The sequence below is a fragment of the Diadema setosum genome, chromosome 17, assembly GCF_964275005.1.
Source record: "Diadema setosum chromosome 17, eeDiaSeto1, whole genome shotgun sequence".
NCBI classification, from domain to species: Eukaryota; Metazoa; Echinodermata; class Echinoidea; order Diadematoida; family Diadematidae; genus Diadema; species Diadema setosum.
Window position 1 is genome coordinate 4,817,278 of NC_092701.1, and position 144,179 is coordinate 4,961,456.

Sequence of the window (144,179 nt, forward strand, 5' to 3'; positions counted from 1 at the left end):
TCATGAGGTCAAAGGTCAAAGGTCAAAAGGTCAGGGTCAAATACATAAAATTTTACTATTTCCACCATATCTATTGAATGCCTGAAGAGATTTTCTTGAAACTTAGTGTATACATGTATTACCCAATTAAGATTCTCTGGTAAAAGTTTGGGTCATGAGGTCAAAGGTCAAAGGTCAAAAGGTCAGGGTCAAATACATAAAATTTCACTGTTTCCACCATTTACCTATTGAATGCCTGAAGAGATTTTCTTGAAACTTAGTGTATACATGTATTACCCAATTAAGATTCTCTGGTGAAAGTTTGAGTCATGAGGTCAAAGGTCAAAAGGTAAAGTAAAAATATTAAAACTTCTTTTTTTTTCTCTGTACCTTGGAAAATTGTTCAAGGTATCTTCATGGAACATAGTATATACATGTACTGACTGGAAGTGATTATCTAGAGAATGTAGGGTTCATGGGGTCAAAGGTCAGGGGTCAAAGGTCAAGTGCAAGACTTCAAAATTTTACTATTACCCTCATATTTATGCAATGCCAGCAGGGTTATTTTTTTACACTTGGTGTATGCGTGTGTAACCTAATAGAAATTCTCTGGAAAGTTTTTTTTTTCTCTTTTTGCCTCAAAGGTCAAAAGGTCAAAGATCAAGTGAAAGTGCTGAACTAACTTTTTCCTCCATATCTCGGAAGTGGCTCAAGTTACCTTGAAACTTAGTACATATTATGCATGTTCTACCTGAAAGTAATTATCTTATGAATTTTAGGGTCAAGGGCCAGATGAAAATGGTAACAATTTACTATTCAATTCAGAAATTGCACTTTTTCTCTACACCTGTACCTTGAAAATTACTCAATGCCTAAATGTATGAATGGGTCAAAGTCAAGTTAAAGTCCTTAAATCCCTAGATACACGCTCTCCTATTCATCCAATTAAACCTACGTCAAGGAAGGTGAACATTCAACACATTTGTGACAAACTTGTCATTCCAATATTTTACCAATTTTGTGAAAATGTACTCACACAGTGTCCACATGTACTATCTAGACCTATTGGGAAAATCATGCATTATGGCGGAGGCATACCAGTCGCCAAAGCGACATTTCTAGTTCATTATGTTTTAATGTAAATTGTCACGTGCAACTGATGGCTAATGTATTGTATTACGTGGAGTCAAATATTGAATAGTATCTTTGTACATTATTGTATTGCAGGCCTATACTTAAACAACGAAACGCCTACTTATGGTCTTGATATCTTTGAAGAATGCCCCAATGAAAGACTGATTAGGCCCGTAGTGCATATTTATTACAATGCCTTATGACGAACATCATGAAGCTATGTATACATGACAACGAGTTGATAAAACGTCACGCAATGATCGATCCTTGTTTTATACTAAGTATACCCTTTCATAAGTCATTTAGTTGTGTAATCATTATTTAATGAACCTTAAATTGATGACATCAGTACAATGGATTTATAGTTCCCTATGTTAATTGGTGAGTTATTACAGGAGGGGATCCTGTAACGCTAACAAGAGTGATACCTTTTATAAAGGGACAAAAAGAGGCTGCCTTGCTCGCCAAACATCCCGAACCAAACATCACTCGTAATAGATTAATAAGTCGTAATTGAATCGCAATCAATCGATAGACGCGTATGTAGCATTATTGGTTACATTACGCGTTGTATTTAGCTACATAAAGCAGTAGGTGCAGTCGTTGAAAGAAAGTTCAAAGGGAAAAATAACGACATTAAACAATCATGATACACCCACTATGTCTGGGTGGGTTATTATACAGTATGTCCCCCCCCCCCCCAAAAAAAAAAAAAAATACAACGGGGCCCTCCGCAATGATATCTTTAAAAATAGTGAATCAATCTATATACAAATTCAGGGTATGAAACTATAACTCATTGCCCACATCTTACAGAAAACCCCACTCGATTTGCTTCAGTGGTCAAAGAGAAATACGGAATTTTGTAGAGGATGTCGGGAATCTCTTCTGTCCAAGTTTTGTCTATTATTCACACACAAGATCATCGAAATGCTAAACTCGGAAGAATCCGATTCATGACATGCTTTACAACAATCCACATTTCTCTGTGACCGCTTAACTAAATCGAATTGGGATTTCTGCAAAATAGAGCTATAAAATGTTATGTTTTAAGACCCTGAAGTAGCATTTAAAAAATTTATTGGGCATTATCAATGCGAAAATCTGATTGTAATTTTTTTGGGACATACTGCAGTAAGTCGCCCCAAAAATTACAATAAGATTTTCGAATTGATAAGACCTAATATGATCAACCTGTCTAATTGCTACTTCAGTGTCTTAAAATTTAACATCTTAGCTCTTATTTTGCAGAAAACCCCATTCAATTTGGTTAAGCGGTCACAGAGAAATGTGGATTGTTGTGAAGCATGTTATGAGTCTGATTCTTCCAATTTTAGCGATTCAATGCTCTTGTGTGCGAAGAATAGACAGAATTTGGACAGAAGAGATTCCCGACATCCTCTACAAAGTTCCGTATTTCTCTTTGACCACTGAAGCAAATCGAATGGGATTTTCTGTAAGATGTGGGCAATGAGTTATAGTTTCATACCCTGAATTTGTATTTAGATTGATTCACTATTTTTAAAGATATCATTGCGGAGGGCCGCGTTGTATTTTTTTTTTTTTTGGGGGGGGGGGGGGGACATACTGTATAATGTAATTCCATTCGTTACCTCCTTATGTTTCGCCCTGTATGATGTCTGCAGTGAATATTATTTTGCCAAAGTTTGTGCTTATTCACTGCAAACTATCATTACGACGATTGTTTTTAAAGAAAAGGAGATTAGAGTATCACCTGTAGGTATTTTGATGTTATAATGTTACTGTTACAGTAGATCATGATTTACTAAGAAAGAAAGGCGGTTTTCTCGTTGGTTTTTTTTTCCACCTGAAATGGCACCAAATAGCCCATAAACAGCATAAGAACACCTTGAATGATTGGCTAGTTGTCATGGTCTTCATTGTTGAAATCAGAGGAGAGCGTTTTTTGTTTGATTGTTTGTTTGTTTTTTTTTGTTTTTTTTTGGACCGATAACCACCAGCACAACTGTTTCTGGTCACGTCTCAACCGTTACCACTCCCACAGCTTTTGGTGATCTAAAGTTTTTATGCATCTTTCTACATTACTCCTTCATGATTATGTGTGCATCCGTCACTTAAAATTCACATCACGTGCGAGCCTAAACTGGTGATGTGCGCTATCTCCTTTTCCACTACCGATCTCAATTCAATTCAATTCAATAGTTTATTTATTTCCATCATCACAAAGAAAGAAAAGAAAAAGTTGACATAATCCAAAGTGATACAATTTTTTTTTTCATTTCTCTTACACTCGTCCGATAAAGGATTTTTTTTTCAATACAATATAAAGTATATTATACACGAATGGTGTCGTAAAAAGAAACAATGCACTTTGTCATGGCAACAAAAATAGTAAATAATCACAATGATGGAAAACAGTGTTCCACTAAAAAAGCCACGCTTGTAAAACGTGGAACACTGGAACAAAACAACAACAGCACCAATTTGTTATACCAAATAGACATATAATGGGCGTGGTCGAGCCCACTCTTATACACTTATATTACGAGTCTTTCACACTGTTGCTGGCGCCAATCTTATTAGCCTTTTAAATGGGTAGAAATGTCTTCCTAAACTGTTTGTATTTTATGTCCGCTTGTATTGTACATGTATGTTGAATTGCCGAATAAAATGATAATAAACCCTATCAACACACCCAAATGGATAGAAAACCAACGAAGACGAAGGAGTATTATACAAAGAATAGGTCCGTTATACCATAGAAACATTACAAATCATTTTTCGCTGCTCCTGCAATATTTGTCATTATGCTACTGTACTCTTTTCTGTTTGTTCATACTTATAAAACTTTTCCATCTGTTTCACATATATTGTTAACCTATATGTTGCTCATCATGTCTAAACCCCTTTAATTCAATTACAACGATGTTACATTACAAGGCAGCGGTGTTAATATAATTATGAAATGCTAGCGATCGAAATCATTGGAGTCTTCATGCGGCATGAACAGCTGTATAATGGCACCCTATACATCTGACTGACTTATATACAAGTCATCATATAGCTAACTTGTTTATGGTCGAGTCGTGGGATTATTTCACATGGCGGCTCTGTGTGAACACACTTGTAAGGTGTGAACGTCTCCTTTGCAGAGCGTAGTTTGAAGGAAACGTCAAGATTCTGAAACTTTGGAAGCATAACTAAATAGAGAGTGAAGAAGAGAGGTAATGCACTTCAAAATGAACGATAAATGAAAACTATTTTTAATGGTGCCGCGAGATGAAGTGATGAATACGGCGACGAACCAAATGGAATTTATCAATCTGACAGCAGCGGTCGGTCGATAAGTTTGGTACCGTTCTCCGTCGAAAACATTCTGTGTGGTTTCAGATTACTTATAAATAGCCAATCGATTCTACGTCATTCCTCATTATAGAACGGATGACACAAACAAAAATATCTACAGTTTGATCGGTTGAGAACTAAAAAATGCGGTTGAGAATTAAATGCTCGCTGATGGGTCATTTTTATTAACCAACCTGTATTTCATGCGTCCGGGAAATTGGCGTCAGGTATCTCGTATTTTTTTTCTTGAAGTAATCAATACGCCTTTTTTTTTTATCATTTATTGCTTATATCAAATACCGGTAGATGTAGAGCACAGGTATATTTCTTAGGCCGCGGCGGTAAAAATGTATGCTGACAGTGACTGTGGAAAATCTGAAACAAGCTCGCCTACGCCTCGTGTATTCCAATCACGCCAAAGTTATCAGGTTTTCATGAAGAAAAATCAATATCAAACCAGTTTACTAACATATATTCAAGCCTGAAGTACATGTCTTCATAACCATACGTAAACTTCGACCACTTAATTCTCAATCTCAAGAAGTTTGTGTTGAGACTCCTTCAACATCAAAAGATGACGGAGAAAGCGATAGACACTAATACAAACAAGTCGCCAGCCAGCTGAATGTTCTCGAGATATTCGCTGAAGAACAGAAGGAGGTTTACAGTAATCGAAAGAAAACCATCATGGTCGTACGGCTCGATTATTCTCCCTACAAAGAGTCCAATCTCCCCCCCCCCCCCCTCCAAAAAAAAAGCAAAAGAGTCTTAATGATATTCTTTTATCAATAGTCTGCATTGTACTTGACACGAAACGAGAGTGCTAGACATAAAAGAAGGGAGTGAGTGTGTGTGTGTGTGTGTGTGTGTATGTGTGAGTGCATGAGAGAGAGAGAGAGAGAGAGAGAGAGAGAGAGCAAATGGGGGGGGGGATTGAGAGAGAACTTTCAAAATGCCTACATGATATGCATGTAATTTCAACAGGTATAGGGAAAGTTCCTTTTCGAGAGATCAAACCACAATGAGCGTAAGTGTGCATGGTGATCAAAAACTACCACATCAGCGCGTAGCTAGTTATTGCGTCACAAAGAGATAATGCGTGCGTAGATACTTGAACATGGCAACAAGGTCTTTAATGTATGAGAATGTCCTCACGTCAATGTACGTACAAGTACATGTGTCATGTCATCCCCCACTACTAAATCGCAACGTCTGTGGCGATGAACTCTTGAAACGACTGCTATATCCATTTCGAACATCAAGATTTTATTCGCGATGGATAATATATTTACAACAAGGGTTGCTGGTAGGTATATAAACATAATTGCAGTTTTGCTTGAGCGAAGGAAGTTCAAGATTTATGTTACTAGTTTCCAGCCATTTTTACAGTTCAGATAGTTGCTTAGATAGAATGTTGACTTTATATCAATCTGTTCTTACCTTGCATGCACTTTCTCCATGACCAAGTGACATTCTTACTAATCCAGTTGTTTCTCTTTAAAGTGCATCATAGCTTATCGAATTCTTTGTCCGGGAGTGACCTTTGTGTACAATAACTGACGTCACTGGTCCAAACGAGTGGTCTTGGTGGAAACTAAATGCGCCCGGGCGTGTCCGTCAGATTCAAATTTCATATCTGGTTAAAACCGTCATCAAAGGTATAAAATACGGTCTTGAAGGTATCAACCATGAGAGAACGTGCCCAATGTTGACCGACAAAGCAACAACAAGTACAATGTATATGCAATTTCGATCTTGAGAACAGTCTAGCAACAGATTTCGTATCCATCTAATAGTTGCTGATACCAAGTAGAATCTTTAAACTTTAATACTGAAAAGCAAGTTGTTAGTTTTTCATTGAAGAGTATTTAATGTGATTATTACGATTCGACTATTATTACAATAACCTATAGCTGTCAAATGAAGCATTCTTGTAGATGATTACCCAAAGAGTCAGTTTACTGCAATTGAGCGTCTGAGTTTTGATAAATATGTGTCAATCTGAGCATAATAATCATAGTCAAACTATTCTACCTGCTCCTAAAACATTCTACCTGTTTCTAATACCTGCAATCTAATTTGCGTTAACATTAGTTCATGCTATGTACACACGAGTGGTGTCATTTGGGATGACTTTTTGGCTTTTAGGCCTATAGCCTGTATAGAAACTGCGTTGTGTATGCAGTGTGATTAACTGGTATATGTGGTCATTAGACATAAAGAATTCAATTGTTATTTGTTAACAGTAAAAAAAAAGCAACAACAATACTTCGTTAAAAGCTATAATGCCATAATGATTATATCACCACGCCTCCCCCAAACAAAATAAATCAAAACAAGTCAACATCTACCTGACAAGACAAGACGATAAGTCGGCCTAATTGTTATCATTTCCCTTTTCACCGAATAAGGGGGAAGAGGTCGCAAACCAAATCGTGGACGACTTCTTGCCGGGAAGACCATCTTTCTCGACGTCCGAGGACCAACCCGGACCATCGAAAGGGAGCTAAAAAGTTTCGGCGGCAAAATCGAGCCATCCCTCGGCAGAAACGTCGATTTCGTCATTACAAACAGGTGATATGTGGTTTATCTTTTAATTAAATAAAAGTACTGTTGATGTACTGGCAATGCAGCTTTAACAGCCAGCTACTAAACTATGTATCAAAATTACAATACCATCATGTTGCGAGGACAGTATTATGTTTCTCACGCAAAAAGGTCGTTCATAGCTTTCCTTGTCTAAAATTTTTTTTTTTATTATTCAACTTTTTTTTTTCTTTTTTTTTTTAACCGAACAACTGAGAGAACAATGTTCTTCTTTGGCATTGCAACACATTCTTTTTTGGGGGGCACAATGACAATGGCAACATTGAAAAAAACACTTGACAGAATAAAAGAATACAGGAGGACGATGACTTACTAAACCGGAGGGGAAAAAATCCAGGTCCGTTTGCGAATGTTGATAATAATTATGGCCATGCAGAGTTGGGGATTGTGTTTTGTGTCAGACATGGTGATGAAAGGCACATGAGGTGCAATGATAATGGTTGTCATGTCCTATACGTGGCTGAAAACTTATGACATTGTCAGAGATACTTAAAGGCATTCAAGTCGACAAATGAGCGTGATTAACGGTTCTGTGCTACTGCATGGACTTTGTGAAAATCACAAAGAGAGGAGTTTCGTGACTCTTCCAAGTCACTTCTTCGGGTTTTCAGCTCTTTCTGGCTGGCGAGTATTCCACCCGTGATGGCCATGGGAAATATGGGCGATACTGCCTTTATTGCTTGCAAGGCGAGGAATAAATTCCGGATCACCGACTTGTACTTATGTTGGTGAAAGATTGCGTCGGAGTTAATGTATATATTACTAAAAATGATTTTTTTTTTTCAATTTCTCCATTTCAACACCGACACCATAACTGTCGTGACATAGGCCTACTGCATATATTTCGCAAGATACATTTTAAGTAAAGGAAACTGAAAATAGAATAAAGCTCTGCCTGTTTCGTTTCGCCCCCTGAAAAAAAAGAACGGTTTATAACATCAAAACTAAAAATAGAAGACATTACAGGGACAAACATTATCGTAGTGATTCATGCCCCCTGCAAAAAAAAAAAACACCAAAAACCATTATTATAATTATATTCAATATATACGTTAAGACTACAAAAAAGACACATTATAGGTAAAAACAATATCTGAATAGTCCATTAAAGGTTTTTAGTTTTATCGCCATTCATAGAAATCGGGGTTTTTCTTTCTCTTGGTTCATGGCAGAGTAACGACATCATTATTTTTTTAATATGTCCGGATGTCCCTGCTTCAAGCATTGCTGGTATCGTACGTCTAGAGGTCTACTTTCTGTTTTCTCATTCCCTTTGTCATGTTCCCGCCTGTTCACATTCCACATGATTATACGCTGATTCACGTGAAAAAGGATCTATAAAAAAGGAAACATTATCTGACGAATTGACTATCAAGTTAAAAGAGGAGAAACAATCCTTAAAGGGGCATTCCAGACGATTTTCATAATTTCATATCATGTGATACATAAATCGATAGTTCCATGTATAGATTTGTGGAATTTATTGAGGTTCTTGAGCAGAGAAACAATACTTTGAAAAACCTTAAACAAATTACACTGAACAGTGTCGATGACATAGGAGCCTCACATATTTCAGAAATGTGGCAGCGTAATTCCATTACAACACCACTTGCTTGCAAGTTCACCTGTGTATAATCTATGCATGCCTTCTTCTTTTGTTCTGCTTCCTTGAGCCCCAACTCATGCATTCTTATGATGAGGCTGCCATGTCATCATCCTTGTTCATTGCAATTTGTTATAAATTTCGAAAACATTCTTATCCTTCGTCCCAATCACTATAAATTCTGAAACTCTGTACCCCGTATAACTAATTTATAGTTGTTCAAATGTAAAAATCTGAAAATCATCCGGAGGTCTCCTTTAAACCCATCATGCCACTTGATTTTATGAGATCACTTAACACTCAATTTTGCATTTCTTCTAATCTAATAAAAAAAAATTAAAGGGGTGGTATAGTATTGGTAGAAATGAGGATTCAGATTTTAACTGTTTGAGAGATATTTAGAAACCTCTTAATATAGAAATGTTAAAGAGTATTTTACAATACACAAGATGAACTCAGAGTTTAGTGTGATGAAAATTGGTTTTGAAATGGCTGAGATATTCAAAAACAAAGTAAAACAAAACAATCCTGATAAGATGTGGGTCCCAACTTTTATCAAGATAACTTTATTTTGGATATTTCAGCCATTTCAAAACCAATTTTCACCAATTAGACTTTGAATACCTCTTAGAATTATAATTATGCTCTTTCATATTTCATATGAGGTTTCTCATTACCTTGAAAAAAGGTTAGAAATCTAAAGTCCCATCTCAACTGAAACAGATATACCATCCTTTTAAAGGACAAGTTCACATTCATTAACATAAGGATTGAGAGAATGCAGCAATATTAGTAGAACACATCAGTGAAAGTTTGAGGAAAATTGGACAATCGATGCAAAAGTTATGAATTTTTAAAACTTTTGTGTTGGAACTGCTGGATGAGGAGACTACTAAGGCTCGTGATGTCATATGAGTACAACAGTATAAGGAAAATGTAAAGAAAATTCAACATATTTTCATTTTTTTTTTCGCATAATAAAAGAGCACTTGACTTGCCTCTTTGTAAAAGGCAATGGGAATAATATTACCCATAACATAATTATGTCAGTAACGAGTCAATGGAATGTGTACTTTTTTTACAAGATGAAATTTTGTGAAATTCTCTGTATATTTTCCTTTTATTGTTGTACGCATGCGACATACACTGCAGTAGTCTTCTCAGCCAGCGGTGACTGCACAAAAACTTCAAAATTCATAACTTTTGAACGGATTGTCCGATTTTCCTCAAACTTTCAATGATGTGTTCTACTAATATTGGTACATTCTCTCAATCCGTATGTTAATGAAGGTGAACTTGTCCTTTAATATCCATGCTGTTTAAGAAACATGAGCCCGCTTCTATCGAACTTGCTTTCCTCATCTTGATGTGTCCCATTGTTTCTGTCCACATGAATTTATCTGTTTATTGGTGTGTCCGTTTGTCTGTCAATCTATCCATCCATCTACCTGTCCGTCAATCTATCCATTCTGTCTGTCAACACTTTATCTGTCTGTCTGTCAATCCTATCCACATATCTATCTGCCAGTCAAACTGTCCATTATAAATGTATCTGTCGAACTATCCATTTTTATAATCAATCTGTCTGTCAAAATATATCCATCTATCTGTCTGTCAATCCGTTTATCTATATCTGTCAAACTATTCACCTATATATGTCTGTCAATCTTTTATATTTGTCTGTCTGTCAATCTATCAATATCTCTCTGTCAATCTTATCCACATATCTATCTGCCCGTCAAAATTATATCCGTATAATCGTAGTGCCTGTCAAACTATCCATCTATATATCTGCCCGTAAATCTTATATCAGTATGTCTGTCTGCCTGTCAAACTATCCATCTATTTATCTGTCTGTCACTCTACCCATATATCAATCTGTCAAACTATTCATCTATCAATCTTTCTGTCAATCTATTCACACATCTATCTGTCTGTCAAACTATTCATCTATCTATCTGTCTGTCAAATTTAACTGAATATTCATCTATCTGTGATCTGTCTGTCAATCTATCCATGTATCTATATGTCTGTCAAACTATCCATCTATCTATCTGTCTGTCAATATTTATATCTATCTATGTCTGTCAATCCATTCATATATCTATCTGTCAAACTGTCCATCTTTGTTATCTGTAGGTCAATTTATCCATAATTATCATGTCTATCTGTCCGTCAATCTATCCAAATATCTGTATTATGTTTGTCAAATTAACCATTATCTATCTCTCAATCTATCGCTCTTAATGTATCTGTCAAACTATATACTTATATCCTGTCTCATCATCTATCTATCTATCTATCTATCTATCTATATTATCTATCATGTCTATCTAATCCATTCATTTATCCGTTATCTATCTATCTATATCTATTTTTGTAACATATCTTCATCTTGCTTGCCCCTCCCCCCCCCCACCCCACACACACCTCCGCTTCTTCTTCTCTTCATTGATTTGGTCTTCAGCAGTAATGCAGAGGCTTATAACTTTGCGTTTGCCATTATACAGGCAGTCTCTTATAACCTTAAAGGAATCGTTTGCTTAAGGCCTAACTTCATGCTTCTAACATTTTTTTTTTTGTGAGATACACTGAAACCTCTAAAGAATGATATGAAAGAGCCTAATTCTAAGAGAAATTAATTGTTTATTTAATGAAAATTGGTTTCGAAATGGCGGGGATATCCAAAATACAGAGACCCTATCAATAAAATTTGGGACCAACTTTTCGTCACATACGATCGCTTTAAGTTGTTTTTAGATGTCTCAGCCATGCAAAAATCGATTTTACATCAAATATACTTTGAAATCCCCTTATGCGCTGTACTATTTCAAAAGTTGTTTCTTGGTATCTCGCAAAACGTTAAAAGCCAAGTTCTCATCTCCGTGAATAGGCCTATAAAATGTACAATCCCTTTAATTCCTGACAGTTTTCAGCCATTTTTCAATAAAATGTAACGTGTCCTACAGTTGTGTGGATATATTAATCAGTGGAAGCCGTATGGACTTCGGAAGCCTATAGACCCTCTCCAGTTCCCCACCTGACACCTTTCGCAATAAAAACATGATAAAAAAGAGCATAAGGAAATGGCATTGTGTAATATTTGAAAACCATTAGGCAAGAGTTCCATATGTAGGCCTACCCCCCCCCCCCCCCCCCCGCTAACCTTTTACTAGGATTGCTTTGTTTGGATGTCTCGGCCTTTTCAAAACCAATTTTTATCAAATAAACTTTGAATTTCTCTTAGAATTCACTATGCTCTTTCATGCTTCATAGGAGGTTTCTCATTATCTCAAAAATTCATCATCAAAAAACATTGGAAACCCCATCTCAACCGAGACTGCATGGTATCCCTTCAACTTTTAATGTCTTATTTGATTGCCTTTGTGTCAGATAAAATATATCTTTATGAACAGCAGTAGATTTTACTCAACTGCAACACGCAACAAGAAGTTGCAATACCGGTACTCGTAGTTGTGTCCTGTCTACCCTGATGGGCCATTAAAAAAACAACAACAAAAAAACAAAAAACAACAGAACGAAAAACCTTTGAAAAAAAAAAGAAAAAACGAACAACCTTAAAAAAAAAAAAAAAAAATACTGTAGGCCTATGCATCCCATCACAATTCGATGCCATGTAGAATCTACATACAGGTGATTGTACCACGGTTCGTTTTGTTTGCGGGCGCCGCCGCCGGCCGCGGTGGGTGTCGGAGACTAGCAGCCGACTACTAGTAGTTCGACCGACTCGACCGCGCCTCGACGTATACCGTTACCGTAACGCGTTGTGTGTGCTGTGGGCCGGCCATGGCTACAGTTACAGTAACTGCAGAAAGTGTTTAATAGATCTAGTGGCCAGTGCATCTACTGATCGAGGTTACCTAAATTTTCATTTTTAGCGCCAGGTAAAAACCGTGTGAGCTGTGTGATCCTGATTTTGAACGGTATTGTTTGTGAATGGAACTATGGCGTTATTTTCAATGTCGACGAATGTCTAGCAGGTCCATCCGTGCATTAAACTGTGGTGTTAATGTTTCAAGGTCATAAAAAGGAAGTTATTGTAGGGTCCTAATATTATGGTATGCCAGGCCACGTTTTACGTCCTTACTTGCCGCGGACCACCCGGGCGGACTGCAAAGAAACACTAACTCAACTGTTAGGAGGGTCAACGTCAAGGCCCTCAGACGGTCTGTTCTTTAAAAGTCTCTAGACTCTGATACGTACATTTGTACCCTCACTCATGAACCACCCGTTCCAGGGCTGCCAACATTAGAAACTAACGGTGTTAACGTTACTTCTTGAGAGTGAGACTCCGGTAGAATAAATATCTAGGCCAATGCTATAATTTCGGAGTCAAAATGAGTGAGATCAATAGAAATGCATGCAAATTAAATAAAGTTTTAACGTTAGAGTGAGAAAGGACCAAAATGAGTGAGTCTCACTCTCAATGAGTGAGAGTTGGCAGCCCTGCCATTCCAGCTGGCCTAACGTTAACTAGAGCTTAAATTTCAGGGCTACTGGAAGAAGGCTAGGGTCAAGGTCAGGAAGGATTGTAATCCAGTGCTAGTAGGGGTCTCTTGCAAGATGGAATTAGAGTTTAATGTTAGTACAGATTTAGAGGATTCTGACTAAGATTAGATAGACCCCTTAGATCCAAATTGAGTTCAAAATAGCCCATACAAAATTATTAAAAGGTTCAAAGTCATTAATGTGTTACAACGTTATGGTTTCTCCTGGCCAACCCCGGGTTTCTCTGACGAAGGGGCCTGAGTGAGTGTTTCACAAAGTCGATCTTCAAATTTAAGATTGACTAAAATTAAAAACCATGGCAGATCTTTATGCCACTGATTTCCCTATTCAATTTTATCAGCCTTTCACCATCCACTTCAAATTGTCATTAATCCTACTGAATTTTATCTTGTATTGATTATCAATGGCTGCATGAAAAAAAAAGTGCATCCACAAATCTTCATTATTTTCATTAGAAAGTTGAGCATCTTGTCCTAAAGTGGGGTCGACTATTTGACAAATCATGTGATTCTCTCTTATCAAATTTTGACAAATCATTGTGCATGATGTATAAAGGATGACATGTGATACCAGGTACAAATGTATGATCTTTTGACTTTGTGCTTTTTACATATTTTACCAGGTGCAGAATACAGCAACTACCCAGAGCGGGAAGGGGCAGGCGTTCTGATAGCAGGCAACAGGCAGCAAACAGGTCTAGGTCTAGCAAGGTATGTGTGCTGAATTGATAAATGTAGTCTGCCTGTAACTGATCAATATTATTATTAGCAGATAATCAACAAGACAAATAACAAAGATATCAAAGTTTTCTTCTTTTGTTCTTTTTAAATTCCTGCTAATTTGTAATGCAAGGTCTAGTCAAAGTTGTGTAGGTACTGCCATGAGTAGTCAGATGATTCTTGTCTTTAATATATGTGACATGTGTAATTTCCAAGGCCTGTTTGCATCAGTGTATGTTTTAAGGTTCTACTGTAGCTTAATATTCATACGCCTCGGGCCATGTACAAGAGCATGAAAGCTGCAAATTATCCTCGGTCAACCAGTGAAATTTAACAGCACCATCATCCATTTTTTGATTGTACCGGTACATTTGGAATTTTTTTTTTTCCATAAACTATTGTGCCAGTGTTTTATTATGATATTAGAAAAAAAAGGAAACACGGCAGTATTAAGAGACAAAGTTAAAGTAAATATTTCCTTGAAATAATTGGCATCTTGTTTTGAAAGCTGATGCTGTGTCATTCATCACTTCTGTGAAATTCTGTTGCGAAATTCAAATGTAACACAGCCATCAAGGCATTTGGTCAATGAACGATGCAAAATAATCATAATGATGGTGCAGTCACATACTATAAATGAACATGATTCAGTAAATTACAATCTGTCAAATCACCTATTGGAATGTTTTCATCAAGGTTCAGGGAGGAATGATCTGTTCCCACTCTCCTGACTTCTTTATGTTTACTTTTCTTTCCTGGCTCAAAGTGGCCTAATAAATAATAATGACAATGATAATGAAAATGATAATGATAATGATAATGATAATGAAAATGATAATGAAAATGATAATGATAATGATAATGATAATGGTGAATAATAGATTATCAATGTGAGGTCTTAGACTTTTAGCAGCTGTGTGCAACATGGAATAATTTTCCTTCTCAACACTAGATAACAAATATAGTGTATGGACAGAAATAATATTGAACAAAATGGTCTGAAGTAAAAATGAAAGTGTTAAAAGTGTTGAATCAAGTTCTAGTTTTGTGCTGAGAGTTGCACGCTTACATTCTTTTGTTTTTCTTTTAAATAAAGGCTCAAGTTCGCTCCTATGCAGTTGGTCTGGCCAGAAAGTGGGGAATTCCAGTCCATGATTTGGAAGGTAAGTTGAAACTGAGTGATAGTCTGTCATGTTGTATGAGCTTCATGCTGGCAAAGAGTAGTTCCAAGCATATTTTCCATGGTGCATTTGCACTCTGTCTTTCTCTTGGTCTTCTCCTTCTGTTTGTCCATCTTGTGTGTTGGGTTCTCTTTAAAATCTCATTATCTTGCTTTCTTTTCTGTTTCATCCAGCTCTGCATTTCTTTTGATAGCAAGTGTAGTATGGATGTGCTGATTTTTATTCAACATGTTTTTTATCATCATGGTTATCACTATCTTCATTATGCATCAACTAAAATAAACTTTTGAACAAATTGTGGATAACTATGCAAAATATTGTCTTGTCCAGTGCTGGAGCAAGCAAGTATGTAGCATCAAGTAATTTGAAGGAAATGTACCTCTACCCAGTAATTCATATATTCATTCATTCATTCATCATATTCATGGTCTGTTTATTGATGATCTGTTCAATTGTATTTACTTACTGAGTATTGCTGGTCTGTTTGCCTTCATCGGTTGGCTGAGTAAGGCAATCTTTTAGTTTTAGCAACCTTTAGGTGTCCTTTCAGGCATACTTTGTCTGTTAACAGATCTCTAGATTGAGAAATACATATAATAGAGCTAGGGTATCTTGGGAATACCGAGTGAATCTATACAACTTATCTTTCCTTTTCTCATTAAAACAGGCCACTCAAAATAGGGTGGAAAAGTCAAAAGATGTTCGTTGTTTCTGTGTACCGGTATGTTCGTGTATGCAGCATAAGTGTACTGTATTTTTTCTAGATTGAGGACTTGTGTATGACTGACTCACTTGAATTGTATGCATGTGTTTGTAACAATGGTAATTCATGCCAATGCCTACATATCTTGACTGTGACTTGCCAAACAGAGCCAAAACTAATGCTATTCAAGTTGCATTCCAGGAATTGAATTGTTTCTTAATGGGTGAAATGTACATGGATTTGGAAGGGGGGGGGGGGTATCCAGAAGTTTAACATTCCTGTCTGTTTACAAGTATGTATCAAAATATGGAAAAAAAAAACACCACTTGGAATCCACTTTGCATGCATGCATTGGAGCTATGTTGGAAAGCTGTCTGGCAGTTGGTATGCATTAGATGTGAGTACTTGTATGTAGGCGAGTTGGTGTATTTCATAAAGCACAATATGCAGAATTCTGATAATAGTTCAGTTATTTACAAGGCTTGTCATGATTGCTTTGAATACTCAAACGTTTGTTGTTAACAAGGAATGCATTATCTGAGAGATTAGAATCTAGCAAGGCAAAATCTGTGTTTGAAGGATATTCTGTAGACATTCACTTTTTTTTTTTTTTGGTTTATTTCTGACGACACTGGATTTTACTGGACAGATGTGAAGAAGTGGCTTTCTCAAAACAAGACCGGAGGCACATCTTGGAGAGCGTACAGGAAACCAAAGGCTTCTCAACAACTGAGCCAGAGCAGCATCAAAGTGGCTGACAGAAAAAGGTGAGCTAGATGCAAACCAACTCAAGCATCGTACAGTCAGAAACAACAGTCAAGCAACTAAACACAATTTGGTTACAAATCAGAAAAATAGTGTTTGAATACTAACTGTACTTTGCTACTAACTTGTGCCATTCTTTCAGTTTGCAGAGGAGTTACAATGACCTTAGCAATTCAACGACATCAACACCGAGAAGTATTAAGACTTAGTAAGTCCAAGCCTTGGAAAACTGTTCATCTGAACTCAGTAACCAGTGTTTTGAGCTTTGTTGTAAAGTGTGCAGCTTTGTTATGCTTCATTTTGTTTTGCTTTTTTCATTGGCGTGCTGCTTGTGCACTGTAAAAGCTTGCAGTATGTGGCAGAAGTACCTCCATCTTATTCTAATTAATTGTCTGTTGCTCAAAGACATGGCCTTGAGTAGAGGTACCAATAAGGATAATCCGTTTGTGAAATCTCTTCCTAATTTTAAGCAAAAAGAAGTGAAAATCTCAAAAGACCATGAATATTCTCTCCATATACGCTGCCATGATGTAGACACTTTGTTGCAAGTTTAATTCTCAAGATTTCATTACACTTTGTAAAGTTTGCTATGTCAGGCAAATCAGAGAACACACTTTTTTTTTTTTTCTGTGGATGCCCCAACAGTACATCTGATAAAGGTCTAGGATGTTATTTCTTGTTTTACAATGTAGTAAGCTGTTACAGCCTGTAAACTGCGTCAATGGTATCTGACATCACAGGTAGATGTGAAAGCACTAGGAAGCAGTGCTTGCATGATATATTACTACTAACAAATTTGATTGGTCCAATTAGGTATCAATGAATTGTTTCCCGTGTAGCAGTACACTGAGTGGTGTCCAGAAGTACTACTGACCCATTGGAATGAGGACATTGCCTTTTCATGTTAAAATTAACAGAGTAACATCCTCCTTACATAGTGCAGAGTCTGATCAATCAATATTGGATGTTACAGAACTACTTGAGACCTTTGTACAGTGCACTCCTGTTACAACGAACACAGTTATAATGAAATTCTGGTTGCAAGGAAGTAAAAACTCAGGCCGAAGCATTATCAGCTCTAGATGTATTTTTATTGTTTATTTGTTCGGTGTATTACAAAATTTTGATATACATGTACATATAATGAAAGAAAACTGCCGGTCCCGAGGACTTCGTTATAACGAGTGTCCACTGTATTGCAGTACTTATGCATTGTCCTTGTTGCTGGCAGTTGTGAGTGCATTGTTTGCAAAGCAATTTTCTCTTTGTCTGTTTTTTGATACCTGTGCAGAAATGCACTCATTAGATGACATTAACTTCGTGGAACAGAATTAATTTACCTTTTCCATAATTTTGAGAAGTGGAGTGTTTTTGATGTCTTCATGCTTTCAGTCTATTCCTCTACTAGTAATTTTTTTTTTTTTACAGATGGGCTTGATAACTAGTAACTTTGACTGAACTCGGTGCTGTAGATGTCAATAGTATATGATAGTATTGGTACATTGTATAATTCTTATGCACAATGTAAGGAACTAGAAAAAGTTCATATAGATTGCTTATGCCCAGACCTGATCTGGATATGAGATATGTGTTTGTGTGTGTGTGAAAAATGTATGCATTTGTTTCATAATGCCCCAACCAAAGAAAGTATCTTGGGGTGTTCAAGATTTATGATGAGATTGATTGCCATTTGCAAAGCAGTAATATTATAGTAAGGTCTCTCCTAGAATTATGCTTCAGAAAAGCTTGATATGATGAAAAGAAGGATCAACATATCACAGTAATACACAATAGTCAGGAAAATGTGATAGAAATCATTGGTGGTAACTACCTGCTAGAAAATGTATAATGACAATATATATGGCATGCCATTTATGCATTCTGCCTTAGTAGATCATTATACAATAGTTAAACTAATCAAGTGTGTATTGCCCTTGTGTACATGTGTACACATGTCTTTTTTGTATCCTTGCAGGAAAAGTCGCCCAGCCGCGAAGCAGTCTTCAGCCAGGCCCCACCTGGAGTCCACCCCTGGGGCGGGCCACCAGAGTGCCCCCAGCCCCCCTCGGACTCGGTCTGGAGGACGGCGGGGCAATGGACGAGGGAGGCCAGGCGATGGCAGTAGTCCAGTTTCCCAGAGTGCGTCTGTGGAGAGCAAGGTGAGTGCCTTGAAGCTCCCGGTCATTGCTTGGTTGTAACGACAGTGACAAATCGGTGAGACTTACAGGAAGGATGCAACTAAAAAAAAAACAGAGGATAAATTATGTAGGGAATGTGTTGAAGCCATAAGTTTTGATCTACAGTAGAAGGCATATCTCTTTTGTGCTTCTTTTTTCTATGAGAAATTCATTTTTTTTACTATTTGTGGGAGGTCTTAAAGCAAATGTTTCTTTCTCCTTAATGTAGCTGCTTTCATTATGGAGTGGGACATAATAATGTCCTTTACACATCCTTCAGTTTTTGTTTTTGTTTTTTTTGCTCCTTCCTGGAATTCTAGAGTGACAATATATTTGTCAATTTTACTTGCACACAGATATAGCAAGAAAAGGGGTGCATCAATGTCCTTTGAACCCTACTCTACTGCATTTGTCATGGCCTTTAAGCATGACTTTCATTCTTAAGCATGTGGGGAGGGGGTACATCATGGGATGTAATGTGTAGCTTAGCAAAATGATGCATGATGCTATATATCCACAACATGTTTCGTACCAAAGCTGCCAAATTCATGAAAAGAAAATCAGATCTTTTGCTATCTTGATAGAGCTCAAAGTTGACCTGGCAGCAGATACAGTGCACTCCCGTTACAACGAACACGGTTATAACGAAATTTCGTTATAACGAAGTAAATCTTCTGGTCCCAAAATTATCACCATTAAAGTCTATGGTACAAAATTCGCTTATAACGAACACGGTTATAGCGAAATTTCCGTTATAACGAAGTCTTTTCCGAGCGCCACAGACAAAGAAAAACAAGAGAAATGTGCTCCGTTATAACGAAATGCGAATTGCTTTCGAAAATACGTAGCGGAACAAGCATTTTATAGCGTCTCTGAATGGGCGAACGCTTCACACCACTGTGTGTTCGCTCCTTGTGTCACACACAGTTTCTGAAGGGAACTTGCGTTTATTATTGTAATACAGTTATCCCATCACATTTCACATAGCTTTGCAGTGTATGATGAGTACATTCAGCAAACATAATATGATATATATACGTGGATCCTTGTTTTCGTTATATATTGTATTTGTTCGGTTATAACGAAATTTCGTTATAACGAAAGAAAACTGCCGGTCCCGAGCATTTCGTTATAACGGGAGTCCACTGTATATAAAAAGGGTGAATGTAGAATACTCCGACTCTAGGCTTTCACTCCTAGCTTGCAAACCAGGGAGAACTGTTAATTTACCATTATCCCGTTGAGGACGAGTCCCGAGTATACTCAGGCAGGTGTTTATGGGAAATACGTGTTGTAGCAAAGTCAGTCCATCCTCGACGGATTAACAGGCAGAACTGCATGAAAATTGACAATGCATATGCAAATAGAAGGGCTATACAAGCATACTCTCGTCAATGATACTTCCACAGGCTCCGAGGACTCGGAGGGCAGCAGCAGGAAGACGATCGTCGGCATCACCAGTCACCGAGACAACTCCGCCTCGACGACACTCGCAGACCACCGCGGCAACCAAGCTACAGAGTGTCCAGTTTAACATTGTCAAGATTCCTCCCGCAATTGAAATGATTCCAAAGTAAGATAATCATATTTCCATCAGATTTTTTTTTTTTTTTTTTGTATAAAGGTAAAGAATGGCAGACCACATAACCAGACCAGATAGTGCATAAGGACTGAGGATCAAAGACCAAGTTTTAAAGTGAAAACATCACTGTGCCTAAATGGCTATTTTCTCGATCTCAAAAATATTTGGACAAAATACGGTGAAGTTAAGGGTGAGAGGTCAAACCTACTGCTGTACCACTGCTTTTCATGTAATACCTATACATGAAATGCAAAGGGCTTCATTTCATTTGCTTAGCTGCATGACGAAATAAATGCTCAAACATGATTTATCAACATATAAAAAAGAATGTTTATTATCCGATTTTGAATTACATTGTTCATATTCGATGCTATCAGTGTAAAACCCGGTATGGTTACTGTACATGATGCAAGATGCAAGAATTGAATTATCTCTCCTTGTTGCAGAGCAAAGCCCCTGAAGAAGGCTCATGTAACCATGAAGAAAGTCAAGCGCCAGCTCATTTTTGACGACATTGCACCTTCTCCTATAACTGTCACTCCTACAGCCAGAACCTTCAAGCCTTCGAAAAAACTCATTGTACTCAAGGTGAGCTGAGCTTTGTGTAAGTCAATGATCCTGACAGTTCCAATATAATTCAAGAACCACACCTTGCTTGTTACCTTTTAGATCAAAGGAATCAATTATTCCAGTTGTGCCAAACAGCTTTTTGTGGATTGAAAATTTGGACAAAACACTACTGCACCGTTCTTGCATCAAGTGCCAAATTTGGAAGTTTCTTCTGAAGTTTTTCACTTCATATTTTTTGCCTCTCTTTACTTGAGTTTGCCAAGACAAATTACTGATCATCGTATGGAGTCATGAACTGTGGAATGTAGATGAAAAAAAAAACAAAAAACACACATCTCAAAACAGACATAGAACTGCAGGATTATAATGACAGGGCCTGCACTTTTAAAATGTTTGATCTGCTGTATTCAGTGTTTGAATGGAGGAGTTCTGAAGGAACAGCAATTAAGCCATGAAGGCATTCACCATCGTACTTTCGAGCCCTCTCTTTCCTAATTCTGATGTGTGGCACTTATCTGTTCTTTCAAAAATGAATGCTTACTAATCTAAGCTTTAAAAGCAAAAATGAAAAAAACAAAAACAATGGCATGCTTCTGCTCAGTAATTTGGTGACATGATGTTTATATTTGGCTAACTTTATTTCACTGATTACTTCCCTGTATACATATTTCTTGAGCACTGCTATTTAAAATCTGGTGTTATGATGGCCGCACTAGCTTGACATACATGTATACGTATTCTCTTCCATTCAGGAACTTCAAGATAGATTGGATGGTCTGGGGAGCCCGACATCGCCACCAATGCCAGCTTCCCGACAGCAGCCGGGCCGCAGGAAGAAGGCCGCGACCCCGCCTAAGAACGTCACTGTGGCGCGCCTTGCCCGGCAGCTGAAGAAGGAGCTACAGGACACCTCACCCCAAATCACCCGCATGAGCCTCCGCAACGGCAAAGTGAAATTTGCAGGCCACTGAGAAAGGGGCACAACACTGACTTTCTTTTCTGCAGTTAGCACCATGTTGTCCGCAGCAAATCACTGTTCCGGAGCTGATCATGCTATGAAAAAATGTTATCGCTTTGAAAAATCTGTACCAAAGATTAGAAATACTGTAATATTTTGGGCAAAGTCCGCCAACATTTCATAAACAGGGTTCATAACCCGAGGAGTGATGCAATTGTAAAGTACCATTTTGACTAGACAACTCACTATGCCAAATACCAAAATATACAACTCTAAATAGCTGAATGTCCTGTGGAATTTATATTCCAGCTACAAGTATAAGAAAACGTCAGCAAAACAATTATGAACATCAGTTTTGACTACACCTTATGAACTTTATAGACAGTGATACAAAGAATGGAGAAAAAACAAAACTTCGGATTGTTTGGTTTCTTGTCGCATTCCACTATGTATAGGTCTACCCTTCTCCACATCATGCACTATGACTACCCTATTTAATGTATTCTTCACGTTAATCTTGTTTGTTTTTTACATACGATACACACACACAAAGCATACATACATACATTATGGCAGATGTTATTTGTATAGAGTTGGTTCTGTTTTGAAAGTGTGCTGTGAGCACTGCTGAATGTTTTGACATTTGTGTGTTAAATCTCGTAACAGTACTGTGCAATGTTAAGATCATTCCAAAGTTGTGATGTTTTTTTGTTCTTTTTAGAAATCTGAAATAAAATTTGTTTTAAAACATAATAGAGTTGACACTGGTGAATCTTGTGTATTTACTTCAGCGAAGCAACAAGATCAACTTTTTTTTTTTCAATTTTTTGTTTTTGTGCTTGCGTGTGTTCATGTGTGTTTTAAAGCATTTTATATGCAGAATAGAGGTCAGGTATTGTAACTATAAAATATGCAGGACACTCACTGTATGACAAAACACTGGCATTAACGTTTGTGTGACATACAATCACTTGAAACATAAGAGAGAATGCACACACAATACCTTCTCTTGATGAGACGATACTAATGTTTTATTGACAGCATTTGTCTTCCAAAATCACGAGTAGTTGCTACACTTTTAATTGACCTAGTCATACACAAAATCTGTACAAAGAATGAGGATACTTTAAGCAAAGAAAATTACATTAAGCCAAAACTGCCTTACAAAGCTATTTGTTGTTCCTAGGAAATTCTACCGGTAACTGCCCAAGCTGACCAGCTTGCAAATCTTTATACAGCGGACATGATTATTGTTCCCTCCTGAAATGTCTGATATTCTCGGCATTATATCAGCTTAGGTTTCCATGTGAAGTCCAGTTTTTTGAGAGGTACAGCTGATACATGTGTATTCAGCATGTGAATTGAAATGATGCAGTCGTAATATAATGTGAGGAATATGATTTGTGGCAGTGGACCCATCTCTCCCACACAGATATGGAAATTTTTTTATTTTTTATTATTTTTTTAAAACCCTTGAGGGCAAGTGTCTATGGGAAATGCGTGTTGTAGCAAAATCCTCAATGGGTTAAGGGAAAACCACCACAACAGGTTGATTCTCGCAAGTCCTATCACGATATAATATAATGTACCAGGAATGGTGGGGGACAAGTTTTACAGCAGTGACTTGTGTCTTCATGAATCTAAAATTCAGTTTACACATGTAATGAGTATTCTAAAATTCCCATTTGCCAAATGGGACAGTTTCTGCAATGTATAGATGAATCCGCCTTCAGAGTGCTGTAACTTATGGCGGGCATAAATTGAGGGGCTTCCAAAGAAAAACAAAAGCACTTTCAATAAGTTCTGCAATAAGCCAGTTGTGTTGCTATGTCTGTGGATACATTATCTTTTGTTAGGCATACTTGAAGACCCCCAGTTAGTAATTACCAAAAAAAAAAAAAAAAAAACCCAGTACACAAACCGAATTGGTCTACACATATAACAATAACAATTATGGACATGTCTTTCTCCCCACAGCCTAGTAACGAAACACTTCATTCACCTGCTTCCTTCCATAACGTTCAATAGGCAGGAATTCACTCAGTTGTTACTGGGTAGGGCAGGCTGCCAACAAGCTTTGTGGTTGTAAAGGGCAACTTTTGTGAACAAAGCAGGCATAAAATCTGAATACATTAAAGAACTGGTCTATGAGAAAGTAGTCTTTAGTCAGTCATATGTACGTGTACAGCCTTGTGAGCATTTACAACAAAATTTATGCTCATTTTGACCATGTTTGTGATATGCGGTTACTCAAATCAAACAATGGAGGATGTAGTCCTGAATTAATCGTGGTCTTGGGCACTGCTGAAGAAGAGCAAGAAATCCAAGTAATCTATCATTACAACCATAACACACAAACAGACTTTCATTACAAGTCCATATTAACAATGTGGCCGTTAGAATACACATTGAGGCGAGAATGCTGGGAATAGTGGAATGAAACACATACACACACACACACAAAAAAAAAAAACTTATCGTAGAATATTGGGCTGAGGACTCAACACTTGCAAACTCATACAAACTTGGACTATAATTCAAAACTTCACTTCACAGTTTTGTTAATCCATTTTGAGTCTGAATGGTTGCATCATAGAACATCATCGCAAAGAGATATTACATTTGACTAAATAACCACACATGACACAGCCATCTGTTCTTGCTTCGCCCCAAATTACATGTTGTATCAACCCCATTAGTAACTGAAACGACTGAAACCACCAGTCAGATTACTCCCTAAAACGCTCGAAACCGCCCATCTGCTTTTTTGTTGTTGTAGTTTTATGCTTTACTATTTTTATTGTTTCCATATAGAATATGTAATTATTTAATTTGAAAGAGTTCAAAGGTCAACAAAAGTATGTCAATTATTTCTGTGACTTATAAGTCTGTTAGTAAAGTCTTGATAGGCTTTGAAATAAACATAACTTATAATAGACAAAAATAAACATGCAGTGATCTATTTTGCATAATTTAGAAAGTTGTCGAAATGAGAGTAATATTGCTGTACTTTCCACAGAACAGTAGGCCATTATGTATGGAATCTTCAGTTGCTAAAGGGTTAACATCTTCCTACACAGTCAGTAGATATACTGATGGATTTCACTTTCTGAGGAAGTGAAACTTCATTAATGGTTAAGTTTTTACACTATTTAAAGGTACTTGCATCATTATTTACACCAGCACAATTCTACTCTTGTGACATTAAATGCCGTCATGTCAAGATGTAAAATGATTTTTCAATACAGAAGAAGGGTCCTAGAGGAGTGGTTGAACTTTACAGGACATTAAGTTAGGGGGATCACGAGGTATCCATGGACTCCACCCGTGTGGTTACAACTTCGTACGGCAGGGGTGTGACGGTTTTCTTCAGGACCGCTGTGGTACCCCTCTTGTAGGTGTAGTTTCCTTGTCTGAAAGAGAGAGAGAAGAATGTGTACTACATGAGGTAGCCTGTAAAAATACATTGCATGCTGTAGATACAAATCATGCGTACTCACTTGCTAAAGGCAAAGCAGTCTTTATGACAGGCATTTTGTACATCCAAGTGAAATGCATTAGGCATACCAAGCTTAATTAACATGTGTTTGCACCCATGTAAATATGGGTCCTTGCTGTAGAGTGGACTCCCATTATAACGAAGTCCTTGGGACCGGCAGTTCTCTTTCCTTATATCGAAATTTCATTATAACCGACGAAATAAACAATAAAAAACATAAACAGAAAATGTGGCCTGAATTTTCACTTCGTTGTAACCGGAATTTTGTTACAGCCATGGTCCTTAAAACGGAAGTGCACTGCATACTGTCTTCCCTAGCTTCCACAATTTCAAACCTGTGTGTTACTAAATTTAAATGACGGGTCTACTCATAAAAATTTTCACTCCACTTTAAAATGTAATCCTCATATTTTCCATACGCCGCATCACATATCAATTATCATGTCCTTAAAAAATGGGGTCAACGTTAAACAACTGCAGTTTGCTGGCATTGCACATACAAAAATGCACTGCAGCAAACTCGATTCAACATGGCTTTGTAAAAGTAACAAGAGACCTGCGGGTCTAGCGCTCACCTGAGTATCGCAAGTTCACCTTTCACAAAGTCACTAATCTAAATTATTCACAGCTCTACTAAAATTTTACCAGGCATTCTCAAGTAGAAGATGAAAATGTACAATATGGGCCCACATTTTTTAAGATTCCTTAATTTGAGGGATTGGGGCCCCCTGGGGCCCTCTGGGTGGGGCATGGTGCCCATTTTGATAAATTGAGATCCTGACCCCCTAGGGATGCTACCTGCCAAGTTTGACGAAAATCCATCCAGAGGTTTTCAGGAAGTAGATGAAAATGTACAATTCAGGCCCCCATTTGGACCTTCCAAACTCCCCCCCCCCCCCCCGCCCCCCCCCCCCCCCCCCCCACCTCCAAGAGGGGCACCCCTGGATCTGCTATGAACAAACTTGAAACTACAGTCATTAATGTACTCACTCATAGTATTATCTTAGCTCTATAACTTCTGATTCTAGAGAAGATTTTTAAAGATTCCTTCATTTTGGGGGGTTTGGGCCCCCCTGAGGGCCCCCTGGGTGGGGCATGGTGCCTATTTTAACAAATTGAGTTCCTAACCCCCTAGGGATGCTACCTGCCAAGTTTGGTGAAAATGGGTCATGGGGTTCTCAAGAAGAAGATGAAAATGTAAAATTTAGGCCCCATTAGGACGAAGCTGGGTGAGCTAAAAATCCTATGATTAATTTGTGTGCTTGTAACCCATCAATCCATGGGAAATTTCTTCTTTTTTTTTTTGGTGGAAATTTTCTTGTCATTGGAACACTTCACTGCATGTGAAATATAGGTGAAAGATTGGAGGACGCCTTGTTAAAATTTGAGATCTGCATAAAACAATAGTATACGGAATGTCTTGTCAATATAAGAGGTATAAATGTAGCAATCAAAAGGACTTTGTAAATTTTGCAATCAAAATAATTATATCTACAACAAAGGGTTCAAATAATTTTTTTTTTCATTCTGTCTCATGGAACACAACTATAATAAAACTTCTAAAAACAAAGATAAAACATCACACCACAAAAATATTCCTGATACTTGATTGATTAGTGTGTGCAGTTTATGCTTGGCGTGCGTTTTCAAACCCGACATTTCTCGCAACACTTTGAAGAGCACTGCTTGTTTCAAGGCAACCTATTGTGACTTAAGTCCAGAGGTTTTTAAACATTCATATGAAGATGATGCACATATCTGTCTTTGCCAATCTAATTTCCTACTGGTGCTGATGTATTTTGTGTGATATCATGACCCTGGTAATGACTTACCTTACACCCTTCTTGTTGGCCACATCATATGGCCGCAGGAAGTCCACCTTGCCCTTCTTGATAACACAGAGATCGATGTTGGTGCCGGAGCCCAGATCGTTGAAAACCCCAGCTGCGATCCCATCTCTGACAAGTTTCTTAGCCTCTTCCTCCTGTGACATGAATGATGAAGAGCATAAATACTTCACATTGTTCTTGAACAGCAGTTAATTCATTGCAATCTACGTTTGTCTACACTGATATCAAAACTACAGTTCCTACAACTATCAAAACAAAGACTCAAATGCTGTACGTGGACTATAGATGGCAGTTATACAAAATTGCAAGAATACCAACACAATTGCAATGTTGGTTTCAACTTTCAAATTTTAACATGACTGCTCAACATGACTGCATAAAAGCAATAAAATCTGAGGTCTTATGAAATGAATGACAACTACTTGTCATCATTATCAAGTTTTGTGGTCCTCGCCACTTTTTCAGCAATGTTTCAGAAGTATGGATTTCTGTGACTGCATGCTTTGGAGCCAAGACTTATGCAAAATTATAAAAGAACTTCCACTTTTTTTTTTCAACCTCAACATTAACATGACACATCCTTTTGTACTGATATATTGGTCAACTTTTTTGTTTTGTTTCTGTTTTTGTTTTGCTTTGCTGAAATTGTGAAATTTGTCTCTGCTGCCATATGACTCTTTTTGTCTTTAAGGATGCCAATCATCTACAGGATGCTTTCCTACCTCTGTAAATGGACAACACTCATATTCAGTGACTGGTCACTTACCAAGGACTCCACACCCATATGGTAACAACAGGCTCGGAGACCCTAAAATGCTTTATAGTCCAAGAGCATTAGTTTTAACCTGGACATTTTTGGTAACAAGCTGATTTTTTCAGGATAGGTCCAGAAAAATGTCTAGAATAACATACTAAAAGTCCTCATAAATCCTCTTTGAGCGTTTTCCGCAATCCAAAATGGCGTCCAAAATGGCCGCCATATCCAGAAATTCTTATAACTTTTCAACCAGAGAACCCAAATACAACATTTAAATGCCTAAGTATATGTTTTGAAGCACGAAGAACTCAATAAAACACATATTAAGAGATGTTGATGCACGCAAGAACCGTAATCCAAGATGGCGTCCAAAATGGCCGCCATATTTTGAAATTCTTATAACTTTTCAACCAGGTAACCCAAATACAAAATTTAAATGTCTAAATATATGTTTTGAAGGATGAAGAACTCAATAAAATACATATCAAGAGATGTTGACGGACATAAGTACCGTAATCCAAGATGGTGTCCAAAATGACCGCCATTTCCTGATTTTTTTTTCTCATAATTTTGCAAGTAGATTTCAACTGTACACACTTGTAATGTCGAAATATACGTTTTGAGTCACAGGGAACCAAATGTAATACTTATTCGGAGATTTTGAAACACAAATAAAGCATTCAAGCACTTCAGAAATCCAAAATGGTGTCCAAAATGGCTGCCATTTCCTGTTTTTCTCATAACCCTGCAACTACGAAACCGCGATGCGCACTTATTGAGACATACGTGTAAGGAACTCAACAAAATACTTATTCAGTGATCTTGAAGCACGTAAGTACAATTAAAACCACGTGAGTTCTTCGCGAAAACCAAATGTTGCCCAAAATGGCCGCCGTTTATTTATCACGAGACAAAGATATTCAACATAATAACAAATTTCCGAATTTGTCATCAAAAAGTGTGCACTAGATCTTTCACTTACAAAATGCAAAAGTAAGGGTAATTTGCCCTTCCTACAAAATCCTTCCACCGCTCACTTCCCCAATATAAATTAAATACCCCTTTGATTAACAATTCCCAAATATTGCATCGAATGTATGTAAATGATATAATTATTTTCATTTCAATTCAAGTGTAATAGCTCCCTGGAGTTGGAGGGGATGGGGATACTGAGACCATGAATTATCTACTCTTTAAGGATGGACAATCAATATAACACCAAAGGTGCACTAGGCCGGTTAATGATCATAGAAATGCCAAACTCCCTCCAGTCGAAAGGGATCCCCTCCCATGGGAAAATGCCAAAATCTCCATCGTATGGGAAGGAGTATTCTCCCCACACACTTCCCCCTCCCCGACACTTTCCTGAATTCGTTCTTCCAGCGTTAAATAGAAAACAAATATCAAATATTTCACCAAATAGGTGCAACAGATCTGTAAATTTCAAGTCTGAAAATACGAAATTATGCCCTCGTGTGGAAGCAGGCATCCCTATGACTGCGCACTTCCATGATTACATAACTTTTTTTCCTTTTTATGGAAACAAAAAAATTAATATTTCACCAATATGGTGCATCAAATGTCTGAATATCAAGTCTGAAAATGCAAAATCTCCCTCATGTTGGGGGGAGGGGATCCCCTTCCACCCCCTCCCATATATTGCCCATTTCCCTGAAAACTATTTATATATTTCCTACTCTTTGATGGAAACAATTCAATATCTTACCAAACGTTTGCACTATATGTTTCACTTTCGAGTAAAAAAAAGAAGATCCCTCGTGTGGGAGAGGAGTATTCCTCCTCCATGTACCAATAACTATGAGTGCCACATTCTCTGATTTCTATCTGTGATATAATTTTACCTAATCTACACGAAATGAATAGGCCACCCTAAGATAATTTAGACACTTTGTTTTTGAAGGTGGAGCAATACACTGCAGCAAAGAGATTCACTGTCATTTGATGAATTACACATTATTTTGTCGCACATGAAGAATCTAATTTTCAACAGTTATGTAGCACAGACATCAGAAAGAATTGTTTTTACTTCTTGAGTGATAACTGACAGTTTCAAATGTAACTCACCTCATGGTAGACACCAAATGCGTTGGTAATAAAAAAGGGCTAGCACTAAATTTTCATTTCATGTGCTTGAGGTGACGAAAATAGAGCATGTGGTAAAAAGATCTATCAGGCTCTCTACTTAGCAACATATCTGATGATGAATGTTTCTATCGAAACAAGGACACACTCCTTGAGTTTAACATCCAAATGTTTTATTTGTATACTTTACCCTTAACTATTTGTAAACAAAAAGCTTCTTATACACTATACTAACATTTACTTACATAATTGTGAGATAAAATTGTGACTGCCAGTCATTTTGCACGCCATTTTGCATTTTAGGAAGAGCTCGAGCGGTTTAATCTGGACATGCGTGCGTCAACATCTCTTAATATTTATTTCATTGAGTTCTTTATAAATGTTTCGAAACATAGACACTTAAATTCTGTAGTGGGTTGCCTATTTGAAATATTTCAGAAAATGGCGGCAATTTTGGATGCCATCTTGGATTACGGTACTTATCTCCGTCAACATCTCTTAATATATATTTTATTGAGTTCTTCATCCTTCAAAACATATATTTAGACATTTAAATTTTGTAATTGGGTTACCTGGCTGGAAAGTTATCAGAATTTCAAAATATGGCGGCCATTTTGGATGCCATCTTGGATTACGGTATTTATGTCCGTCAACATCTCTTAATATGTATTTTATTTAATTCTTCATCCTTCAAAACATATATTTACACATTTAAATTTTGTATTAGGGTTACCTGGCTGGAAAGTTATAAGAATTTCAAAATATGGCGGCCATTTTTGACGCCATCTTGGATTACCGTACTTGCGTGCATCAAAATCTCTTGATATGTATTTTATTGAGTTCTTCATGCTTCAAAACATATATTTAGACATTTAAATTTTGTATTTTGGTTCTCTGGTTGAAAAGTTATAAGAATTTTTGGAAATGGCGGCCATTTTGGACGCCATCTTGGATTGCGGAAAACGCTCAAAGAGGATTCATGAGGACTTTTAGTATGTTATTCTAGACATTTTTCTGGACCTATCCTGAAAAAATCAGCTTGTTACCAAAAATGTCCAGGTTTAAGCCTTTTTTGACCTAATGCTCTTGGACTATTACTAATCAGGATCACTACCATAATACATTCATGGAGGGATTTTGTGGCTGTAGCCAATATAGGCTTCGAAAATGGGGCAAAGCTTGATGTGGCAGACTGCTTTCTCACCTCCATGTCTGGACGGTACCGGTCCTCAAAGACTGACATGGCAGCTAGGGCTCCCGACCCCATGGTGCAGAAGGGGAGCTTGTTGGTGGAGCCGTGAGGGTAGATTGAGTAGAGGTGGGCGCCGGAGCAGTCCACCCCACCCAGCACCAGGGCGGCTCCAATGTGCCCCTGGTACCTGAGTATTGGAGTAGAAAAAGAAATACATCATTGATCAATTGTATCATGAGCATACCTCTCATCCCTCTCTTTTTGAATCCACAGAGCTGAAAACATAAACATTGGTGCGAGATGAACAGACATAGGAACCTATCATACATCTCCTCACTTGGGTGTGACGACCACAAAGATAACATGTGTAGGGTTCTCGATTCCATGATTTCCAAATATTGGTAGGGATCACATGAAGTAACATACAGTGCACTCCTGTAGCTGTTATAAAGAACATGGTTATAACCAAATTCCAGTTACAACGAAGTAAAAATTCAGGCCGCACATTATCCACTCTATGTATTTCACTATAACAAAAGAAAACTACACGAGTACTTCCCTATAGCTGGAATCCACTCTAAAGTACACATTACTCTGCCAGTACCTAAGAGACTATTCCTGATAAAAGCTGTGGACTCACCTGAACAGGAACTGCTTGAGCATACGGTTTGCGGTGACCACACGCCCTTCCCTCCCCGTGGAGAGACGGTGAAGCTCCAGGTTGGAAGAAATCATCTGCGTCGTCACCTCTGTGTCCGCTGCAGTTCCAGCTCCGCAGCAACTGTGAGGTCATAAGAAGACTCATTAGCAATTCTTTGTATTTCAAATTGCTGTGACACATTGACAATTGGCAACCTTCCGTTGAGGTAAAAAAAAAACCCAAAAACAAACAAAAACAAACAAAAACAAACAAAAGACAAACGAACTACTAAAAAAAGGAAAGAGAGACAAAAAACAAAAAAAGAAATAATGCTTCCTGTCACATACATGCCTTGAATGTTGTGTCTAAGGTAGGAATTTAATGAATATTTCTCTCAGAGAAGTGATGAGCTTTTTTTTCTCATCAGTCAAGTTGGTCCAATTGTGAATACAAACACAGAGTTGTCTTACAAGTCCTAGTTTGCAAACTATCATTGGGCATTTATAACTATGACATAGACAATGGCCCGAATTCACGAAGGTGGTACAAATGAAACCATGGACAAAAACCATGGAGCGCCAAGTGCCGCACGGAATATTTCGTTATGAAATTGGACATTTCGTCGACCAAATGACCGTTTCATAAACGAAATTATCATTTCGTGGACGAAATGTTCATTTAGTTACAAAATGTCATTTCGTTTCAAAATAATCATTTCATCAACGAAATGACTGATTTTGTAACGAAATATTCCATGCGACACTTGGCGCTCCATGGTTTTTGTCCATGATTTAAACCATGGTTTCATTTGTACCACCTTCGTGAATTCGGGCCGATAAGCCTTTTTTTTGTCTAGTAAGACTAACTGATCTGATGCTGTGGATCATCTACAAACTGTTGTTTAAATAAAGATGCCTTTGACCACATATAAAAGAGTAAGTATAGACTTACTAAATGTTAGGGGCAATGAAGTGAATCTTGGTGCAGTTCTTGTCAGCAATAATTGTACCCTCCGTGGCTCTTGTATCTGCTCCAAGAATGACACCATCCTGAGAATAGAGCCACATATAACACAAATAATCCCACATGTACTTGCTTCATCTTCAACGTCCTGAATAATTGACAAAGTGCAAAAATATCCTTGTGTGCTAACAAGTTAAGTAGCGGTTACAGAAAAAAAAAGCACTGAGTTGTAATGTACATAATGTACATTATATACAATAAGCTGTTATACAGCTGAATCAGGGAATATTGAGGGAGTATAAAGGAAAGAGCATTATCACAAATTTGCTCATATGAACATCCAACATACCAGGTATGTCCTTAGACTAAAAGATCTTGTCTTTACTCATAGAAATACAGCGTACATTTGTAAAATGAAATTCACTTCTCCATCTCATCATCAAATTCAAAGCCACAAAGGATCAAATAATTTGAAAGATCATGTTGTTATTAATAATAAAACCAGGAGTAAATATTATCAGTGACAAATCATATGCAAGATGAGCGCCTCCATGTGTCATAATAAGGGCTCATAAATCATATCTGAAAAGTGCAGGTACCTTTATTCTTTAACTATTGTAAAGCCTAAAGGCAATGCAAGCCACCGGGCCGGCCGGGTTGGCAAGTCCAAGTCATAGTCATGAAGTCCAACTGATCCAATTTCCGGGTCATTTGAGTTTGACATGTCATTGTGATTGTCACTGCATTGCAATTGGTTGAACTTATACAAGTAGATTTCTTATTAGGAGTCGCCAGGACACTATGAATTAGGTTCTTGGACTTCCTTTCTGTAAAGTTGAACTTAGTACGGTAAAACCCCCAGTATTTGGTCATTTAAGCTTTTCTGCAATATTTTTCAAACTAAAATAACACATACTGTACATATATCATATCTACAGCAATGTATGTGAAATATATCTAATTTCTTTAATCTCAATTTTCATTTTCACAAAATCCCAAAATATATCACCTTGAAAATTCCGAATACGGTCACCGCGACCAGAATTCGGTCACGCGATATGCGCGTTCAAAGTCAATGCGTGTTCAAGGCAGCTGAAAAATGTGCCGCGTACTACCTTGTTGGCGCAAAATTGCATCGACAACGTTGCGGCGCCCGTTGGTGACCGTATACTGGGGAATCAGCACTTGCATTCAACCCTTGTACATTGAGACACTGCATCGGCACGAACGGAAAGTTTGTTTTTCTTTTGCGTTTTTGAGGATACCATCACACTCCAAGCTTGCGATAAGCAAAAAAAATCCCGCAAGAGAACAGCGCATTTCTCAATTTTAGCACTTTTTCAGCGACCCGCATCCTTAACACTGGGCTTAATCCACGCGCGCTTTTGGAAAGTCGCGCCGATTCTGCACTTTTGACAGTGAAATTTGGGATTTTGGATGGGTTTCTAGAGGGGGCTAAGGGAGTTTCCTGTTGTATTTGAGTGTGCAAGTAGAATTCTATGTGAATTGATGTGATTTGCGTGTGTTGTGACAGAACTGGCTGGTGATTAGTGATATAAGTGACCGAATACCGGTAGATGACCGAATACTGGTACTCTTACCCTAACTTAGACAAGTCAGAAGTAAGTCAAAAGTAGCCTAGGTCAGTGCAACTTTTTGTTAGCAGTGAATAGCACTCTGGCACGTCTGCACTCTTTACCTTGTATATTAATCCTGCAATGGTAGTTCCTGTTTTCACTGCAGTGGGGGCCTTCAGGCCTTTCTTCTCGAGCATCGCGTTCCTGCATGGAAAAGAGAAATGAACAAAATGAAACTAAACAACCAATGATAGATGGACTCTAGAGGTTCTAGTTAGGCTTCACGCCTTCAATACCTGCCTACATACGCTACGGCCCGGCCTACGGTGTGGTAGCCTGACCAGACCGCTGTGCAAACAGCAGTCTGACATGTACAGGTGTACTAGTGTTTAAAGATAATATAAAGTTTTGGTATTACCTCAAAAGTTTCCCTGAATTTCCTTGTCTTAGTTTGTGTTTCAGGTTAAAGTACCTTTCATATAACTAACACTGTGAGATTTACTCGCCCCAAAGTGCTCTCATGTCTTAGTAATCATGCAATAATGGTTTCGTAACAGAGCCGCCGCCGTACGGCGGCGAGGTAGTACACGTATTGTACGAAACCATTATTGCATGATAACTGCGACCAGCAGCGTGCAGCCCCATACGCATACTGAGTAGCTAACTGCGACCAGCAGCCCCATACGCATAGCTAAATGGGGCTTCGCATTGTAGCTTACAGGATCATGACAGATTTAGTATCGCGGGTAAATATCAACGTAAAATCAAAAAAATTTCTTCAATTTGAAGACTTACCAATTAAGTTGAAGTCTTGAAAACAGGCTCTGGGCAACGTTTGCTTCTGCCAATAGTCCCTTTCTGTTCGAATTGATGACTGAATGTGACTCGGTCGAGGGGACCTTGGGAGAGCTACACTGAAGTGACGGCCAGCGCATGCGCACACAAACATCTTATCCGTTCGTGGATTTGAAATTTGTTCGCATGTGATGTGTGCGTATGCGCTGGCCGTAGTAATCAGTGTATGTAGCTCTCCCAAGGTCCTCTCGACAGAGTCACATTCAGTCATCAATTCGAACAGAAAGAGACTATTGGCAGAACCAAACGTAAAGCCTGTTTTCAAGACTTCAGTAGTAAGTCTTCAAATTGAAGAATTTTTTGGATTTTAAGTTGATATTTACCTGCGATACTACCTCTGTCATGATCCTGTATGTTACAATGCGAAGTCCCATTACGCTATGCGTATGGGGCTGCTGGTCGCAGTTAATTGCATGATTACTAAGAAATGAGAGCACTTTGGGGCGAGTAAGTCTCACAGTGTTAGTTATTTGAAAGGTACTTTAACCTGAAACACGGAAATTCAGGGAAACTTTTGAGGTACCAAAACTTTTTATTATCTTTAAACGTTGTAAACGACCGTCGCTTTTGACGGCAAGACCACAAAAATGTCTTTTATTTTGTTTGATTTTAACAGTAATACCACCCACCTATATCGTATTTTGCTGATGGTTGAGTTGAATTTGGTGTTTTGTTGGTATCCAAACCTTATTGTTGAATTTTTCGGAGTAGATTGTGCGATGATTCACAAAATCAACTACCATAAACGCTCAACCCGAGGTACCGTGGTAGCATTTTACGTACGCCCATGTGTTTCTTGTGTTATGTAAAGCTTGTCGTCTTCTACGTACATGTATTTCCGCGCGTGCTGCTCTCATGATTTGACGTCACTTCCGCTCCGACTAGCTCATCCACTTCCCCTCCGACTAGCTACGTTGTAGTATAGGAGAGTGATTGCTATTCAATAACACGCAAAAGATGAGGAGTGAAGCAATACGGACGCTGACAGACCTGATTTTAAGGACGGATTTCGGTGGGTTTTTGACGTAATTAAAAAAAATATGCATACCGGTGTGGATTATTGAATGATTATCATAGATTTCGGGGATTCCTAATATTTTAGTTTTCCACGATTAATAAAGATATTCATGAAGGAAACGTACACCCACCGCTGAAAATAACAACGTCTGCGAAGGAGTATTTAGAGGTGCAGCCGCTGTCGCTTCGCGACAGCGGCTGCGTGTTGCCGTGTAGTTAACGGTGTGGCAGACAGCCCGCTATTATGTATTAGCATCGACGATAACTCATTTTTGAATATATGGGACTGTGCAGGATCTTTGCAACTAGAGCGAGTATGCACGTAGTGCAGTATGATAGCACCGGTTTATGACTATATGCGAGTATCAATGCAACAAAGTCAGCCCTAATACACTTTTGAAATAAATGAATTTGCCATCTTATACTGAATATTACGAACCTGCGGACATTTTCGAAGACAAATCCACCAGAGTGTGGTTCAGTTATCAAAGGAGCCGACATGATTGCTGCTGTACTGCTGTATCATGCAGATTTAGCCAACTAGTAACGTAAGTGGCGCTCTACAGCAACTCTCAGATACTAAGTATCTGATATGAACCAATCAAATCCCCGAGTTTTTGTAGCGTTTTCGAAAACATCGTTCTCCCTCCCGCGAGCGACGAGCCGTTGTTTGCACTTCTCACGCCAAACGAATGTCCAAGAAAATGTAAGTTATTTAATATATATTTTGTATTTGGTATAGATAAAACATTTTTTACGTGAAATGATATTCTTCTCCATTTGTTATGCAGCACGAAAATCCAATAAGTTTAGTTTGAAAGTGAAATAGCAAGGCCAGTTGCAATAGCATTTGCAGCATGTTTATCAGTCCCACATGCTGACATTTGTGTTTGTAAAAGTGCACCCAAGTCAAACTTCCCCCCAGCAGGCAATGTTCAGCTTTCATCATGTTCATTGAATTCAAATTAACATCTAAACGATTAAGAGTTCTAGGGATGATGTTCATTCAAGCTTAGCGCTATAGGCACTGTGATCAGCCCGAACGCTTCGCGTTCAGGCTCCCACAGTCATGACAATCTGACAGTGTCAGTGACACTACAGTCTACTAACGTGTTACACTTACACTAACCAGATCTATTTTCTTCTATTCTAACTTTGTTTATGAGCGCCCGGGCAGGAGTTAGCTTAGTGCCAGCGATCTTTGCATGACCAATCATTAACCAGGATGCCACGCAATGACGCAATGACCAATGACCATTATCAATATTGGGCAAGTCCAAGATATCGCGCACCTTACGTATGGGACATTCAGAGATTTCAAACCTCTGAAAAGTAATGAAGGAGCACTTGGATTTTATTGTTTATCATCAGGAGGACTGGTATCCCTGAGAAGAATATTGTGTTTAAGTTTGATGTCATTTGACCTTGGGTTAATGGTTTTATTAAGAAAAATATGCCAACTTACGTATGGGACCAGAGAAAAACTGGATTTTTCAAAATAAAGTTTGAACTGAAAATTCTCTGAAAGTACCTTACTGATCAAGTTCTGTTTGGAAGTGAAGAAAGGTACAATACTGAAGTATCTTCCAGCAAAGTTTCACTGCAAAAGAATAAAGCATATTTTCATGAAGTTGGTTTAATTAACGAAAGTACACCTTACGTATGGGACATGGCTCAACTTACGTATGGGACATTTGTCTTTAGTGCACAAATGCATTCATGGGAATGACTTTAAATTTCCCCATAGTGTCATATTCAGTTCCACAAATCATGCTACAACATGTAACAAAGGAAATAGACTTCTAAGTGGGTACTTTCCTGGTTCAGGTACCTAGCAAAAGCTAAAATAAAACAAATAAAAGTAATTACCAATTTACAATTAAATGTCTTAGTTTGGATTCCGTCATGCATTAACACTGTCCTCATGATGTCTGCACATACAGATATAGTGTACTGACACTCTATTTCTAGCCCATTTGTAATTACTCTAGTCAATATTTTTTCATCAAATGAAAAAAAAAAAATGAGCGAATTCTAGCTTGTGACCTTGATATAGCATACATGTACATGTACAATAACTAATTTGTAGTCTTGATAATTTCAACTTTAGAATCAAATGTCATGTACAGTGTAATTTGCAAATACAGTTTGAAGTGGGTACTTTCAGTAGCTCTAGGCTTACCTTGCAAGTTGTCTGAGTTTTTATAAAGCTTTTATAATTGTTTGAAATGCAGCACAAAACACAACAACAACAAGAGTACTTCATTTTGCTCTGTAATCATCATGTTTTGCCATGTGAATTTTAGCTGAACTGCAAAATCAATCAAATTTTAATGAAAGTTTTAGATTTCAAGGAGATAGAAGAATGTATGTACCAATGCTGTTTTTTTTTTTTTTTTCAAATTGCTTGGCTTCGTGTCTATGAAACCAAAGACGACAAAATTTGTGTTACTTTGTACATACATACATGCTTGTGTAGCGATACAGGAAAGATTATCATTTGCACATTCAAATCTAGATTTGAAACACTTAAGTTACTCACTGATCTGCAAATTACAATTTTGAATAAATTCTAATAACCTCATTTGATCATACACTACCAGATTGCAATGTATGTTGATTATTGTGTAGATGTGGGGTACAAAGTAAGTATGAGTTGATGAAGGTGTCTCAGAGCACATCTGTCTCTTCAAACACAAAATAGAAAAGAATATTGAATTCCCTATTTGTTTGTGTAATTTGTGTTTTTAGCACTCCAACCACAGAACCAGTATTGATATTGTGGTTTATAGCAAATGTAAACTATAGTCTTCATTTTACAGGATTTTCAGAAATCATGTTCATGACCTTGATGTTAAAGTCATGACATATTCTGAGGGTGAGCAGTTGAAATATTAACAATCATATCAAAATAAAAAGTATTCTCATAGGGTTTTTCCTTTGCTATCAACTCTAGTAATGACAAAGTTACCTGCTCACACCTTAAGTGATTTTTCTTTTCAGTAAGACCTATAATGTTGTCATTGATGAGCGCCATAAGCACAATTGTTTTGATTTCGCTTTTGAGGCTGTACAACCTGTGGTACATGCTGAACAGTGTACTGCACCTAAAATGACACTCAGAGAATCCCATTCTTGGACAAAGTCATTTTGTAGAGAGGTAAAGTTGAAAATGATAACTGAATTAAGAAAATGTCCAATATCAAAATGTTAACGGGGAATGTTAATTTAAGACCAGCTGCACAGCCTGTAATGAAAATAAGAAAATACAAGTATAAATGAATATTCTTTATTTTCCTTTCTTAATCATAGAATGACTCAATAATGCTGTTCTTACACTCTCCCTGAGGTCAACTGAGTAGGAGAGGCAGATATATAGACATTTCCTTCAGAGTAGGTGCAAAGATAACCATTAACCAAACAAATGTAAGGACATATAGCATTCATGTCAAAAGGCGGTTTTCCCATTCACTTTGCATGTAATGTCCCATACGTAAGGCATTTGTCCCATACGTAAGCAAACTTTAATTAGTTATAAGATGAAGGACTAATTAAATTTCCTCATTTAGTTTTGCTAATCTGGAGTTGACATGAATAAATTAGAACTTCCTAAAGTATGATTGGTCAATGTTACAAATCTTCAGAAAAAACTTAAAAAAACATACTCAAATCCTTACGTATGGGACACTATGTTCTGGGAAAGTGCATAATTTGCATAATTAATGTGCTGACCTTGTCTTACCAATTGCAGATTATACTAACTCATACAGGGGTCATGTCCATAAAGGAACTAGGTCAAGGACAAATTCAACTGATTTTAGATGAATATTTATAATTTGTCCCATACGTAAGGTTTGTTTTTGATTTATGCAAATCAAGGCCATATTTCTTGCATAAATTTGCATAATTCAATATTTTCTTTGCTGGAAATATATGATTTAACTCTTTGGCTACAACATGATATCAATAACTTTTTGATAAAATCAAGATGAATTTTGAGCATCTGAGGGGACATTATCTTGGACTTGCCCTATTGCTTTTAAGCAGGGTATTTTCCAACAAATGTGGAAATATGCTGAAATTGTTCCAATTCCCAAATGTTTTCCCCCAGTACGGCAGTAGTATCTGAGTTAAGACCAATACTAATCACTAATAGCTCTGACCTCTTTATTTTGCTAAGATTGCTGAGTCTTTTATAGTTAAATGGCTGTTGGAAGATACAGTTGTAGTAGGGATCAAGTCAATGTCAATCAGTTTGGTAACCGTCCTGTCCTTTCAACTTGTCATTAATATTTGATTGCAATGCTTTATAACCTGTATAAGAATGCTGATAAGCAAAGGAATGTATCAACTATGTCTATGGTTTTAACAGATTTTTCAAAAGCGTTTGACCGAATTGATCACAATATCCTGATTCATAAATTGGTATTTATGAATGTACACTTGTACGTCCATTTGTTATTTCATTAGTTGTGGATTTTTTGTATTGCAGACAACAGGTTGTTAAATACAATGGCAGTACCTCTGATACTAGAGATTGCAATGCAGGGGTTCCGCAGGGAACAAAACTTGGCCCGGTTTTGTTTTTGATTATGATAAATGATGCTTGCAAAGATTGCCCTTTTTCATTTTATAAATATGTTGATGATTTGACTATTGTAGAGACTAGGGATAGGAATCAGCCATCTCAGATGCAAAGAGAAATTAATGCATTGGCAAGTTGGTCATTGTCGAACAATATGAAACTTAATCCTCAGAAATGTGTTTTTATGACAATTTCTTTTATGAGACAACCAATTCAGCAAAGTTTGTGTATCAACGAAATTTTTTTGAAAGAAACAAGCACTGTTAAGATTCTAGGTGTGTATTTTTAGCAGAACCTCAAATGGGATGCACATGTTTCTGAAATGGTGAAAAAATGTAATAGGAGATTATGTTACGCAAATTAAAACATTTTAATTTATCAATAGCTGATCTTATTTACAGTGTATACAGGATATACCAGACCTATTTTAGAATATTGTGCTCCACTTTTTCATTTGAGTCTTACCAAAAAACATAGTAGAGGTTATAGAAAAGATTCAAAAACGTGTATTGAAAATCATATTAGGTTATAATTATGTTACATATGATGAGGCTTTACAAGTGTGTAATTTACTATCTTTAAAAGAAAGGAGAATGAAATTGTGCTTAGATTTTGCTCTGTAGTTAGAAGAGCACCCCAATCATTCATTGTGGTTACCTGATCAAAGAGACGTTAATATCAAATTAAGAAATGTCACAAAATATTCTCAAATGTATTGTAATACTGATCGGTTTAAGAAAAGTGCAATACCATATTTTATTGATATACTGAATGATTATCATTTTAGTGATTCCTAGGTGGAGTTTTTATCCTCAGTGCTGTGTAATGTGTTGGCAAATTTATTTTACAGTTAATGTACAAGTGTATAGGAGTTTGCAGGGAAGCTGGTAGGGAAGACGAATGATGTATTTGATCAGGAAATTTCTATGTTTATTATATGCACGCTAGGAAACCCCACTCTTGCCACACTGCACTCAAGGTCATTTTTTTTTTTTTTTTTTTTGGGGGGGGGGGTGATTTTAATGTAATCATATTGTAATCATATAGGGCTGTGGTTTGTACAAGGCATACCTTGCTGTAAAGTGTGTAGACCTCTGTTTACAGCTGCAAAGAGGCGATACCTCCCTGGTTTTGGGGATGGTTGGTAGATACTTTCGCACAATGTACAGTAGGTGGGCCTGTATTTACATTTACAACGTGCACTCAGCACAGGTACATTGTATGTGTGTGTGTGTTGGGTGCAGTCTTGTGTGCATGACGGTGCTCGTGTGTGTGTGTGTGTGTAGCTGCAAATGTGTGTTTCCCTGAGTGTACGTGTACAGTGTACAATGTACATATGTACATACATTGTACAAATGTGTGCGCGTGAATGTGCGTGTGAGTGTGTACATACTGTACACTGTACTTGCCTATGTACAGTGTACACGTAGTTCATGTGAGCTCGCGTACGTTTGTGTGTACACGTGTACGTGTATGTGAATGTGTGTGCAGAGTGTACATGAACAATTGATGCTCATGCGTGTTTGTGGGTGTTGTGGATATACAATGTATGATATAAGTGTATGCGTGTGTGTGAGAGAGAGAGAGAGTATGCCCGTGAAATGTGCTTTAGGCATGTGTGTAGTGAGTGTGTGTACATCTGATTATGGGGGGGGGGGGGGAGGGGGAGATGACCACCTCACCAAAAAATGTTATTTGTGGAATGTTGGTTGTGTAATGACAGCCTTGTTGACGCGTCTTTCCCAACCACGCTGTATACTCCCTTACAAGTTTTATCTGTAGAAGATTATTTTTTTTTCTTTTTGGTGATGTGTTATGTGGGTCTGAGTGATTAAAAAATTAAGAAGGTGTGTACCCTTACTGTTTATAAAATGTGCATTTATTTTTTCCTTTCTTTTTGTACAGCTGTATTTATACTTGTATGACAATTTGTAGTGTTACAACCGTATTAGTTGTGTATACAGCGTACAGAATGTTTGAATGTACAATTGTACATGTAATGTAATTCTTTGTATTTATTATCATGATTATGTTATTATTCTGTCTATTTTGCTGTATAATCTTTGTACAATCTGTGTACTTCGAGTCGCCGACTCAGATTTTTATTTGAATAAAGACCTTTTAATCAATCAATCAATCAATCAATCAATCAATCAATCAATCAATCAATCAATCAATCAATCAATAAATCAATAAGATCACTCCCTCATTGCTAATGGGCGGATTCTAACACAAACCTTCTGTTCTGACACGTTTCTGTTCTGTTGGCGTTGAAAGTCAGAAAATCATGGCCCAGAAAAACGCTAATTTCTTGACTTTCCTTTTATCGTTTACCTTCGAAATTTTGGCAGATGATTAGACAATACATCTTTTTACAAAATTATGCCAAAAATGGAAATCCGATCATTTTGACCAATTTTGATGATCTGACTTCAAACCCAATTTTCTCAGCTCAGCTGTCAGCGACTTTTAGGATCCTTTTGTTGTGGCGGGTCACAAATGGTAGATCTACAATGTACACATGTAGGTCTAGAAAGTAATCTAGTTACACGTAGGGCTGTAGTTCTAGTCTACGCTACGGAAGAGAGCCGTATGAGCAACAAAAAAAAAAAAAAAATGATGCGTACACCCGCCTACTACTTGTACTAGTCCTCCGGACAGACAATTTTTTTTTTTTTAATATCTGTCTGTCAGCTGGTCTTAGTCAATAGATATCTTTATTGACTAATAAGAGAAGAATTTAGTTGTTTTGTTTTAGCCCAGTAATGCAGGCAAAGACTCCGAAAGAGCTTTGCTTTTACGATTTTGTTTTGTCATATCCTTCATTATGTACAGTCTGTGACCAAATCACCATGCCAGGGCCAGGTAGACCTGCTGGTAAGCGGGTTCTCACAGACCACCACCCGAGTGAGGACCAGCCCACCCCAAAACGACATGCCCCAACCTGGACTCCCACAAGGAGCAAAGAGAACAGAAGGCCATCCAGTCACCTGACCAATGCCAGTCCCATCGTGGGAAGACGTCCCTCTGGCAAATTAGTCAGTTCCAGCCCTTTTCATCACCAGTTCAAGACTCCAACGAGGTAATTGTTGCTTTCATTGTAACTGTTTATGCTGAGACTCAGTCACAGATCAAATCTACTGAAATGTAGTTAAGCAGCTTGAAGAACAAAAATAGCCCATATCATACTGACCATTGCTTGTGTGTCACAAAGCAACTTTGTATATATGAACAATGTCTCATTTACCAAACAACCAAATCTACCTTCATTATGCTGTCCATGTTATGCATATTTTCAATGTTATCTTTTGAATGTTATGACAATAAATATCATGTTGGGACCATGATAATTGCATAATACATACCTACATACATGTATATGTAGTACTATATTCAATTTAGGACTACTATCAGAGTAATGTCAAGTGAAGAATTATGTCAAAACTTAAAGGTCCAGTTTACCTTTGGGAGCAGTGATTTCAAAACTGTTCAAGATATCACATTTGATGCATATGTGTAGGTCTGTTGTATCACAAAACATCCTACCATATAACATTTTCGCAATAAAGCCTAAAATATAAGGAGATATCAGTGTTTTTCTCAATAAAGCGTAACTGTACACGGTTTAGTCTTGAAACATTTTTATTATAACTATTGTTTACATTTTGTGTATTTAACGACACTTACATAGATTATACAGATTCAAATTTTTACAGTGGTTATTTCTATCCCTAACTCACATTTTAGAACTATTTTGAAGCACTAATGCTGGATTTTTGTTTCAACTGCAAATGGTAAATTATGCCTTTAATATTTTAGTTCTGATCCACCACAACTGCAAAGTGGTGTACATTCCTGTGTTGCTGTTCTTGGTTCATTCATATCAAAGATTAACGCTGTTATAATGCCTATATATATTTTTTTTTTTCCTTTCTTTTTGTAGGCCTCTGAGAGGAGAAACAGCCCAAAGCACCCCTGAGTGTTTCAGCAAAGTTGAGATCGGAACGCCCTTCAAGGCTGGCCGGGAGTCCAGCAGCGCTGTAAACTTCAAGTCTGACGACAGTGACGTGAGTACAGATGGGGACGGATTCAGCGTGACCGTCGGCGTGAGAGTGAGACCGCTAAATGACAGGTGAGCCAGAACAACCTCACAACAGTGGAAAATATTGATCATTCCTTATCCTTAACTCCGGAGCTATGGCTCATTAGACATGAATACAGATCTTTAATCTTGGCGTAAACAGAGTCTGTTGGCATCAGCATACGTACATTGTATAAGTGCCCTTCGGACTGCACTATACTTATCCACAATACCCAGTCCTTTGTAGAGGATCAAAAGTAAGCGGTCCCAAGTCCAACTTACATCATCCAATTGTTATTTTGATGACCAGACAAGATACCGATAAATGCAAAACTCAAACTCACTATTAAAGCTATTTTAAACCATGTCTGAACAACTGCCATCCCCAATATACAATGTGTAACAGCTGTGGTCCAGTGGTTAGCGTTTTCTGTGTCCTTTGTTTTGGTGTTTAATACACTAGTACAGGAATGTACATAGGGGTATTATATCTGTGACGCAACATCACAAAAGCCATACAATGTCAGGGAAATTTTTTAATACTTTTTGGGCAGCTTTCAATTGATGTATAATTGGCTTACTTCACTGCAAGGAAAAAAGTTAGAAAACTGTAAAGATTACTTAAAATAAGGTACTGTATTATCAAAGTGTGCTTTGCACACACATTCCTCTTATGATCTCCTACTTTTTTAAGGGTAACATGATGATATATTATGTTTATTGTTTGGGTGTGTCATAATGTCTGACATTTGCTTCTCTCTTTCAGAGAAAAAGCTGACAGTGATACAAAATGTGTGGTCACAATGAATGGCAACGAGGTCACAGTGTCGTCACGCTATGGCCAGCCGACCTTCTTTTGCTATGATCATTGCTTCTGGTCAGCGAACAAGACCAGTGCCAGCTTCGCTAGTCAGGAGGCAGTTTACAAAGCCATCGGACGACCACTGCTGACCAATGCCTTTGAAGGCTACAACACCTGCCTCTTTGCCTATGGGCAAACAGGCTCTGGAAAATCATACACGTGAGTTTAGTTTGTTGCCAGAACTTTTGATTTATAAAAAGAGAAATAAAGAGCATTCAAAATGAACTAAAAAATATCAATTTTCTGTTGTGTTGGTCTTAAACATTTCAGATGAGCACATTTTATTTTGCATCTTCAACAACACCATGTCATCGCTTATCTTTACTCATAAGCAGACTGTGTAAAATCATGTTGCTTTGATTGATTTCCAAAAATCTGAAATTTTTGCCATGTCAAGTAGACTTACTCTCTCTTTCTTATTTTAACATTTCTAGTCTTTTGGCTACCTTTTCTGGATTCCCCAGGATCTAAGCTTTCCAACCGTATATGGTTTTTAGGGGTACAAATGTATCTTGTATAATTCACATAATATATTTCGGTATTCGAAAACATGATATTACTCAATTGCCCCCCCCCCCCCCCCTTAACTTTACTCATTTAGCAGACTGTGTAAAATCGGATTGATTTTATCATCAGTCATGTCACTTTCTTGTTCATTTTTGTTAGTGCTGTTATGAATAGTGTAGTAAAGAACAGGTAAAGAGGAAGGAGAAAAATGCAGATGAATGGCACAATTTTAAGCCAGAACGCACAGTTTTCATTCTAAACAACAACACAGTCAGTTAGGAATAGACATGCACAACAAAGTTTGATATAGGTGCATGGTTCCAATCATGGGTACCCAAAGTGTAACATATGGGGTCAAAAATGAAGTTCTTGGAATGAAACTGATTCTCTCCTTACAATCTTCCTTACACTCTGCATTACTCACACACCAATTTTAAGAGCTGTTCCATGGGCAGTGCACATGTAATCAAACATCGAAACATCAAGTGTCTTTTGTTCATAACTCCATGTCCATTTCCTATTTTTTTTTTTAATTTTGATTCATTTATGGAAGCAGTTTCAGAAAAACTTCAGTGATATATTAGTTGATAATTGCTATGACTATCATCATATACATGTACCAGAAATTCAGGGATTTGCATCTTCACCAAAGCATAGTGATTGAATCCATTTTGGACAATAGTTATGAACATAAGATTTTGTGACCTGTGCTGAAGAAATTTAGCAAACTTCCCTTAATTGATATCATATCCCCATTAACAACATTTCAATAAACAAAGGCAATGGAGTGGACCAACATATAACATAACTAAAGTTGTAATCATTCTTATTCTTTTTCACTGTAAGAATTTGCTGTTGTCAAAAAAGATTATGTTCATACTGGGCCCATACTGGGCGTCCCAGTCAAGCTTTTCATAGCTTATGACGATCCAGACAAAATGTGTAATATGTTTCATGTACAAACTATGTGCATATTTGTGAATAATGTATGTATATGCATTTTGTGAATAAATCAAATCAAATCAAATCAAATCAAATCAATCAATCAAATCATAACTGTGGGACACTACTGATGGTTATTTTAAAGAAACAGATTACTCTTATGCATCAAGCTTACAAGAAACTAGTTAAGACTAAAGAAATAATGACTTAAAATCAAATTAATTTTACAAGATTAATTTTAAGATAAATGTTAAGATTTCATAAAGTTGTCATTTTGTTCATAACTGTTCAATGCATAAGATTCAGTGTCCAGGTTATGAACATAAGGAAGAGATGAAAGGAAGTACAACAATATGTAGTATAAAACACGTAAAATCATTAGTAGTTTGTGTTTTTATACTGAAAAAGACAGAAAAGTTCAGAATTGTTAAGAAATAGCTACATAACTTTGACATTGATATTAAATAAAAACTGAATCTTACATTCATAACTCTTTTGTTCATAACCATGTCCACCTTTGTAATTGATGAAAATTTTTTTAAAAAGACGTAAAATGCTTATGTGAAGTAATAGTTTCTTATATTTTTATGAAAGCAATCCCTGGTGATACAAAAGTTTAGAAAACGATTTTCCATTACTTCAGAATAGGGCTGTATTATGTTCATAACTGTGGACACTAAATATTCAAGTGATGTTGCAAATGATAGTATATTTTTAATATTTTTTATAATGGGGAATAAAAACCTTTTTAATTGTTGGACTGTTACTCTGATCTCTTTTGAATGCTATATTAGAAAACAGCTATTGGAATATCAACTGCAGTTGTGTGATTTATTTAATGTTTGGTGGACACCAAAAGTTAGGAACAAAACCCTAAATATTAATTTATCCATATATTTTTATTTGAAGAGCACATGGCATGCTCTCAATCTAAAATTTTTTGTACTATACTACTTCATACATTTCATTCATCAAATGCCCAACAAAAGCACAATCCTTCCTTTTATTTAGTGATGGGCATGAAATTGTGCTATTTTTAATGTTACATTTAAAAAGCCAAAAAAAAACCTGCATTTTTTAATTAAAAAATTGCTGTAAATACAAAAATATTATTCTAAATATTACAAAACTAGTCTTACAGCTTCCTTAGCTTTATTTTGTTAAATCTTTATCAGAAAATAGCACCTTGGTGCGGTCAGCAAAATTCTATGAATGTTAAAAATATTGCAGGATGAAGGGTACCCATGATCAGAGCCATGCACATAAACTCATACAGCCTTTACTCAATCTCAGGGGTAAAGATAGACAAGGCTGTAAAAGCTCAATATGCATATAAGATACACTTTGTTGTTATTGATGCTGTTGTTGGTTTGATGTCCCTTTTTTTGTTGTGAGGTGTATGAGAGTGATTCAGCCCTACTAAAGCAATAACAATTGAATATACACCTTCTTTCTGCGGTTTTTAGTTTAGAGCACAGGGAAAAAATAGCAATGAAAGTGTAGCCTTATTTGCCCTTGGTAGCATATTCAATGCCAGCACTTAATCTATTTGGAAGTTCTGCAATTGCCTTCCCAGTGGAGCGAGCCAGGTGTCTCCAGTTTACCCCAAGGCCAAGAGGGCCATTGTTGGGTGAAACAGCTCACCCAGGAATGTTTGCATGGAACCGAAATCCAACTCAAAATTTCCTGATGATAGCCTTGGCCACAATACCACCTTTGCTCCTACAAATGCCTTCCAAAATTCATCCCAGTTTCTGCTTGCTTTAACCTACAGCATCATGGGTTCGCCAGAGGAGCGTGGGGTGATTCCCCGCTTCTGTAAGGACCTCTTCCGGCGCGTGGAGGACCCGCAGGAGGCCCACGTCTCCTTCAAGGTGGAGGTCAGCTTCTTTGAGATCTACAACGAGAAGATCCACGACCTGCTGGCCCAGACCACGGAGAAAACTGAAAAGTGGGATCGATCCACCCCCAAGAAAATCACGGTAGGTCCACTTCTCATCCTTCTGGTAATGACGAGTTTGATTTGTTAATATTGTTAAGTTATCAAGCGATTAGACAACACACAATATAATGTAAAGGCCCATTAATTTCTTATTTAGTGACCAGCACATTCAGGACAGGTAGACATCACATTGACATTGAGTAGAAAAGAGAGTTGAGAAGGAGAATATACAAATAAACCAAACATAAAGAAGAGCTGTATCCACTAGGAATACCAGTACTTGAGTTAAATTCTTAACTTGGCACTTGTATCTGTATGCCTGTTTCTGTGTTGTAGAGTTACTGCACCATGTCATATGACCATATCACAGTCATATGAAGAAAACAGAACAATATGTATCTTAAACTTTGTTGCCATGACAGATGTTACATTTGGTATTTCCTATGCCTGTTTTATAGTGTCTCTTCTCATTTCATAAAGAGCAAAATATCTAGGAATAATGAGGTTTTTATTTTGTGAAAAACATTTACATCTGATTGTATTTCCTTTTTATCTTTTTTTTTTTCATTTTGTTGTCTTCTTTGTAACCAACAGCTCAGAGTAAGAGAACATCCAACTCAAGGCCCATATGTGGAGGGTCTGTCTACGTAAGTGCCTTCACATTTTATATGTGGCATCAGCAAATCTATGTGACATATCTCCAGAGAACCAATGAAGGGTTGCTACAGTATGCACTTCGAGTCCATAGAGTTAAAACTCTCATGTTTTGAACGCTGGTTATTACTGTACTTTCAATATGTCTTCCCCACAGGCTAACATTACATGTACATGAGTGGTGGCCCAGGGCCACTAAAAATTGATATTGGACCACCAAACTTTAAAAGAAGTTAACTTTTAGTGACCTGATCTGGTAATTAAGATTCAAAGTTTCATATGTTTCCATAATCAGTGGTTGTTATGATTTTTTCTTTTCTTTTAGAGCAAATACATTGTTTGTGGAGAATTACTCTTTGGATGCATTCTGCCCATCACTTGATAATTAACGGCTGAACAAGTGTAAATTTATAGGAAAATAACTTATAGTTTGACAAAAACCTAAACTATGCAAGAGTGAAAAGGTAACAGCTATTAGAAATGAGAATGGACATAGTCATGTATAGCCATGGTTTACGTGTAATGTGTATTTGGTACAAAAGACTCATTTGTGTTATAAAGGACACTAATTATCTAACAAAATCATGTCTGGAATGAACATAGTTTTATTGGTTAAAACAGTTTGAAATTCCTTGGACATGTGGTACTCATACTCTGTTTTGGCAAACTAGATGTTGATCAAAATTGTTTAACAAACTGATTGTGTACTGTGATTGTATTGACTCTGAGATATTTACTACAAGATAAGAGCATATTTTGTGAAATTTTCATCCATCAAATAATCTGAACTTTGACCCCTTGTCCAGCTTCCAAGCCAGCTCCTTTGCGGACGTCCACTCCTGGATTGAGACGGGGAACAAGCAGCGGGCCACGGCAGCCACGGGGATGAACGACAAGTCCAGCCGCTCTCACTCTGTCTTCATTATCATGATGACAAAAACAAAGGTAGACTTAGGTCCAAATCGTCGCCCGTCACACGAATCGACGAATCACTCGATTTTGGGTCAAATTTTCGATTTTGAGATTTTCAATCATTTCGATAGTAGACATTCCATACTACGTATATATTCTGAAATTCTCAGTGTGTAATTCGGTGTAATTTTTACGTAGTTATCACTTTTGTAGAAGTATGTAATTCCATTTGTGAAAATTATTTGTTTTCCCCATAGACGCGTGTGTTAAACAATCAGGCGATTCGACGGTTCGGTGACCGCGCGTACTAGTACGCGCGGTCACCGAACCGATGAATCAGTGCGCATTGACTTGCGTGTAGTTTTTGAGATTCAACCGTTCATTGACCGCGCGCACAGTTCGCGTACTATGTAATACATGCGTTGACAATGACAACGCTCAATGTACATGTACATATGGACACACATGGAAAATGACAACGCAGACCGAAAATACATGCATGCAGCTCTTTGACGATTTCCCGCTTATTTGTTAACAATACAATTCGATAAAAACTTCACAAGTTAGAGCAAGAATTGAAGTCTGATGTACTACAAAAATAATTGGAAATTATAGACATGAAAGTGTAGTAACCATAAGTCAAAAATGGGTTAACTTCAAATGCGATTTTCTCGAATTGTCATTCTTACGCAAACCTGAGGGATTCGTCGGTTCGTGTGACCGGCGACGAAATGGACAATCACTGTCATTTCAACCTGCTTGAGAGGCTGATGTATGAGAATGCTGATAATCTCTCAGAGTAAACAATGAAATTGCATATTTACTTCATGGTTTTTAAGCCATGAATTGTCATTCTGAAAAAAAAAAAAAATATATATTTTTTTTTTTTCAGAATAGAAGAAATGTATCAAATGTGATATTCCCCAATCTTCCTGACCATCTGTTTTAATGTGAAGTATGGAGGATTGATGACAAATTCACATAAATATTCACACAAGTTGTACATTGTACTTCCATTAGTTCCTTTGTGGAAATATATAGATACAACCATAGAAACTAAGCATACTTGTGAGCTATGACAAGGCAGTTGCTGATAGATCCAGCAAAAGTTCATGGTAGGTATGAAAACTATTTCATAAAATTTTATTGTGTTGAGTGCTCTATTATTGGGCAGTTGCCTGGTCAGCATGCCCTTTGAACTTTGATATTCCCTTAGTAGATAAATCACAATACATAGGCCAGTTAGTATCATTACAAAACCAAAACTGGATAGATATAGCAATTGTTGTTAAAAGTGAACTTTGACCCCTGTCTCATCCACCCTGACCTCACAGAAAGAGTTCATAGAAGGAGAAGAGCACTCGCACATCGTGACCTCCAAGATAAACATCATTGACCTGGCAGGAAGTGAGCGTTGCTCGGCAACCAACACCACTGGGGACCGTCTGAAGGTAAAATGAGCACTTTGGATCAGGCTAGAGATATTGTATGATGTATCATTTATGAGATGTGAAAATTGATGGTGTGTGAATCATTTCACCATGAGAAGTATACAGCAATGGGCTACACAAACAATCTGTGTGAGAAGGAAAAAATCACATCTTAAAATTCACTTCTTACAGAGAGTTCAGTAAAAACCATGTTCCTTGGCACACTAGCACATTACACTCCCAAATTTTATGTGATTCTTCAGGAATGCATGTGACGGAATGAACCACAGGAAAATATTGCTAGAATCACTTGCTATTAAAGAAGATATTGCAACAAAGATTTTGGTAGAAAATGTTTTCTTGTGACAATACAAGTTTGAGTAAAACAATACCCTAAGTTAGGTTTGTACAACCATAAGGTCCATGGTACAACTGTCTTGTGCTGCGCTGTTTGATTGATTTAATTTGATAGTGTTATACTGCCCTCTTTGTTAACAGGAAGGAGCAAACATCAACCGCTCTCTGATGACCCTGGGAAAGGTCATTTCTGGTTTGTCCGAGAAATCCCTCAACCCCAAGAAGAAGGTCTTCATTCCATACAGGGACAGTGTCTTGACATGGTCAGTCCTCTTTCTTTACAAAATCAGTCAAACAAATTACATACCTTCTTGGAAACAAATAATGTATTAATTAAGTGTTCGCTTTGCAGCAGTAAAGTGTGTTTGGACAAGAGTGATCAAAAGAATGTGTGAACATTCAAATGTTACTACCTTTTGGTACATAAATTACTTACTGAAAAGTGGATATTTTTGCATGACTAATTTTCGTGCTTGGCCTGGTAAGGAGAGTTTGGCTTTTTAATTTTGCAGAATCAAAACATCGACTACTGGGACATATGACAAGCAAAAATATTTGTGTTGTTGTTATTTTCGCGCTTGTTTCTGGTTGCGCGAAAAGCGCAAAAAATTTCAACACTGAAAATTTCCACTCTTACAGTACGCCATTGTGATTTTTTTTTTTTTTTTGTAACTCCTTGTCTAAGTTGTCAAGTGAGTACCAGAAGGGTGTTGCTGTTCTGTTGCCTACTGCCGCTTCTGACTCTCAGCTGACGGTAACATTTTGTCTCCTGTTGTAGGTTACTGAGGGAGAGTTTGGGGGGTAACTCCAAGACGGCCATGATCGCCACCATCAGCCCCGCGAGCACTCACAGCGAGGAGACACTGAGCACGCTCAGATACGCCAAGCAGGCGCGCTCCATCATCAACGTGGCAAAGGTCAACGAGGATTCCAACGCCCGCCTCATCAGGGGTGAGATATTCCACTGGCCTTAGCATTTCATGCCGTATTTGGAACCTTGGGATACCAAATAAAAATAAGTAATATGACAATTTCATGGATTGAAATGATTTCATTCTGAAAGACTGCTAAAAGTTGGAGCAGCATATTTTGAAAGAATTATAAAAAGTATTGTTTCTATTGTAATTCTACCTTAAAAAAAGAAGAAAAAAAATAAGACCGGCTGAATCGTCATTGGGATCATTATCGCTGGCTGCTAAAATTTGGCCGCCTTGATAATGGCAGTGTGTAACTGTAAATTTTATGAACATGAGATGGCACTACACAATGCCGTTGACCCGGATATGATGTTACCCTGGGATATAGTGTGGTGTACTTTTATCATTTTGTCCTTCATTCATGATGCTGCCTCATAATGATTTCTATAAAATCAGTCACTTTTAGAAAGCATATGACTTGCTTGACATTTGACTGCAGTCAAACAGTGTAAGATCATCATGTTTGCTCATTCTGGCTAAGCCTTGTTTGATTCACACTTTTTGTCTTCATGATTATTATGTGGACCACTATCCGTGTACATGTAGTGGATAGATGAGGTGTCCTGCTGATTTGAAATTGCAGTCACAAATAACGTGTCACAGAATGATAGGTCACCCTATTTCTTCCTTGACTTTGCAATCAAAATTAATGAAAAAATAGCATGAATAGATTAACGACTATGAAAAATCCATTAAGGATGCCACATGAATTTCATCAAAGTTTACTAGCTGCATTTGCACAATAGCAAATTAATCAAATCATTATTCCGGTATTAAGTTTTTAGATACTGTGTTCAAGTGTTCCAGTTCTGGAGTGCAGTGCTAGCGATGGATGAAACAAAATTTTGAGAACTCGTAAATGAGACCGAATTAAACCACGTGCATTCTTGTATGACAGAACTGCGTGCGGAGATCGAGGCGCTGAAATCCATGGGCATGTCGACGAGAGGAGGGCGCCACCAACAGGTGGAGAGGGCCAGGAGCGAAGACGTGGAGCGACTGAAGGAGAAACTGGCAGACTCCCAGCAAAGGATGGTGGAGATGGAGGAGGCGTGGCAGGAGAAGATGAAGGAGGCGGAGAAGAGACGAAGGACCCTGGAGTCCCGAGAGAAGGAGGTGAAGTGATGAGATTGATGATGGAAGACCTGAAGAAACTCTGCTCCAACTAAAAGCAAGGCTGCATCTCTTCTCATATAGCACTATGCCCAATCTTTTTGCCAGTTCATTCAGTTCATTTTTGTTGTTGTATTTTTCTCCATCACAACATGATCAATAATATATGCACAGTGTGGGTGAAAGTCAGGAATTTCAACATTAGTAATCACTAAAAGGGGTAATACATTATACTTTAGAAGGGGCTCATACAAATAAGCGTGATAATGCTGCCTTATACTGTATACATTATGTATTTTGCAGGGTTCTTAATTTTGCAAATTTTGTGAGTCGGGTGCTATTCATGAAGTTAACAACATGCGAAAATATCAGATCTGATCCTGACATAAGTGACATCAACAACATGCACGTAAACATTTCTAAGTTCAATGCCATACTCCAGGATCACCAATTTGACCACTTGCAAAATTGTCAGGAAGTTGAAATTCTTGATAAATGAGACTTAAACCACTGAATATGTGGGTGTACTGTAGTTTGTATAAAGATATGGATTATAGAGCTAACACAAAGACTAAATTTGCTTTTCTAAAGTCTTGGATGAGTATCCACCATACAGCTTCCTCCAGGATCTCTGAAAAAGAAGCTTTGGCGAGTTTGTGTTCATTCAGAAGTTTCAATTTCAAACCATGACTGTTGTTCCACCAGAAATCTGCCCAGAGTTTCAAGGTGGACAACACCCTGCCTAACCTGGTGAACCTCAACGAGGATCCACAGCTCTCTGAGGTCCTCCTCTACATCCTGAAGGAGGGAGAGACTCACATCGGTCGTGGCAAGGAGAGTGCCGCCACCACCCACGACATACAGCTCAACAGCGCCCTCGTTGCTGACAACCACTGGTAGGCCTATGAGTGGCTCCTCCCCTTTGCTCTGCAACTACATTGTTACAGTTGGCGATAATGACATACAACGCAATGCAAACATTTTGAGTTTGCTGGTAGGAATATGTCAATCGAGAATGCTTGGGAATGAGTTTAGTTATTTCAGACAAGCTGAGTAACCTTAGGATTCCTTTAATGTTAGAATTTTACCATTATTTAGGAGATAAACTTGTTCACATTTGACGACGATCAGAGGTTGAAGTTGGAGTCCTAGATAAAAGTTGTTAATAATGCCTTTGGGGTAGCTTCAAGACATGCCTCTCATTCTGCAAGGTGTATGTTGAATATATCAGGAGTCGGCACACCCTAATGCTGATTAGAAGAAAAATAAAAGATCACTTGGTCTGTTTGTAAGTGACAGCAAAAGAAGAAAACTATCCATGTTTTGTCATCATCACATGACTGAGACGTCCACAAAGATTACTCTGATGCTGTTTTAGGTGATCAAATTTTGGGAGCTGTTTATTCAGTGTCTGGCTGAAAATTTTCCCTGAAGTCATTTTGCTTCTTTTATCTAGAAGCACACTTTTCTCATTGACCTGAAACTTGCTATGTACCAACATGTCTTATCTCACCTGCAGTTTGATCAGTAACAACGGGTCATACGTAACAGTGAGACCAGTCCAGGAGGCGGAGACCTTCGTCAATGGAGACCGGATCCACCGGTCCAGGAGACTGCATCACGTAAGTTACCATGACGTTGCCATGGTTTCATCATTGGTTCCTCCCACATTCCTTCACAATCCTCCTACTGAATAATCCAATTTGCCATCAGTTTTGTTTACCTTCACTTACATGTAGTATTGGACAGCACATGGTTGCTTCTGAATCATTATCTTGATAAAGTTTCTTGTTTTTCCCTCAATTTCTCATTTGATATTTCTCTCTGTCCTTCCCCAGGGTGATCGTGTCGTAGTTGGTAACTATTATTTCCGCTTCAACCACCCAAGAGAGGTCCAGTCGTCGGGTCCTAGGACCAGGCACAAGGCCAAGTACAACTTTGAGTATGCGAGGAATGAGCTGGCCAGCACCCAGGGAGCAAGGTGAATGTTCGTCCCACCCTGGGACACCGTCGTGACCTTGTTTTTATTTCCTCGCAGATGTTGTCTTGATTTTGGTTTGTGTGAACATCTGAAAAGTGCCTGAATAATTCTGTGGCACTTGAACAGTCAGAAAATCATATTTTTCCTTGAAAATTTTGGAATGACTGCTGTGAAAACATTGGAGCTGTGAAGTTTTGAGATGTTTCATCTTTTGGCTTCTGATGTAACCCAAATTTTCTTCTGCTTCAAAGTATATTTCAGTGTTGTTGTTTTTTTTTTTGTGTTATTTTTTTGTCCTCTGCTGTTTTTGTATTTGAGACATATGCAGAATAGTAGAATAAAGTAAGACCAAAATGAAAGAAAGACAACAAGAATCTTTGAATGACCTATATGAAAAATGCTTGATTTTCTAGTCTTGAACCTCATACAAACTTGGAGAAATCAATTCAGCTTCAGCTTTCACTTTCTGAAGAAAAGAGACAACAAAACAAACCATGCCTTTTGCTTGGTTGAATATTTTGTGCTTCTTCTCAAATGCACTTGCCAAGATTTCCGGGATTTTGATTTTGTGACTCTCAATGTAGTAGAAGTCATACTTCTTTGAATTTAACCCTAATCAGGCTGGGGGGGGGGGCGGAATCCGCCCCCCCTCGACGTTTCGCGCAATATCTTCGCAACGCGATAAGTTCCCGCCGCGATGTTTCATGACTTTTTTCTTTCAAGTATCGCGCAACTTTTGAGACCCAAATTGTTGCGCCCGCGCGTACCGTTTTGTCGCGACGCCCGTTCAAAAATAATTTGTCAACCCCAAAATTGCTCCAAAACGTGATTTTGTGTACAAATCCAATGCAAATTGTGTTTTTTCAATTAATTCACATAAAAATTCATATCTTCACTTAGAATGGCCGAAATTAATTTATTTTAGCATAATAATGCTTTGAAAAATGTCTGTGACAAATTTTGGCCAAAAAACAAACAAAATCAAAAGGTCAAAAAACAAGGAAATACATAAGAAATTCAAAAAACAATAAAATACATAAGAAATTAATTTCGATACAGATTTTTTTTTATCCTTTGTCTCAGAAGAATGATACAAGAAACATTTTTAAAAAGAAATTAGCTTAATTGGAGCATAAATAAGTGATTTAGAGCCCAAAACTGATTTTATGCATAAATTACAATAATTAATTAATATAAAATATAAGAAAAATGTTTCGGAGAAAGCAACCATACATTTTGATAAAATACGTCGCGGGCGTTGCATGTGCCGATTTTCGGCGCGATTGCGCGTTCCATAGGCGAGATCTGAAGGGGGGGCGGAATCCGCCCCCCCCCCCCCCCCCCCCCCCAGATATAGCATAGCCAAAAAAGCCCAGCCTGATTAGGGTTAATATGTGTTTCGATTCACTGACTGTTGACATCTTTGCAGACATAACACAAGAAAGTGGACAGAATGTAGCGAAAAAAGTATGCACTTTTTTTTTTTTCAAACTGGCATCACATAGCCCCAAGCATGCAAAAATTTGTCAAAATTTTCCATGCCTGAAAGTACACCGCCTTTACAATGGCTGTTATCTCTGCCTGTCAACTGAGTCCTAACATCGATGTCTCTTGATTGCTTCCTCTTGATTCCAACAGGTTGGAGGCCGAGGTGGAAGAGGCCAAACTCCAGACGCAGAAAGAGATGCTGAAAGGCATTGAGGAAGCCAAGGTATGCTAAGGTTTCTCTTAACTACAGACTATTGTGTGATTGAAGTTTTGGAGGACTAGTCCAAGAATGATGAAATGGCCCTGTTATGTTTCTAAATCAAACGCGAAATATGCCTGCCTTCATCAGTGTCGTTTATTGAAAGGGCATCGTCATCATGAGATAAGTGGGTAAATTGTGGGGGGGGGGGGGGGGCTGGGGCATGGTCTGGCTATGACTCTATTATTATTTGGCAGTTTAAACTCTTCAGTACAGACAAACTTATGGAAATTAACAGTATCTCTGCATGAGAGAAACTCATTCCAGAGATGTAAAAAGCAGTAGCACAGTACAAAACAGTTTAGTGGCTGTAGAAAGTGTGTAAGTAGAGTTTACTTGTACTTTATTGAGGCAGAGTTGCCTCTTCTCTCAAGTTACAAATCAACTATAGTTTCTTAATCCTGATTTGTGTAAATCTCAGTACTGTTACAGGTGCAGTCTTTCACATCCATTTACCCTTGTGTCTCTGTTTTGTACAGAAAGCTGCCCAGCAAGAGTTGGAGATGCAGAGGAGAAACTTTGAGCGGAAGATCAAGGAATTAGAGAATGAACTGGTGAGATTATGGTTGGATACTCTCTGACATGAGCCATTCTGGACTTTCTTGACACTGTGCATGTATATGTATGTGTGGATATAGAGAGGGAATGTGGTGGTGTATGACTTTTTATGCAAGTTTCATTTAAATCCGTACACATCTTTTTGAGATATTTTGCACACAGACAAACCAACGCCGATGATCACTTAACCTCCTTCCTTAGCAGAGGTAATAAAATTCAAAATATGAGCTGATTAAGCAATATTGTAATTACACATGATCACTGATAGTTATATCAGAATTCATAACTACTTTAAAGTGCAATCAGTTTATAATGATATTCAGTGATCAAGAAAGATTTAAATTAGTTATGAAGTCACAGTATGATGATTTTCATATTTTTAGAACCTTGATATTTGTGTAAACCACCTACAATAATCCTTTTTCATGTGCTTAATCAGCTTATTTCTCTCCCCACCTTTCCAGTACACCTATTACAAAACCTACTACCAGGTCAGGGTATTTATTTGCAAACTTTTGACATATATTTGTTTTGTTTTGGGTTTTCCCCCTTTTTTTTGAAGGGAGCGGGGAGGGAGAGATGGTAACCCATCAGTATGAATTTGCTTATGTTGATGAAAACTTGTCAACACATCTTAACTACGACTACAGAGAAACCAGTCGATGCTTGGCCATCGAAAGGAGGACAACTACAAGCAGAAGGCTGACAGCAAGGTGGAACAACTGCAGCAAGAAAACAGGGTCAGTTTGTCCAACATTATGTCTCACTCAATTCCTGACTTCAACCTATTTTGGGTACTGCCAATACCCAAAACATTGCTGTAGAGCCATGTCACAGATTCACTGGGGTACTGTATACGCCAAATATTTTGCGAGGTTTATATTTTCGCGAATTTCGCGAGTCAGGTGCTATTTGCGAAATTAAAGACACACGAAAAAAATTACTCTGATCCCGATATGAATGTGACACACATGTGTACATTTCTCTGTTCAGTACAGTACTCCACGATCGCGAATTTAGCAACTCACGAAATTATCGGGGAAGTCCCGATTCGCAAATATTTAGACACGCTAAATATATGGCGTATACAGTGTAGCATGGTGGCATTATTGCTTCCTCTTGTCTAGCTCTTGTTAACGTCTGCATGTTTTCTTCTGTTTTGTTCATTACTCCTTTTTTCCCTATGTTTGAAATTTGTGTTAAAAGGGAATAGATTTTCAATTTGACTGGTTTGTGGCCATTAAAGTCCTGGGTCATCACTGCAATGCTGCATAGAGCAAAGAAATCTTCAAAAATACCCCCTAATGAAAGGCATGACCTGCATTGGTTGGTTGACAAGCTCTAAATCACAGTGCTTCTTCCACCACTAATATCCCTGGTCATGATTACGAATGCTGTTTGTGCGCTGTTTTGGTTTATAACAAGATGCGACACAAACCAGATATAACCTAGCCTTTTGACAAGGCCTCGTGGCTGAAGATTGAGACTAACTCGCTACACCGAGCACCGCGAGAAACGGGTGAACGCGAGACCGAGTGGCCCAGCCACGAGGCCTTTTGAAACCTGGGATTTTTTCTGTACCGCCTCCCGATGAAGGCGAATATGAATTATTCATATATTCATGAGTCAGATCTCAGTTGGTATGCTAATGAGGACGTGTCGACGCTGCGCTGGCAATGCAGGCAGCTACGGATGAGCGAGCCGCCGACATGCATACTTATGCGTATTCATTAGATGCGACGGCGTGGTGAGCAATGCGGTCGCTGATTGGCTGCTACCCTTTTTGGTAGGAGAATCGGCGAGAAACAAGGCTCAAGTTAAGAAATTCATGTCGGGTTTCAAAACGCCTAGCAGCTGTGCTGCTCAGTTTCGCATTCACCCGTTCTCTCGCATTTAGTCTCTTTTTCAGCCACGAGGCCTTGCCAAAAGGCTAGATATAACCTCGCTACCGGGACATTCAACAATGCATCTGAAACAGGGTGAGCCGGGAGGCATTAGAAGATTGGAGGAAATTGTTACACAGATTAAAATTGAAGCACAAAATCAGGTTTAGATGTTTTCATATATAAAAGTGTGGGACTTGTAAAGAGGATTTATCATCATTGTAAAGATAAAATTCGTCATTTGATGATTGCACAGCAGCAGTGCAGTAAACAATTTTGCTTACAAATGATTTTTTTTTCCATACTCCAACATTGCATTATGCCTTTTTCACTTGCTGATGTTGGTGCCAATATGGGATTATCATTAAAATATGGATGGGGAATAATGTCCAGATCTTCGAACTTCAATATCTCAAAGCTGTGTGTGGTGCAACGGAATTTGTTGCGTTGTATTGGGGCAATGGAACATGGAACAGTGTTTGCTTTGCTGTGGTTTTTTTGCAGATGTTGAAGCAAGAGCTAGAGTCTAGCAGGAGGCGGGTGGAGCTAGAGGCCCAGGCCGCCCGCCGGGCACTGGAGACAGGGAGCTCCCACCAGATGCGCATCCTGCGGGAGCTGGAGAAGGAGAAGGGGAGGCTGGTTAGGAGCGTGGAGAAGCTGCAGGCGGCCCAGAGGGAGCGAAGGCAGAGGAGGGAGAAAGGCGTGGCTAGAGTTGGTAGGTTGAGTATTTGAGGGCATGATAAGGACTTTTCGATTGCGTGGACGTGGCCGCCAGTCTCGTACGAAAGCGGCTCGAAATGGCCGCAGTCCACTCGGCATGTCCATGGTGTTATCACACATTTCGATTTCAGTGCACACCGTTCGTGACGTACTGCTATGACGTCATGGCCCCCGTCTCCTCTAGCGGGCTGGCGATTGGTTGCGCCATGCGATGACGTCATCACGTCATAAATCTCGCATGGACGTGAAATCCCTCGAACACGCGTTAGCGATTCTGGCATTGGCCATGCTGGAGAACCTTGAGCATGCGCAGTTCCTTAACCCTAAAGGGCCGGGCTTTTTTGGCTATGGTCAGACCGCGGGGGATGGATTCCACCCCCCCCCCCCCCCCCTGGATCTCAGCCATCGGTGGTGCGATCGCGATGAAATTTTGCATGCGTGAGACCCATGTCATGGCCAAGCATCGTCATGATCTACAAGATTGTGTCATAAGATTTTCTGAAACAATCAATTTCTAACTTTAATTAATTAATTATGCAAATTAAGCTCAAGATCATATTTTAGCCTAATTAAAAGCATTGAGAGTCTATTTTTTGATCTGTAACTCTGTTTTAGCATATTCAACAATTGTACATCACAAAAACTTCCAAAACTCATTTCAATTCTTATGTATTTCATTGTTTTCAGAATTTCTTATGTATTTCTTTGTTTTTCAACTTTTGTTTTTCTTTGTTTTTTCATTGGAAATTGTCACTGACCAATTAGCACAAAATTAATCAATGAAAGTGATCAATTGTAAAAAAATCAGGTTTTTATGACTTTCATGACAGAGCACTGTTTTCCATAGGAAATGTACACAAAATCACAAAATTGTGCCCGTTTTGGGGCGACATTCCGTTACAAATATGGGCGTGGCTTTGCAAAAGTATGTGCGGACGTTGCAAATTTGGTCTCAAAAGTTGCGCGAGACTTGAACAAAGTCAAGAAGCCTTGCGACGAGGTCTTCTCGCGTTACAGAATTATAGCGCGAAACGTTGGGGGGGGGGGCGGATTGCACCCCCCGGCCCTTTTAGGGTTAAAATGACGTCATTTTCTCGACGGCCACGTCCACGTGGTGAAATCGAAAAATCCCTAAAGCTAGGCAGGGCTGCACACTGACCCATTTTTTTTTTTTACTGGTCCGACTTGTCTGTTGGACCAGTAGGTACCAAGTTTTTCCATTTTTCCCTGGTGAATTCCTGAAGAAGTTACTGGTCTGACAGTGATTTATACTGGTCAGTGACCATTGGACCAGTGCCAGTGTGCAGCGTTGTGTTAGAGCACGTTGTAGTATTGGTTGAGGTGAGAACTGAGCTATTAACTTTTTGTGGGATACTTAGAAACCACCGGTGGATTGTTAAAGAGCATAATTAATTCTAAGAGGAATTCAAAATTTATTTGATGGAAATCAGATTTGAAGTGGCTATATCCAAAGACAAAGTAAAACAAAGCGATTCTTATCAAAGGTGGGTCCCACCTTTATTCCTATTGCTTCATTTTGGATATCTCAGCCACTGTAAAGCCAACTTTCATCAAATAAACTTTGAATTCCTCTTAGAATTATATGCTCTCTGATATTTCCCAAGAGGATTCCCATTATCTCAAAAATTGGTCATAAAAAACGTTGGAAACCTGAAGCCCCATCTCAACAGAAACTATACCATCCCTTCAAAGACCTTGTAACAGGGGGATTCATTGAGCAAGAAGGTGGACCCGGTTTGGGTATATTCGAAAATCCTTGTTAGTGCACAGACAGCCAAGGAATCTTGACTGGAATAGACCGTTACAAATGAGGATGCATTTCCTTCGATGCCCATACTCGCCGCACATGGTTGACTTGTGCTATTCATACTTTTGAATAATACCTCCGTGGGCAACAAATGAAGACTGATTTAATTGGACTACATGTAATTTAATTGTCCAACTGCCCAAAGTACAAGAAGCTCAATGCCGTCAAATGAAACTATTATGTGTAGTTTTGCATAGTCAGACGGCAGCTATGCAGAACTCTTTGATACTAACTTTAACCCTGGCAACATTCACAAATGCACAAAGCTCTTGTCTGTTGCGGTATCAAGCTATGAACAATGCAAACCAGGAATACTTCACGCTAGGAAGTTTTGGTCAACTTTGCATGGTTCTGAAAATAATGATGTTTTTAATATTTTTGGAGCTATTATACTTAGTACAAAAACACATTTCATCCATGACATTGCAAGCAAGTGAAATTCACAAACACTGGCTCCAGGCAAAATCTTACTTGCACAAAACTTTTACAGTTTTGAAAACATCAATATTGCACAGAAAACATGCAGTTTTGAAGACAGCAATCTAACTGACGAAAAACTGCATTACAGCAAAATTTGTATTTGTGCTATCAAATTTTAAGTCAATGAACAGTGTGTGACACAACATGTTATGAAAGATGACACGTAAGCACAAATAAACAAGACCTACAGGTTGAAAAGTGTAGTTTGAGATCGAGAGAGGTATGTGGAGGTTATACCTTTTTGTATTATAATGTTGGATTTTTTATGGTCATATGAAAGCAAAAGCAAGCAATTGATATTTATGCCATGACAAGCTGCAATGTAATTGATTATTACCTATACAAGGTAGTTTTGCGAGGCAATTACAGTTGGTATTTTGCAGGGTTGGGAGTTCAGCGGGCGACATTAGAGCATATCATGAGCATCCGGGTTTTTACATATACAGTGGACTCCCGTTATAACGAAATCCTCGGGACTGGCAGTTTTCTTTCGTTATATCAGAATTTTGTTATAACCGAGCAAATAAACAATAGAAATACATAGAGTGGATGACATTGCAGCCCAAATTTTTATTTCGTTACAACCAGAATTTTGTTATAACCGTGTTTATAAACGGGAGTGCACTGTAAAACAGGGAGGTGGGAAGAGAAGGAGTGGAATCTAACCTCCCTGCTTTACATGTAAACATTCCGATCGACCACGAAAAGAAAACATTCAAGGAGGTCGCTGCGTGTCAATTACACGCACCACAGAAGAACGCCGATAAATCAGCTCATACAAGGCCGACCACTTCCAGCAGCACTACGCGTCAAACAATGACTAGTCCATTTGTGCTCAATAACTGCACAGTGACCATCAGTTATTACAACTCTCCAAATTGAAACAGAAGCAAAAAGAAAGTGTAAAAGCGTTCGGATGTTTGAAGTTTGCCTGTTACAACTACATATGTATCTTTGAAGTTGGAGTTGAATGATATACATTGATGAACAATTTGTCAATTATTCGACATGTTGGTGATGATCTACAGGTAGTCAAATGTGGCTTGATCTATATCATAGTGTATAGACGTATTCACATGTTTTACTAATTTACCTAAGGGATAGGTAATAATTATGATATTGACTGGCCTCGAGGGAGATACCAGATAAATATTGCCCGCACTGAAAGAATATTTTCTGGTATCTTCCTCGAGGCCAGTCAATATTATATAATTAACTCGTTTACGTGTTTGTGTGTCACACCCATTTTTTAAATATTTTTTTTTGTTTATTCAATTTTTTTCTTAATCATCATGATCCTGTAGCTTTAAAATGTTTCATCTGCAGATTCAGCACTGAAGCACAGGAGAGATTTACTGCAGCTGTCCATGTGGCTGCAAGAAGCCAACAACATCAGTGCCAAACTCGGGAGAAACATGGTGAGTCCACATCATTGTGTCACCATGGCGATGAGAGCACAATGCCCTCCTTTCTGCCAGCATTCTACCCCCATCACACTTTATCCCCTCTAAACCTTCCAAACACTCCTGCCAAATTTTTTGCCAAAGTGATTTTTCCTCCCATAACATGTGTCGTATACACTGTGCAAATGCTGCACCGATGGTAAATTCCATTCTTGTTCAGTGCTAGATGAGATGAATTGCCCCTGTGAAACTTCCGCTCTTCATGTGAGGTTAATGTCATAACACAGACACTTCCTCCCCCCCCCCCACACACACACACTCACTGTCACACTTCTCTCATCTTCAATCTTAACCCGTTGAGGATGGACTGATTTTGCTACATCACGCATTTCCCATAGACAACTGCCCGAGTATACTCAACGGGTTAAAGGTGCATAGTCCTGGTGGGTGCGAGGGCGCTGTTGGATGATACTGGCTGAAACATCCAAAAAAAGTAAAACAAAGCGACCCTAATAAAAGTTGGGTCCCACCTTTTATTAGGATTGCTCTGTTTTTGGATATCTCAGCCATTTCAAAGGCAATTTTCATCAAATAAACATTGAATCCCTCTTGGAATTACAGGTCCTTTCATATCTCATATGAGGTTTCTCATTACCTCACGAAAGAATGTTTGTAACCTGAAGTTTGGTCTCGACCAAAACCATACGATCTTTTTAAAGCTGCGCTTTCTGTCTCCACTTCAGATCTTCAGCAGACATGATGAAGAAACATCAGCAGTCAATGCCTCAGGGTCAAAGGTCACTGTCAGGGTCAATGACACGAGGCAAGGGTTGATGACCTTTTGGTCGTTGGATGTCTTTGAGGAGAAGTTACTTCAGATGAGGGAGGCTTTTCAAGTAAGCATATTCAGTTCTTTGCTATATCTATTCTTTATTCACAAGTGATTAGAATCATATCATCTGTTATCACAGTACCCTGATGAAGTTATGATTCTGAATGTGTAAGATTAATCATTTTGCTGAAAAAATGAGAAGTGTGATACTTGTCATAAAATCAAAAGTTTGACAACTTTGCCGCTTCCTGCATATTAATGAATTTGTGTGTCAAGTTTTCTTTTATTGCAACTGATTGACAAATCGCCTTGCATGACGTAAATATAAGCAACGATTGATCGGTGTTGTAGCAGAAGCCATGATTTTAGAAAAAGGTTCCTCTTTGTTATCATGGCTACAACTAAAACATTAATTAATCGATGCTAAATTGTTATTTCTGGCAAACAATGAATATTTACATTCTTCTGTTTGCCTGTCAATTACTGAAAGTTCTTTGTGCAGACAGAATCATCATAGTACGGGTGACTTTGACCAGTCTGCTCTTTTTCTGTTACCAGGGCAACTGTCGCAACCGGGAGATAGATCGGATTTTCTCTGCCGAGGCCGGGCAGTGGGAAAAAGACTTCAAGCTGGATTCACCCATTGCACACAGACAGTGAGTACATGTTATGTGTCACCACAAAAGCTATATAATGTTGTTAATAATTTTTATTAATTTATCTATTTAAAAAAACCCACATATAAACATAATGTAGCTATATCTATATCTACAATCTGTCTAGCTTTATGTGTTATTGGTTTTATTGTACTCGTTGCTGCAATTATGATGATGATTATTATTTTCATTGTTGTTATCATTGTCATTGTTGAGTACAGCACTCATTCAAAGTAATGGTCTAACTAATGCCTTCCTGGACCTGACATTTTACCTTTGCTCAACTAAAGTGTTGAAATGTGTCTGTGGGAGGAGGGGGGTAATTTTACTTTGAAACGGAGGCTGTGTGTTTAATTCCTACCAAGTCCTTGCATCCTTGGGCAAGATATTCCTACCCACAATGTCCCATTCACCCTAGGTGTACACATGGTTACTTATCAGTGGTTGGTGGTAGAAACGATGTAAGCAGAGTTCTCAGGAGAGAAGTGGCAGTGCTGAAGAGGTTTCCCTAGGCATACAAGACCATTTCGTCATCATTTTCACTGTCACTTTTGTGTCCTCCTGTTGATAGCACGAGTAGCGAGCGGTCGTTTCCATCGGGTAGCACATCTTCCACGTCATCCTCAAGGGCGTCGACGTCCGCATCATCCTGTTCCTCCTCCCAGGGGCGTCTTCCGTCCACATCGGGCGACGCCCTGGACTGCATCACCACATCCTGCCTCCGCCACCTTGAGACGTCGGTGATGAGACGAGGGGCGAAGGTTGGCGGGGAGGAGCCAACCCTGGCGGACAGGACCATCCACTCTATGCACCGACTGCTAGTTGCCACGTCAACCGTCAGAGATTGGGCGGGGAAGCGCGATGAGGCCTTCAAAAGACCTGGTATGACGACGACAATTGATGGTAGTTTGACATTAAAATGTAATGAGGATGTACAGTCTAAAGTAAAGTAAAATGTAATGGAAGCATATGTTACGACATCAAGCCTGTAAAAGTGGAATTTTTGTGTTGAAGTTTTAAGTGCATTTTATGCAACATGAAACTAGTGAAAAAAAAAAATCAGGCAAATCATTTGTTTGGTATATGTAATGCTATATTATATTTTAATTTTTCAAAATTAAAAAGCATGCACGATTCATCTTACCCAGCCAAGCATGAACATTTCTGCTTGTACAGCACTGCACTGTGTTATGCTGTATTGACTTAACAAAGAATATCCAGCCTCTCCTGAATCTAAAATTATGTCTTATTATATGAAGAGTTTGAATACAAAAACTTGAAAGTGCTATTTTCAATTTTTGTTTTCTAAAGTAAGGTCATCATCACTGTCATCACTGTTACTGCACTGGACATAAGAAATATTTTTGAAGATATTTTTAAAAGTATCAAATTTGTTTTGTAAGTATTTTCTTTGTTTTTCAGCAGCTACAACCTCAAAGATCTCAAGTTGATAAAATGGATGTATTGGATTTTTGCATTTAAACTCTTCACATTTTCTTGTTCTTTGGGTGCTGCATTACCAGGAGGCTCCATTGATGTCGAGGCCTTCGTTCTTCAGGCCACCACGTCCGCTGACCTCCTGACCGGCTTGACCGGTGTCTGGTCATCCCTGGTCCGCAGAAAGGACGCGGACAGGCAGGAGGAGCACCCCCACTCGCCAAACTCTGACCAGAGCTTGGCCCAGCCTCTTGAAAGTTGCGGTCAGGAGTTGACCACCCAGGTTTACGAATTACTCCAGGTATGCACCTTCTCCAAGTCAGCCTTTCCGTCTTTCTCGAGAAGAGTGATTAACCCCCTCAAGAAAGACAGGCTATTGCATTGAATTGAATGGGATTATTTATCATCAAACTTGGCAGCCCAGTGGCTGAATGGTGTCTGATTTACATGTAGTGTAACCGGCCTAACCCTAAAAATATATCTGACCCCAAATTTGTTTTATTTTTGGTTGTCAAAATTGTGTATGATCATGCTGCAGTCACAATTGAATTTGCTATGCAGAAAACCTGAAAGTGTTTCGGACTGTTTCCTTTCATAAAATATGTGGTTCGTGTGGTTTCAGAGAGAGTTTGATAACCTAGAGCCGTACTTGGCCATGAAGCTCTCGCAGGAGGGCTAATATGTCGGCCAAAAGTTAGATAAAAAAAAGATTCATATTCAATCTAACTGTGGGCCTCCAAAAAGTTTGGAGGAGCCAAAGTGGTTCTCAGGTTGAAAAAGGTTTAAAAGCCCTGAACCCAGAGTATCTAACCAAGTTAGAGTTTTACCTTTTGTTTTGTTTTGTTTTGTTTTCTTTGTTTGTTTATTTTTTTTTTCTTATTTGTGAGCACGCCCAGTGCCACATGTTTGGGGGATATCAATGTCTATGTTGTTGCATATCTCGCTCATTGAAACATACATGTATGCATCTTGTATGCATTTTCCATAAAAAAAAAAAAAAAAAATAGAAAGAAAACAAGATGCTCTACCTACCCCACTTTCAGTGGTGTTCATTGGTTCCTAACTCCAATACAATGCATTTTTAGACCGTGAGTCTTTTTCACTTCATGTGTCCTGACTTGCACAAAAGTGACTTGTATTCTTTGTGTTACTCTTCCCTCTTCCTTTCTGTAAGGAGATTGGAAGATCTAAAAAAAAAATATGATGGTGAATGATGTTTTATTAACAGTTTTGCAAAAATCATTTCACATTTACTGAGAGCAGTCACAGCTCAAATTAACTCCAATTGAGTGCTATTTTGCCCAAACCCTCCCTTGCACACTGGCCCTGCCACTATTTCTGCTTATAACTTGTAAAAATCACTTCCCTTGAATATCACATCATTTGAAACATAGAGAGATGTAAGCTCTGATATAATAGCAAAGATATTAAGCTTTCAGTTTTGTTTTGTTTTTTTTTTCAATGTGAAGTGTCATATTTGTCACCCAACTGCTCTTATCTTGTACATCTTCTTTTGGCTCTAGGAATTGTGATTTAATCATGGCATTGTAGTAAAGGGCACATTGTTCTTTTTGTCACTGATGTTGATGTACTGTGATTTTAAATAAATAAGTATCTTCATCACACATATGGATGTTATTCTAGGATTCATTGGATATTTGTAGGTATTAAATTTGACTATTGTCCAAGAATTTGTGCTAGCAAATCTTTATGCTAGCTGACTATGGAGAGGTGGTGTTAGTGCAGCTTGAGAAGCAGATATGCTGTCTACCAATATTCACCTTTAGGGCTAGATATGTACATGTATGAAATGCACATGAAAGCATTGTTAGAGAATCTTAGCATTGTCTGAAAATAGGCCTGAACCAATCCTGGCTAGCGATTAGACATGGCATAGTAATGTTAATTCGGCAAACTGTCCGATCCGTCCACGCGATGCGGTGTGCTGCAAAATTATGACAGGCGTAATGAGCCCCAAGTGATTCAATTACTTCCCTTTTAACTCGATTACTGGTCGGCGAAAATTTAATCAACTCGCTTGTTAAGGCGCTCATGAGATGGAGTGGTGGTTCTGCATGTTGAGGGTTTTGACGAACGTGAAACAACAAACGCGGTCTGGTGTAGTACTTACCTCAGTACCCGTTTAATTAAGTCACCAAGTGTGTCATCTAATTTGTTTTCTCCTCCACCTGCGTCTTGCAGTGCAGCAATACTAACACCACCACCACCAATACCACCACCACCACCACACAAAGGCCTTGGGAAATGAGAATTCTACTTTTCAATTTTTAATCCAACTCATTACATGTATACTCACAGATCAATTTCCATTTTTTCGTTTTAGTATTTTGGGCACAGTTTTTGAATTTTTTCCTCTTTTCATGTAGTATCAATATCCAGTTAAACTCATCAATCTTCTTCTAGTCTTTCACATTTATGTACTTTAGCACCAGATATGAGGAAAATACTTTGAAATAATTGCCTTGAATATGATGTTAAAAAGGGATTTGTGTCCATTTGACTAATAAGTGACACTTCATAGACTACTGTATACGCCATATATTTCGCGAGTCTAAATTTTCGCGAATCGAGACTTCCCGACGATTTCGCGAGTGATTAAATTCGTGATCGTGGAGTCCTGTACTGAACGGAGAAGTGTGTACGCCTACGTCGCATTCATATCATGATCAGAGTCGATATTTTCATGTGTTTTTAATTTCATGAATAGTAGCTGACTCGCGAAATTCACGAAAATAAAAACCTCACGAAATATTCGGCGTATACAGTATTACTAGTCTGCACCCATAGACATTTTCATTATCACTCAGTGGGTTTTGCTGAAAACTCAAGACCTGTAAAACCAGAAACTCTTGCAAATTTCTTGAGGAGCCATGATTTGCGAAGTTGAAATACGTGCAACATTTTATGTGTACACTATCCAGTGCATGTAGTATACTCATATTTTTTTTTTTTTCTTGGCTGGTAATTTGTGACAATTTCATGCTCCAGAAAAGGCTGTCGGCTCCAATTTGCAAGAGTTTCATGCCAGGAATGTTTCTGATCTGACAGGAACTCATGCATCTTGTCAACATCCTTCTTCTGTTGAGTCAGTGATAATGTTGGAAACTGAGTTCAATACGTTTACCGTACAGTTGTCAGAAGAAGAAAACTTGTAAGAAGAGCAATGTCTAACTTCCAATGATGTTGAGATGTGAATTTTCTTCAATTTGTCTCCATCTATAAATGAAATTTGTAAGATCACAACTGCTGATCTGTAATTTAACAAACATGCCGGAAAAAAGGAACCACCGGACTCAAACCTTGTCATCTATTGCAGATGACTGGTTCAAGTCCAGTAGTTCTGTGGTTTCTTTTTCCGACATGTTTGTTAAATTCCAGATCAGCAGTTGCGATCTTACAAATTTCATCCTTAGAGAGAGACAAATTGAAGAAAATTCACACCTCAACCTTCCCCCCCCCCCCTCAGATTAATATTCTCTTGTTTCCAGTGATGTTGTCAGTTTGGAGAATTATTTTGTCACCCACAAAGCAAACTATGATCAGCAAAGGAAGTACCTATCTAGTTAGTATGTCTTTAACCCTTTCACTGCCATGAACTTTACAGTGTATACAATGCTATGGGGTTTTCTGTCCCAGTCAGTTAGCAATCAAAGCCCAAAAAAGGGTTAAATGGCATGGATGTTGCTGATATGCCATATTGACACTTAGTAAATAAAAGAAGAGAAGGTAAATGCCAGCAGAACATCCTAGAAATTACCGAACATATGACCATGGTTCTCTTATAAGGTCAAATCACTTACATTGATGCCTACCGGTCCTCATGTGAGTAGATACAAGTGTAACTGAGGTCGGACTGTTTGTTTTTATTGATTTTATTTCAGTCACAGAGTTAAAAAGCCCGGTATCAGCCGGGAGGCTGTTTTTCAGAGAGCTACGTACATGTAATCTGCTCATCAGTGTTGTTATTTGATCATCAGAGTATGAGGAGTAACCATGGCGACGGGAGACAGGCAGCTGGTCAGGTAGAGAAGAGTCTAGCCTTCCTCAGCAGACTCCTGGGGGAGCTATGCTTTCTGACGGACACGCCCTGCTGGGCCATTGGAGATGGAGATGAGAACGAGAAGGCAGACCAGGTGAGGGCGCGGGGGGTCTATGGCAATTACCTCCCTGGGCAATTAACCCAGACCCTTCCCCTGACCCTAATTCTAATCCTGAGCCTAATCCTAACCCTAACCCAAACTCTAACCCTAAACCTAACCCTGACCCTAATATTTACTCTAACCTTATCTCTAACCAGTATTTGGTGGGGGGGGGGGGGGGGGTAATTGTCCTTGGGGGTAGTTGTCCTGATATGGGTGCGGAAGATGGTGCACAAAATGAATTGACTGTGGTGCAGATCCCTTGAATGATTTCCCCTATGCAAGAACTGGCTAATGAGGGGCAGTTCAAAATAGCTCCCAAATAATAGAGAGATTATAAACCCGTTGAGGACTGGCTGGAGGGCTGGACACGCATTTTCCATAGACACTTGCCTGAGTATACTCAGGTTAAATAGTGAAATAAGATGTAATGTAAACAACAAATGAACATAAAAGAAAGTAGGAACAGAACAATCATACATAAACAGAAATAGATTTAGTCTACTTTTCTTCCTTCTTGAATTTCAATTTTGATGACTCATGTATGCAGTGTTGAGTAGTCTCCCTCATTCTACAGAAAACTGTAAAGACAGTTTCTTTGATTTCCCCTTAAATAATGAGCATCTTCCAGTTTCTTGAGAAATATCTACTTGAATTCAGGCACCACTGAAATATTTCTTCCTTAGCATCATTGCTCTAATGAAGATGATGATGATGATGAATACGAGGAGGAGGAAGAAGATGTGGTAATTCTAATGATGATTGTTATTTTGCTTGTGATTGCAGTGATTATTAATGATATTTGGGATGTTATTTTCCTTATCCTATTCTTGTTATCCAGTCATTTTTAGTCTCAGATAGCAAGTGAGGCTAGAGTGCTGTCCAAAGATCAATTATCAATCAAATCATAACACAGATTCTGATTCTGATTTCCCCAAAGGTTGACATGAGACTGAAGCAGGGCTTTCTGGAAGGGGCCGACGTGTTCGTTGACAAGACCATCCAAGAGAGCCTCACTGCCATTGGCCAGTTTGAGATCCAGCTGCGCTCTGCCCTCCAAGATCATAATCTTAAAGGGGTAAGTCTCAGTGGAGCTCCACTTTTATTCATGCTGCTGAAATATATTAAAGCAAGCATTGCATGCGGAGACGCAGACTGACAATGTATCTTCAATTTCCATAACAAAAAATATGTTTTGTGATATGATAATGATTATGACATTAAGTGTCAGGATGATTATGTTTTCTGTGATTGTGATGAGCACGATTTTGATGATTGTGAATTTGACCATGATTATGGTGATGGTAAGGATGATGATGATGGTGTTAATGGTGATGATGATGATGGTGATGATGATGTGTGATTACTGACATCAGAGAGAAAACAACTAAAGTTTGCCCACAGTTACAAGATGTTTAGTATGCACTGCTTTTCATATTAGTACGCAAGGTCAGACACAGATATACCAAGTTAAATTTATGATTGCAATATGAACACTTTATGAATGAGGAGTAAGGTAACCTAGAGTAAAATATGTGTTCATGTTGTGTATTTGATTAGCTTTATTCAATTTCTGTAATGTAATAATACCTTTTGTTTTTCATTCTCTTTTAGCTATTTTTCACAATTTTTTCTCACCATGACACTGACTTTGAATTTAAGACTATGGTGTGCTTTAAGAGTTGTAGATCCTTTTTTTTTAATACCTTGATATCACAAAATAAAAAAGTACATATGTACTTTTACACTTCAGTGACAACCCTCACCACTGCAAAAGTGGTCAGACTGTTTTTTCGGGCAAGGGAAACTCTTTTTAGGTCAAATCCTAATAAGGGAGTTCACGGCCAAAAGGTGCCAAGTGCCGTAGAGTCGCCCGAAATCGGGGACTGCCCCTGGATGCGCTCGGCCGGGTGAATGGATCCGACACCTGATAAACCCATTGTGCACTGCGACACACCGCATTTGATTACACTTTTTCTTGTCTGATTTATTGGCCTATTTGTGTGGTTTCTCTATTTTGCCTGGATACTCGTCTGTCTTCTCCCAGCGAGGTCTGTGGTAGCTAGCTAGGGATCTTGTCAGCTCCCTGTTTCAGTCTGTTTCTCTTGCTTTTCTCTCTCCATTTCTCTCCGTGTGTGTGTGTTTGTTTGTGTTCAATGATATCAAACCAAATTTATCAACCCTGTGTTCCCCTCTCTTTCTCCATCTCTCTCCCTCTACCCTGTCTCTTTATCTTTATCTTTATCTCTTTATCTCTCACTTTACTACTTCTTTTTCTTTTTGTTGTCTGTCAGTTCCCCCCTTCTCTCTTTATTTTTTTCAATTCAATTCAAATTATTTTATTTCCATATAAAGTAATACAAAGCAATTTGTATTAACACTTACATGAGTACACAGTTCTTTAAGGAACTTTAGATCACAACAAAATTTCAACAAAACATGGATACAATATTATAATAATATCAACTCTGGTTTTTAATAAATAAACAAGTAAGCAGTACAATCTTATTTTGTAACTCTGTATGGAAAAGAGAAATTCACAAGAGAAGCATTTCTTGTAAATTTTGTGAATTATTCTAGATGAGGGCATCTCAAGATCCGTCAAGGACTCCATGGATGAAAATTTTGATATCATGACGTCAGGCGAAACAAACAAAAAGAAAGGACTATGACAAGGACTATGACAAGGATATTGCCTGGGCATTATATCTGCATTATTTTCTTATCCATGTATAATTCAATAGTATTTGTATTTGGCAAACTAGATAAAATAGATAACAAAATACCATACATAAAGACAGTAGGTGAGATAAACTGAGTGTTCATTTGTGTAAGTACAAAGATGGCTGAATCTGAAGCTCATTTTGGCAATCTGTAGTTCACATGCTGAGGTATGTGAAACTTTGTTAATATTAAAGAGATTGACACAAAATTTGATTTGGCGGTATCTTTGCTCATGAGTGACCATCAAAGCAGGATGAATTATGGGATTGAATTTTTTTTTTTTTGCATTACATCTGGAAAAGCCTGGTCTCAGTTTGTGTTGTCTTGATGTGATTCAACATCACAAGCGAGCATATCTGATATTTCAAACCTTTTTTCAAATATTTGTTCACATCATGTGTGACTGCCCAGCTCAAGACCCACAAAAAGTCTGTAATGGACCAAGATATGTCTTTTGGTTGACACTTTGACAAACTTTTCAAGTTTGTCTAACCTGGGAGAGTTATATTTTTTCTACCATCTGTCAAAATTTGATGGCTTAATTAAAACAAAACTGAAATCAAGATATGAGCAGTTTTTGTGGACCATATTTTTTTTCAGATAGGTGTTGCTTTCACTATGAAATCAAACTTGTTTCCATTGACGCTGCTGCACAGCATACCTGAGTGACCATTCTCTTTGAAACCACACCTCCTAACTCTCTCTTATTTTTTGAATGGGTTAGGATGCTTCAATTTTAACAAGTTATATTACATTTTAAAGTTTACAGAGCTTACTCTTTTACACTATGTAGAAAAGTCACGTTTGGCCTACTCATGTATTTTGTTGGTTTTGGGCTAGGTCATATGTCCTTTTTTTTTTCTTTTTTTTTTCCAAGTCAGCACACCGTAAACTTGTTATTGTCTCGGTGTCCAAGTGTGGGATTTACTTTCACTTTTAAGAGGGAAAGAGGCAGATGATTTATATATCTCTTCCTACTCACTGCAAATGTTGGCGTAGAAGTGCAGCGCGACCCCGACGTGGCCGTCCACGCCAAACGACACAAGGTGAATGACTTCTGTGATTCTAGCATTCTATCAGCCAGATAAACAAACATTCGCTTTACGTTCATTCTCCAATTCCTTTCGATGAGGATTGGTAGGGAGCGCTCAAGCTACCTACCAGATGTCCGTCCATTAACCCCTCCTCCCCCTGATGTCACCGTCCATCCACTTCTAATCACTCCAAATCACTCCAAAGTTCATCTTATGAGACGGAGAGAAAAAGGAGGGAAAAAGAATAAATGAGGGGAGAAAAAAATCTGAATATTTTAGATAGCTATCTGCCCAATCTAATTTGGTGTGGGAATTGGAAGTTGGAGAGGCACTGCAGTCTTCTGTCTGGGTGTGAGTGCGAGCAGTACCCTCATGGTGTTCAAATTCTCATTTCGGTGGTTAATTTCCTCCCGTCCGTCATCACCCTCCGCCACGGTTCGAGCGCCTCTTCCCAGCTCAATCAGAGAGACCACTGTCCGCATCCTCCCTCCTTTAATACCCGGATGAGTTTCCGCAGCAATGGTTGCTCCAATCAGCTTCCACATCATTTGTAGCTGCAATTGCAGCGGAGAACAAAGTATGTCAGATGCACTGCAACAAATTTATGAGAAAAGAAAATTAAAGCTGAATCAGAGAGACCACTGTCCGCATCCCCCCTCCTTGCCGGATGGGTTTCCATGGCAATGGCTGCTCCAATAAGCATCCAGAGCTGCAAAGGAGTGGAAAATAAACATGTCAGGTACATGGAAACAAACTTGGAAGAAAAAATGAAAGCTCAATCAGAAAGACCACTGTCCGCATCCACCCTCCTTGCCAGATGGGTTTCCATGGCAATGGTTGCTCCAATAAGCATCCAGAGCTGCAAAGGAGTGGAAAATAAACATGTCAGGTACATGGAAACAAACTTGGAAGAAAAAATGAAAGCTCAATCAGAAAGACCACTGTCCGCATCCACCCTCCTTGCCAGATGGGTTTCCATGGCAATGGTTGCTCCAATAAGCATCCAGAGCTGCAAAGGAGTGGAAAATAAACATGTCAGATACATGGAAACAAACTTGGAAGAAAAAATGAAAGCTCAATCAGAAAGACCACTGTCCGCATCCACCCTCCTTGCCGGATGGGTTTCCATGGCAATGGTTGCTCCAGTAAGTATCCAGAGCTGCAAAGGAAGGGAAAATAATCGTGTCAGATACATCTAAAAATGTGGACTGTGAAAATGGAGCACATCACAGACAAAACATCATGGAAGAATGTACAAGTAGTGCCTGAAAGGAAAATTTTCTAAAAGCTATAAAGATGTGGACAAACCTTTCAAAAAGCTAAGATAATGTGGACAAACTGAATAAACTGTTGCTCAAAAGAGCAAAATAATTGGTTATTTTCATTTTTGTATATTACCAAATCATAGAACGAGGGCATTGCAGAGCAAGATTGCATGTAGAAGATGGGAAGAAAAAAGAGAAATTGTGTTTGAATGATGCACACAATAGATTATTATACTTTAGAGCATCTGCATTAACAAGGGAAGATATTGTGAGTTTCGTATACAGTGATATCGAAGAGATGATAAAAAAGGTTTATTTCTAGTGGCGCCTTTCACACCAAATTTGGTATGTATGGTATGCAATGGATTATGTATTAGGACACATTTAGCAATATAGAGCTGCCTGCAAAACTGTATCAGGTGAGTTAAGAATCTAGTTCAAGGGCTGTCTTTGCTTTGACTTTCAACTTCGAGTATAAGCATGCACCCTTAAATTATCGTGAACCTTCCCCCTGCCCCCTCAAAGACAAAAAAAGACAAGACAAAAGAAATGCAGTAGGTGGCTGGGGGGGGGGGGGGAGGATGGGGGACTAAGTCAGCACCACAAATAGAGAGAGTTGAAGTAGTTCTGTTGGTAACCTTGGGTCTGTGGCAATGCTGCGGTGGACCACTACATTATGAGCACGCACGTAATGAGCCCTGCAAAATGAGTTCTGTACAGAGAGGAAAAAAGAGAAAAAAGAGAGAGAGAAAAAGGGACAGACAGCCAATATGAGAGAAAGAGAGAAAGAGAGCAGTAAGAGATTGGAGGGGTAAAGCACCAATATGCTAGAACCATTCCTCCCAACCTTGCGAGTGTCGCTTTCATTCTGTCGCTGAGTTTTGATTGGCCCAGTATTTTTCTCTCTCCTTGCATCTCTGGACACTACCTGCCTCTTCAACTTTGTGTCACTGCTGTTGTGTGTTATGGTTGTGATAAGGTGTGACCGGCTTAAAGGGAAAGTCTAATACATAATAATGATAATACAATGTAATGATAATAATAATAATAATAATAATAATAATGATAATAATAATAATAATAATAATAATAATAATAATAATAATAATAATAATAATAATGATAATAATAATAATGATAGTAATAATAATAATAATAATAGCTGGTTTTTATATAGCGCATTTCAGCCCTGCTAAGTATTTCAATGCTCTTTACAGACTATTATTACCCCGATCTCTGGATACATTATTTCTAACCAGCACTGACAAAGCTCACTCTTCACTCCCTGGGGAGTTGAGAGTGAGCACTCTGATTATTATTATTATGTTGGTATGTCTGAAAATAGAAATATCAGAGAAGTAGGTACAAACTTGTAAGTGAATATTTGGGATAAAATCACACACACTAAAAAGTTATTCAAGAGTTATGACTAGAGTACATGTAGTAAGACAAAGAGTTTTAGAGTAAGACAAATATGCAGCCCTTTGTTACATTGGTGTTGAGCAGCTCCCAATTTGTCTTGTACAAAAAGTGAATACTAATTTTCATATTTTTGTCAAATATTCTGGCACAGACAGAATTTATCTGCAGAGGAGGACATGCAAAAATGTAATTAATCTTATTTTTTACTGATAACAGGTCTGAAGAAAAATTGTATCTCCGGATAAAAAAAAAGAAGAAAATGTATGACTTTTTGTTGACATACTAAATGGAGGGCTGCTCAACACCTACAGTTTATCTTTCTCTCTAACTTATTATTTATCATTGGGAGCAATCATGTAGAAAATGTTTGAGTTATCATATTTGATGCATTATATGTAGGTCAGTTGTATCACAAAACGTCCTGCCAAATAAAAAACTCACAATAAAGCCTAAAATATTTAAGGAGATATCACAATTTTTCTCAATAAACTATGTTCTGCAGATGGTTTAGTTTAGAAACAATTTCATTATAATTATAACGTGAACAATAGTTAAAATAAAAATGTTTCCAGACTAAACCGTCTAGAGTTATGGGTTTAATGAGAAAAATAGTGATCAATATCTCCTTATATTTTAGGCCTTATTGATTCAAGATTTCATATGGTAGGAATCTAGGATCTAGGATGTTTTGTGATACAACTGACCTACACATAATGCATCAAAAGTGATATCTTGAACATTTTTTAAATCACTGCTCCCAAAGGTAAACAGGACCTTTAATGTGAAGCTAAAAAAAAGGGGGGCTTTAAAGGGACTGTACAGTACTGGTTGAGGTGGGGGATTCATGTTTTGAACATTCCTAAGTGAGATAATGAAAAGCCTCTTATGAAATATGAAAGAGCATGTAATTTTAAGAAGGATTCAACGTTTACTTGATGAAAATTGGTTTTCAAATGGCTGAGATATCCAAAAAAGTGCTAATAATAAAAGGCGACATGCCACAACTTTATTAGGCTCTCTTTGTTTCACCTTGTTTTTGGATATCTCAGCCATTTCAAAACAGATTTTCATCGAATAAACTTTTGATACCCCTTAGAACTGCATGCTCTTTGACATCTCATAGAGTGGTTTCTGAATATCTCGCAAAACGATAAAAGCTAAATCCTCACCTCGACCAGAACTGTACACACCCTTTAAGTATACCCATCTTGTTGGAGTGATCTTTGCACATTCTGAAAATGAAGGTTACACTGAAATATAATCATATAAAGATTTTAATGCTTGCTTTCATGATATTGTTCCTTTGTGAAGGTAAACAAGATGATTTTCCCAGTTAAGTTCAATACAAGAAATTAATAAATCATCTATGGTGTGTAGTTACGAAATCCAAAGCATGAAGATAATGCCTGTCAAAATATCTGTAACATACACCTATAGCATGTTGTGAAAAAGATAGAGAATATATATTTTTTTTAACTTTTCATTTTTTGCAGAGAAATATACCGGTACCAGGTCTGTAATGTGAGGAGTGATGTGTGAATAAGACTGATATACTGTAGATCAAATTAAAGGACCCTGCGTATTCTGTGTGTACCCGCAGAGTTACATACAGCTCCAGTAACCGATCTTGATTTGATTTAATAAATGGCTGCACACAAAATTGGATACGCTTCCCCGCTCCGCCACCGTACGAGGAGACGGAAATGAGGCATAAAATGTGTTTAGCTTCTTTCTTTTTTTTTTCCCCGATCGTACTACCAATGGCGACCCATTTTCACAAGTGTTACCCCCTTTTTAAGTGATGCTTTAAATATATATAGCTTTATTTTTGTAGCCAGAAATACTGCATGGAAAATGGTCGTAATTTTATGCTGCAGTGTGATAGTTATCATTTATGTTCATGTGTGATTACACTTAGTTGTTTCCTGCAAAAGCCTTTGCATAGTATTAGTTTTCAATCAAAATCAATATTAAAATCAGATCACAAAAGGAGAGCTCTGCACATTTATGTTTTTTTCAGTGATTATTATTAAACCCGTCGAGGAAAAACTGATTTTGCTCTAAGTATATTTCACACGTTCTCCAGACACCTGCGTGAGTATGCTCGGGACTAATCTTTAACGGTTTAAAGTACAAAAAGCAGCAACAGCTGTGAATTCTAAGCAGAAATCAATTTTTTGAAAATGTATGTAGACTAACTGTGTATGTAGACCTGCATATGACAGAGAGAGGGTATCATTGGATGAAGAAAAAAAAAATTATAATAAAAATCATCACATTTCAGTACATGTACCACATTGTTGTCTCACAATCATCGATCTGACAACATTACATTGATCTATACATCGTATTCTGACGTTTGTAACTGTTATTAGAAATTATAAGGCTTGAGTTCAATGTAAGGTTTTCTTGTCTTTGCCTTGCAAAATGACTGAAGATATGGCCTACAGTACATGTAGGTTACAGCTTTTGCATTTCTTTCTTGAGACTTATGTTTGATACCAAAACTGCCCGTGATCTTCAAGTTCAAAGCTACAAATTGTGGATATTAAATTTCCTTTTCATCATGGGGATAGCTATAGATAGCATACTTGAAGTTGACTTCATCTCACTGTACGCACCATGGCAGTAGAACCAAGGCGTATCAAACTTAAAAACCACACAGCCCCTACTGGTATTGCCCACATGAAGAAGCCTCACTTCTTCCCCCCCCCCCCCTTGCCCTCGCCCTTTGGCGCCACTGTGCACCACCTTTGGCGGTGCTAACCCACGCCACCGGCGCTGGGAAGTTGTTTTTTGCCAATTACGGTGACAAATGCCCCAATTACATGGCTTGTAAGGCAGTGCTATAATTACTCTTTGTTCCCGATGATCCATGGTGATCAAATTCATTAGAGATCCGCAACCAATTAGGCTGTGGTGCCACTGCATTGCTCCATCTCCTCCATCATGCCCCCCTACAGCGGATGGAAAACACCCACAATGCCCTGTTCAATTAGCCTTTATTCAAGGCACACCGGAAAGTTTCTTCTCTTTTTTTTGTTGTATCTAACAAACCTGTGAAGATTCAGTTAAATTAGTTCAGAGAAAATAAAAAGGGATCATATCAGCATTGTAAAACATCAGTTTGAAAGGCAAGACTCAGAAGAAGTTGTGATGTCACAATCACATGCAAATCATTTCTGTGACCATCACAAAATTACTAAATACTGCAGCATGTTTGATTGCTACCATACACAAGTACTTTTTAAAGTTTGGCTCTGCAATCTTACCAGACTATGTCTCATCAGACTTCATAGACACAAGAAAGTACTCTCTTGAGTCAGTTTTATGTTTTAATCTGTGGAGGAACCTCTAAGGAGAATTGTGTGCAATGTAATACTGGTCAACAAGACTTTACTAGAATGAGAAAGAAAGGATCCATGGTTTCCCCTGGTCACACTGACCACCAGTGTAACAGAATTATGTATTCCCCCTCCCCAAGCTCCCAACTTTGCTGTGTTCTTCTTAGGTGATCTGGTACTGGTATTCATAACAAGTTCATCTCTTCGTATTTGTCTCTTGGTTACATGTACAGTAGATGCTTTCTTACTTTCAACAGATGATTTCACCGTCAAAACAGCTGCCCCTATATAAGATGTTATTAATGTGCTGTATTTCAGGATGAGTGAATCTTTACTATAAATATGTTTTTATTGTGCATAATTTTGATATCAAATTAGCGACAAATTCTAATCAGAACAGTCCCTTTCTTGTCACCTGTCATTACGACACATTTGTTGTCACTGCAGATGCAGTTTAAGATGATTTTTACCTTCAGTGCAAGCTACAAAGTATAATTATTTGCAACAAGTAATTAAGCGACAAATTCTTAAATCAGAACAGTCCCTTTCTTGTCACCTGTCATTACATCACATACTGTAAAAGTGGATATTTTCGCGCGACTAATTTTTCGCGCTAGGCCGGGTCAGAAGAGTTTCGCGTGTTTTTAATTCCGCGGAATCAAGACATCATGCACAGGAACGTATGGCAAGCAAAAATATGCGCGTGTTTTTATTTTCGCGCTAGTTTCTGGTTGCGCGAAATGCACGAAAATTTCCACTTTTACAGTACTATGTTGTCACTGCAGAATAGATGCAGTTAAGATGATTTTTACCTTCAGTACAAGCCACAAAGTATAATTATTTGCGACAAGTAATTAAGCGACAAATTCTAATCAGAACAGTCCTTTTCTTGTCACCTGTCATTACAGCACATTTGTTGTCACTGTGGATGCAGTTTAAGATGGTTTTTACCTTCAATGCAAGCTGCAACTATATTTGATGTTATCATTGTAATCCACTGTGTTGTGTGGATGAGTAAATATTCTAATTCTAACCCCCCCCCCCACATATTTCTTAATGAGTCATTGACTGTGACCCTTGATGACCCATGAGTAATAGCAGATGGACCTTCCCCTCCCTCCATCCCTCCTCCGCTCCTTGTTAATAGAGGCAGGTGGACGAACCACCACCTGTTTAAAGTAGCTGAGTGGAGAACATGTTTGCACGCCACACAAGCTCAGTTGGATGTTTTAAGAGAAAATTCACTTTCATCGAGCACTGTCTCTAGCATAGTGTGTGGGCCTTTAGGACAGCGGTATGACACTCGTTTTAAAGGTCCCGTTTACCTTTGGGAACAATGATTTAAAAAATGTTTAAGATATCACATTTGATGCATATGTGTAGGTCTGTTGTATCACAAAATATCCTACCATATAAATTTATGCACTAAAGCCTAAAATATAAAGGAGATGTATTAATTGTATTTTTCTCATTAAACCGTAACTGTAGATGGTTTAGTCTGGCAACATATTTATCATGACTATTGTTTACATTTTGTATATTTCACAACACTTAACATCGATTATACTGGCTCAAATTTTTACATTGGTTGTTTCTATTCCTAACTCACATTTCAGAACTATTTTGAAGCACTAATTCTGAGTTTGTGTTTCATCTGCAAATGGTAAATTATGCCTTTAATCTTTTAGCTCCAAGAGGTTTCGGGCACTGTCTATTCACACTTATGGAAGCGGTAGGCCTGCCTCATCATGTAGGAGATTAGAGGAAACCAAAATCCAAAGAGCAATGTGGATTGAGTAAAAGGAGCAATGTTATTAGAACACATCAGTGAAAGTTTGAGGAAAATCTGACAATAGATGCAAATGAATCTTTAAAATTTTGGTGTTGTAATGACTTGATAATTGGAGACTACTTCTTTTTAATGCATCATGTGTGTACAACTATAAAGAAAATATAAAGAAAATTCAACATACTTTCACTTTCCTTCCTTAATGAAACAGCACTGGATTTACCTCTTTCAGAAAGCAGGGGGAATGATATTACCCTTGACATATGTGAGTTTTACAAGTTGATGGAGTGTGTTAATTTCATGAAAAATGAATTTTTGTGGAATTCTTCTTTTATTTTCTTTATATTGTTGTCCACACACGACATCATAAACTCTAGTAGTCTTCTTATCCAGTCATTACAACAACAAAACACTAAAAATTCATAGCGTTTGCATTGATTTAGTCCGATTTTCCTCAAACTTTCACTGATGTGTTCTACTAATGTTGCTGCTTTCACTCAATCCACACTGCTCTTTGGGTTTTGGTTTCCTTTAAATTAGAGCGGGATGCTACTGGAATGATATGACCCAGGCAAAGATTCACAAGTTTTCAAACACTTACGTACAGTGTGTATGTTTGTGTGTGTCTGTGTGTGCGTATTTCTGACATTGGGCAGGATAACTGAAACTGTGTAAAAGTGTAAAACCAGGAACATTTTTGGCATAAACTTTCGTAAATTACAGCCAACAGCCTTTTTCACAGCATGAAACTTTCGCAAATTGGCTACTTGCATTCAGTGCATTGTATAGACAAAAATCAAACAAACAAACAAACAAATGTTATGATATGTTATGATATGTTACATAGTTTATACGTTTGCATTCTAAATCCTAGTAAGTATTGTTCATAGTATCAGCATCATATATCAATGAGTAAAATGTACATGTATGAAGAATTTAAAATGAATATGTTTTATTGGTATAACAAATTGGTGCTGTTGTTTTGTTCCAGTGTTCCACGTCTTACAAGCTTGGCTTTTTTAGTGGAACACTGTTTTCCATCATTGTGATTATTTACTATTTTTGTTGCCATGGCAAAGTGCATTGTTTCTTTTTTACGACATCATTCGTGTATATTCTTTATATTGTATTAAAAAAAAATCCTTTATCAGATGAGTGTAAGAGAAATGAAAAAAAAAAATTGTATCACTTTGGATCATGTCAACCTTTTCTTTTCTTTTCTTTTTGATGATGGAAATAAATAAACTATTGAATTGAATTGAAAAAACAAACAAACAAACAAACAGACAGACAAATATACTTTGTATGTACATATTTACTTTTACAAGTGTTGGCTCCTACCAAATTTTGCAAAAGTTTCAAGCTGGCAAAAATTTCTAGTTTCACAGCATGCAGAGTGTTGTGAAACTGTTTTATAGTGTAATACAATGCATTGTAGTTACTGTTAAAATGTATGTAAAAGTGTAGTTTGCAGCATAAATTGAAATCCTTAGCATACAAATGTAGTTTGCAGTAGTTTGCAGAGAGAAGACAAATTTGAAAGTTAATGCTTCTTCCAGATTGTGCCTGAATTTTTATGAGGAGCGTTATTTTAGCTTTAAGCGAGAGGGGTTATTAAAAGTAAGAGCACTCCAAGCTAGTCACCCAAACCGGAGCTGGCACCTGACCTCCATCCCCGTTACTCCGCCAGCGAGGACAGCTGATAGAAGATCAGCCCCTCGTCGCCCCTCCAGGGTAACACTCCTCACCCCCTCTCCACCTGCCTTGGACATCCAGAGGAATTTCCAACTCGCCTCGTGAGATAAAAATATGTCTGAGGAACTCTGAGTAATTCGTCTTCATCCTGCATCATTCATGAAAGAGAGAAGAGAGAGAGAGAGACTGAGAGAAGAGGAAAGGACATACCATTGTCTTGACTTCAACAAAAGATTAAAGGGATGATAACATTTTGGTTGAGGTGAAGATTCAGGTTTTAAAGGAATAATGCAGTTTTGGTTAAGATGGGGCCTCAGGTTTCCAAAGTTTTTTTGATGATTGTTTTTTTAGATAATGAGAAACTTCTTTGCAACCGATTGACAAATTGCCCTACATCGACGTAAATAAGCACTGAATTGATCAGTGTTTTAGTAGTAGCCATGATAAAAAATCATGGGCGTACATACTCGAGCAGGATTCGAACCTACGACCTCCTGATCACCGGACAGGCGTCATCTCCACTAGACCACCGAGCTTTCGCCCGACAGCAAGTGTTGGTTCTAATCCTTATAGCATGCAGCGGGTACTGCTTTGTTATTCAAATTCATGAAATTCTTCCGTCGAGATGTTTTTCATTGCAACTGATTGACAAATTGCCCTACATCGACGTAAATAAGCACTGAATTGATCAGTGTTTTAGTAGTAGCCATGATAAAAAATCATGGGCGTACATACTCGAGCAGGATTCGAACCTACGACCTCCTGATCACCGGACAGGCGTCATCTCCACTAGACCACCGAGCTTTAGCCCGTTGTAGAACCAACACTTGCTGTCGGGCGAAAGCTCGGTGGTCTAGTGGAGATGACGCCTGTCCGGTGATCAGGAGGTCGTAGGTTCGAATCCTGCTCGAGTATGTACGCCCATGATTTTTTATCATGGCTACTACTAAAACACTGATCAATTCAGTGATTATTTACGTCGATGTAGGGCAATTTGTCAATCAGTTGCAATGAAAAACATCTCGACGGAAGAATTTCATGAATTTGGAGAAACTTCTTGTAACATAATGTTATGAAAGAGCGTAGAATTCTGAAAAGAATTCAGAATTTTTATCTATGTGATGAAAATTGGTTAAGAAATGGTTGAGAACCAAAGTGATCCTAATAAAAGGTTAGATCCACCTTTTAACAGGACCACTTTGCTTTACTTTGTTGCAGGATATCTTAGATTCTTAGCCATTTCAAAACCGATTTTTATCAAATAAACCTTGAATTCCTCTTAGAATGGTACGCTATTTAATGTTTCAAGTAAGTGGTTTCCAATTGTATCGCAAAAAAAAAAGTTAAACCTGAATCCCCATTTCAACCAAAACTATACTATCCCTTTAAAGCAAAAAATTCTGTTGAGATTAATCATAAACCTAACTGATAAGAAGTGAAAGAGGGATAGAATGAGATAGAGGGAGAGAGAGAGGAGGAGGAGAATAGAAAGGAGAGATGGTTGAAAGTATGGCTTTAAAGTCTTAACCCGTTGAAGACTAGTCCTGAGTATACTTGGGCAGGTGTGTATGCGAAATGCGTATTGTAGCAAAATCAAACCGTCCTCAACAGGTTAATGCAATTGTGTGTTGTTGTTTTTTAGGAATCAGGCATATAGGAGAAGAAATTAAATGATATTCATGATGAAACATGCAAAAGAGACCTTTTTAAAAGAAGAGACCAGGTAAATTTTGCTTGACTGGCCTTACAGGTATTCTTTAGGTGTGTTTTGTTCAGCTGCGCTCTCTGTATAAAAACCCCATTCCATAAGGTCTAAATATAAATGGGGGGGGGGGGGAAAGAAAGAAAAGAAAGCATTGTTATTCCTTGTGGGTTTAGTAGAGAATATGAGGTTGTATTTTATGTGGAGATGTTAGAGTTATCAGCTAGAGATCAAAAAGCAGAGCTACCTTTAAAATGAACCGAAAACCATGCAAGGAGAGAGCTGCCAGCACGGATGTGAGTATGTGGTGCAGCAATTTGTGAGCGCTTTCTCCTTTCAAACTTTTGTTGTAGTGCTAGAGAAATGGGGAATGGGGTGGGGGGGGGGGAGGGAGGGTGGTGGGGGGAGGGAGGGTGGGTGTGTGTGGTAGAGGGGTCTACAATGTGTATCTCAGAGACTTTTTTGGAGGAGGAGGAGGATCGAGGACGAGGGGAGAATTAAGGAGACAAGACATGTGTCATCCGGTACCATTGTCAGAGCCCAGCACGTTTCACCAGCCATCATGGGCTAATTTGATGAGTGGAAACTTGCCTGAGAGTTCGCTCATGGGTCACGCTGCAGCTATCTTAAGTCCCACAGGCAATGCATACATGATGACATCTCCAAAAACAATCCAGCGCATTGTATAGACTGCTCCTGTCTCTTTCATTTTGTCTTTTTTTCTCTTCCCCTTTCCCCCCCCCCCCCGATATTTTAAGTCCATCATGTGACCACTTGGGTGACCAACATTGCAAAGACCACTGGACAGAGAGGTCTTGTCCGTGTTCCTGGCTGCACTTGACCGTTCTTTCCTTCCAGACACAGTGCATACTGGTACTAAGTTTGAGTGCATCCTTGTATACGTATGTGTGCAGGTTTTGGTACAGTGTATACCCAGGGAGGTGGAAATCCACCTCCCTGGTATACCTTGCCCTATTCCATTCAAATGCCAAAAGTTGAATTGCGCACTTAATGACTTTGTTCTTTCTGAAACCTGCAGCAGTTTGAGATGTGCGTAACTGTGACAACACCGTCACCTATACTGTGATACTGTGTGGTTGTGTTGGACGGTGCATAATTTGCCATTTAAATGGACTCATACAATGTATTCAGTGGCGGATCCAGAGGAGGGGCACAACCGGCACACGCCCCCTTTATTTTTCGTTAAAAACAAAAGAAATAAAGAGAAAGAAATGAAATGAAACCCGGAAGTGGCACCAGAAATATTAGTTGCCCCCTCCCCCCTTTACACAATTCCTGGATCCGCCCCTAGTATGCATATGATTTGTGAAATAATATGTTTCAGTTGGATAATGACGACAAAGCAAATTGTTAATTAGCCAAAAAGGTACACAGATAGTATGCTATCTGAGAACCTGATTGTGGTTACTGTGTACATAATGTTTTATAATCAATTTATTGATAGAGAGGCACTCTGAGAGCGCAGACCTCCGCCAAGCAGCTCATTTCCACCACTATCTTGTTCTTCCATAGAGACCAGTGATTTCCACCCATATGCGTGCTGAAAGTCGCCAGATTTCCCAATATAGAAGCCTTTGTTTCGTCGTAACTTCTCAGCTGCGCGGTGCGCCTCGCCCTAGCAGAAACTAGAGGATATAAAACCTCAAAAATGCGCAGCTTGAACTTTATTGACCCGATACCCACCAATATATTGAAAATCATTCATAAAATCCACAAAAATTCCCAGATCACTACCAAAACTTGATCATCTGTTCCTTGTGTCATTCTCAACATTTCCTTTGAATTTTATCTAAAGCCGTTCACAACTTTTTGAGTCATTTTGCACATGGACAATCATGTCACAAACAAACAAACAAACAAGCAAGCAAGCAAACAAACCAACAAACCAACATCAACGAAAACATAACCTCCTCCCTTGGCAGAGGTAATTAACAAATTGGGCCATAGCAGTATCCACTGATCTTCTGTGTGAGAGTGAATAGCATGCTGCTAATTGGGAAATATGATTGCTAGAGCATGATTGATCATCACCTAACATTCTGCCTATACCCATTACTTAACAGGGACAGCTCTTCTGGAATAAATGTTCATTGTTGTATGCTTTCGGGACCCTGATGTTCTTTTGTACTTTCTTTTTGTTTTTTTTGTTTGTTTGTTTTGTCCATGCTCACTAAATGACTGCAGTTCAGTGCCTTTTATACACAGGCCTGACAAGAAATATTGCTCCAACTTTCGAAATTCAGAGGCTGAGTGACACGTATCACATGTTTAATACCAAAAGCCTGTTGACTGAATTCACAGCCATAATTTCATTAAAAAAGTAAATTTGATTTGTCAGTTTCATTTTGATGTTGGCCCTAGAGCAGAGCTTTAAGAGCCCCTCCCTAACCTCCTGATACCCCAATATATTTTTTTCATAGGTCTGCGTAGTACAAATTGACATAAAATTTTTCTCTACAGTGTATCGTGAGCCATGCAACTTAGCATGCTTCTTTTTACCAAGGAAATACGGAATCACAACACTTGAAATTGCTCTTTGGGCCAGATTTTAAAGGTGCATCATGCAGTGACTCTGTCTACATCACTACAAAGTGGTTCCCTTTTTGATTGGACAATGTGTACACATTAAGCTGCGGGCCGCGCTAATTGGTCCAGCGTTTGCCAGGGGCCGGGTCTGGGTGTGACGTTTTATCGCGCAGGCAGCTGCCGCACGCGTTCCACGGAGTGACACAAAGTGATGCAAATATGTCAGCCAGTGTCGGTGGTAATGTGAAGAGAGCGGGCACACAGATGGGAGGGCGACAGAGACTGGATGAGAAGAGAAGAGATAGAAGGAGAGAGGAAAGGGGGGGGGGGTGGGCACAGGTAATCAAGCTGAGAGGCAAGTGTGATGATAGTAAAATGGTTTAGGTCAACAGGACAGAAGGTGTGCGGAAAAAAGAAAGTTTGGAACATGATGGACGAAAAAATCCACCCCCCCCCCCACCTCCCAAAGAAAGAAAACAAGTTGTCAAACAGAGTGAGTAAATTGTCATGTGGAGGAATGCTAGGCAATACAAGAAGTATTTTTGCATCCTCACCTGAATGAGAGTTTGGGCAAGTTTCAATTCGATTTGGTTGCCCAACAGAACGATTTCCCACATGGCTAGTGGGTATGTATTTTGGCTCACAGCTCTTAAAATCTCTACATGAATCTCCAATCACCCATTGAGTGGATCAACACCCAAAACTGTTGCTCAGGTTCATTTTATCGCTGCAACACTAATTTTACGAGCTCACACGTGCTGCTTTGCCGAGATGGCCACATTTTTCCCCCTCTTTTTCTTTACTTTCTTTCTTTTCTGGCAAACAAACAAACAATCCTCACCCCACTCTACACATCAAAATGCCGTTGCCGTTATCTCGTCGGACAGATGCGTGGTGCGAAATCTAGACAGTCATCGTTCACCTGTGCCGCAGACTGTCAAGACGCGGCAAACGCAGAATGGCGCAACTGAGCGCCGATCGGGCTTGGAAGGCATTGGCAGATAGGTGCAGTCGCTGGCAATTATGTCCCGGGGCCAAACCGTTATCTCGGCAGGATGAGTGCACACAATTTAGATCACTTTTTCCCCCCTTCTTACTTCCTGCCTTAGATCGATTTGTCATTAGGTGTTAAAGAGCATCTTAAACCCATGCAGTGTGTTTCTCTTTGGTAAGTTTTTGAATGACTGTGGTATTGGAAAAGTTCTGCCCATTTATAGTGTCGCCACTAGAAGGCTTCAAATGTGTGTTACAGGTACAAATTTAACATTTGATTGTCAAATCCTTTGACAGTAGGTAGTGTGTGGAGGGGACCTTCAGTGCATTTTAGTACAGTTTTAGTGAAGCCACTGAGACGAAGTGGTCAGGATTTATGGGAAATTATGCTTTAAAATGCCAGAATGGTTTACTGAGCTGAACATTAAAAGGAGCCATTGGTTTCAATCAGAAATGTAGCTTCGTTGATACAATTTGTACATGGTAGTGAACAATCTTGTCATAATAACTCAAACCTCATGATTACTATACAAATGACGCACAGGTCTGAGTGCGTCAGTCGGAATTGTGTGCATAAGGTAACTATGGAATGCTTAACCCACGAGGCGAAGCCGAGTGGGTTTAGGCTAAATTCCATAGTTACCGCATGCACACTATATTCCGACTGACGCACGAAAAGACATGTGCGTCATTTGATTTATAGAATGGGTAATTTTCTTGTCAAAAACCCAGTTTTCTATCGTGTTACCCGATGACAAAATTACTGGATGCATTTCCTTTTGGCTTTCCGTAAAGGGCATGCATACCCGTACTTACCGTTTTTACTGGATGCATGGCCAGCCATGCATAAGTTTTTACTGGATGCATGGCCAAGCTGAGTGCGCGAACGCTTGCTTTAGTGCGCGAACCTTTGTTACAAGTACGCGTACTCTTGCTAAGTGCGCGATAACATGTTTACCACTGTGACTCAGCGTGCAGCCAGTAAAAATGAACACATAGCTCTCGACCAATCAGATTGCAGGATTCTCGCTACCCATTCTATAAAATAGTAATGAGAGTGTAAATGACATACATACAGTGTACTGTTGACATGACTGATATTTCAGATCATGATGCACTGTACATCATTTGTATGTGTAGATGTATACGCAGCAAAATGTGTTTTTGCTCCCTTGTCTAGTCAGACAGTACTTCAAATAGAATGCAAGCATTGAATGCATTCATGACCCAAATAATTGAAGAATCCTATAGAAGAATTCAGTGTCAAACTTCAGTTGCATATTTCACCTTTTTTTCGTCCATTTCTTTTCAAAAGAGAGGTCCCTACAGTTTTAATAGCTTGTGTAGTATTGGTAATTGATTGATAGGTACATGTATGAGAGTGTAGAATGATGTCCTTGTCTGGAATGTTGAAGGATATATCATGCAGAATTCCAAAAGAGAAACAAATCTTAGAAAAACAGGGTTTTCATTTGTGTGCTTTTAAAAACATTGTGAAGAGATGTTTGTCCTTTCATCATGGATGTATAACATGCAATCTTAGAGAATTTAGGATGCAGCGGGTTAAATCATGAAGGTGTTTACCTTTTGTGGATTTTTTTTTTCTCAGTGGTCTCTCAGCTTCCCACAAGAAAGATCAAGCAGATGAAATAGCCCCTCCCTGAATAGACAGCCCTTAATCAAGCTTTCCTTAATCGAGTTATTCAAACGTGTTTAACCATTCTCTCACCGGTGTTGTGCCGTGGATCGCAAAGTTCCCTCCAAGCGGCAATTAGGCATTTTTCTCCCCCTTTTCCCGGCGCAAAACACTTTTCGACAGCCGCGGCCCCTGCTACTCTCATCAGCATTTCTGGAAAGCCCATTCTCATATGTTCCTCACCAATCTCCCACATGACGAAATACATGGAAAAACACCATGGCAGCGTTTTTCTTGGGGGGAGAGTTTCATATTTTGGGTGAAAGTTCAAGGCACCTCTGAAATTAATTTGCCAGGTTGTTAATTGGACTCTCGGGAGGGATTACTAAGAGGACTTAAGGCACGAGTCAACACCATCGCATATTCGATATGATCCATTTTGGCCAATCCTCCTGTAGGAATGTGGATTTAGCTTTCTAAACCCAAGATTTAGATTTGTTGTAGAGGATTTCAGTACATAACAACAACAACAAAAGTTTCCCTTTCAAGCTACAGTGATTAAGGAGATGTTGCATGGCACAAATGTAGGTCAGAAAGAAAAGAGAAGAAAAGAATTGATGCAAGACGCAAACATACACATTTTTAGTAACTTAATAGCTAAAAGGCATTGTAAACATAGACTTAAAAAATGCATTTTGTTGTTGATGTTGTTGTTGTTGTTTTTTGTGGTGGTGATGGTGGTGGTCGTTTGACCTATAGCTGGTTCTTTTTATCCACACAGAATGGAAGTATACGTGTAAATATGGCAAGTTTTTTTTTTTTTTTTTTTTTACTGAAGAAATAGTCTGTTTCCTAACATTCATCTCCAAAACTAATGCACACTGCTTGTCTGAATCAGTTGAAAGTATTTTGAAATTGGAAACAAGATACAAATAATCTACATTTTATACATCTTCAAATCTTTAGAGTAAATTATGCTTCAGTACTAGAGGACTTCATTCTCTGTCTTTAGAATAGAGATTCACATGTCCTCTTTCCATTGTACCTTGTTTTAGCATTGAGCCCAAAGGCAAGATAGTTAAAAGATACTCGGTTGTGTCTGCCAAACAAAGATGCTCTTTAACGCAATACAGTCAAATTATTTGAAAGAACTTGGGGGGGGGGGGGGATGCTGCAATGTATAATGTAGTCGTATGTTATAGTGTTTTATTGCCATTACCAGATGGAGTTTGATTTATTATACATATTTGACATCAAATACTCTCTGCTATCTTCACATGCATTATGGGGAGACTAAAAGGACTTGCTACAAAAGCAGAGCAGCATTTGCAGTCTAGGTGAAATTTGAAATATGAAGAAAAGGGTATCATCAGCTCTTGTTTAAATATTGACAGCAATTTGATCATCACATGAGGTATGGTAGCTGCAAATGGCACTAGATAAAAGCATGATGAGCAAGACGTGAATACTTGGCATAGGAACACACAGAAGCTTCAGGATTGGGCAACTCTCTCTCTCTGAGAGTAATTGAAACAAGTAAAACCGTCGGACTTCTCCAGCGAATAGCTCCCTCGGGAGGCCTCTTTCAACCAGGGATCCTCCACATCTGTATATAATTATGTAGCAAGTTTCTATTTGTTTGTTTACTTTGTTTTCTTGAATAACTACAATGCCAACAATACTGTATTCTTCACCTCTATATTCCTCCAGGATTGGCTAGCTAGACTATACAGTACATTGTACCTTACAATGTGTGGAGCCAAAGACAGTTTCTTTTGTTCTATGATAAACAAAAGTTGATAAAGTTGGTCTGGATATAAAGCAGAAAAATGTTAAGAAATTGTATTCTATTCATACAAAAATCCCAAAATGCAGTCTGGTGACCCTGGGCTGCAGGATAGCACACTGTAAACCTGAACATTTCTCCATGAAGTTATTGCCCGATGTGAACAAACCACTGCTTCCCCTGCTGCGAAAGCTGTGTCCCATCATAGTTGTTCGCTCTCACTAGGACAGGCATTTAGAGGACCCTCAAACAAAGTGGGCCAGAGTCACACCCATCGCATTTTAAGGCCTAGGAACCCAGCAATCTTCATTAGAGCCAGTGAAATACGGCTTGCAGAGTCATGAGACGCATTGATATGACGAGAGAACATAAATCATTTCGGGCCATACTTGTCATGATATCATGTTGTGGTTTGTGTCTAGTCTTGAGGATGTTTCAAAGGCGTCAAATATGTCACAGAGAGATTGCTGTGCTATGCGTATGTGTGTGTGTGTGTGTGTGTGATGTGTGTGTGTGCGCATCCTGTGTGAAGATACCTGGTAATTGGGGGGTCTTCCATGATGAGGTGGGTGAAAGTTGGACCGGAAAAGAACCCTTAGTATCTCCTTTTCTGGCATTGTTATTGTTGTTGTTTGCAATGTTAAAGATAGCTTCTTTTTTTTCTCTTTCTTTTAATCTCACCATCAGGAACATACTTCTCATTCTCCAGAAAGAGCCAAAAAATTGATGAAATCACTTAAAAAAAAACAAACAAACAAACAACTTCTCCATTATTTTGCTGACAATATAAGAGGGTGGGATGGGGAGATGTTCTGACACAATTATTAGGCAAGAAAATATCTCTAGGACCACAATGTGAACAATATGGCTAATGACATTCTGTATGTCCCAAAAGAATTACGACGGTACCCTCCCCAATGAAACTTTAAAAAATACTGAATCAATCCAAATACAATTTCAGGGTATGAAACTAAGAACGTACTATTTACCCACATCTTACAGAACTGCTTCAGTGGTCAAAGAGAAATGAGGAGTTTTGTAGAGCATGTCAGGAATCCCTTCCCTCCAAGTCCTGTCCATTGTGTTCACACATTATGCAGTTGCAAAAGCATCCAAGCGCTAAACTTGGAAGAATCAGACCCATGGCATGCTTTATTTTGCATTATTTGATAAAATTCCTTTCTTACGTACCTTCTGCTGTGTAATTCCTAACATGTTACTTGTATCTTTACATTTTACAAGCTGCGTATATATACTGTGTGTTATTTACATCATCTTTACATGCATCTTTCAGTTGAAGTTATTAATACCGAGAAGGTTAAATTCGTAGTTTCTTCATCATGACCTGATATCATTGTTATTTTCTATAGAATACTGTAATATCTACTTGTATGAATGATTATGATTGTAAACATGTGCAATTCAGCCTTTGGGCTGCCAGACATGATTTTTTTTTTTTTTTTTTTTTTTTTTTTTTGGGGGGGGGGGAATGTATTAAATTGAATTGACGTGACTTGACCCCTCTTTCTCCCCCCGTCCCCAGGAGGTCAAGAGGCCCATTGAGCTGGTCCTCTCCCTCTCTACCTCGGCCAAGATCCTCCTCCACAAGTGCCAAGAGGCCCAGCTGGAGCTGGCCGGGACCCAGGGGGGCACCCAGGGGGACAGGCCCGGCCGGTACTTTGGCCAGAGCTATGCCCGGAGCCTGGGCCTGTCGGGTGAGGTCCAGGAACTGAGGGGCCAAATCAAGGAGCTCCACCAATGTCTGGTCAGCGGATGGAAAGGTGGGGACAAGCATCTGAAAGAAATTTTTTTAGGGACAATTCCAGACCAGTACAAATTAGAGTGAAGCAAAAGAGCAAATTTTAACAAGCACAATTAGTGAAAATTTGATCAAAATAGAATAAAAGATCAAGGCAGTCGAAAAGCAGTTTTTAAAAGTTTGCTGATTTTTGGCAAACAGTTGTTGAACAGTTGATGTGAATATATGCAAATGTGTGAGCTAGTGATGTCTTCACCTAACAATTTTCCTTCGTGTACAAAAACTGATAATAATTCAATCATCCTACTATAAAAGTGTAAAGCATAACATTATTCCTTGCTTAATAACTTGGATATAATAATCAGTCTAACATATTGGGATTTGAGACTGGGGCACAATTGCCTTTTGACACAGAAACTGGATATTTCAAGATTTTATATTATTATACACAGACTATACGGCAAGCTGTGAAGCAATACCATCATCAGCTCACTCATTAGCATAGTCTTATTAACTATTCGAGAACTGTTAAATGTGAAAATTAGTGAAACTTCGAAATGTTACTTTCCCAATTTTCATCCAATTCTTATCAAATGTTCACTGTTGTGCTTATCAAATTTTACTCTTTCCTTTCAGATTAACTTTTAACATGTCCAGCATTGCCCTTTGAGTGTTTGTGTTCGTGTGACTCACATTCTTACTTTCTTATTCAATTAGTCATAATCTGTCTTTATGTGTGTGTATCTTGTATCAATCTGTCTGTCCCCTCAATTTATCTGTGTATCTCCCTGCCCATCCATGCCATCTATCTTTCTGATCTTTTTGTCATTCTCTATAATAGTTTTCTTGTCAGCCTAATTTCATTGTGATATAACAAGTCTTTCTAAAGAATCTGGCTTTATCTGCACAGATGCTAATTCGTCAGAAAACCACTGTAATCATTTAGGAAGGGTGAAAAGATTACATATCAATTTTTAAAAACACATGCCAACACAAAACAACAATTTTGAAACAGTAGTCGGTCATTGAAGTGCATTTTCGAAAACCTCTTTAATTATGTTTTAGCAGCTTTTTCTCTAGTTGTTAGAGCCAATGTGAATATGATATACACTGCACTTCGAGATTCCAAACTGCAAGATATGGTGTATTGTTTCACACATGAAATTTGTCAGACATCATGTGCCGTGTAAATGAGATGGCTTTATTAGGTGATCCGAGTATCCTCTCGGATCACCTTCTGTATCTGTACTGATTCTTTGGTTCTTCTTTTTCTTCTTCTTTATTTCTCCTCAAAAGTTGTGTTTCGATTAGCTCAGAAAGTGTTCCTCCTATCAATTTCAAAATTATACCATATATGTATCGTGTCCCAAAGTCGACAAATTTTATAAAATCATAGTGATCAGTCAACTGTGACGTCACTTTGACGTCATTATATGAAAACACATTTTCATGCATATCTCATTAATGGAAAGGAATTTTTCAATGAAATTTACGTCACATATATTTCACATCAAGCGCATTCTACTCATATTATCAAAATTCATATTTATTACTAAAAAGCGCGCGTACGCGCGCGTTGAAATATTTGTATGCTCCAATCGAGCTCAAATTTTTTTTGCACACGTTTCAGACCATTTGGAGCATTTTTTGAAAAATTGAAAAAATTGGACGGACGCGTACGCGCGCGCACATATACGCACGCACAGCTCATATGCAATAGAAATTTCCCGTTTTTTCACACTTATCGGATGACTGAAATGTCAAGGAATATTTCTACCAAGTTTCAAGTCAATCCGACTCAATATGACGTCATACGGACCCGTCAAAGTTGAAATTCCGCGCGCGCGTCAATGGCGATATACAGTCCAACAATGCCAAAAAACCGCCAATTTTGAATCCGATTTTACTCGTCAGGATGGACGGTGACCCCCCATTTTCTTTACATATTCTGAAAGCTGTCGAGTTGTACATGTCAATTCATGGGTTGGCGATGCTGGAAAAATGATTAAAAGATATAAAATTTCTTAATAATGTTAAAAAAGTAAATTTTCAAAATGACGTCATCAAATTTCAAGTTCACTGGAGCGTATCTCACTTATCCTTTGCCAATTTTCACCCAGATTTCAGTATGTTGTAGCTAATTAAATGCTCTTTCATCAATGTAATAACAACATTTTGCTTGGATGACGGCATCACCTCGTAAAAATGGATTTAATGTAATCTTGTCAAATTTGACCAGTTTACGTGTTATCTCTATGGGAGTGCAGTTTTTCTGGAAATGAAAATTGACATGCCTGTCCTTTTCGAGCACTAGCTCACCTATGCTTCGGTGAATTTCTCCCAGATTTTGATATGTTGTAGCTGAGACTTTGCGCTATCGTAAGTGTGCCCTTCGTTTTTTCATACGGTGTCGGGATCACGTCAAAAAACTTGGTTGAAATTAAAGCTTATCTTCGATGTATTGAGATATTCCTTTCTGTTTGCAACTTTCTTTACAATAACTCAAGAAAAACAAGCCCTATCAGCCCAATATTTTGCACATGTTTAGTTCATGTCACGTACATTATTTCATAAAATAACAACTACTTGATCAGACGTCATCTTGGGTATGTAAATTAGGGTCAAAGGTCATAAATGTATCATCTTGTATCTTGGTGAATACATGTCCTATCTTTTCCATATTTTGCACACGTAAAGACCATGTTACAAGGATCATTTCACAAAATAACCACTTTTTGCTCAGATGCCATCTTGGCTGTGCAAAGTGGGGTCAAAGGTCATATGTACTTCTTTCTTTAGCTTCGTTATGACGTGTTATCTCTATGGGAGGGAATTTTTGTAGATTTGAAAATTGACATGATTGTCTTTATCAAGCACTAGCTCACTTATGCTTCGGTGAATTTCTCCCAGATTTTAATATGTTGTAGCTGAGACTTTGGGCTATCGAAAGTGTGCCCATTATTTTTCATACGATGTCGGGATCACGTCAAAAAACGTGGTAGCTTATCTTCGATGTATTGAGATATTTCTTTCTTTCTTCAACTTTCTTTACAATAACTCAAGAAAAGCAGGCCTTATCACCCTCATATTTTGCACATGTTTAGTTCATGTCACGTACATTATTTCATAAAATAACAACTACTTGATCAGACGTTATCTTGGGTATGTAAATTAGGGTCAAAGGTCATAAATGTATCATCCTGTATCTTGGTGAATACATGTCTTATCTTCCCATATTTTGCACACGCAAAGACCATGTTACAAGAATCATTTCACAAAATAACCACTTTTTGCTCAGATGCCATCTTGGGGGTGCAAAGTGGGGTCAAAGGTCAAATATACTTCATTCTGCATCTTTGATAGTGTATACGGAATTCGGTACCCAAGATGGCAGGTCTGACTCCCTTTTCAAAATGAGAATCCAAACAGCACACGACCAATGTCCCTAATCTCAGGTGAAAACTCGAATCTTTGATTAAAAAAAAATCGGATCACCTAATTTGTCAGTCTTGACAAATTCCGAGTCTAGTTCAATATTGTTTTTCAAACCTGCCAAGCATTCCTAAATTGTTATTGCAAAATCACACTTTGAAACATGACAGTGGCATTATTTCTGTTGATTTTTCACTCCAAGGCCATCACTGCACGTAGCATGGGCAATATTAGAACTAACTACGTGTAAACCATTGGTTACTTTGCACTATTAGTATGTTGATTAGATGGGCTGTTTCCAGTCATGATAGATGCGAGTGGTGATGTGGGGGTATGAATGAGAGCAAGATATTCGTCCTATGAGCACGGTATGCCAGAGTATCGCTTTTGAGCATGTACGCACGTGGGTAGCAGTCAAGACATGAGCCGTGTAAACATTCCTATCCCACACTCCTTGTCATGCGTTGGCTGCACTGGCATCGTCATTTCATCTCACCCACTCACATTTCCCGCTCTTGCGTCAACGCCAGCCTTTGCTCCTTTCGGGCCGTGCAACTCAGTAGCACCACAGTTGTCCTCTTCCAACCCTCCCCCTCCCACCCCCCCCCACCCCTTTCCACCTCAGCATCACCACATACAAACCCAGCACAGTGATGTACGGGGTGTTCCACCCCTCCTCGCCGGGACCCTTTGGTAAACCCTCTGGCGACCGACCCCTGCCGCCAGACGTCATTTTGCCCCGTGTCAATCAATGTCGGGGGTTTGAATCGCAGACAAGAGCTATTAGTGGCATCTCAGCAGCCATTCATCCCAGTAAGATCAAGCTGTCTGTCACGACGAGCTCGCTAAATCCTTCAGGGAAAAAAAGGGCAGCTAGCTGTACCTTGTCTTCACCTCTATTTCTCTTCCTTCCCATCTCTCTCTACAACAACTACTACTACATCTGCTACTACGACAACTACTACTACTTCTGCTACTACTACTAACTACTACTACTACTACTACTACTACTACTACTACTACTACTACTACTACTACTACTACAACTACTATTACTACTACTTCTTCTACTACTACTATTACTACTACTTCTACTGCTACTACTATTTTCTCTCTCTAATTGTGCATTATATCAGTTGCACTACTTAAAAATGATGTGATGTAAAGCACTATGAAACAGCTATAAAATACCTTGTGAAAGTGTTATGCAAATATTATTATTTTATTGTGTTGTATTTTGTATTGTATTGTATTCTATTGTATTGTATTGTATTGTATTGTATTTCATTGTATTGTAAGATATTGTATCATTTTCTACATTCTCATACGTATTCATCAGCATTTTTCTTCCTCTAACAACTCTATGTATATTTTTTTTCTTTCTCTTTCCATCTTTACTTTATGTTACATACTTGTCTTCATCTCCATCACTATTTCCCATTCCTAATTTCAAGCATCTCATTCCCATGTTCTCCTCTATTCTTTCTTTCTTCCTTTCTTTCTCTCTGTTACTTGTCAGAATTGATCTGTTCAAGATTTTCCCCAAGTACATAACAGGGCTAGTGATGTCGCGATTTTGATCGGTTCATTAACCTTGAGATATTTTTTTATTATGTATGTTTGTAAAATATACATAATGCCATCAAAAGTAGCATCCAATGTCTGTTCTTCTTACAACTCTAATTCCTACAGCTCTTCTTGTAAAATCAATCTTGATAAATAAAAATCTTCATAAATAGAAACCTTGTAGGTACACATAGTAGCTAATGAATATCAAATTCACAGAATTCAGAATGAAGAACAGTACGTCAGTACCAGCTGAGATGTCAATATAAAAAAGTATTCTTTAGTTTTTGTATAGTGCTAAAGCAGTACGATTTGTGGTACTTCCAGGAATTTTGTGAGTCCTCTGATTTTCACAATTTAGTGTTGTTAGTATACATACAATTGTGTCTTCTCTGAGGTAAGATATCACTAACTTCTCTCTTGCAAAGGAATAACACTTATTTCTCAAAACGTCACACTGTTTCTTGAACATGAAGTCAGCCAGTCGCAAATTTGGTGTCCGAATTTGCAAAATATTTAAAGCGTTTCTGAAATACAAAGTGAATAGCGTACCCAATACCAAACGGAACAGAATTTGCATGTAGAGGTTTTATTTGATCTTGCTCATCGAAGGTAGAAGGTTTTACCATACTGACGACTCTGGCCAAACATTTCTATTGTGGTCTGTTTAACAACACAACTTGGTGTGTATTGATGAATGTATCCTGTTGTTGTAGTTCTGTTCTCACTTGTTGTGAAGAAAACACATCAAAAAACTTGAGTGATAGTTATTTACAATATCAAGTTAAGTGCTGTATTTTGATTGCATCTCATACATTATTCATTGCACTATATGAAATATCTTCTTCTGTATGATTGTATGTCTGCCAACATTCTGGAAAGACCATTAGAAAAAGTGTGTGTTTTTTTTTTTGAATTCTATTGATTACCAGCATGGAAGATTTGAAGAGCGGAATGCAGAGGCTGCAAATGTTGGTGTACTTAGATTTGTTTACCTCAGTCCAAAGATGTGTAGCCAGCATCAACTCCTACACAACACATCTGTCGTTCTCCATCCTAGCCCACGCTGATGATTGTACCAACGCCGCTGTTAAATCATCACTTTGTGTTTGTATCGCAGGTTCCGACTTTGATCCTCTGAGTCTCCGCCTCCCCACCGAAGCCCTCCTAGCGGTGGCCAATCGCCTACCAAGAGCCGCCTCTACCCTGGAACTACTGGGTAGCCATGGCAACGGATCCACCCTCTCCGATCTGTCCACAGCCTCCTCCGCGGACGGCTCGTGTCGCCCGACGGACCTTGTCCGCCTGGCCAGCCGACAGCTGGTCACCCACCTGAGGGCGCTTCAGGACTATGTGCGGGTCACCGTCAGGAGGTCAAGGGTCGCTACTGACAACTCCAGCACATTGCCACGGCGAGGCAAGCATGTACGGTTTGCAGAGCATCTCAACAAGAAGGCTTTTATCTACAAGTATTCAAGTACATCTTCAGACACAGACTCCAGCTCAGTCTCCAACTAGGCGTGGTCAAAAACCACGCCCTGTGACTGCACCCCTTTGTCGTCAGTCTTCCATGGAGTATCTATATCATGATACCTCGGATACAAGGGATCCCCTTGAGGTTTGCAGACTAAGTGTATCTGCCTCAACATGATGCAATTCTAGTTGAATTTTGATTGGTCTTGAAAGTGCATTTGTGCTGCAACAGAAGTTCGAAATTAACTCCTCATGACTTTGAGGTGTATATGACCCAACAACTTATTTCCAAATAAGCCTAAAGGTTATCGTTCGATTGGTCTAAACCTAATTGTGCTTAGTGTGATCTGCAAGATGAGTGGTGCTCATATTGCCTTTAGATAGCAGAGGCAGCAACATTGTATGACTGCATGTTGCTCATGCCAAACACACACACCCCCTCTGCCTCAAAAGCTGCAGCTGTCTTTAGAGCAAAATATAATGGACAGGTAACTAACGTGACTTGCCATAGCCGTGAACTGCAGCCTATTGTTACCTAAATTCACGGCTACACTTTGACATGATGCTCGCACCATAAACAATTTATCTGCAAGGCAACAATAGAAAGAGAATTTATGTAATGTGACAGAGACCGAGGTAGTTGGTCCTCCAAAAGTAATGATAGCTCACTGCCACACCATTAAGCAATGCTGTCCCACTGACAGCAAAATGTGGTGTATTTCAGATATTTGACTTCATGGATTGATCTTGTTAATCTAGTGATTGCCATGACAACTGATGCAAAGGCTAATGACTTCATTCATTTTCAATATCCTCCAAAGACTGATACCAAGGTTAAACTCTTTTATGGTCACAATCCAACCCAAGTATTAGACCCCAAAGACTAAATATGACACACAAAATGTGTTTATACAATTTTTTTTTATTGTTATATAGTGTGAAAATGATTATCTACAGGTAGATATGGACTTGTGTAAAAAAAAAAAAAATAAACAAACAAGGTAAATGAGAGCACCTTAGCAAAGATTTAGACTTTGTGTAGGGCAATATAATGTATTGACAATGGTTTGTTAAAAGTCTAAAGCTTGCTTTTTATTTGGTGTAAATATCTAGTAATGTGTACATAAATGATGCAGCAAAGGAGTTGGTGTTTGGTGTCAGGTGTAGGTTATCAGAGTTCAGAGATATAGAAGGTTTTCATTAAGTTTTCATTAAAATCATCATTACTCTAATTTGGTACAACAGACTCAGTTATTTTGCCACATATTAGGCCAAGTGGTGTGTCGGGACTTAGAAAAACAAATATACAAGTTGTATGCAAAGGACGGTGACTTCGTACAAACAATAAAGCACACTTGATATGTTCATTTATCTCATATGCATGTAAATATGGTAAAACTCAGTGGTGTAGTTTTATACTATAAGCTATTACTAGCCAGTGACTGGAAGTTTCACATAGAAAGGGATGTCATATATTACTTTTATAGTTACTTATATATACCAAGTTTGCATGGGTTATCCAGTGTTGACGCTTCAAGAATGCAGAAAATCATTAGTACTCAGTCGCTACTTAAGTTCTTTTATCATGGACGTTATAGCCACAGAAGGGCATTATTGCTGTATAATACATTAGTTAAGAAGTTGAGACCTTTTGATCTTCAATGAATAATGAAATGTAACATTTGTGACATGCTGATATTTCATTAATATGCACTTGCCAGAAATAGAGGCAACAAGGCTTTAAATGCATTTCAGACAAGCATATTTAATTCTATCCTCCCTCTCTTTTAATGATCAAAGTAAACCAGACATCTATGTATCAGTTCTTTAACCTGTTGAGGACGGACTGATTTTGCTATAACGCCCATTTCCCATAGACACCTGCCCGAGTATACTTGGGAGTCGTCCTCAACGGGTTAAAGAAAGTTTGACCTGTTTCATACTTTTTTCTATTTCCTGCTCTTCATCAATTCTCCAGTGATTACATTAATACCTTACTAGTCCTTTGCATTTTCAAAATTAGGTCTACAGCATTATACACGTATTAGATTCTGTTGAATTCATGTGGCAGTGTAGGTATTTAACAGAAAGAAACTAAATAATGTGTATCATAGCAACAGTCTTGGATTGAAACATCAGCTCTAATAATAAACACATCATAGTTACCATTTGTATTTTCCTGAATGAGATGCAAAATTGCACGTAAGCAAAGAAATTTGAAATTTTCAAGGAAAACTGACTTTATAGTAGTGGTATAAAGACCCAACAAAGGGTGGTCAGGGGTCAAACATGGCAAGCAACCAATGGCACAGCTTAGCACTATGATGATTTAAAAAAAAAATACATTTTAACAATTCCAGGACAAGTTCAGCAGTATGCTGTACAATTGGTCAAGGATTATAAAAAATGAACACAGTTTTGATGTTAGGGATCAAAGGTCATCGTACGGGTCAGTTTGGGTCACAAAGGCAGGTTAAGGACTCACTGATGTCCGCAGGGATGTGATCAGTTGACACAGGCCTGAGTAACCAATTGGAGACCAGTGAGTATCAGATTGGCAGTTGAAAAACTTAGACATAAAAGATATGATAGATTATTGTGACTGTGGTCCTCATGCAGTGGTAGTCTTGAGTACTAGCCCTGTTTATGTCCCATTGAAAAACCAATCACTTAATATTGTATACTATCAGCTGATTGCAAGCACAATAAATACAGTATAAAAGCCTTCATTGCAAGACTAGATATTGTGATTACTGAAGATATGGAACACAAGCCCTCACCACAATGTGGATCAGAAAATTTGACTGGCTTTACTAGACTTTGGTGATACATTGTATTTTGTTTTTCGTACAACTTATCACATGACTTATAAGATAAAGGAAAATAGTTAATATCAGCAATGGATATGATGTGGTAATACTCTGAAACTCAAGCTGCATGTAATGGATAATGACTGATGAGGTATAGACTACATCATCAATTAAAACTCCTGCCCTTCAAAACGTCAGGAAAAGATGACATTTGTGGCAAATTCTCTTTCTAACTCCACTACCAGCATTTGGCGGAAGCAAACAATCATACAGCTATTTGTCTTCGTTGCTGTATTATACAAAAACTAAATACACGTAGTAAACTTGATTTGTTAACACATGGTGCTTAAAAATAGATATGATAAAATATAACTAGAAGGTCACAAGATTATAATCCATGGTTTTGTGCTAATTTAACAATTCTGAGTCACCATGGACGTATAAATAATGTAATTCACAGCGGTTTTTGAACAAAATATTCAAGTTGTAGGTAATGCTAGTGAACAACATGCACAAGAATTGCTAAAAAATAATTATGTGTAATTCATTTTCACCCCATGCAATCTCTTGACTGAATCACTGATTTCTTGTCTAGAGGAAAGAGACTAGCGCACGACAGAAACAAAACCGCATGGCCCAGTTTTCAACGAATTCCTAGAAACAGGATAACCTAGCTATGGTCTGCTACTTCCTACGTTAGACAGCAGATAATGAGACGAAGCAAAATCCCCCCCCCCCCACCCCCGAAAGAAAAAGACTAATCAAAAGAGTGTAAACATATATTTTATGATAAGTAAGACATGTGCAGAAGTCTACATCTAACATCTTGGAAATATTGTAATAAAGGGGAAGAAAAAAATATTGTAGCCAAAAAATTATTGAATTATCAAACAATATTATCGCAGCAGTCAGAATTCTGGTCATGTTCAAACCTCTGATGTCTATTTTTCTGTTGATATTTTCTCTCTTTGTACAATTAAGACCCCTTTCTTATGAAAAGTTGATATTCTTAATTGAATTTGACAAGCATTTATTCAGTGCTATTGTGTAATTGACAACTGGGATCATATATAGAGTTAGTCAATTAGATTAAAAACCTCGGTGCCGAAATAAGACATCCTCATCCAGAAATATTTTTCAGTTTAAGTGGGTTAATTTGGTATGAAAGAGGGCTGCCATCTTAAATCTAAGGATAGATTTTGATAGGGGTTTGATGACTTTGATATCACTGAGAAGGCTGTTAACCCGTTGAGGACAGGCTGATTTTGCTACAACACGCATTTCCCATTGAGAATTGTCCAAGTATACTCGGGACTCGTCCTGAACGGGTTAAAGGACTCCCCCGATCACAGCGTTCCAGTGTGTTTGTGAGAACTGGGCCATGTCCACTGCATCAGCACAGGATTAGAACTGTGGGATTGGATTGCAATCGTCCAATTACCTCGGCTTGAGATTCCCAGCCGGGGACCCGTAATGAGTTGTAGTGAATGATGGGCCACGAGTGATTGGCCGTTGGTGAGCAACCTACCCCCCATTGGATGTAATCCATTGCTGTGGTCAGCCAACTGACCACACAGATTCAGCAATCAAATGCGTTGGATACCTTATGATACAAGTCTTGTACACAGAGCTACAGCTGTAGGACATCATATTTCTTCTCTTTTTCTTTTCTGCATCAATACCTTGTGAATCAGCCCTGCCCTTCTAAAAGCAAGATTACCAACAGTTACTTCAACTGCTGCCATTTAAGTCATTCTAGATTTCATTTTCATTTGTCTTTTTGAGGGGGATGTGTTCAGAGGTGTGCTTATCTTTCACAGTTTAAGTGTGGCGTAGTTTGTGGCCACAGACTAATGCATTAGACATAACACCAAACATATCATCAGGTTTACCGTTATTATTGACTCTGTATTAATGTCACTGTATAGAATTCTACTCTTGTTACTTTGTTGAAATTCAGCCATCATTAGGTGACATAAGACTTATGTTCTCATATCATAGCTAATAACTAGACAACCATAATGCTGTTATGGTTATCATTGCTTAGATCCCAGCACAGCTTATTACATGTTTCATTGACCATTCTTTTGGTGTTTTCAATTATCAAATTATTCCAAATCCTTCAGTAATGGTTTTTCAATGACAAACTGTGTGATATAAACAGTTGCAAGAGCAGGACAATGGTGTGCCCAGATGGCATTTTGACATTGCACAATATCACACCAGAAATTAAAGGGCCCTGGTAGACAAGCAACTTTCCACATTTCTGTTGATATCACAATTATAAGTGAGCTCATATGTGACAAAAAAAAATATTGTATTTCGTCTGATGTTAAGCCATCCAATCCCTTCATTTCTTTAGTTTTGTGGGGTTTTGATTAATACTCTGCAAAAGTCGTAGCTGTTCATGTGTGCTATAGATACAGAAATCTGTATATCTCTTGCACAACAACTGATTCATGTTAAAGACACATTATGATCTCCATGGATTTAATAATTAGGATGCAGTAATTGTTGATGACCACCCATGAACTCCGGCCCCAGAAAATGAAATGAAACAAAACAGAAATTTTGTGAAACTCTTGATGCCTTACTGTCTATGTTTGTATATATTTGTATTGTACATATGATAAAATGTAATAAGTACCTTTATACAATATGAAGACATCTGTCTTACAGTTCTTCAAGAATGAATGATCTACAAGGATGCCTAACACAACTGCATTAAATTCCATTGAAGCAGTCACTAATCTACTGATGAAGAGTTGGTAGTAAGTCATCTTTCAAATGTTTCTCTTCGAGTGTCCTAAAATATGATACTGTAACGCAGTGATAAGCCATGGCATGTCACAGCGAAAGTTTGTGATATGTGTGTTGATAGGGTACTGTTTCCAGTAATCATGACATCGTGTGTAATTTGGTTTGAAGGATGACTGCGGGGAATCTTCGCCCGAATAAATGGAGGCCAGCCCGGCAAAATGTTCCACCGTGTATTTTGTCATTGTCTCAGAGGAATGCCAGGTTGAAGTAATGATCGATGGGGAACCCCCCTTCCCCTTCTACTGTACGACGCTTACCCCCATGAGTCCTGGCTCCCCCTAAGATGGAGATTACGTTAAGTTGTAAACAGATTATCGGCTGGATCAGGCTGGTTTGGGTGCTCTGCCACACCATGGATTTCTCCAAGTTAGTGCAGCGGGGATTAAGGAGGTAGAATGATTACTTCCTTCGGTACTGTCCCAGAAAGTGACTTTTTCTTCTTCTTTTTCTTTTCGTTGAGGAATAGTGGGTGCCATAGTCTCCAAAGCTAATTTGTCGGGATCAGTTGGTCCCCCCAAAATTTTATTTCCCCGTCCGGGACTCCATTGTGCGAGCTGGCAGGCGGAGGTCCGGTGCAAGTGTTGGATGCCATCCTTCGTCACCGTGGAGATACATCATCATCAGCAGAACCAGTGGAGGGGCGGGAAGGAGGTGCACGGCCAGCACCGCCTGCCACGGGTCCACAGCCGGTGCCACAACCTCTCAGATGTCTTCGCTGGGTTCAAGTCGGCCGTGAACCTCGGGAGCAGAGGAAAACCAACGGCATGCTGGGAATGGAATTGGGTTCTCGCTCCGTGCTGACAGCGGGGGTCTAAGTCGTCGGGCCAAGAATGGGGGTCAGGTGACAGGCAGAAACCATTGAGTGACGGGGATTAACCCGCGGGTCAACCTCTCTCGCTCTCTTTCAGACCCATGGAAAACCTCCGGCGTAAGTTTCGAGTTGCAGTTACGCTCATTGTCGTCCAACCGCGACTTAGTGCGAGCAGCCCGAGCTGACATGCTTTATACCCTTACAGTGCTAGTTTGTTTTGCGCCGGATTGGACCCAACAAACACATGTCAGTTTGCAGAGATTCGCTCAGAAATGATACGTGGGCAATCAAATCTTGGGATTACTTGCGCGCTTGGTCTCTTCAGCCGAGCTCACTCCTAGGATGCCATACTAATGCTGAATTAACGTGCCATCAATTTTTTCCCACTACCGTTCTCTGGCTGCCATTGGCTCTGCAGGCCTAAAGTCATGAGATATGCTCAGCTTTATGGCTGACATGAATCTTGTTGCCATCACAACCTCCTCTCCTGTGGATGAAGAGGCTTAAGACGAGTGGACACCAATCCAGTGACTTCTAGTTACACAGGGTTGCTGCAACAACCCCCTCCTTGCCCTTCCTTGAACATGTATTACAGTACCTCATCTGACCCTTCTTTACTGGTACCCCACCTTATTTGCAATAAAATACCTTACTGTTCTATAATCCAAGCTTCCTTATACCTCACACCATACATCCTACTCTACCACTACACCCCACTATCACCCCAAACTGCCATTCCCTAATCTTCCCATTACTCACACTGCTACCATACAATGCCACTTGCCTACCACCCTACCAGGCCACCACCATCTCCTATCATCACTCAGTGATACCACCACCCAAACCTTACTGCCATCCCACCCTCAACTGCCACCCAACTCCATGATGACCCCACCCATCCATCATCCACCCCTCTCACAATCCCATGCTACTGTTATCCCAGCCTACTCTACCCTGCGACCACCTCACTCTTTTCTGAAACCCTTTCCACCTAGATGTAGAAGTGTATAATTTATTGTAGTTGTGTCTCGTTAACATGGTCTGTAATAACACACTAGATGATGTCTAGTGTATTATACGTGACTCCAATTTAATTTCAGTTGAAGGTTATAGGACAGATAATACACTGAACATGTAAGCCAAAACTGGAGTGAATGGGAAATTCTCCCCCCCCCCCCATCCTCACAAATTTCTGTGATGTGTTGCCCTCTTCCCAATGCAATACTTGTGCAATGAGGGTTATTAGATTTAGAATTGAGTGGGGGAGGGGAGGGTAGGAGGAACAGTATATACTATGTACTACAGTTGATAAGCATTGGCCATGTCTCGGATCCATTGTTTGATAAGAACCAATCTTGGGAGCATAAGGCCCTGTTTCATAAAATCACTTCCACAAGGATAGAGTGTACAATTTGTATTGCATTTATTATGCCAACAATATTGATCAACAGCCTTTCAGCAAATCATCTTTTTTTTTTCCAGTTTATTGATGTATCAATGTATTTGTCTATCTACAATATATTTTTATATACCAGTACTGTTATCCCCTACAGTTGTCATGGTGAGGTATTGCGGTATTAAGGGCCTGTCTACTAGTGCTCTCATGGAGTAATCCCATCCCTACTGTAAATTTCATTCAGTACTGGTACATTTCATGGGGAATCAATGATTCTCACAGTACATAAGAGCAAGCAATTACCTCACAGACACTTAACTCCACAGTAAATGTTAGTGACATAACATAGAATGAAAGAATGGCACTGTAGTCACAATTTTTACGTTACGCATTTACATCTCTATCCACACATAAATATTTACATATGTTACACAGTTTATTATTGGAATACAACTTTGTGGCACTCTCCTCTTTTTGTTGATTTATAACTCAATTTTCATCAAATGATGCATGCACATTTACTGCACAATGGTTTTCACCAAGAATATATTTACACCCCATTACAGGCGCTACATAAAATACAGTGGAAACTTAAAGGGAAGGTAAACCCAAAGAGCAATGTGGATTGAGTGAAAGCAGCAAAATTAGTAGAACACATCAGTGAAAGTTTGAGAAAATCGGACAATCGATGCAAAAGTTATGAATCTTTAAAGTTTTGGTGTTGGAACCGCTGGATGAGGAGACTACTAGAGGATATGACGTATGAGTGGACAACAATACAAAGAAAATATAAAGGATATTCAACAAAAATTCACTTTTCTAGAATTATGAAAGAGCAGTGGACCAACCGCTTTCAGAAAGCAGGGGGAATAATTGCTACCCTTAACATATGTCAATATCAAGTTGATGGAATTTGTAATTTTCATGAAAAATGGATTTTTGTAGTATTTTCTTTATATTTTCTTGATATTGTAGTCCACTCATACGTCATAACCTCTAGTAGTCTCCTCATCCAGCGGTTCCAACACCAAAACTTTAAAAATTCAGAACTTTTGCATCGATTGTCCGATTTTCTTCAAACTTTCACTGATGTGTTCTACTAATGTTGCTGCTTTCACTCAATCCACATTGTTCTTGGGGTTTATCTTCCCTTTAATATGCAGAGATCTGATACACGTATAACAAAATATCTGGTATAACAAACTACAATTTATCTGGTCCCAATGAATTTCTCCTGTCCCAATGAATTTATTTCCTTTGTTTTGCATTGTTTATTGATTGATTGCTGATATAACAAAATATCTGATATATAGCTGATGCATGCACATTGGCATCTGAGGGTGGGGGAGGGGGGATGCTGGGGCATCTTCAGGGTGTAAGTGTAAGTAGAGAAGGAGGGCTTCATGTTCAACCAGACAAGACAATTCCTCATCTCTCCTCTCCCATCCCCTCCCCCACTCATCCTTACCCCATGCCTGCCTCAACCCGCCCCCATATTAGCCAGACTCTCTGTCGGTATCCATGATGATTTCGTCCATCACAAAAGCCCAGACCGCTTGCCCGTCGGAGTCCAGCCGCTCACCCCCGTCCTTCCCCGTCCCTGTCAGAGGCTCCTGTCACGAGTCTTTGGGTCCCTCTTCTATCTCGTCCTGTCAGGGGAAGGGGAAAGGGGGCGTAGCTACCCCCATAGACTTCCTCTCTGAATTCAGTGTCGCCACTCCTAACGACCTCTCGACAGTTCATAGGAGTCCCCCCCCCCCTTCTCCTTCCTACCTCTCCACTGCAGCTGCTTGATCAAGCAAAGAAAAAAAAAATAAAACAAAGTGGAGGGGATACTGTATGTCTCAAACTGTTTCCCAATGTCCATTTCTGTCCAGTTTGATACAACTGATATTTTGATCTGTGACATATTGAAGGGGACATCAACTCAAATGAGAAATACACCGTTATCGACAGATCAGTCAAATTTGAACAAAATGAGCCAAAGAAGAATGATAAGGTCGTGACCTTTTGGATGCCAGCATGCATCATCATATGGGATATGATTTTGCACAGGCACTATTACTCGCCCATCTTGGTCAATGAGTCTGACGTCACTGTCATGACCGGGTGATAAATGATGAAATCTTAGATATTCTTCATCAATTTACTTTGCACTAGTTGTGTCGAAGACACTTCATCCCCTATTTGCCGAGACAGATGTTGTTGTGGGACACAAATTCACAAATTCACAAGCTCACACACGCACATACACAAATAACACACACGCATATACACAAATAATACACACGCATACGCACATACAACACTTTAGCCTGCTTGGAAAATGGAAATGAAGGATGTTCGCCCAACACTTAAGCTTAGCCATGGATAATTATTATCCATGGTGTAGATGGACAGGTGTATTATACACCTGTCCATTCACACAAAATGCAATCGTATAGGCCTAACACTAGTAGTGTCTCAAACTCCAGTATACAAGTGCAATGCAAGAAGAAGTCTAGGGTAGGTTTCAGCTCAGTTTGTATTTTGTCCTTCTAGTTGTACCCTAATTGTTCCCAGCATCAGTTAGCCTTCATCGATTTTTATTTTCTTGACCAACATCAATTCAGTCTTTACATATCCATTACGGCAATCCTTATCGTACATTTTTTTTTTTAATGAATGTTATACTATAATGAATATTGATATATCATCATTTCTTTTTCCTTTTGGGAACGTATGACGCTGTCGCACACTATAGGGGCGTAACGACTTTCGGTCGCACGACTGACCGACTTTGGATCTGAAATAAACAAGCTGTTTATTCTGAGGCTATTGAGATTTATTTCGGATCCAAAGTCGATCTGTCGTGCGACCGATACTCGCATAGTATGCGGCGGCCTTGTGCAGTAGCCTACTTGTGCGTGCTTCTGCGCAGTACGCACCGCGCTGAATTAATTCCAAATAATCTCTTTGATCACTTCGTAAACCTACCACCGACAGTGACCGAGTAGACCTCATGACGTCATGATGACGGTCTAGACTCTAGAGCATCGGAAATGCCTTTCGAGCCAGAACGAACTTCGAAACTACCCCACTCGGGTAGAAACAAAGGCAAATCTTACTTTGATTAATTAATCGTAAAAATAAGTGATCTGTTGTCTTTTTGTTTCTTATTTTTAATCATTTAGATGCTTTGCGTACGTGAAGCCTGTTACTATCTTGCGTAGATTTGAAACAACAACTTATGTCATAGACGAATACAGAGGCCTATACACTTCAGTCAGGTGCTCCGCAAAACGTCACCTATCACCTTATAAATTTCTTTATGAATTCTTCATTTACGTATGTTAACATATCAGATACACAACACTTATCTTTTACGAGTGTTTGATGTCATTTCAGCATGTGGATCTGTTTGTGTTTTTGTTTCGTTTGTGTATGTTTGTTTGTTTGTTTTTTTTCGAAACGCCGCATCGCAGCAGTGGTTTTAAGTTTAACCCATTTTACTTCAAGGAAACCGGAACCCAAATATAATGTGGATTGAGTGAAATCAACAATATTAGTAGGACCTACAACGTGTACTACACTTCTTGACGTCATTATGGACAACAATAGGCCTTTAAAGAAGATATAAAAAAATCGACATACATGTATTTTCACTTTTCAAGCATAATGAAAGAGAACTTGACTAGCCTCTTTCAGAAAGCAAGGGGAATAATATCCTTAACATTCACTGTAATCATGTCAATAGCAAGTCGATGGAATGTGTACTTTTCGTGAAGAATGACTGCTCGTTTGTTTATTTGTTTTTTTTTCCCTCCGTCACAATGATAAGGAAAAAGACAGCAAAAAGAGTTTCTGACTGGTCGCTTGACTTAGTTTCAAGCGAACCTTTCTCCCCATCGTGTCCGCACCAGCATCCCCAGCCCCAAGGCCGAGGCAAGGAGAGACACGGCCGCAGCGACCAACCAATTTGCGCGCAGCTCGACTTGTTCTCACCCTGGACACGCAAATGACTTTTTCAGATGGCGCTCACACCAATTTTGATTTTTCCCTTCTCATTCATTCTATGATTATGATCTGTCTGTCTGTCTGTCTGTCTATCTCTCTATCTCTCTATCTATCTCTCTCCCTCTTTCTCTCTCTCTCCTTTTCATTCTGCCCAACTCCTGTCTGCTCTGCCTTTTATTTTGTCGCCTTTTCCAGTTTCTTCATTTCTATTTCTACCGTAATTGGTGTCCTATCTCCCTGCTTCCCATATGGTGTTTTAAATTTTAAGTCGACAGTATCTGGTGGTTACTGGTGCACAGTCATGTATACGGTGTGGCAGTAATAGAATAATAGAAAGTTATCATCGACTCTGTGGCATCATTCTTTTCATTGACGTAAGTATTCACTCTAAATTTGTTTTCATCTATGGTTGAAAGTGAAAGTCTGTCATTGTGGAGAATATTACAGGTTTTTTTAATCACTGAGTGAAGATAACAAATATGCCCAAACAATGCAAAAACAAAAACAAAAAAACAAAACAATACAAAACAAAACAAAAACAAAAAACAAAACAATACAAAACAAAAACAAAAACAAAAAACAAAACAATACAAAACAAAACAAAACCGAACACAAAATCAAAGAATCTCCACGCAAAAACAAATCAGATTTTTATAGAAAAAAGAATCACAAAATCTCTCACACACTCACAAACACACAAATACTTTTCAGAGAATGGCACTAACCGTTTTTTACCTTGTATGTGGATATCTATAAACTCCCTTAACATCGATCATGAATCGAATGTATGACGTCATGCATAATAGAACAGTTTTATCTCACATACTGTGGATCAATTAATTTTTTTTTTTTACATCAGAGGTGACGATAATAAACTGGAAACCAGGTAAAAGGAACCGCTGACGATGGTAGCACAGAAAATGTTTAAAGGGATGGGTAGTATTGCTTGAGGTGAAAATTGAGCCTTTAACTTTCTGCGAGATGCGTAGAAACAACTTCGAAATTTTAAAATGCATACCATTCTTAGAGGAATTCTAAGTTTATTTGATGAAAATCGGTTTGGTCCCACCTTTTATTATATAGGATTTCAGCTGCCAGTTAATCAGAACGATTTTTTCATCAAATAAACTGAATTCCTCTTAAAATTATATGTTCTTTCATAATATTTTAAGACATATTTTTAAACATAAGATGTTTCTCGTTATCTCAAAAACAATTACAAAAAAAACACATTGGAAACCTTAAGATCCATCTTAGCCAAAACTGTATACCATCCCTGTAATAGGCGACTATTATTAATGATAAAAACTAAAAAAAAAAAAAAAAAAAAAACTAAAAAAAAAATAACATGAATGGTAAATAATGCTAAGCGATAATGAAATGATAAATAACACAACTGCATAGCATGTGGAAGAACTAAGGTTATCGAAAGCATTGATAGTTTGCACATGTAACAATCTAAGCAAAGCCTGGCAAACAGGAGATAGCTAATACATATAGGCCTATTCATAAAATTATATACACGCGCGTACTATGCTAGTTTAGCGATCGCACTGTTCCATTTCTCTTTTTATGACACACAGTGTAGGCAAGCCTCTTCCATCCGCAGCTGAGAAAGGTGAAACTTCACTGATTATCGGGTCATTTACAGTCATAAAAGTTCAATTACCTCCGTGTGTTCACCTTGAACCCCAGAGATTAATAAGCAATTTACGGGGTTTGCGTTGCGAGATTGATTCTGGCGTGCATTCACGGGACGAGTTGTCGCGGTGTTACATCTTCGCTTCTTTTGATTGTTTAGTTTGTGTTGTTGTTTGTTTGTTGTTGGATTTTGAACAATATCTTTGTAACTTTTTTCCCAAATTCCTTCACCATGGCAGCCAAAATCAGCAATCTCATCACTCATTGCAGGTTTTGGACACTTTCTTGTAATAGCTACTCTTCTTTTCTTTGCGATTTTTTTTTTCCAGGGATGATTTGCGATTGAAGCTTTTAATGATCTATGTTATCTTGTATATGTAATGGCAAGTGCGATATGACGTGTTCTGAAGTACTAATTGGAAAAACCGACAAACAATAATGGTTTCTAGTATTTTTCATCAATATTGACGCATGCAGAAAGGAAAGTCTGCATGCAGTTCGGATTCTTCTTCTTCTTCTTCTTCTTCTTCTTCTTCTTCTTCTTTTCTGTTTCCTTCCTCTTCGATCTGTTTGTCCTCCTGCTTCTGTAGTTATTTTTTTTTGTTTCCAAGGAAATTATTAAATACAATGTACTTGCTTTTTTATTATATACTTTGTACCTATTCAGCACTGTTTTACAATGACGTTAGCGCCTCCGAGTCCAAGTCCGTTGGCGCTAACTTGATAAGGTAATGACAACCAATGCTAACAAAGCTATTTCATGAAGTTTTATAGATACAGTTGATTGGAGAAAATGATACAATTTACTTACACTTACTTAACTTTAGACATCAGAAACACTCGTAGATGGGATGCGAAGTGAACCCGCTCATTTTTTGGTGTGGTTTTTTTTTTTCCCTCCCGTCTTCAGAACACTAATTTGAATTGGATGGATCGTTTTGTAAAATAAAAAAGACCAACAACATGCCGACTATTCTGAATGAACAAAGTTCTTCTTTGTTTTGATCTAAACCACCCTGTTTGCATTGTTTTGAAGACCCTGACTCTGCCACTCCATATTCCAGCGATCTCATTAATCTGAAAGAGGAGTAAAAGTTAATAGGCCTACTATAGGGCTCACACCCGTAAATACAAGGGAATGCCCCAGGCCCCTTCACAAATTCGTACCAAAGATACCAAAATAAATGAAGAAAAAAATTGATTAAAAATCAATGATGTAGTTTGGCAAAAAACTGAATAGCTGTAGATATTGAGTATGAATTCCTCTACAAATTGCATTTTGGTTGGAAGATGAAAGCTTTTCTGGTGGAATTTGAGGGGACTATATTTCATCGGGTACGTGTACGGAAAATGGGTGATTTTTTGAGTGATAAGAACTCGTAGTCTAGCTTTGCGGACCCCTGGACAGAATTTGAACTGAATTATCCACCCTGAGAATTTGATGGATGAAAGGGTATATCTAACTTATCCAGGTTAGTGAAGCTGAAACACCTCATTTCTCCCAGCTGTTTTACAGAATTGTTTGAAATTTGATTTTTAACACACATCCCTATGGGGAAATATTTATGGGTGTGAGCCCTATAGTAGTCTTGTCCTCTTGAACTCATAACCAACAGCCTACAGAGGGCGCTCTTTCGACATCAAGGTTTTCATCGCCTTCTATCCAAAGAACATAATGCAGTGCAATGTAGTGCATGGTTTCCTCGGCATCACTCATGTGGTGAAACGAATATCTTACTACGCTCCATAAATGTTTTATGATATTTTTTCTATTTTTCTTTTGATGACATGGAAGGTGTTTTGTGGGCGTATCCAATCTGGAAAAAAAAATCTAGTAGAAAATGTAAAAATAAATACTTGGAACGCATAATTTATTTATCCCATTAGTGATGTTGGAGGTGAGGTCTATTAAGTCATCGTTCTTTTAACATCCAGAAAAGAAAATCTCTTTTCACTGAAAATTGAACATCATAGCCACCAAAAATGTCGATGCACTTTGGACAGTTTCAAACGTTCAACCTCGAATTTACAACACAATCACCTAATACTTATAGCATTCATCTTTGCAACTGTTCGATTCCTTTGTTCACCGTTAAATCATTTCAAAAAAGTTTGATTGTGTCGATGTGGAAGTGTAATTGTAAACTATCCTATCTTCAATATTGTTCATAGCCATACATTTCTCTTTATCAATTTTCATTACTTAGGTGACACTCTTAGAAGAAGGTGTGAGAAGAAAATCACAAAGAAAAAAAAAAGGACAATTTATAAAATGACAATAAGACGTAGAAAAAGATAACTTAGTTGAAGGAAAGACAGGAAATAAAAAAAAAAAATGCGAATAATGACAGGAAAAGAGGAAAAGACGGCAAGGAAAAGTAACAGAAAGGGAAAATGAATGAGATAATCACCCTATTCCATTAATTGCAAACTAAATGCTTCATTTTTGTCAAATACATGTATTCCTCATCTATGGTGCCTGCCAACTTTTTTTTTTTTTTTTTTTTTGCGATGGATAGAATTTCTTCCAATCGTAACCAGCAACTATGACTTGTCTTATTATTCAAGTTTTTACTTCTTTTTTAAAATTATTTTATGCTACCTAATGGCTATTTATGAACATGGGTCTTGAGGAATTTCACAAGTTTCACTTGTTTTCATGGAACAGTGATATCAATTCCAAACTTACTCGCACCTCTGACAAGGAGATGACGTCATCATTGACGGACTTTTCATTTGTATGTACCAAAAAACTTTTAAAACATTGTCCTTAGCCCAAAAATTTATTGCAACACAGCTGACAACGCTAATTTGATGCAAAAAGTTAAAAAGTTTGGTCTGTCTCTTAAAAAAAAAAATAGAATACCGAATGATTTTTGTTCAAGCAAACGGAAGACACGTGTGCTGATAGCTTCATCTCATATAATTTGCATATCCATCGTGGAGGTTTGTGGGACTACATAGAACTTTTTAGTGTTATGCATGAAACTACCGCGTACAAAACTCATACAATTGTTTTTAAGCCGTCTAAGGTACACATGAAAGAATAACAGCAAGTGCAGTTAAACCCAATTACTTCAGTTCCAATACAATTCAGTTCAATTCAGTTGTACAGGTTTATTACCATCCAACAACAGAAGGTATAATACAAACATTTAACACAAAGTAGGCCGATATATTTAGTAAATCATATTGTTAATCTGTAAGAAATAATAATAAGGCTTGATGTCAAACTTATATACAAATGATTGGAAATGACGCATACTTTTCAACGGTGACAAAAAATAAAAGAAATAGAGCGACGGAAAAGAGTGATCTAGTGAAAAGCAGAGCTTGTAAAACGTGGATTTATGTTGATCGTTATAGCCGCACAGCGAGCAATTCTGACGGGCACGCAATAACAATGCATAATGATAAATAAACTCATTACAGAAATCAGCCTACAAATTATACAGCCCGGGAGTTTAATGACCGACCGATATTTCACAAACAAAGTTTTCCTTTTCACGCTGATCGTTAATCATTCTATGTTGATCTCTACCCATTAATAGTTATACCTGCTTCACTTGGCGTGAAAAAGGATGGGGAAAAACAACAACGACTGCAATGATGTATTGTTGCTGTCAGACACACAGTTGTGTGTGTTTCGTCAGACTTACTGTTCAAGTTCTGTGGTGTGTTTGTGTGTGTGTGTGTTGTACGTTTGTGCGACATTGTGTGAAACAAACAAATAAACAAAGCAACAACAGCAGCAACATCAATAACAATAATAAAACAAAGTATTTCCGTCAATACGGTCGGGCATCTACGTGTAGTTTTGATTTGGTGGTGTGACGATCAAAGATGATATAGACCTACATCACACGTGATGGTTTTATGTTGATGTATGTTTGATTGTAAGCCAGTCAATGTAACTCAATGCTGAGTACTGCACGTATTATTATATAAAACAATGTCGATGCGCCAAAGTCGTTTCTAAAATGTTTTAAAGGGATGGTACAGTATTGGTGAAGATGAGAATTGGGCTTTAAACTTTTTGCGAGATATCAAGAAAACACTTATGAAATAGTACAGAGCATACCATTTTAAGGGGAATTCAAGGTTTATTTGATGAAAATCGGGTTTGGAATGACTGAAACATCCAAAAACAAAGTAAAACAAAGCGATCGTAATAAAATGTGGGCCCCACACAGGTATATTAGAATCGCTCTTTTTTGGATATCTCTGCCATTTCAAAACCAATTTTCATCAAATTAACATTGAATTCCTCATGGAATTACATGCTCTTTCATATTTTATACGAGGTTTCTCATAATCTCACCAAAAAAAAAAAAAAAAAAAAAAAAGAAACCTGAAATTAGGTCTCAACCAAAACTATACGATCCCTTGAAAGCGGGTTCTTTTTCTGATTTTTTTTCTACCGTTCTCTCTATTTAAGCGACCGAGAACTATAGGGCCTATACGTCACCCTGATAATAGACAACTGCAAAAAGACAAAACAAGACAGAACAAAGTGTATATTTGGAAGGAAATTCTTTGCAAACAGAGTAACCAAGAGGAAAACCAACATGGTGTAGGACTTGGGTGTGAGAGTAGAGAAATAAGCCTATATCTATTACAACGCGATATCCTAAACGGCACTTGTTTACACTGCAAATCCAAGCAAAAGTCCCTGGATATTCCCCAAAATGTTAAACCGTAATCGTTCCCCCGTCTTTCTTTTACGCGCTACTGATGTCAATCGACCCCGCGTAGCCATCATTCAGACGTGGGGTCCATGACAGTGCCACTAGGTTTCTTGCATTGTGGCACTGTTAGGGTTAAGGCCTGATTTCCCTTACACGCCTTTCTGCCCACGCACGACGGGCCTGGCGAACGGGCGGAGCTCCGCGCGGCCGACTTGCTCCAACGCGCTCGGCAGCGTCATCCGTCCCCGCGGCGATCTAGTTTGACAGCTCGCCTAATCCCGCCCGCCAGTAGCCCGAAAGCGGGGACCGCTTCAGCGTGTGATTGCTGGGAGACCCTGCCCGCTGGGCGAACCCTACCCGCAACACGGTATGCGATTATTCACCAAATCTCGCTCTAAGCCAGCGCTGTCAAGACCTCGAAGACGAGCTGACTTTGATGGACAAGTCTCGATTCTTGGCCCACACCAACTTTCTAGCTACTACTTCTGCAGGCTTCTGCAGCCTTCTGTAGTCGATGCTTGGGAAAAAGACATGATTCGAATTGGTCATGTCATCTTGTACAGTAATACAGGCTATAATAAAACAAGCAAGCTCTTTGCGCCAGATTATAATCCATTTCATTTTGCAGTACCATTATTATTCAGTGATAAAAATATGAATGAAGCGCAACTTCTCTAGACAACTAGCATTAATTAATCATCGTAATTTTGTAATTGTATGTTGTTACTTTTTTAACTTACAGAGCAACCATTGGCTAAAGGGAGTGAACCGTGTGAAGTAAATATAAACTCAACATCAATAATTAGACTATGAAGGAATGTAAGGCACGATATGGGCGTGACGTGTCTTCAAATAAATACGATTAATTTTCACCGGAAATTGTTAGTATTGAATTTCCATTCTTCCTCTTTCTCTATGTGGGCATTTTGTTTTCTTCTCGTGTCCTTTTGTAAAAACTTTGAAATTACGTTTTCAATAACCATTTTACAATCAAGCCATCAAATTATTGATCATCATCGCACATCTTTACAAAAATACGTCAAAACAGTCGAAATTCTTGTCTCCGTAACACCATCGCTTTAATTTTATGAACAATATCAAGGATTAATGTATTTTTATGAACCTTTTTATATTAGCCATGCAGAAGTGAACGATTGGATAAAACAAACATGATGCCAAGAGTCAATACTTCACGTTTCATGATTGTAGATGCAAAAGGACACAATATTAACAACCGGCTGCAAGTGTTAACAAATAATGCTATAGTGCTTCCACTCATCAGACATTAAAATCATATCGCTATTACTTTTTGTTGCTTTATTATTCCCGGTGCATTGTGTCCTTACAAAAAAAAAATATTGATTTCTAGCGCTGCAGACATTTTAAAATATTTATATAGTAAGGCCTTCCTCTGCATTCTTTTCTTTTTAAATATGATAACATTGTCTCTTTTATTGTCTATTAGGTGTTTGGAATAAAATCCCCTAAAATAAACTGAAAATGTTAACTACTTTTTAAAGTAGCTTTTTTCAAAGTTTGTTTCGGGCTAATTCTTGGCAAAAACAAAACAACAGTTGAAGAACAAAGAAAATGGTGTGTAATTTTGTACGATCAATCATACACACATACAGCGCATAATATACAAACCATTATTATTAGGTAAGAAGGCGCCCTTTGTTTAAATTTGTGAACCACTCAGTGTCATGGACCTACATAGGTCCATGGTAACATAATTCATCTCTCCATCTCCCTCTCTCGCTATCTCTCCTTGACATAATCCGCGTTTATCTATCTCTCTTATGTATATCCATCTATTTCATCTAATGTACTTCTTTCTTTTTTTTCTCAATACTTCTCTCTTTCTCTCTCTTCTGTCTATCCGTCCGTCCATAGAGGACCCTGTACAACTTGTGTTTCTTTATATCCTTTCTTGCTTTCACTAAATATCTGTTCGAAAGCTTATTGGTATATGTATCTGACTTTCAAGTGAACTTGACATTGAGTTCAACTTTGTTATCCTTCAGAGAAGCCGTTGTGTCTATCCCTTTTCCCTCAAGTGCTTCTCCTCAGCCTCTCTGAGGGAAGTAAGTGACTATCGATGTTTCCACAAAAATACATTTTAATGATGCCGAAAGAGTGCATACATTCATTTCTTTGCCATTTTCATTGGTTCCGTTGACACTGCGATGCGGTTTGAAAAGCAGACGTGAGCCGTCCGTGATGAATCTATACGTTTTACGTACGTGTCTTTAAATCTGATCCAATCAACGGTAAGAATGTTTCCAATACGCCGAACTCGTGTATGAGTACAGTATCTTGCTCCACTTCCTATTCGGAGCAGGAGGAGAGGGAGAAGGAGAGAGAGAAAAAAGAAAAGCATCGGCATAGGTTAAATCATCTCAATCGAAAACCGCGCCAAATATATCGGGAAGTGGGTCAGTTGAAGCGCGTCCTTGAATCTGGTGAGCAGGCGATTTGTCATCTTCGGAAATTCGAAGCGCACCACAGGAAGAAGGGGACCACTTCCACGGCGGACTAAGGAAAAGAGAGAAAGAGAAGGAGATGGGGAGGAAACGAATGAGGGGAGGAAAGGGAGGGAGGGAGAAATAAAACGCCGATTTCTGGTCGAATTCGACTTTTTACCCCCTCGGATAAGATCATGAAGAAAAAAAAAACGAGAACGAAATAAAGAAAGACTTATTCTGTCTCTTTCGAACGAGTGTCCTGTTACTAATGACAACTCGTTCTTCCCTCTCGTCTGGTCGCCGTTCGTGGTGGTAGCTGCGTTTGTTCCAATTCATCCGTCTTTGTCAAGTTTCAGTAGTTTAGGATCGGGCCACTGGCGGGAAGAGGTCTGGAAGCGAAACTTATGCAGACGATCAGAGTTGCCGCCTGACTTCATTTCATGCCTTCTCTTGTATCCATTTTTTCTTTCTTTCTAAATAACATTTACGATTGTAACCTATAGGTGCAAACACAATACCGACATCATATACATAGGGCCTATCTTGTTTGCAGCTACAATACGGATCGTTTTTTTTTTTTTTGATGAATATGATTAGTGTAATGAAACGCCAACGGTATATCAACTGTTTGTTGAAGAAAACAACAGGAAATGATTTATCTCAATTTTTGCAACTTTGTGAACCCTTATGACACCGTACAATATTATAATTAAGTAAAGGTTACGAAAATAGTACGATTGTCAACCTCGCACCACTCACAGCAGCTGTGAGTGGTGCGATCACAAGTTGAATGCCTGTCCATATAAAATCAGAAGTCTAATAAAATCAGAATCTAATGTGCATGGGCTATGCACCATTTTTTTCTCTTTTTTTTTTTTGCGCCATATACCATGACAGATGAACACGTATCATTGTTGTCTTGAAATTTTTTTAAAAAGTATGAACGATAAAACGAAAAAATAGTTGAAAATCTTATGTCGAATAATGTAATAAGAAGAGAAAAATCGGCACTCAGGAAAATCTTCTTTGCAATTTATATGACTTGTAGGAAACTTCTATGACATTCAAATACTCCTTTACATGACTGTGTGTGTGTGTTTGTATGTGTTCGCGTGTGTAAAATTATAAATCCTGCGGTCAGTTTCACATTCTTTGCTGATTCGCATTAAATCTACATTTTGTTATATACGGTCTCTCCTTTCTTTTAAACTGTGACTAATCATTGTCTATGTTTTATATATCGAGATATGGTAAACATTGTCACATTTTCATTGTCTGAAAATAACTCCAACCTCGATTGCAGAAAACAGTAGATAAGTCTACTAGAACAAAATGCCCTTAGAACGATCTGGAATAGTCCTAACTTACTTTTATATTTCTCTTGCAAACAAATTGCTTATGACCTCATATCATTTTAGCAATAGATTCCAACATAAAGTCATACCATCATCTGTTTAGTATGCACTTAAAGTCAATATGGTATTGTAAAAGCCAACCTTATACCTATCATTTATTTTGGAGAGCTGATCACGCTTAGTTGCCTGTTATACTTTCTATAAAACACTGGTAATCACTAAAAGAAGAGAGAAAAACACCGACGTTTTGACCCGCCATATCTGAAAGGAGTCCATTATTCAAAGTTCAATGGTGTGCGAGCACGGATCATGCGATCTGCCCAGACTGAGTGTTTGTTATAAAGGCTTTCTTCGATATAGAAATACACGCCTTCTTGTAGAAACATCTAAGTATTGTTTTATCTTCCTCCTTGATAACTGATATTGAAAAAAAAAAAGTAAACAGAGACAGCACATGACAAACGTACAATATGTATAAAAAACAACCGGTGAAGCATTGTCGTAAATAAGATTTAATTAAGAAATGTGAAACTTCAGATACCTCCTAACGTGAGCACATTGTGGGAGTGTATGTAACTAACGAGGTACTATGGATACTGCGGCAAAGCTTATGGATACAATGCCGCTATTTCTTTTTTGAAAACAGAATGAAAACAGACAAATGAATTAAAATCAAATCAAATCGTATGAAAGCTCGAGGTAACATAAACAGCGTAATCGGGAAGTAATTAGCGTCACTCTACACCACCAGAACTGTAAGACATCTTGTGAACATTAATTCCTCACTGAGCAACTTGCTTTCCCGGGGCAATCTGTATGTTTCAAGGCAAACAGAGAAATAAGTATATTCACGATGGCTATACTTGTATGATTTTGGTTATCTCATTTCAGGATAATTATGATAGATTTAAAAAATGCGATAGACGTAAAGACAACTGGTAAAGAAGACGTTTGATACCATAGACCATGACTGTTTTCCTCTTATTGCTCGTGTTCATAATTATGGACAAAGTGATTTTGTTGTTGAATGGTCCGTATAAGTTACCGATCGTACACAAAGCATCTTTATTACCAGTGTACAATCTAGTCCGCAGACAATGACAGGAGGAATTTTCACAGGGATTGAGTCAGGCACTTGATTCTTTTTTTTTTTTGTACTTTATTTTAAGTTTTGACTTTATGCATGATGTTATGTGTAAAAAAAAAAAAAGATACACAGTTTCACTAATACGCAGACGATTATATACCTACCTGCACTTACTCGTGTAATGCTTTGACTAGATTGATGAAGATCTTAATTGCAAATGAAGAGCTAGTTTACAGACACAAGTAGTATAACATTGACTTTCTATAATACAAGTATTTAAAGTAAAATTAATCATCGTAGTGTTATTTGGGGAAATGCGAGAAAACACGCATTGATTAAATCAAGAAATTAATCGAAAGAGCACTTACAGTTATCATGAATGCGAAGTGGAGATCTGCAGCATGTCCAGTCTTAAGAGAAGTATAATTATAGTCCGCAGACAATGACACGAGGAATTTTCACAGGGATTGAGTCAGGCACTTTATTTTTCTTTTTTGTACTTTATGTAAGGTTTTGACTTTATGCATGATGTTATGTGTAAAAAAAGATACACAGTTTCACTAATACGATCCCGATTATACCTACCTGCACTTACTCGTGTAATGCTTTGAATAGATTGATGAAGGTCTTAATTGCAAATGAAGAGCTAGTTTACTGACACAAGTAGTATAACATTGACTTTCTATAATACAAGTTTAGTATTCAAAGTAAAATTAATCATCGTAGTGTTATTTGGGGAAATGCGAGAAAACACGCATTGATTAAATCAAGAAATTAATGGAAAGAGCACTTACAGTTATCATGAATGCGAAGTGGAGATCTGCAGCATGTCCAATCTTAAGAGAAGCATATAATTTTGATTTCACAAACAAACGCAGTTTAAACTACTCAGAATTATAGACATAGTAGTCGTGTTAGCTGAAAGAAATAATAAACAATTATCATATGTAATGTACAAAATTGTCAATAAGACCATGCCCAAGCTATGATTATGCATATCATTTCTACATAGCCAGTCTGCTCACACTTTGGGACAAACAATGTTAAAATTAGATTTACCACACCCAAGGGCCAACTTTAAGAAACGAAGTTTGACGTATCGCGATGCCAAACTGTGGAACAGTCTTCCAGATGATGTAAAACAAAGCGTTTTATTTACAAAAATTTATGTAAATAGATCATAGAGAAAGCAACTGCATTGATTGAATATTTCTTTTTTCTTCTTCTTGGGATTCTGTTGAGTAAATCTAATCTATGATTTTTCTGTTTCCCTTTTGGTCCCGTTATATAATTGTGCATATTTTGCTTTTGCTTTTTTTTTTTTTTTTAATTTGCCATGCTATGAACAGAATATTTCATTTTTGTAATTGTATTATCATTTTTAAACTACACTTACTCACAATGGAACAACCACCGTAGCCACAGGCTGAAGTGAGCGAAACTTGCTGGTGAAATGAAATAAACTCACACTGAAACTCAAACTCGAACTCGTGGATTTTTAAGCGCGACTACCTTTAGGTCGTGGCAGTTCCTTGATTTGGTTGCCGGATCATCCATCTGTATAAAGAAGAGAAGTCGAATCGTGCCCTATACTAAACGTCATCAAACAATTAATTCATGATAACCAAAATACACAAAAGCAAAAGAAAACAAAAGGAAACAAATGAACAAGCAAACACAAAACAATCACACACACGTAAACAAACAAACAAACAAGCAAGCAAACAAACTCAAAATCTCAAATATCACTACAATCTGCGTATGCATGATGCCCTGCTACAGGGTATTTCATCGAGAGCAGATGGTTGCGCCGCAACATCCCGGCGACCCATTCAGTCATAGTATAATATTGTGCGTATTGGTTTCTGACGAAGATACATGCATTTGGATACGATTCGCTATTATACCATATTGTGCACCTGTATTCTTTGCACAAGCTCTTCGTATAAAAGTTCTAATTTGAAACTGAAGGAAAGTCTTTTTCTTTTTCTTGAATACTTTTTCATTATAACATATTTAATTGGATAAGATGACAGTTGGAGGTTTACTGATTCCGGTGGAGTCAAACTTTGATAAAAACGACAATCTATCGATTTAATTTGCCTTTTTCCTGCCTTGATTTTCCTTTAAATGCTATAAGCGGCTTCTCACTTATCTTCATCTTCATAACCTATTTCAAGTGGGATGTAAGATTTATAGTGTATATCTTACATTGCGTCCATCATGGCCTGTCTGAGACAACAGGTTCAGTGTACGACTCATCATTACTCAAAGAACGTCGAACATGTTTCTCTTACGTGATGATCAAGTTTGTGACTCGCTATTTTTATCTTGATCTTCGTGCCTTTCCTGTATGACATGGCCGCTCTTCCTGGCCGCTGATGTCTATCTTTTTTTTTCTTCTTCTATCTCCACAAGGAAGTGTAGTATATCCACGTTTAACAATGCGGAAAGATCCTTTTAAAGTACGCAAGTGTCAAGTCGCTTTCAATTGACTTTCTTGAATGTCATTTGAAAGTCTTTCAGGTCTATCTTCCATTCCTCTGACAAACATTTGAAAAAGTAATGTACACTGATGTATAAGAAAACTAAATAAATTACACATTATCGAATACACGCATACATTGATAAATGGCTTACCATTAGTTTACTCATAGATAGTATATTCAGGTATCTGTGTATTTATCTGCTGAATGTAATACTCATCTACTTCAAGATGACTCGGAGATGACTGATGGGCATGGAATATGATGATAGAACGGAATACAGCGATGCAAAACAAATTCATTAAAAACAAAATTTCAATTATATGGTTAAAACTATACTGTGCAAACTAAATACCAGTGCAGCGATCCATTTTTCCCCTTTTGCATGGTGCCGATTTGTGCAGGGCCCATTAGATCTCTATTTGTTAACAACAAACCCGACAATCACTGACAATAATGGTCTCATTCATCCAGAGTATAGCCTCTTCAATTTGATTCAATTCAGTCCAGATTTCCGGTGATAGATTCTTTCAAATATAACAATTTCTTCAATATACTTCAAAAATAGTCTCCCAGATTGCCCCAATATTACTACTATATCATCGACGGTTGCCCAATCTTACCCCTCGGTCGAGAGGGACGACTTGGGTAAAAGCATCTTGTCCAAAAGGACGTAAGCCCTTGGTAGGACTCAAACTCGGTATCTTGGTTTGAAAGTTAAGAATCTTATCCATGTTGGGCTATCAAAAAACAAAAACAAAAACAAAACTAAGCAAATCATTAGCAACAATATATCAAAGAGAAGGACATATCTAGAACAATATCATATAATAAAAGAGAGAGAGAGAAAAAACAACAACAAGAGAACTGTAATAACGATAATTATCTGTTTGAAGATACAGTTTACAGGAAACGGCAGCAGAGTTACACTTAATATGGTATATCTCTTCTAGGGTGATGGTGATGAAATGAAATGGAAACATCATGTCAGGTGAGATACGGAGTTGTGAGAGTCCATATACCGCAGACCGCACGCCGCGGCGCGCCAGTGGACCGTCTCTTCTCAGTCGTAGTGCAAAAACCAAGACTTATGGGCCATCCTTCTCGATTTTACTCTGTGTTACCGTAGACATTGACAACCAACAAAAATTTGGAATGATTATGTCTCTCTTCAGTCATGTCAGTCTGTCTCTAATCCGGTAGAAAATGTGAGTGAATCGAGGAGTTTTGAAATAATGACTTTTTATTTCAGTGCAATGCTTACGTAATCGAAGCATAAAAATAAAATAGTAAGTTACTGATCAGAAAGTAATTAACAATTATGGTTTTAGTAACAATATAGAATTATACTACAATCATTTTTCTAAGTTTGGAAATGAAATAATTAGTTACTGTTGAGAGAGTAATTTAGGGCTCTGTAAGCGGTTTGTACTTTGTACTTTCGTAGTTAATAATAAATTAGTTGACATAAAATTGGGCGCTAAAATTTTGATTATTCGTCGTGTATGGTTGCAATCAAGGTCATTTAAAGAAATCAAAATTTGCTCGAACTAATTTTCTAGAAGAAATATTTCATCTCATCGGTTTATTGCAATGGTATATAGAAATTTCCAGTCGTGTCATCATCAAAGAAAGGTGTATTATGCTCGAATGACCACAATGCATATACCGCCATTTCACGGCCAAGGCTGCTAGAAAACCGTGAAAAGGGGAACTGAAGTCATTTGATGCGGTCATCTACCAAAAGAAAAAAAAAATGTTCTGCTTGGTTTCTACTTCCTCAACCAAATGGTTTCATTCAACGCTTTTTTTTCTACGCATCCTCGCTCGAATAATGAGGATAGATAGATGGATAGAAAGATAGATGGATATGGAAAGAGATTGAGAGAAAGAGGGATGAAGGAGCGGAGGGGGAGAGAGAGAGCATATGTTTAGGGAAAGGTAGTTGTTCGGAACGGGACGGAGTAAGGTATTGGCCAGAGAAATTTTAATGCGTTTACCGTGTCTCGTAACATTAATGAGCAATGTTGTCTCAGCGGTTTAATATGGTGCGCAGAAGCGAAAACGCCACCGGCGCGCGCCGCAAAGAGAGAGAGAGCAGAGCCTCGCGCGTTGCACGGGCACAGGTCTGAGGGATTGGTTCGGTGCTTTCACCCCCGTTTTTTCTCCTTTGACGCTTTTCCAATCTCTTCATATCGAACCTGGTCTCTACCGTCTTATTCTCTGATGCATTTTTTTTTTCTTTTCCTGTTTTTTTTTTTTTTTTTAACACGGCCGCCGCGGCGTATCTGATGAGTAAAACATGTCGATGAACTTGTGAGCGAGTTGATACAAAACGCAGACTGCGCTCGATTTTTAATTGAAGATGCGTTTGTGTTTTCTTTTCTTATACCATGTTGTAATGCCGCGGCTAAGATTGGAAATGTGAACGTACTGTTCGGTTGTGAACTTTTGCATCGCCGGAGCTGAAGGCGTCAGAGCCCCCCGGCCGTTCTTTCCTCCCATGATGCAGGGAAACGATGGAAACGCGACTTTGCATTCGCGTGTGTCGCGTTGCCGCCGTTTCTGTATCGCTATAGTTTGGTAGTTTCGTACCCAATTAAGAAGAGTCTTTCATGTCTGGGAACACAGTGTTCGAGCTGCCAGTGAATTATTTGAATTGTCGATCCCGAGCTGCGAGTCAAAGATATTGACCCGCTGACTCTCTGGTTTCAAGCCAGGATCGGTGGCTGAGGCAATCATGCTACCTTGCAAGCCAGACGTAATTTTTGGTAATGCACTGTGGTCTTTTTTTTTTTAAACCCTAAATGAGCGTAGACTTTCAAACTACGAATACACTTTCTTAAATCATAAAAGTATAGATATAACATGAGCAAAGTACTTCGTATATCATCAATCCAGTGAGTGCTTTTTTTTTTGAAGTATACCTTGCCATCAAATCTCAGGTGGAGAAACTATGAATCTCCTTTCTTGAGAATTTGCTGAAAAGATGTAGATTCGAATGACGTTCTTATCATTTGAAGATCTTCCATCATATTTTGGCGCCTATCTACAAGTTGATCTAGGAAAATGTAAAACCCTGTTAACTCTGTTTTTTTTGCTCATAAAGCTTTTAGTTAAGAAAGAAATATCTCAAGTGCTCAAGGCATCTAGTACCTAATTACAGGCATCTATTACGATTGAAAAAGTCATCTGCTGTTCTTCTTTTTCCTTCAGTAACACCCGTTCCGTATCACTATCTCTATTCTGTAGTTTATAAAATCTATGTCTTGCCATCACATCCTGATATCACAATGGTCTTGTTTTTTTCTTCCAATGACCATTCAATAATTTAGCTTAAAAATATACAATAACATGATTTTGCTTTTGAGTGATGATTTCACTTTAACTCTATGAATAAAAGTTATAAGTCTTACCTGTAAATCAAATATGATTTCTTGTTTGCTCACTGCTTTTAAGGAATAGTTTCAGAAATTACCCTGTATTCACTTTCCTTAAAAGTAAAAAAGAAAACAAAACAAGCAAACAAACAAAACAACAACATCAACCTTGAGTTACATGGAACCATTTCTATTCTTTATCCTATCTTATTTTCATTTCTTTAACATTAATTATTATTCCCATAACGCTTTCTTGCATGGGCGAGTCATACCGGGCAATTCATGCAGAAAATGTCAATTGACCTCTATATTCATGAATTGGTCGTGTACAGTGTACGTGTACAGTATAATTTCTTGTTATGTTTTTAATCGCTTCAACATGGCGTTCGAGGTGGAAAACACAACCTCCATTTCGAATTAAAGTCGGTATAAATAGCGACAGAACTATATAGAGCATTACGCACAGGCGCTTGTTCCTGAGTGTAATGTAACAATTGCCACTTCACTTGCCTATATGTATCACTCATTAAAAATCAGTTTCCGGCAGGAACAATCAACGTGTGGCAGCCGGCATACTAACCCAAATACCCACATACCTTCAGGGTAATTTAATAAAACGACCCTAACTTCGCGGAACATCTTCATGCGACAGCGTGAGCTAAATTCATCGTCGCGGTATATCCTGTGCCGTGGCTATTAGCCTTCCCCGCTCTCTCGCTAAAATCGCTAAGCGCTTTTCAAGTTGCTGCTCGTTTTGTCCCACTTCGCGCTATTTATGTGATAAGCATTTCTGTTCAAGCTTGTCATTTTGACTCCTTGATTTATTTGATATGTGGTGCATGCCCCCATGAAAAAAAAAAAATGGCACACTTAAATGTAGAATCAATGGTGATGCGATTGGAATACTTGTTTTGTTTGCAGGAGAAAAAGAAGGAGAAGGAGGGGGAAAAACCCCAAAGAAACACACATTCAAAAAGTGTTAATGCCCGAAGATATTCGTTAGTCTGTCTGCCTGTCTGTCGCATTGATGTAACTTTTCGAACTCTCTATTTGTACTGGAATACATAGTGCTGATAGAGTTGCGTCTTGTCTACCGATTCCAACCAAATATGAGTACATACTAACATACATATTATCTCAATAATGATGATGATAATAATACTAATAATAATAATAATAATAATAATAATAATGATAATAATAATAATAATAATAATAATAATAATAATAATAATAATAATAATGATAATAATATAGTCATCATCATCATCATCATCATCATCATTTTACCTCATCTAGATTATGCAGATATTATGATATAATATTATGAAATATTATTTCAATCATCACGTGGGCAACTTCTTGATCAAATAAAAAAATTTCAAAATGGAGCAGGAAGAATCATTTTAAAGATTAAGCCACAATCTCATTTTTTTCCGTATCATCCATGCATAAAATATTACAGTGGGAAATTCTGAAATCTCGTCAAATTCGTCACGTTCAAATTATGATGTTTAAAGTTTTGAACAGTTTAACACCCAGTTATTTGCAAGAAAATATATCATATGTTGAAAAACCCTATCATTTTCGATACAACAAGCTTCCTTTACCAAAACCTCGAACATAGTTGTAAACGCACATTTTTTTTTTTTTTTTATAGAGGTATAAAGTTGCATAATAGTCTTCCCATTTGTATTCGTAACTGCCCAACAATTGTAACATTTAAGCGATTATTGTTAAACAATTAGACTGAATAAGACTCAATGGTGTCTATTTTATGAACAATTCAAAGATTTTTCATGTATGATGTTTGTTTAATTAATGATTATTTTGATTTGTATATTGATTTTTAATTTGAATAAGAAGATAATATTGAATATCATTATTGTTATTACAAGACGATATTACCCCCTTTCCTCCCACTTCTTTTCTATATATTTTTTTTTTCTTCTTCTTCTGGTCCCCATGGAAGACCAGTGACTCTACAACAGTGTCGCTGAATATGGGTTTTCCAGCCGTTTTCCAATATCTCATCTATCACTTTGTCTTTGTTATTATTGTTTAGGTTCTCTGTTTGTAAACTCATACTATGATATTAATTTTCTCTTGTTTGTATAGTTTGTATAACATTGCATTTCTGTAAACTCTGTATATTTGTAAAGTTATTTCATTTGTATGCTTTTTATGACGGGAAATAAAACCAAACCAAACCAAACCAATCATCATCATCATAATGAGGTCTTATCTATCCAGGGTAGCCTCTTCAGTGTTGCCACTGCTCTACCAGAGGGTCCTGCCATTATTACTACCCTAGTGTTGCCAGGTACCCATTTATATCCCTGGGTCGAGAGGGACATGGTGGGTAAAAACATCTTGTCCAAGGACTAACAACTGGGCGGGATTCGAACTCGGGTCCTCCGATCCGGAGTAGGGAGTCTTATCCACTATGCCACAGCTTTCCCAGGTACAGGTATCCTTTATTACAATAATTTTTATGGCAATTAAAGTTGCCGGAATGGTCAACGTCACTAGAAGTCCTTCTATCCGGACTCACCATCACGTCTCTCATATGCTCCAATTGCGTTTTCTCCATCCCACCTTCCTTGTCTATTACTCGATTCTCTCTCTCATTGTATTATGATGTATACCTATAGTGTAATAAATAATGAAATCGCCAAATATGCTCCGCAAATGTTATGTTGAAATCTTATTATTTCATGTTTTGTTCAATATTTCTAGCTCAAGCATGCACCTCGGTAAATGGTTAATTCTTATTTACACTATATTGTTTGTGTACAGATGTGTGTTAATGTGATGCCCTCTATAATGATATATTTTATGCGATACAGATGTAAAATGATCTATAACATCAAATGCTTTAGTTAAATCAATAAAAACAGTTAAAGCATATTCTTCATTATCAACAGCTTGATTAATCTTATGAATTGAATCTATAGCTGGAGCTGTTGAATAACCTCGTCTAAATCCAAACGGATATCTATAAAAAATGCAATTTTTATCTTCGACAATATCGATCTAAAATAAATTCATGTTTATAATATTCTCGAAAATACTGATTTATGCTGAAATCGGTCTATAATTATTCACATAATTTTGTCGGTCTTTTTTATGAATGGGTGTAACTCTGGCAATTTCCATATTTGTAGGAAATATACAGTGGGCTGAAAGATCATAAAAAACAGAGAGTTACATACGTCACTGTTACATACCTTTATATAAACATCATCAATACCTGACCTTGTAGTATTTTTTATTTAATCATTTTACTTATAATTTCACCAGATGTTACTGGGTGTTATATTGTGTTCTTGTCAGGAGTCTTTAAATAATCGTGGTATGACTGAATTGTGGAAGTTGTATTCAGCGTTTTTAACTTCAGATCAAACAAAAAGTTAAAACAATTAATGATTTCTTGCCTATCAGTTACATTTTGACTGACGACGTTTCCTTGTAAGTCAAAACGGTGTTACTCTATTTAGGGGATCACAATGAACAAGCCCCTTTGCGTCCTTTTTGTGATTCCTCGATTATCATAATATTGTGTATGTTCGGTATTTTTTTTTTTGTATGACCAATTATTGTTGTTGTTTTGATGCCTGATGAGAAAATAAACTCAATTCAGATAATAAAGCTAAAGAAGACCAAGTGTCGAAAGCTTCAAATAATTCAGTTGCACCCTGCGACATCCCTTGTCAACATTCTTTTTTTTTTTTTTTTTTTGGTCACGATTATATAATCGGGCCTAAATAGGTAGATAGATTGAGAGATAAATGAATAAATTTAATAAGTAAATCTGTATAATTCTATGTATATGTACATACATACGTGTATATATATATATATATATATATATATATATATATATATATATATATATGTGTGTGTGTGTGTGTGTGTGTGTGTGTGTGTGTTCTTTATTTTTTGTGTATGAATGTATGTGTCCATAAAGACACATAAAATGCACATATACACGCACTCATGTCTATGAAAATATAGGATTGAAAGATAAAAAAGGCATATGTTTTATTTTACATGTGGAAGTCAATGACTAGGATTGAAGGAAAGTGTTCAAATAATGCAAGTAAATCACCGCCTTGGAAGTGCAACGCCCTTTTACTCCACGGTCCCACGTATTGTGGCAGATGTGTGCTCGGGCTCCAGCGAAGGACAATTCGAGACGGCCTTGGTTTTCCGCACGAGGAGCAGCTAGTTTATCATTCCATCCTTCGCTTCGTCTCTTGATTTGTCAGCGTGAAGTTCTTTCAATGGTTGAACGCTTTCCTCTCCCTGTCTCTTTACTTCTCTCTGTAATTTCATCTGATATTTTCCCTTTTTCTTTCCTAATTTCTTCCCTTTCTTAATAATACGTATATATTGCTTTGTGGAATTGTGAATATGATCTAGGCCTATAAGATTGTAACTCTGTATGTCTTTTTTACAATTTTCTTGTAATCATCTCACCTGTTTTTATCCTATTAAAACACCTATTTGTTTTTGTTCTTTATCACACTTTTTGATTTTATATCATTTAGGCCTAACTTTTGCTTTTAAGTATTGGAATAAAAAAGAGTCTGATTACATTAATCTATATAGTCAGTGCATAGGAAAGCATTTTGGCACCACTGCTCAATAGGTAGGCGAAAATTTCAGTGCCTTTCAAAATTCAAATTATTTTGTGTGGATAACTATCTTTTGTCACGTTGTGCCTGCTGAGTATATTAGCTATATGATTTTTGTTTCAGTTTAAAGCTCCGAGATGTAAGCGCCTCTCAATATCTTCTTGAATTGTCATACCCTATAGAGGCATATAGTAAGAAGCTGAAAAAGAGAGAAATATCGAAGAGTGTCCGTCTGTTTTCATTTTTTAATACTTTCATTCTATTTCAACGCGATGAAAAATCGAACGTGCTCAGCAAATGTCTGTTATTCAGCAATTACGTGCATACGGTATAACAGTATAGAACAGTCCAGAAAGTCATGTTGTCATTTCAGTATAAACTGTCTGTAGGCTTATACAGTCATGACAATACTGCAATTGATAGTTGAGTTGTTAAAAATCATGATTTAGCTTGCTCTAGCCTCTTTATTCTGATGGAACTTTTGTTCTCTGTCTTTCTGTCTTTGTTTACGTATCAGAGCTTGCAATTCAAACAATCTAGGTCTCAAAATACAGACAGAGACCAAGACATAGACACACATACGCAAACACACACACACACACACACACACACACATATATATATATATATATATATATATATATACGCACACACACAAGCGCATTAGGAAGAGAAGACGCACAATTTTGAAATGCCAGAGTTGCCTAGCAGGGCACTGAAGTCACTGCAAACTGGTTAAAGTAGTATCTTGAGTAGATGAACAGAACTCTGATTTGATACTGTTGAGCACTGTGCTTCTGTGGAATAAGGTCGTTACCTCCATCACTCGCAGGTGAAACCTACGGCTGATGGAGGTTATATGTTTTCGTCGTTTTCATCTTGCAGGGCATTGTTCATAATGAAGTAAGAAAGAAAAGATTATATTTTGGGGTCATGAGGTCAAAGGTCAAAGATCATTGGGTAATAAAGGATATAGAATGAGCTTAATCTCCCCAAACTCAAGAACGCATATTCAGATTTTCACCAAACTTGCAGGGTCTATTCATAATGAAGTGAAAAAAGGTTCAATTTGAAGGTCATCGAGATCAAAGGTCAAAGGTAATAAGGATCCTGAAGGACATAGAATAAAAATAAGCTTTATTTCCCAGTAATTCAAGAACAGACGACCATTTCACCAAATTTGCAGGATGTACGTGTTTATGATGAAGTGAGAGAGAAACTGAAATTTGGAGGACATGAGGTCAAAGGTTAAAGGTCATAGGGTCATAAATGACATAAAATAAGCTTAATCTCCCAATATCTCAAATACAGACGATCCGATTTTCAACTTGCAGACTGTGTTCATAATGAAGTAAGAAATAAAACGTTAATTTGTTGGTTATGAGGTCAAAGGTCAAAGGTCATAGCGGTCATAAAGGACACGAAATAAGCGTTAATCTCCCCAAAGTTCGACAATGTATGATCGCATTTTCACAAAATGACTGGGGACAATATTGTAGCTGTCCCTATACCTTTATGTTTGTGTTGAAAATTCTGCCTACGAAATGGCGATATTTTATCCATGGCTGTTTGGCAGAGACTGCTCTTTCTCGGACTGCTACTAATTTTTTTTTTTTATAAATTTTATACCCATTTAAATCTAACATAGCTGTGTCCAATTTCTTCTTCAAAGGCCAAGCACACGAAAGTTCATGGTAAGGAGATGCTTGTGTGCTTCTTTTCAAAATTCCTACTATGACAGTACAATGCTCAAACACACTGCCCGCAATTTCTGAGCCGGTCCCTTGGGGGTCTCATCAAGCCTCATGTGCGAGCCTTGTCTCTTTAGATTATAGGTAACAAGTCGGCAGCTTCTTAATCAGGGTGTGGTAATGAAGAAGAGTCGGCGAAACAATGAGCCGAGCAGACGACAGATAGCGTTGTACCCTACAACAAGGAGAGGGAGAAGGGGTGGGGGGGGGGGGTGGCGATGGTTGGGGAGTTGTACTCTTATGGGCTCACTGATTGCATGGCCATTCGAGGGTCTCTGCTGCGTCACGTGAACGCACTTCAACGGAATAAGGTGAGAATAAGGCATATCATGATTTTGCCTTCGCGCTACATAAAAATCAATATACGTATTGTTATGTTTGTATGTGTGTGGGGGTGGGATGGGTGTGTACATGTGTGTGGGTGAGTGTGTGCATGTGTGCGCTCACTTCAAAACAAATTATGGATCAAGCTGATGAAATGCTGGCTGATGTCCTGATTTGGTGTTTTCGATTCTGAGTCCTCGTGTCACGATAATTAAGAGACAGCTCCCCTCCCATCCTCACCCCCCCCCCGTCATTTTAGTTAGAGGGTACAAGAAGAAAACAGAAATCTTGAAGGAAAAAAAAAAACAAACTAAAACGCAAACACGCATGTAGGAGGAGGAGAAGCGAGGTCATTTTCTTGCAGACCTTTGCCGCTAGAGACGAAAGAAAGTTCAAGTACACTTCCTATTTTCCCCGTCTCGAGTGCGCTCAATACGGAATGATGTATAGTACAAATTACCCGTAGCCCGAGGCAGCGAGTGTCGATGTGTTCGTGGGTATTTCAGCGAAACGATAAGGCTCCGCTAGCAGTTCATCTTTAAAGGATAATATGATGCATTGGAAGAACGTCGTTGGAGTGCTGACATATCGAAACGAATTAACACGTTGCAACTGATGATGTCAATTTGTGTGTACATTACTGTGAAAGCTACTGAATACAATTGAAATGTTGACATAATTGTAGTTACGTTTGATTATTGTTTATAATAATGAGGCTGCTCGTGTTTCTGTGTGTCGCGTGTTCATGAACAGCCGTTTTGAGTGTGATGTGCTATGTGAGTGTGTTTATGTGTCTTGTGTGTTAAGTTGTACGTATCTATATAGGTGCGTATTCTTGTATTTGCTACTGTATTCTGGTTCTTGTTTTATATCGTTCGATTTCGTTGTTCATTGTGATATGCGAATTGGTTTGGCAGGCATTTTGTTTGTTATGTGAGCATTATGCATATATTTGTTTAAATTTGGTTTGTACTTCATGCTCTAGGGATAGCGGATATCTTAAAACCTTAATTGGTAGCAATTCCCAGTCAGATTTCCACGTAGGTCATTAGTTCCATGAAGGGCTACCTTCAGGTAAAGAAATTCATTACAACATGAAAACAAACTGTCAATCCATGACCATGACATTCCATTTAACTGACCTAGCATAACCATCAACACCCTGAAGGAAAAGAGATCTTTGATACATATTATAGTTTTGTATCTATCAAATCGAATTTTGTGTCTTCTGACTCTTATGATGTCCAGATGTCAAATTAATGTGTCAACTTACTCAGCAATGAGAAATGAAGGAAGCCTACAGATTTCATTTTCTTTTAATGCTGTTCCTTCAAAAAAAAATTGAAAGCTTTATGAGATGTGACACCATTTTAGCGGCAGACAGCTCCCCATTAAAAGTCTTGCCTTGATTATCGGGAAGAATCCCACCTTTAAAAGGTCCTGGAAATATGAATGACGGTAGCAAGCCGCCATGCGAACGGTCGCATCATCTCCCGCTGACGAACGCGTATTTGCGACTCGAGGCTTTTATCATGGCGCTGTATCAGCAAACCTCACTGACAGACCACGGGGAAGGAAAATTGGTCGAGTGGCGATGAGAAACTTTGGTGGCGCTATTATAGAGAAACATTACAATTATAAATGTAACGGCCCTTCTTTCTGGAATGAGTTAGATTTTGTTCGGTTGAAATCAAGTTCTCTAAAGTTCCTTTAAGTAAAATCCCACGTTTAACTATTTTGCCATGATCACTTTAAATACCTCTGCGTATAATTCGTCACAATGATGCCTCGCTCGGGTGACAACATTTTGTTTGATCAAATTGCTACTTTGTTTAGCATTGATACCTAAGTTTAATCATGACCATTTTATTATATTCTGTACATTCCGTAAAGTCTATCATATTTTCGACAAATCTAATCGTGAACATAGTATTTTTGTAATATTCTGTACATTCCGTAAACTTTGTTATGTTTTCTACATATTGTATTCTTGCATGTTTCGTCATTTTTCGTCATGGACATATTGTACTAAACGCTTATATTATAATTTTGGACCCATCCTACAAGCTTTGCATGTTGCTAGGTTCATCATATTACACATCATTTATATGTCTTTAAACATAACTTCTGATTTTCTCAAATTACGTTGTTTCTTTTTTAAATCAAATGGAATATAAAACTTGTACGGAAATGTGGAATTTGGAACAATTGTAATCATGAAAACATTGGTAATTGACATCATTCTTATCAATCCAACAGGAGTTGTCTGCGTTATCCGGGTATCGGGAGTTTAATATTTTTTATTTCTTTTTTCTTTGAGGAGAATAAAACCTTAATACATAATTTATGTGGATTATGTGAAGGTGGCAGTACTTGTACAACACATCACTGAAGTTTGAAGAAAATCTCATCATCTGTTTAAAAATCATAAAATATATAATACACATGAAAATATAAAGAGGATTCAACATATTTTCATTTATAGAGCATATCTACGGAAGTGCATTGACTTATCTCTTTCAAAAAAGAGAGGGAGATTATATAACCATCACCCTTTAACCCCTAAACATAATGATTATGTCAGTATCAGGAGGATGGGAGGAGGGGATGTGTACTTTCATAAAGAGTGAATAATTGTGGAATTCTCTTCTTTTCTAGTAACATTATTTAAATCCCTTTATAGAATCAGTTATCAATTTATCAATCTCGAGGCTCTGGATGATTCTCCAATTGACATAAAGCAACAGTATTTGAAAAAAGGCTCATCTGAAAAGAAAGTATAATATTTTACTTCATGAAGTACTACCTAAAATATGCTGCAGTTCTTACTATTTTTTACTATGTTTATATTTTAGTTCTTAGTGTTTTTACTGTGTTTATATTTTACTGTAACTGTCCTTGTATACTGTTTGTGTTTTGTTTTGTGTATATTTCCGTGTTATGTTCTGTACATATTATACATGATATGTCTATGTTTGTGCATTTTAAGAGATGTGAAATAAATTGAATTGGATTGATTTGAAAATGAATTACACTTATTGTGGTGATAAGAATGTACCATGGAAGTATACATACAAACGTGTGGTTGTTTGTTTGTTTTGTTGTTGTGAATTGATGTGTCAAACTTGACACTCATTACTTGCATCTATGAAAGGAGTGTAAGGCTTAATTGCCGTGCGCATCCATTTTAACGGACTCACAGCGCCATACAGACAGGACGAATAGCATAGTGCTCCGCTGAGATACGTCTTCGTTTCTGGCGCCACCGTAATTTGTGTGTCCCGTTTCAGGTGTGCTGCGCTGTTATCATGGTTATGTGTATCTGTACGTTTAAAAGTGCGTTGTGATGAGAGCCATATAGAGAACACACAGTTAGTTTTGCTGCTGTTTTGGTTGTTGTTGTTGTTGTTGTTGTTTGAGCAGCAGCTGCTGTTGTTGTTGTTACAATGATACTGATATTTTGACTCGGTGTGACAACCCAATTTATTATTACATGTATTTTCTTAAGTTATTTCGCTTCTGTAATTGTCATGATACTTATGTCTGGAGTATATGATTTCCCAATTTCACAGGATATCGATCCTTAACATTTTGTAACTGATCCTATCTTAATCATACACAAAATAACAAGTGAATGATTAATACCATTAGAGTATAACGTAAGTATGGACAGATGAAAAGAACAACTTAACTATTTAGTGACATGATAAGGAGTATAAAGGTAGATGAATGAAAAGAATTATATCCTTTTCTGATGTAGCTCAGATACTATCAAGGTTTATAGATCGCAACAATGCGCATGATGTCGGGTGGTCATAATTGCCCTAATCCGTCCATAATTGCTTCGAAAAGCTAACTGCGTACTAAAGTCAATGAATCCCATGCAAGGAACATTGGCGCTCGAAACTGTAGTTTAGACGACGAGAGACAAGGGGACTCATCACTTCTTCTTTTTCTCATTCTTCGTTTGCTGTATACTGTGTAGTTGCAACATATGAGGGGTGAAAAGGGGGAGGGTGGGCGAGGTTGACACTTAAATTCAAACAAAAGTTATTATTGAAATACAAAAATTCGCAAATCCGTGTAGGATGCATGTTTTTCTTTATGAATTGCAGCTTGTTCCTTCGTTTTCGTCATGAACAAAATAAACAACCACACATAATCAACATTTTCATATAGAAAGCTAAAAAAAATGCAGGTTTAAATCGTAATTCTAAAGTTTCTACGAGGTTATGTGCAATGGTAGAGTATTACATTTATTTGTAATCCTCAGCCTTCCTTCATTAATCTGCTGACGGTGTACTCGGTCAGTTTCTACACTGTCCGCTCCGCCGCTTCGCCGCTGCGGTCGGGCTGCTGCGTGCTGCGACGAGCTGATTTGGTGCGGTCACGCTAAACGAGCCACGACGCTCGAATTCGGTCAAATCTGGTTTCCCCGCCCGAGGCGCGAGTTGCGATCGAGATGTGACAGAGATTAGGGTTCCTTTGAATACGGCGTGGTATTCTCGCTTCTTTAGCTCCGTCTCCAGAAAATAGGCTGCGAAGATTGACGGAACTCAGATTTCCTTATCAAAGTGGGTTTTGTGATTGTTGCACTTAAATCATCATTTTCATCAGTTCCTCCTGGCAGTCTCCTTTCAGCCGCTTCTTTTCATATATCACTTTTTTTTTTGTCTCCTTCCCATTGGACGGTATTTTACAACCGGCAAAATGATGCACATATCAAGTACATGAGAACCTAATTATTTCTACTGTCTTCATAAAAGAATTATTATTCCAAATAATTCCAAATTTTCCGGTATGTAGGCCTATACATAATTTATCTTTATTAGATTGTTGACTATCTTACTTACTGTTATATTTTGTTGGAAGAAAAATGGAAATAAAATAAATGGATTGAATTGAATTGAATTGAATTGAATCGAACTGAATCGAATTAAATTAAATTAAATTGAATTCTTTTCAATCCGGTTCAGTAATCGTTATAGGCTTGACATTATTACATAAATATGTATTCTTTTTTATTCTGCTGTCGTTATCATTTTATCATTATTTATAGAGACTTTATTTCCTTTCTGACACATGGATTGGATTCTTCATAATCGAGTAGCCTTATTATTACTATCAGGAACCAATTCTACACACGTTCATATAGCTTTTCTTTATAGGATGATCTCACTAAGATAAGTAAGATCTACCTAATTTGCATATATAGACACTTTGGTTTCTGTGACCTTTCACCCACATTATTATGTCATAATGTTGAATCTTCAGCCTATTATATCTTCCTTACCTTCAGACTGCATCTACCAAATTGCAAAATTATTTATTTACAGGCACTCTAAATTGTAAAACCTACATGTAATTAATTTTCATTGTTTACAACGGTTGTGCTATTCATTGCAATTTGTATTCCAAAGTGAATGCATTCAGTTTGTATTACGTTTATATGTGAAGGTAAGTGTATATAATATGTTTTGTATTCTCTATGACTTGTACTTAAATTATAGCAAATGTGTACTTTGTATAATGTATAACTTTTCGTTCGGTGGAAATAAAGTATGTAATTGAATTGAACCGAGGTGAATATAAATAACTGGGAGGATTGAAATGAAATGGCATTCATATTGTTGTTATTGCAGTCATTCGTATCGCTATATTAGTTATGATGATAACAATTGGCAATGACTGTTATCATTGTCATTCGATTTCATTAAAGGCATTATTTATCATCTCAGATGAATAAACAAAAACGTAGCTTTAGTACTTCAAGATAGTTCTAGAATATAAGTTAGGAATAGAAACAACCAGTGTAAAAAAATTACTCAATATAATCAATGTTAAGTATTTTTAAATATATAAAATGTGAACAATAGCTGTAATGAAATAGTCTCTGTAGACTAAATCGTCCACAGTTATGGTTTAGTGAGGAAATTCTCCTTATATTTTAGACTTTATTGCAACATTTTTATATGGCAGGATGTTTTGTGATACAACTGAACTACACACATATGCATCAAATGTGAT

At 38.0% G+C, this 144,179-nt stretch overlaps 3 protein-coding genes across 3 annotated transcripts; 2 read left to right on the forward strand and 1 right to left on the reverse strand.

Moving 5' to 3' along the window:
• Window positions 1-5,647: 5,647 nt before the first annotated feature.
• On the forward strand, window positions 5,648-22,592 carry LOC140240448 (uncharacterized). The gene is made up of 9 exons (XM_072320219.1): window positions 5,648-5,746; window positions 6,852-7,014; window positions 13,803-13,890; window positions 14,996-15,062; window positions 16,433-16,550; window positions 18,524-18,707; window positions 20,135-20,298; window positions 20,754-20,895; window positions 21,630-22,592. Exons 1-9 carry the CDS (start codon window positions 5,716-5,718, stop codon window positions 21,846-21,848), a joined length of 1,176 nt encoding a protein of 391 aa, XP_072176320.1. The 5' UTR covers window positions 5,648-5,715; the 3' UTR covers window positions 21,849-22,592.
• Window positions 22,593-22,839: 247 nt separating this feature from the next.
• On the reverse strand, window positions 22,840-36,820 carry LOC140240368 (proteasome subunit beta type-7-like). Its single transcript, XM_072320138.1, has 7 exons — window positions 36,728-36,820; window positions 34,539-34,620; window positions 32,828-32,925; window positions 31,877-32,017; window positions 31,249-31,423; window positions 27,167-27,318; window positions 22,840-25,248 (listed from the first exon to the last, which is right to left on the reverse strand). Exons 1-7 carry the CDS (start codon window positions 36,787-36,789, stop codon window positions 25,137-25,139), a joined length of 822 nt encoding a protein of 273 aa, XP_072176239.1. The 5' UTR covers window positions 36,790-36,820; the 3' UTR covers window positions 22,840-25,136.
• Window positions 36,821-36,926: 106 nt separating this feature from the next.
• Window positions 36,927-102,547, forward strand: LOC140241113 (kinesin-like protein KIF14). Its single transcript, XM_072320880.1, is given in 28 exon segments — window positions 36,927-36,994; window positions 43,709-43,955; window positions 44,817-45,005; window positions 45,721-45,975; window positions 49,040-49,247; window positions 49,802-49,854; window positions 50,668-50,806; window positions 52,108-52,224; window positions 52,702-52,823; window positions 53,339-53,511; window positions 54,436-54,653; window positions 55,356-55,546; window positions 56,170-56,272; window positions 56,489-56,631; window positions 58,270-58,342; window positions 58,858-58,932; window positions 59,587-59,676; window positions 61,324-61,534; window positions 65,174-65,265; window positions 65,994-66,146; window positions 66,641-66,753; window positions 67,343-67,585; window positions 68,251-68,476; window positions 69,865-69,869; window positions 72,182-72,329; window positions 73,276-73,413; window positions 95,816-96,053; window positions 102,150-102,547. Coding segments are annotated over 27 exon segments (4,344 nt in total). The 5' UTR covers window positions 36,927-36,994; window positions 43,709-43,725.
• The last annotated feature ends 41,632 nt before the right edge of the window (window positions 102,548-144,179 follow it).

What these genes read in the sequence shown, in the direction of transcription:
- LOC140240448 (XM_072320219.1), top strand. Translation starts at nt 5,716, where the DNA reads ATGGATAATATATTTACAACAAGGGTTGCTG. An exon ending in ATTTACAACAAGGGTTGCTG is followed by an intron (nt 5,747 to 6,851) that starts GTAGGTATATAA and finishes TCACCGAATAAG; the next exon opens with GGGGAAGAGGTCGCAAACCA. An exon ending in TCCAGTCCATGATTTGGAAG is followed by an intron (nt 15,063 to 16,432) that starts GTAAGTTGAAAC and finishes TTTACTGGACAG; the next exon opens with ATGTGAAGAAGTGGCTTTCT.
- LOC140240368 (XM_072320138.1), bottom strand. Translation starts at nt 36,789, where the DNA reads ATGTCGGCTCCTTTGATAACTGAACCACACTCTGGTGGATTTGTCTTC. An exon ending in TTCATTGCCCCTAACATTTA is followed by an intron (nt 32,018 to 32,827) that starts GTAAGTCTATAC and finishes ATGACCTCACAG; the next exon opens with TTGCTGCGGAGCTGGAACTG. An exon ending in CTCAAGCAGTTCCTGTTCAG is followed by an intron (nt 31,424 to 31,876) that starts GTGAGTCCACAG and finishes TCCAATACTCAG; the next exon opens with GTACCAGGGGCACATTGGAG.